This window comes from Papio anubis, chromosome 9 (genome assembly GCF_008728515.1).
Source record: "Papio anubis isolate 15944 chromosome 9, Panubis1.0, whole genome shotgun sequence".
Classification (NCBI taxonomy): domain Eukaryota; kingdom Metazoa; phylum Chordata; class Mammalia; order Primates; family Cercopithecidae; genus Papio; species Papio anubis.
In genome coordinates this window covers 26,782,844-26,927,022 of record NC_044984.1, presented here as the reverse complement: position 1 = coordinate 26,927,022, position 144,179 = coordinate 26,782,844, and the positions used below count along the sequence as shown (strand labels likewise).

The following is a 144,179-nucleotide window of genomic DNA, read 5'->3' as shown; positions in this document are numbered from 1 at the left end:
CTCATGTCTCACTGTCCTCTGACCTTTTTTCCTTCCTTACCCCATTCTCCTCTCCATCCCCCAAATATACACATCTCTAGAACTGAAGAGAGAAATAGAATGCAGGTAAGGCAGGCCTTGGGAAAAAGAACTGAATAAGGTGGTTTCTAGGGACCACTGAAATGAGGGCAACTGATAGGAAAATCTATTGTGGATCCAGATATTAGATTCCTTTTAGGGTTTCCTGAGTCACACCAGGAGCAAAGGAGATGCCTTCAGTCTACTATACTACTGTCTTCTTATATCCCTGACAGGATAGAGCAGATAAATTCCATCTAGAGAAGCAGGGGAAAAGGAGAAGAAAGGAAATTGCTTGGGATTGGGGGTTCAGGGCAGGCGGATGCAGAGTAAGCAAGAGTAAGTAATACCCCATGGGCATTTCTGCAGGTGCCCTATTCAGCTCCAATGTCCAAATGTCCATGGCCACCTTAGTGTTCCTGCACCTGGGCAAGGAAAGGTGGCTCTTCTAAGACTGTTCATAGCTCTTATGACTGGAGCTCAGACCTGGGCTCATGATCTGGTGTAAAAATATATAAAACAACACCTTAGTCTGTACAAATTTTATAATGTATTATATTTCAAGATAATATTAAAATAAAAACACAGTTCTCATTGTAGGTTCCCCCTGTCTCTTTTTAATGATGCTGTAAACATAAATAGAAAAAATGCTCAGCTCTAGCTGCAAAATACAACATGAGAGGGTCAGGGAATACTGTAAATGTAGTTTTTAAAAGTATTGCTAAAACAGGTCTATAGGTTTATAAGTGTATTTTGCCAACCTTCAGCTTGCCGATATACAGACCAGTTTTGAACAAAACCCCAGAACAGGCCTCAAACTTGGTTCTGCTGTCCCAAGGAAAGGCACTGCCAACTGCAGGTGCTCTCAAGGTGAGGATGAAAGGGCCAAGAGGGAGATCCACGGGGAGAATGGACTTAGGGTATAGACCGAGAGTAAAATTAGAAACTATTGAAAACCCAAAATGGTGGCTTCAAAGAAGGCTGGTAAATATAATCATTCATTTTCCTTGGTCTTGAAGACATGAGACTGTCATAATGTCTTGAAGACATTGTCATGACATTGAATGTCATGTCTTGAAGACATGAGACTGTCGTATGTCATAAATATTACAAACCCTGACCTCCCTTTCTTACATGAACTCAGTCAACATCTGCATTGTACACAGCATCTACATCCATCATTTCTTCTGGGAAGACAACATCTACATCCATCATTTCTTCCTTCCTAGACAGCATCTACATCCATCATTTCTTCCTTTCCAGACAGCATCTGCATTCATCATTTCTTCCTTTGTAGACATTTACATCCATCATTTCTTCCTTTCCAGACAACACCTACATCCATCATTTCTTCCTTCCTAGACAGCACCCACATCCATCATTCCTTTATTGATATCCTATCTATGCAGGACCAAGAGAGTGACTATTTTGCAGGCCCATAAGACAGTGATTGTTTTCAATTCTAAGTTAGGAATAAGAAAATGACAGGAAGGATCAGTAACTGAAATACTCACCATCCCCACTTCCCACCCAACCACAAATAAAATAGAGATCTTCTGACTCCTGAAGAGGACTCATGAGTAGCTTTTCTGCTGGCCCTTGTCCTCTCCCCACTTGAAACATCCTTCCCTCCTTTCCTCTGTTTAAGTCTATTTTCCTTCCTCTGTCCAAAACCTCTTTCAGCCACCCAGCTGAAGGTGAATGCATCCTCTTACATCATGATCACCTCTATTCTCCACTTCTCATCCACCAGAAATGACTGAATATTGTCAGAGACGGGTTGTTTAAAATTGATTTCTGGGCTTCTGAAACTTCAGTTTCCGAAAGATTCACCTAAGGAGGTGTGTGTGTGTGTGTGTGTGTGTGTGTGTGTGTGTGTGTGTGTTTAGTAGGGTGGATTCTACTATTTACAGGGTGGACTGGTACATTTTTAACCAGTCCTCTTGGTGATTTTGGTGCAGTTGTTCCAAGAATCACACTTTGAGAGATACTGTCCTTGATACGCACACAGAGACCAGGGAAACTATACTTGGAATTTGCTCATGCCATTCATAAACAAACAAAAATGAAACATTTTTATAATAACATCTACTTTAAAAGAGGGAAAAAGAAAGCCCACTATGGAGTCTAGTATTTTAAGACTTTTGTTTCCTAATTACTGGTATAATAAACATCTCTTACTAAGAAGCCTTTGATGTCTTCATGCACTTACCACATTCAAACCCATCTCTAGTCTCTAAACCTTGTTATTCTCTAATCTAACCCAGAACATTAAAATGGAACCTTCTGCCTTTAGAAGCATAAATAAGAAGCTTTCAACTACCTAGAGAGAAGAAAATTTTTCCATACTCCCTGGGGACTGGAAAAATGAGAGAATGATATTCTGATGATAGGCCCTCTTCTTGTTCTTCACAAATCATTATATAATTATAAGAAAGATCATTGGATTTATTAAAAGGCCATTTTCAACCTGCTCAGTCATCTTGCAAAATGCCAGAATGTGAAGGTCCTGTACTCAGATTAAAATGTGAGCCAATCTACCTAAAATAAAAACCATAAGCCCTGCTAGGGGAGATCTTTTTTTGTCCTCCTTGTGATTCCATGTAGAGAACCCTCACTGGACACCACTCCCAACAGCTTCCCTGCTCACCCACACTTCTGCTCCCAAACGCTGCAGGCTTCTCCTGTTGGATCTGCTGCCTACAGAGAGGATCTGTTCTGCTCTTCATTGTGCATTGGCTAAGTGGGGCAGGTCCCCCTACATTGGCAGCCTGCAGGCTTCCAAACTGTCCCATAGCACTTGGGGCTAGGCAGCCACCTGTCTCATTCAGGGATAGGAGCAAGCCCATTTAGCCACATATCTGAAGCCACATTCTCCTACCAGCTTATCAGGAGTAAGGCTGGCATTTGTCTCATCTCTCAGTCTCCTTTGTCGTGTTTTTTCAAGCAGAGAGAGAAAAGAGTGGGGGAGAAAAAAGGACTAACTAAGAGAGATCATTCCGTTATTCCATTCGGAATTACTAAGTATTTCAAGAAACTCCAGACTGGATAGTAGTTGCTCTGTCTCTGACTTTGGTGGCCTTATCTTACCACTTCACACAGAAATATCCTCCTTATAAGTCTGTTTTCCTGACTAGACTGCAGGACCTTAAAGACATGAACTATGTATCATTGGCATTTGTATCCCCAAAAGTTCGAGGATACAAATGACCCCTTATGTAGCTAGGGCCAGCTTCATGGGCAGGTGACCCACACCGCCAGCCATGTGGGGCTCCACCTTTGGTTTAATGCTCTGCTGCCACCATCTTGATTTTCTTAATAATTTTTTTCCCACCTTTTAAGAAACAAGAAACAACAAAGAGCATCTGCAATTCCCACACAAGCAATAATCAAGAAAACTAGATCTCTTGAAAGATTTCCCACAGGAAAGTAAAAATGCCCGCCTACTATTCCGCACTCCACATTTTTATTTTGCAATAGGCCTTGCAAATTACGTATCCAGTCCTGGCTGTAGTAAGCCCTCAGTATTAAAATAAAATTGCATGTTAGGATAAATGACAACAGAGTTCAAGGCCTGACCCCTGGCTCTGCCACTTGCTATGTGACCTTGGCAATGTCATTTAACCCCTGAAGCCTCAGTCTCTTTATCTCTAAAACTGGAATAATAGTAAAAATAATAGTTATAATGAAAATTAAATTAGAAACTCCAGGTTAGGTGCTTGCTACAATTTCATCCATGTTGTCGCAATTACTCTAAATGAAATAAGCCAAAGACAGACAAATACCACCTGTTCTCACTTATGTATGGAATCTAAAATAATCCACCCACACAAGCAGAGAATAGAACGGTAGTTTCCAGATGCTGAGGGTGGAGAGAATGGAAGATTATAACCAAAGGGTATAAAGCCTTTAGCTGGGAGGAATACTTTCAATTTTTTTGAGAACTGTTGTGCAGTACAGTGAATATAACTAATAATTGGGCACTGTTTATGTCAATATCACTAAGAGTAAATCTAAATCTCATCACAAAAAGTCAAGTATTTGAGGTCATGGAAAGGTTAATTAACTTGATTTAATCACTTCACGTTGTATTCAAAAATTATAACATCACTTATATATACAATTATATATATAATTGATATAAATTGCATATACAACTACAGTTTGTCAATATATAAAGTGCTTGCTACAATGCCTGACACATAATAAAATCTTAACAAATATTCAATATTTCACTTATTACTACTGCTACCAGTACTAATACCACTGCTGCTACGGCTAATATAAAACTCAACTGGATTCCAAGGAGAAGATGTTGACATGGTCATGTCTTCTGGAATGTTCTGTGCTTGTGTTGATCCTAGCTCCCAAACTTTTTTTGCTAGCTCTTAAAAGACCTCTGAGGGAAGTTATTGTTTCACCTTTTAAGACACAAGAGACAACAAAGAGCATCTGCAATTCCCACACAAGCAGTCATCATGAAAACTAGATTCTTGAAAGATTTCCCACAGGAAAGTAAAAATGCCCGCCTACTATTCTGCACTCCTCTGTCCCATCCCACAAGTGAACATTCACGTTCTCTCTCCTTTATCTTATCTAAAGAAAAATGAAAAAGGAGGCTTTAACAAGCCCCTGATGTTGTTATGGAGTGGGGGAACATGACTTCCCTTGGGGAGATGGTAGAAACGAGCAAGTAGCCCTGGGAGGCAATGCACACCCCCATTATTTAGGGACAACTCTTTTCTTGGTAATTGGGTCTCTCTTTTTTTTCTAGCTCTTTTTAAAAATTTCAATATATTTAACTTGCAGAGAAGTCATGTCATTTGAGGTAAGTTTTCTGAGAATGTTCTCATTTTATCACCTCCCTGCTGATTCCCTTGTACTCCTCTGAGCTGCTGGGGAAGTTTTGAATCTATTTTCTCTTGACTAATTGGGTCAGACAGACTCCTAGCATGACTAGAAGTGAGGTTTTTCCAGAAGTGATGGGTTAAAGATCTTGATTCTGCAACCAGTGAGCTTTTCATTATTTCTCCTCTCAGTTTTAGAAGAGGAGAGGATGTCAAATATGTATGATGTAAACCTTTTTGAGGCTAATAGTTAAGTAACTTCCGTGTTTGTGTCTCACCTCATCAAATTTTGGTTCTTCAATATATTCTGTCTTTAATCTAGACTTAGTTTACCTGCATTTCTCTCTATCCCCATAACTTCCAGCCACCCACAATGGTTAGACAAATGACAGAATCTTTTCTTATTGGATTGGCAAAGGGCACCAACCTATTTCACTTGAATTTAGTCCCTATGATCTCTAGTTCCTTCCTTTTAAGAAATCTACCAAAGTCCACATCTTTATACAGGTTAGATTTTACTCTCTTCCCTTTCTGATAACTCCTAAAAGCAAGGTAGCAAGAGTAACAGGGCACACTAATCCCATGTAGAAAGATGGGGTCTGCTCGTGACTATGACTTCTCTAGGTTACTAGAAATAGGCAATTCTTAAATTCACTGACCCTATGTTTCTCAACAATCAGCATCATCTGTTTTTCAGTTTCCATCCATTCCTTGCCTACATGAGGAAGTTTGTGTCTTACAATTTTTAGATTATCTAAATCTAGGAAGAATTTAATTATAATTAATTATAATGTACTATTGAAAATATTTTCGAATTATTTCTGTGACTTTAGTGCCTTCCTAAATAAAATAAATTTAAGGATGATAGTAAGACTATTTTCTAAGTACTATTAAAAATAGACATTGAAGTCACTGGGAACCCAAAATATTCTTTGGATGTTGGAACCTCTGTCCACAAAATCAGCTGTGTAAGAGATGTAACTTCCTTTGTTTTTCCATAAGTGAACTTAATTTTTTTTTTTTTTTTTAAGATAGGGTCTCACTCTGTCACCTAGGCTGGAGTACAGTGGTGAGATCTCAGCTCACTGCAGCCTTGACCTCCCAGGCTGAAGTGCTCCTCCCACCTCCACCTCATGAGTAACTGGGACTACAGGCACGAACAATCATGCCCAGCTAACTTTTGCGTTTTGTAGAGACAAGGTTTCACCATGTTGCCTGAACTGGTCTCAAACTCCTGAGCTCAAGCAATCCGCCTGCGTCAGGCTCCCCAAGTGCTGGGATTACAGGTATGAGCCACTGCATCCAGCCAGAACTTAAATTTTATTATATAAGTCCTCATGCTTCAGGTAGAAGAAACTTACTTAAGCCCAGTCAATTTATCCCTGCCACCCTTCCTCTCCCTGGAGTCGTGTATAATTTCCAGGAGAGTTTATGTGGTGCCAGAGCCTGAGAGGGATGTCCTCTTAAAGTTGTCACCTATCCATGGTGACATGTATTCAGCTGTCTTGCTTCTATCTCATCTCTGACCCCATGTCAATATAGGTCACTGTCTACCACAGGCTCTCCATGTCTGTGTATTTCGTCTGTCCATTTGCCTGCCTGTCTGTCTCTCTCTGTGTTTATCTGTACTTTTCTCTCTCTTCTGGTGCATAGGATCCTTTTGCTTCTCTTACAAAACAAAGGGAAACCCAGTGAGATGATCAACAGGCCATCTGGGTGTATAGGAGTAATTATAAGGCTCCAGGACATGTGGAAATTCTGTGAGGTCATTTCAAGTCCATCGGCACGGACACGCTTCACAGAGACTTCTACTTGCCCACTCCTTAAGCTCTTCCTGAGAAAGGCGACCCAGGCCTTCATCACTCTCAAATCTTCAAATCCAAAGTCTGCTTGGATTTCAGTTGTCCCCTACTCTGAACCTGAGAGAGGGAGAGACAGAGAGAGAGAGAGAGAAAGAGAGAGAGAGAAGCATGAACCCTTCTTTCTCCAGGACCACATTGTTTGTTCACCTCCTGCTTCCCCTTAAATGCTCCCCACTCCCTGGTTTAGGGGATCTTTGCTTGCGTGTGTACTTGTGCACTTGTATGTATCAGTGGAGGTACTTAGTTGTGTCCATTTAGGGGCAGGGTGGGGTGGAAAATGCCACAGGAAGCCATCATAAGGTTTCTACCAAGTCTGTTTCCTCTGAATGAGACTTTCTTTCCCCACAGAGGGCCTGGGATTTTGAAACTCAAAAGCCAGAAAAAAAAAAAAGCCTTGGTCCTCTCAGTTTGTCATCCATCCCCTGAAGCAGTTATTATAGAGTACCCAGCAATGTCCTGAATGGAGGTAGAAATCTCCAGAGCTGTACTATGCACAGCTGTAGCTATCAGCCACGCAAGGCTGCTGAGTGCTTGGCATATGGCTTGTCTGAAATGAGATGTGAAAGATACATACTGGATTTCAAAGACAGTAAAAGAAAAAAAAAAGGTAAAATATCCTAAATCATTTTTTATGTTAAGGCCATGTTGAAATGATAATATTTGGGGCATATTGGGTTAAACTATATTATTAACATTAATTTTTCTTTTTGTTTAATATGACTATTAGAAATTATTTATTAATAAATTTATAGTACTTTAATCTTTATAAATTTTATTTTCTGTTATCATCCAGAATGCTTAAGTAACCAACCTATTTAAAGAAAAAAAGAAAGAGCAATGCACAATATTTTTACAGTTTATCAGTACAGTGCCTCCACCCTAACAAACTAATTTACTGCAAACCACTGAATACAGGGTAAAGAAAATGTTTAGTCATGGATCTACCCTGACATACAATAGATTTTTTAATTTGCTTTTGTGTGTGTGTGTGACAGAGTCTTGCTCTGTCACCCAGGCTGGAGTACAGTGGCACAATCTCCACCCACTGCAACCTCTGCCTCCCGGGTTCAAGCAATTCTCCTGCCTCAGGTTCCTGAGTAGCTGGGATTGCAGGCACGCGCCACCATGCCCAGCTAAATTTTGTAATTTTGGTAGAGATGGGGTTCCACTATGTTGGCCAGGCTGGTCTCAAACTCCTGACCTCAAGTGATCCTCCCGCCTTGGCCTCCCAAAGTGCTGGGATTACAGGCGTGAGCCACCGTGCCTGACAATTTGCATTATTTTTAAGTGAGACCATTGAAAGCTAAGAAATTAACAATAAAATGGGTCACTGGTAGAAGTAAATCAAATCCTCCCTGAAACTTCACAGGATCCCCACAGCTAAAGGTATGCTGAAAAGAAGCTCACAATCCCCAACTTCTGAAACATTGTAAGCAAAAGTCAGCAGAATTAGACGATTAAGAATTTCAACAAGTAATCCTATCAGATGATACTATAAAATAAGTGTATTCGAAATAATTAATAAAATATAATAAATAGTTAAAAACACCAAAAAATCCTCAAAATAGAAGATTGGAGAGATTGTGGGATGAAATAAAAGTAAAGATTGACTACTAGAAAATTTAAAAGCATATATGTGACTTGCATTTATGGCTTACATTATATTTCTATTGGACAGTGCTATTCTAGCAGAATAAGTAATGGGAACTGAAAATAAATAAATACTTTAAAACTCTTATCACTCAACATTTGCATTATATCCTGCCCAAACCTACTATTTCAGCAATTCAATAAAAGTCAATAATGATTAACTGTGTGTTATATGCCACATCTGCACAAGAAACTGTGGGGATAAAGTTGGATAATACATTTCTCTCTTGCCTGGCCTAAAAGTGGTCCAATCAGCTCATCCCTACTGCTTCCCACCCCCTAGTCTCAGTTCTGCCCAACACAAGGCACAATGCAGGAGCGAATGTCAGCCTTACTCTAACGCACAGAGCACCTGATCAACCCAGCTAGAGGAGGAAAGAGAGGCTGAAAACATTATTTAATCATCTCAACTCACATCTTTGCCTGTGTTTCCAGGTCCTATTATAAGTGTATGCACAAATCTGAAAGAATATGGCAAACCCTTTAACAAAAATAGGAACCTTTCTGAATATGTTGCTTTACTGGTTGGATACATATGTATTCATTCTCTGAAGTTAACTGAAAACACTATGGACAGCAATAGAAAAAAAAAAAAAAAAACCTGTCTGAAGCAGCATTCAGAAATCAGTAGTGTTCCATTGTGAGATGCCTTAGTTCTCCTGAAGGTGAATAACATAAATAATGATGGATCAGTTTTCTGCTGTGTCTGCCTACCACTATGAACAACATCGTGCCTTCAACAGATGAAAGAGATTATGTGATAGCTGCTCAGAGTTTGGATTTTTTTTTCCAGCAAATATTTCTGAGAATCTTATAGTATGAGTCAAGAGATTCTTGAGGATAACCCTCGGATCCAGATAAGTCTGAGAATTACACTTGTGCTCAAACCTGTGTTTAAAAGGGGCATTGCTCTCTAATTGCCTGCATGCAGTTGGTCAGAGAGGCAGAAGGTTTGACCTCCTGGCTCTTGGCCTTAAAAAAAATGAAGAAAATAATTTAGAACAAAGCTGAGAAGATGGTATTGGTAAACAATAAGTGATTGCAAGGGTTAAATATTTAAAATTGGTGTTACTCAAATCCAAAAAAGCAGCTCTCATAGTTGCACGTGTGTGGGCCATCACCCATCATCAGAACCTATGTTTGCCTCACCTCTCCTCTGAAAGAGAGATGCAAGCTATTCTGAAAGCAAATAAATACCCTGACATAGTTTTGGAGGTAGCATGTAAATCAAGAACAAACTTGCTCAAGTTGACCTAGACTTAAGAACTTTTGCAATTATGTCGTGTGACTAAGCCGCTAAATGCTTAATTTTTACACAATACCATAGAGTCTAACTTGGAGCAGTGCAACTGTAGTAATTTGGCAAAATGGTCAGGTTTGTTAACAACAGTATAGGCTTCTAATGTGAATCAGAAAGGAACAATTAGGGATAGGCAAAGCCAACAGGTTTTCAGACAAACATCTTGGCTGATTTTAACTCTAAGAAAACAGATTTGCTTTCCTCTTTTGTTTTAAATGGAAAACAACTTATTAACCAAAGGAAATTTACTTAATAGTTCTGACTTAGTCTAAATATTGCTATATTTTAGGTAGCCAAGACATTTTTAGAGATGTTATTGAAGTAAATAATGATATATTTTTATTTTGAAAACCTGATAGTTTAAATTCTGGGGAAAATTCAGAGTCCAAATTTGGGCTATTAATAATAATACAGATTCTGAACGTGTGGCCATAAAGAATCTTCTTTTCTTCTCTACTGAAGACACATTTGCAATTATTATAGATTCTCTTACTATATTCACACAACACAAAATTAATGTGCTATCACACACAAAACCCTTAATGTCAACCAAAATTCTACTTCTTGATAGCATGCGTGTGAAAATCACTCTATATTTTTGTTGCAGAATCTCCCAAATCTTTTGGAGGCATATAGTTTGCATATCTCCAGGATTAAAAATACTTCAAGCTTTATAATCTCTGTAGATCATTGTTTTTTTAGGGCATACCATGCTGGTTTCATAAACCTGATCAAATCTTTGCCTTCAGGCAGACATCTGCAGTTGTTTGGCCTCCAGGTGCTTGAGAGTCCTGGTACTTCAAGACCCTCCCCCTAAGGAAGAGAAAAAAAAGAACCTCCAGGAAGTCTGCAGGTGCAAGTGTGTTTGAGGGGAACTTAATGAATGACGGATTGCCCTTCTTTTATGTTGTGTATTCAAATAGGCAGCGTGTGTTTGCTCTGATATAGTTCCGACCTTAAGTACACAGAAAATGAGCTCAGAGCTATTTCTTGGTAATTGTGATGGAGTTTCTGTCTATTGTGGCCAAAACACTCATCTTTAAGAGTACTGACTGAGGTACTGAGAAAATGAGTTTTTTAGAAGAAAATATCTAAAAAATCTCTGTAAAGGACTGTTGATCCTAGGGAGATAAATGTATGGATACTGCATTAGTCCATTTTCACACTGCTATAAAGAACTACCAAAGACTGGGTAATTTCTTAAGAAAAGAGGTTTAATTAATTCACAATTCCACAAGCTTAACAGGAAGCATGACTGGGAGGCCTCAGGAAACTTACAACAGTGGCAGAAGGGGAAGTAAGCATATCTTACCATGGCAGAGCAGGAGAAAGAGAGTGAGTGGGAAGTGCCACACTTTTAAACCATCAGATCTCATGAGAACTCACTCACTATCATGAGAACAGGATGAGGGAAATCTGCCCCCATGATACAATCACCTCCCACCCCTGACATGTGGGGATTACAATTGAACATGAAATTTGGGTGAGGACACAGCCAAACCATATCAGATACCATTGTCTTCATCACTTGGACATTTGCCTATGACTGAGTGTTTTGGTTCAGAAGCAGAAGATATGGTGAGATAAATGACTTATGCCCAAGACTCCTACATGACCAAAGCCACTGATGGTCTCATGCTTCTTTGAAAATTTTTATTCTTGTTTTATTTGTTTGTTTGTTTGTTTGTTTTCTTGAGACAGAGTCTCGCTGTGCCACCCAGGCTGGAGAGCTGTTGCACAGTCTCGGCTCACTGCAACCTCTACCTCCCAGGTTCAAGTGATTCTCCCCCTAAGCCTCCTGAGTAGCTGGGACTACAGGCACTTGCCACCATGCCCAGCTAATTTTTTTTTTTTTTAGTATTTTTAGTAGAGATGGGGTTTCACCATGTTGGCCAGGCTAGTCTTGAACTCCTGACCTCAAATGATCCACCAACCTCGGCCTCCCAAAGTGCTAGGATTCCAGGCATGAGCCACTACGCCTGGCCTGAAAGTTTTCATTCTTTATCCTCTTTGTTATTTTCTTTGTTCTCTGATGGTTCAAAATTCTGAATTATTAGTAGACACTCATATCCTTTAATCATGGTATACTTAATATCCTTAACCCCAACAATTACCAGAAACAGAATTCATTCTCCAGACACTGGCCAAGTTGAACTACATACATTAAATCAAAGGAAAAGGCCATTTGACCATGTAAGGAAGGTTTAAACAGCTTAAGGGACATATGGGTCATGTTTCACTTAGATTACACACACACACACACACACACACATCACACATCTTATAGATAATGTCTGACATATAGTAAATTGTTGTTGCCACCAAAAGTACCTGAAGAGTTTGGAAGTAAGAATCAGTCACTTGGGAAAAATTCTCTAGGTGAAGAAAAACATAATCCTAAAAAAGTAAAGACTGAATGGAGCAAAAGAGGGTAGATGTCTCCTTCTTGGACATTATCCAGGCTGCGCAATGTTCCCACCACAGGTATGTGTGGTAGATGCTCTTCCTTGGCCAATTAAAAATCATTTCCAATCCCCTTCTCACTGGACACCTCCCACTGAGGGAGAGGGAGAGCTATCTACTCATGGCCCCAGACTTTCTTGCCTGTAGTGTAAAACGCCAAGTTCTGGCCAAGGAAAAACAAAAAGTATTCTGAGGGAGCTCTTGAGGGAGATTTTTCTTTCTAGATAAAGAGAGGAACCCTTGACTCTTCATCTTGCCTTGCATGAGAATGTGATGCCTGAAGCTGTGTCAATGTTACGCAAACATGGAGTTATAAGCATGAGGAAGAAAGCAAGCATGTGAGGATGGTGAAAGATAAAGGCAGAAATAACCTGGATCCTTGAGGGCTCTGCAGAGCTACTGAACCAATGCCAGCAAACACCTAACTCAAGATTCTTGTAATGAGAGGCAAAAATAGCACCTATTGTTTAATCTACTGTTCATCAGATTTTGTTGTTTGTTGTTGTTGCTTGCCCCAAAAATACATCTATCAGATATGGCATGTTATTCACAGGCTTTTATTTATATGCATGTGGAAAAGTCACATCAATGCTCGCTTCATGTCCCTTCAACTTTAATCATGAGTCCCTCATACTCTGGAGCTACACAAAATTGGATACTTACCAGCAACACCTGGAGATCTTGTAAGAAATAGTGATTACTGGAACTAATGCCCGGAAATATTGCTTCGGCAGATCAGAAGTGCGATCTGATGTGGTATCATGGTTTGAGAGCTACCTCAAGATCCACTTTCACTCATAAGCCAAGGGAAATATATTCTATTTTTGTGAAAGATTGTCTTTCTAAAAGAAGTCCTCAACCCATAGCTATTATCCAAGAAATTCAATCAAGAAAGGAACACACATTTTAGGACTTTGTTTCTCAATCTAAAACTACCAGAACAGACTCTGAGGTTGGAATACAGGAATTTGCATTTTAAATAACCACCCCCAACAGACTCTGTGTCCTTTCCTCCAGATGATTGTACAGACTGTCATTCATTCCTTCAAGAGTACTGGTGGATCAACCAACATATACCAGGCACTGTTCAAGGTACTGGGCTTCCAGCTGTGAACAAGCTAGACCAGGCCTTTACCCTCATGTGGCCTACATGGGAGGTGAGAGGCAAGATACACAAATTAAAAAGTAAAGTAATAAATCAATAGGAATTCCAGAGCGTAAGTTCTATAAAGACAACAAAACATGGTATGATGTTGTCATAGAGAATGCATTGCTTGGGATGGGATAGAAGAAAGCAGTCAGAGAAGTCCCCACTAAATAGATGGAATCTAGGCTCAGTTCTGAAAGAAAGGAGAGGGCCCTTTTGCCATGAACTAGGAGCAGAGCCTCACAAGGAATCACAAGGCAAAGGCCTTAAGCAGGAATGAGTTGAAGCATTGAGGTACAGAGAGAAGGCCAGTTTACAGTGAGAAGAGACGAGTTCAGGTTAGAGATTCAGATATTCTTGGCCAGAATAAGAAGTTTGAAAGAAACTCTATTTTTAGCAGAAGCTAGCAGAAAGTTTTAAACAAAAAGGAAGAGGAGGGAGAGGTATGTGTGTATCTATGGGCATGTTGTTGGAGGGTGTATTATACAGGGCTGTGCAGAGAAATGGAACCAATAGAGGAGGGAGAGACAGAGATAGAGACAGAGACAGACAGAAGCAACAGAGGGAGACAGAGATTTATTTTAAGGAATTGATCGCACAATTGTGGGAGCTGGTAAGTCTGAAATTTATGGAGCATGACGGCAGGCCGAAAATTCAAAGAAGAGTTGAGTTGCAGTCCTGAGTCAAAAATCTGCAGGCTGAAAACTCAGGAAGGGTTTCCATGTTGCAGTCTTGAGGCAGGATTGCTTCTTTTTTCAGGAAACCTCTGTTTTTGCTGGTAAGGCCTGTAACTAATTGGATGAGGCCCATCGCATTGTGGAGTGCCATCTGCTTTACTCCATGCCAACTGATGTAGATGTTAACCACATCTAAAGATACCTTCACAGCAACATTCTGGCTGATGTTTGACCAAACAACTGGGCACCAGAGTTTAACCACATTGACCCAGAAAATTAACTATCACACTATCACAGTGTGTGTGTGTGAATATGTGTGTGTGTCTGTGTGTGTGTGTGTATTTGAAGTGATGCTCCTCTCAATACCCATCCATCCGTTCATAACTTTGGATGTATAGGGAAGCAGGCATGACCTAATTCCTGCCTGATTCACTTAACATGAAAGCTCCACCTGTCCTTTACTGGCAGATGTCCCCTCCTTGGTCAGTCACCCTGGTAGCTTTTCACCCATCTATGCAGGCTGCATTTCTTTTCTTTTCTTTTCTTTTTTGTTTTGTTTTGTTTTTTGAGATGGAGTTTCACTCTTGTTGCCCAGGCTGGAGTGCAATGGCACGATCTCGGCTCATCGCAACCTCCACCTCCCAGGTTCAAGCAATTCTCCTGCCTCAGCCTCCCGAGTAGCTGGGATTACAGGCTTGCACCACCACGCCCGGCTAATTTTGTATTTTTACTAGAGATGGGGTTTCTCCATGTTGAGGCTGGTGTCGAACTCCTGACCTCAGGTGATCTGCCCACCTCAGTCTCCCAAAGTGCTGGGATTACAGGCATGAGCCACCGCACCCGGCTGCATTTCTTTTCAACTACCCTGTCCAATTGCTCCAATCTGTCTTCCTGCTTTATTTCCTGCCCCGTTGGCTCACTGACAGTTTGAAGAAGACTTTTTCATTTAAACCTTAACTTTTAAAAACATTTTTCTCTTCATGATGGGTCAATGAAAGTATGATCCTTTGGGATGGAGCTTTCTCTATGCCGAAAAATAGTTAATGTGGTATTACTTTCAATCTTTTGTAAGTCATGCAGAAGATTGTGTCAATCAAGAACAGGTCAATTAAACAATTAAATGTATTTTCTCTAATCCCTTGCTAGTCAAATTGTGGTTCATGGACTGGCAGCGTCCGGATCATCTAAGAAGTAATTAAAATACAAAATTTAAAACCTTAGTTCAGGCTTCCTAAATCAGAATCATAGTTTAATAAGCTCCCCTGGTGGTTCATATGTACATTAAAGCTTGAAAAGAACTGCCGTATGCTGGCGGTCGTCAACCTTAGCTGCACATGGCAATCACCTCTGAGGTTTAAAAACACTGATGCCTGAGTCCCAACCTCAGAGATTCTATTTCATTGAGGGGTTTGGGAGGAGAACACCAGGTATTAGAATATTTAGAAGCTCACGAAGCGTTGAGACATGATTCTTAAGCATTAGTGTGCAAAACCTCATCTGGAAAGCTTGCACAATTGTTTATTCTTGAGCCCTCTTCAAGGATTGATTCAGGAGGCCTAGAATGGGTTTCAGGAAACTACACTTTTAACCAGCACATGCAGTGGATTTTGGTGTAGGTGGCCGAAAGGCCACACTTTGAGAAACACTGCATTAAGGAAGAGTTGAAGGAAAAAAGAAAAAAAACACTATGAGAAAAGGATACCAATTAATTTAGTTGTTGATTGATGTCCATCTCTAGGTAAATCTACTTAGTAACTGTACATCTTCTGAAAACATAGAACAATGTCAATTTCTTGATGATCATCTTCTGGATCAGAGATAAACTCCTGTCAGAAATAATGCTGCCTGCAAAGATCCTATGAAACATCCTGTATTCTTAAAGGGACGAAGGTCATGAATAAGCCTGTACCAAGGAAACCTTACAGGTTGGAAGAAATTACCTTCCAGGATAGAGAAGAAATTCTACTTTTAAGCCACATCCTTTCTAATAATTGACAACTAAATCAAGAAAGCCCTTATAGTTTTGGAGAGTCTAAAAAGCAGGATAGTACCAACTACCATAGGTTAGCCATAGCAATTGCAATCACCTTTTTCCTCTCTGGTTAGCCAGCTCTTTTGAACTCTTCAAGGTCCCGCTTTTTCCAGGAAGATTTTGTGAAACACTCACACCTCCCAAATCTTTCTCTTCTCTAAACTCCAACTGGGCTCTGAACCTGCTTGTTACTGATTCATTACTATTTCATTCCCTGCTCATTGTCTTCTATATGCTAGCTTCATTTCTCTAAATAGACTGTTCAACTGCTTTAAGGCAAGAATGACTTCCATCTAGTACAGTGTTTTCCTTTCCCACAGTGTCTAAAACATTGCTGGATACACAATAGAAGCTTAGCAAATAGTTGTCTGATTAAATAATGGCAATAAATACATTATACTGTCTTCCTGAATAGTTTCATCAATTACAATGAGTAATCCTTAAAAAGGCAAAGGCACAGTCATCACCAGAAGATTCTGAAGTATAAGCTTTCCATCAGTATTAAACAGTATTAGAATAGCAATAATAATGGAAACCAAGTAGTTTTATTGTGCTTTATTGTTTTTCAGAACTGTCAGGGGGATTATACCATCACTGGATCCCCATCACAACCTTATAAAAAAAGGCAGAGAAAAGTTTGGGGGTTTTCCTTATTATTGTGATAAAAACACTTCACATGAGATCTACCCTCTTGGCCAATTTTTAAGTGCACAATACAGTACTATAAACTATATGCACCAAGTTTTACAGAAGATCTCTAAACATATTCATCCTGCATAAACTATATACCTATTGAACAACAACTCTCCATTTTTCTTTCCCTCCCAGTCCCTGGCAACCACCATTCTACTCTCTGTTTCTATGAATTTAACTATTTTAGATACTTTGTACAAGAGGAAACATGCAATATTTGTCTGATTGTGGCTGACTTCTTTTTTTTAAGGGATCTCACTATGTTTCCCAGACTGGTCTTGAACCCCTGGCCTCAAGCCGTCCTCCTGCTTCAGCCTCCCACAGTGCCAGGATTACAGGTGCGAGTCACCACACCCAGCCAGTAACTGGCTTATTTCATGTAGCTTAACATCCTCTGGGTTCATCAATGTTGTCACATATGGCAGGTTTCTCTTCTTTTTTAAAGCTGATAGTATCCAGTGTGTATGTATACCACATTTTCTTTATTCATTCATCCATCAGTGGACATTTAGGTTGTTTTCATATGTTGGCTATTGTGAATAATGCTGCAATGAACATAGGGGTGCAGATATCTCTATGAGATCCTGATTTCAGCTGAACATAGTGGCTCACACCTGTATTCCCAGCACTTTAGGAGGTTGAGGAGGGAGGATTGCTTGAGCCCAGGAGTTCAAACCAGCCTGGGAAACATAATGAGACCTCGTCTCCACAAAAAAAGTTTTAAAAGTTAGCTGGGCGTGGTGGTGAGTGCCTGTAGCCCCAGCTACTCAGGAGTCTGAAGCAAGAGGATCACTTGAACCCAGGAGTTCGAGGCTTCAGTGAGCTCTGATTGTGCCACCGCACTACAGCCTGGGTGACAGAGTGAAATCCCATATCAAAAAAAAATTAAAAATAAAGAGATCCTTAATTCAATTCTTTTGCATATATACCCAGAAATGGAATTCCTGGATCACACAGTAGTTCTATTTATAATTTTTTTGAGGAAACTGTATACAGTTTTCCACTGAGGCTGAACCCATTTTATATTCCCATCAATATTGCACAAGAGTTCCAATTTCTCCACATCTTCACCAACATTTGTTATCTTTTTTATTTTTATAATAGTTATCCTAACAAGTGTGAGGTGGTACCTCACTGGTTTTGATTTGCATTTACCTGATGATTAGTGATGCTGAGCAACCTGACTTATATTTCTTGGCCACTTGTATGTCTTCTGCGGAGAAATGTCTGTTTAAATCCACTGCCCATTATCAACACGGGATTATTTGTAGTTTGCTATTGAATTGTAGAAGGTCTTATATGTTAGGGATATTAACCTCCTATTAGATATATAGTTTGCAAATATTTTTCTCCAATTCTGTAGGTTGCCTTTTCACTCTGTTGATTGTTTCCTTTGCAATGCAGATTATTTTTAGCTTGATATAGTGCCATTTGTCTGTTTTTGCTTTTGTTGCTTGTGCTTTTTGGTGTCATACCAAAGAAATATTGCTGAACCCAATGTCACGAAGCTTTTCTCCCACATTTTCTTCTAGGAGTTATTCAGTAGTTTTAGGTCTCACACTTAAATATTTAATTCCATTTTAGTTGATTTTTGTATATGGTGTTTTTTGTGTATTGTATAAGGGACCAATTTCATTCTTTTGCACATGGATATCCAGTTTTCCCAACAACATTTATTGAAGATACTATCCTTTCTGCATCATGTATTCTTGGAATCCTTGTCAAAGATCAGTTGACTGTGTATGCATGGGTTTATTTCTGAGCTCTCTAATCTGTTTGATTGGTATACATATCTGTCTTTATGCTGGTACCATAATGTTTTAATTACTATAGCTTTGTGATATGTTTTACAATCAGGAATTGTGATGCTTCCAGCTTTGTTCTCCTTTCTTAAGATTGCTTTGGCTACTCAGGCTCTTTTTGGTTTTATATGAAATTCAGGGTTGTTTTTCTATTTCTGTAAAAAGGTACCATTGGGATGTTGATAGGGATTGTATTAAATCTGTAGATCACTTTGGATATGAACATTTTAACTACATTAAGCCTTCCAATTCATGTATATGAGATGTTTTTCCATTTATTTGTGTTTAATATCTTTCATCAGTTTAATTTCTTTCATCAGGAGGCTTTTAATCTCCTTGGTTAAGTTTATTGCTAAATATTTTACTATTTTTGATGCTTTTGCAAGTGGGACTTTAAAAATTTTCTCTTCAGTTTGTTGTTAGTGTGTAGAAACACCACTGATTTTTGTATGTTGGTTTTGTATCCTGAAGCTTTGCTAAATGTGTTTATTAGTTCTAAAAGGGTTGTTTTGTGGAGTCTTTTTCTATATGTAAGATCATGTCCTCTGCAAACATATAATTTTACATCTTTTGTTCTGATTTGGATGCCTTTCATTTATTTTTCCTGCCTAATTGCTCTGGCTGGGGGTTCTAGTTGCATGTTGAATAGGATTTGCAAGAGTAGGCATCCTTGCCTAGTTCCTGATCTTAAAGGAAAAGCTTTCAGTTTTTCATCCTTTAATAATGCTACCTGTGAGTTTTCACCTATGGCCTTTATTATGTTGTCTTCTATACTGAGTTTGTTGAAAATTTTTTTTTTTTTTTTTTTTTTTAAGACAGCATCTTGCACTATCGTGCAGGCTGGAGTGCAGTGGAGTGATCTCGGTTCACTGCAACCTCCGCCTCCTGGGTTCAAGCAATTCTCCTCCCTCAGCCTCCTGAGTAGCTGGGATTACAGGCACGCACCACCACACCTGGCTAATTTCTTTTTTTTTTTAGTAGAAACAGAGTTTCACCGTTTCTAGGGTTTCCATTTGGCCAGGCTGGTCTTGAACTTCTGACCTCAAGTGATCTGCCCACCTCTGCCTCCCAAAGTGTTGCAGTTACAGGCGTGAGACACCATGGCTGACCAAAAATTTTATCATGAAAAGATTTTGAATTAAAAGATTTTTTCCTCTCAATTTGAAGTTGATGAAATTTGAACTCTCTTAGTGCCTCTTTACACATGAAAATAAAACCAAACCTTTAGTGCTCTTTTCACTACCCACAGTAACTGGTCACTGAGTGTTTAAGGAGAAAGAAGGAGAGCAAAATTTTCCATCTGTAACCAGAGAGAATCCGCCATAAACACAGTGAATCGAGGGGAAACAACTTTGCATAGCACAGATTTTTGCAACTGGGAAACTATAGGGGAAGGCATACCCATCAGTCACTCTACCTTGAGAGAAAGTGATTGTGATTGAGAAAACAGCCACAATACTTTGCAGTTCCTCCATCAAGAGGTGAAGTCTATTTCCTTACCTCTTGAATTTGGGCTGGTCATATGACTTACGGAGACCAACGGAATGTAGAGGAAGTTACAGTGTGAGAGTTCTGCACCAGGGCCTTAAAAGCAGACCTGATAGCTTTCTTTTTTTTTTTTTTTTTTTTTTTGAGACGGAGTCTCGCTCTGTAACCCAGGCTGGAGTGCAGTGGCCGGATCTCAGCTCACTGCAAGCTCCGCCTCCCGGGTTCACGCCATTCTCCGGCCTCAGCCTCCCGAGTAGCTGGGACTACAGGCGCCCGCCATCTCGCCCGGCTATTTTTTGTATTTCTTAGTAGAGACGGGGTTTCACTGTGTTCGCCAGGATGGTCTCGATCTCCTGACCTCGTGATCCGCCCATCTCGGCCTCCCAAAGTGCTGGGATTACAGGCTTGAGCCACCGCGCCCGGCCAGACCTGATAGCTTTCAAACTGTTGGATGGTGAGAGGCATGTGGCCCAGTCACCTCCATCTTCCCAGCAAACAGTGAGACAACCACCAGACACATCCTCATTCACACACAGTCCACAGCTAAATCACCAACTGACCCCACACACGAGTGAGTCTAGCTACTTGTGTGTCTGCTTTATGTCAGCAGAGGCACCAAACTGACTTCTAGGTCATGAGCAATCATAAGTGGTTGTAGTATTAAGCCCTTATTTTTTGGATGCTTTCTCTACTGCAAAAGCTAACTGATGCAATAAGTGATTCTGGAAGCAAAATAATCAGGGAGCATAAAGCTAAGATGCAATTTACAAATAGCAACAGCCATTGCAAGTAGCAGCAACACTAAAGAACAAAAAGACACTGTGCATGGCATAGAGACTGCTAATCACATCAGCTTTTTATGTCATAGTGTCAGAGTTAGTAGTTGCTGTCAACAGTATACTTTAAAAAGAATAAAATGCACACAATAAATTTTATGTACAGTGGCTTGTTTTTTGAAAGTACTAACAGAAAAAAAATCACAAAGCTATAGCAGCATCAACCACTTGATTTATTGATAACAAAAACCTTGTGATTCACTCCTTCTCCCAGTGCAGCCTTTGTAGATAGCTAAGCTGGTAATGAGTATTTGAGCCAGCCCTTCTGCCTTATTGAAGTGACTGGATTTAGCTCTTTCAAGTTGAGATATAACCCTTTGCCTATATCCATTTCCCATCCCAGTGGAACTTCACTTACAGATTTTACACTTATAAAATAAGAATTATGGTTTGAAGGCCAAGAGGAGAAAAGAACAAAGAGAAAAGGAAGAAATTGTTATGTCAACACTCACTCATTTAGTGAAGACTGGCATGCTTGAGCATGTGCCTTCCAACCTTTCTTCCAAACCTCAAACCACCTCAAATTCTCTTGCTAGAGGGTAGAAGAAAGGGTCAGGAAATGCATAAAGGATACAGCCCACATCCATACCAAATCCTACAATGACTGTTTTAGAAAATAATCACACAGTGTGAGCATTTCATTAAAAAGGAGCTGAGGTATCTAATTAAGCATATATTTTTTAGTACTTTAGAAAACATATTTGCAAAGAAAAACTCAGTTTAAAGGCAGATCCCTTCTAAATTCCCAAAAGTATCATTGAACCAATCCTGTCCTTGGCATGCTGTAGTCCATGGATTATCTAAGACTAAAGCAACCACAGAATCTTCTACTCCCCATGCCTAATGGTTCCATATGGCCCTTGGAATACACAAATTCCTAAGCCTGAAACCCTGCCACCATCTGGCTCCAGCAGACCTTTCCTACAATTCCCATTAGTGTGTCACACTCCTTTCTTATCCTCAAACATAGGCGATGTTTTTCTGACTTCATGCTATTTTTTCCACTAAAAACATCTTCCCTACTCATCTCTACTAGTTAAAAATGCCACCTAACCTTTGAAGCCCATGTCATATGTTATTTCTTTATTCAAGTATGCCTACCTTTCTACAATTTGAGATAGTCTTATGTCATGAGTCTTATCTCCCCACCATAGAAATTACAAATCACATCCTCAGATTCCTTCATAGCTAGGAAACAGTCATGTGACTGAGTCTAGTCAATCAGGAGTAGCCACTTGAGATACTGATTCAAAAAAGAGCGACAGAGAGTTGACTATGCTCAGACGAAAGAATCTACTGGCAAGGATGGCATAAGAAGCATTTGGTTGCCAGTCATGGTGGCTCACACCTGTAATCCCAGCACTTTGGCAAGCCAAAGTGGGTGGATTGGTTTTAAGGTCAGTAGTTCAAGACCAGCTTGGCCAACATGGTGAAATCCCACCTCTACTAAAAATACAAAAGATTAGCCGGGCTTGGTGGCAGGCACCTATAATCCCAGCTACTCAGGAGGCTGAGACAGGAGAATTGCTTGAACCCAGGAGGTGGAGGTTGCAGTGAGCTGGTATCACGCCACTGCACTCCAGCCTGATCAAAAAGAGAGAAACTCCCTCTCAAAAAAAAAAAAAAAAAAAGCATCTGATTTTTGCTTGACAATGGGGTATGAGCTTCTAGTCACCATCTTTCATTGAATCTAAGATGTTATCAACTATAGATGCAGCATTATTTCACATACCTCTAAAATATTTTTTTAATGATGCCAATGGAGCTATGATGCAATGTGGATTTTTTTTTGTTTGGTTGGGTTTTTTTGTTTTGTTTGAGACAAAGTCTTGCTCTGCCACCCAGGCTGGAGTGCAGTGACACAGTCATGGCTCATTATAGCCTCAACCTCTTGGGCTCAGGGGATCCTCTCGCCTCAGCTTCTCAGGCAGCTGGGACTACAAGCATGTGCCACCACACTAGGCTAATTTTAAAAAGTTTTTTGTAGAGATGGACGCCTGCTGTGCTGCCCAGGCTGGTCTCAAACTACTAGGCTCAAGCAATCCTCCTGTCTCGGGCTCCCAAAGTGCTAAGATTATAGGCATGAGCAACCACGCCTGACCCAGTGTGTTCTTATAACTTGAAATTTTTATTTTTTTACTTATGGAAAAACTCTATTAAACATATAGGCATAAGTTTTCATCATAAAATGTATTGTTAAGCAATACATTTTAATAACTTAACATTATTCACATTTGGAGTCTGGCTTTTTTGAATGACTGTCAGACTCAGAATCAACTGTATCCATGTTTTCACATGCGATATCATCCATTGGGTCATCGAGACAGTTAGTGATACAACATTTCGTAAGAGTACTCCTCTATAATCTTTAGGAATTTCTTCCAAGCCACTAGAGCCAACTCTGAGTTGTGGTGCAGGTGAATAGGCAATTACAGCTCCCTTGTGACTGCCACTTGGCCAACAGCAATTGTGAGATGTGGCCTAATTTTAGAGAGGTTAATATGTTAGGGGGGAAAAACGGTGTTCCAGAAAACAATGAAATATGCTCTGCCTTCCCTGGTGACTCCAAGGTGGTGGGTCACTTTCATCGCTATAATATGGCATAGTCCGTCCAACGAAAAAAGTGGTTTGTAGTGCCTAAAAGACTAGGAGGTTGAGGAAAAACCTCAACTCCCAGCCCACTGTCTTACAGTTTTCACCGGCCTAACACACAAGACTATAATACATATTCAAAGTACTTTACTCTGGCATTGCAACAAGCATTATCAGAGAGGAGGATTAAAAAACATAATTTTGGCTAATTTGGACTTTCACTGTGTCACAGTAGGGAAGACATTTTAAAATGTGGATTTCTGCATACATCAACCTTCTCGAGCCTCCCAGACCAACCAACTCCAAGTGTTTCTCCAGGAAAACATCACTATTTCCATGGGATAAAGTGTGATATTTGGATAAAGTGTGATAGTTGGGATTCTCCAACTCAAGGCATATCCTAGACTTCAATTAGGTCACCTTTGACATTTACCTCTGCTCAATTTCATGGCCTCTGAGTGAAAGATGAGCTTCAGGTATGAGCAAGGGTGAAGGTGGGTTCTACAACTAAACTCCAACTACAGAACACCAGTGACAGCTATGGAGTCTCCAGTTCCCTCACTAGGTAACTATCTGCTAGAAAAGTCTTAGCTACAGATAATGAAACTCAACTCAAAGTGGCTTCATATTTATAACATTTATTATCTCTCATAACAAAATTTCATAGGTAAGTCAATCAACAGGCGTCAGTCACATAAATGAAGTCAAAACTCTGCTTCTCTAAGATCCTCCAGGGTCATCGTTCCTCTGAATGTTAGCTTCGTACTCAGGCAGAGAGTAAGATGGCTGCCACAGATCCAGGCATCATATCTGGTACAATAGTGTCTACAGGAAGAAGAGCGGACGCTCCATGTTTCTCTGAGGAGCAAAGAAACTCTTCCCAGAATCTCTCAGCACTTCTCCAGCCAAGACTGTATTGAACAGAGTCGGATCACATACCTATGTTTATCAAATCATTGTTAAGGGGATAGGACCACCATAACTGGTTTAAACCAGCCAGGACTCTGGAATTGCCAGGGCTGAAAGTTGGAGCTGGGGCCTGCCCACCCCAAAGAATATCATCACACGGAGAAGTGGGGAATGCCTGAACAAAATCAGGGTCCTATTAGGAAGGAAGAAAGATGTGTCAGAAAAGATGTGAGGTAACCAATGGTATCTGCTAAGTAGGCAATCTCTCTAAACTATGAAATTCTCTTAGGGATGGTCCATTCTAATCATTATTGATAAAAGAATACTCATATTAACAGAGCTATGGCCCTCTTTAGGAATAAGTATTACTGTGCTGTTGCACACTGCGCTCTTTGCTTCTCTGTTGGAAGCGCCGTACCATTGAAAGGAGCTGAAGATTTTACCTGGCTTTTCTTTCTTACTGGAGAGATAACACTGCATATGATTGCATTTTGTATTCAGTTTACTCCTCCCATAAATATTTGATTTTACTCTGAGGAGTAAAAATGGAGGCCGTCATTATTTTATATAAGCCTAATCCCACATGCACAAGTCTGTAAACCCTTCAAGGGAAAGAAAAGACGGTGTCTTTTCACATTTATATAGCCTATAGAATTCAGTTCAATAAATAAATGATAAGCTGAATTATCAATCTCATTAATTCTTTCCAGGCCTAACATAAATCTTCATGACAGTGAGAATTAAGGCTCCAAGCTAGGTGCGGCTCACATCCAGCCCGTGTGCATTAGAGAAGATCCTTGGACTTTAAGAGACTCTCCTCTCCACAATTACAATTAAAAATATCACCCAGATGCAGGGACTTTCAGGATGGAATTTATGCTGTTTATGGCCATGGAGTTGGCTGCAGTGGGAAAGAAATTACAGTCCCTTAGTCAGACAAGCATTATTTGGAAAAATTCAGACCTTGATCAGATCTTACCAATCCATGTCTTTTCAGCTTCTCTCATCTAGACGGGACCTCATTTCTAAGAAATAGTGGGCTGAAAAATCCTTTGGTAGGTTTTATCAAAACTTCAGTATGTTCAGACAGATGTACGCACAAATAGTAACTTTAAATAAAAGTCTCTATGTGATTTGATATTTCTCCTCTTTCTTTTTGCTATCCTGTTGCCTTATTTAATCTCCCCAGTTAAGAGCTTTGGGTTTTTTCCCCTTTTCCTATGACACACTGTATTTGCTGACTATCCTGACTCATGCCCTTTGGTTCTGATTCCTCCACTGTTAATTCTTATCTCTCTATTCTGACCCCAGCCTCGAAGTTTGTTATGTCTGAAAAGTACTTAGATGCCATGGTTACCCAAAGGGTCAAACTGACTCTCCCCAAAACTGAACATTGCTGACTCATGGGACGCCACAGGGATTGTAATAGCCACAGCTAAAATTGCTGTCCAAACAAAGATGCTTAGATAATAGCAGCTATTTTCAAAACCCTGTTACAAATCAATTCACTACCCTTTATTAAAAGATATTCAATATGGTATTCATGCTGAGAATCAGGTAGGATGGTATTTCCTGAACTGATTTATACAATACCAACATTGTTCAGGTAAAAGAAGGAAAATATTGAAAGAGTAAAAAGCCATACAAAAATCTTCAGTCTTAAGGTCATTTTCATTGTCTAATTATCCCACTGTGTTACAAAATGCTAATCTGAATATCTGAAAAGTATTTTTTTTTTAATTTCAATAGTTTTGGGAGTAGAGGTGGTTTTTTGTTACATCGATATGTTCTTTAGTGATGATTTCTCAGATTTGAGTGCATCCATCACCCAAGAAGTGTACACTGTACGTCATATGTAGTCTTCTATCTCTCACCCATCTCCCATCCTTTCCCCCCAAGTCCCCAAAGTCCATTATATCATTCTATGCCTTTATGTCCTCATAGCTTAGTTCCCACTTATAGGTGAAAATATACGATATTTGGTGTTTCATTCCTGAGTTACTTCACTTAGAATAATGGCCTCCAGCTCCATCCAAGTTGCTGCAAAAGACATGATTTCATCTGTTTTTATGGCTGAGTAGTGTTCCATGTTTTATATATATATCTCATTTTCTTCATTCACTTGTTGGTCAATGGGCACTTAGGTTGATTTCATATCTTTGCAACTGAGAATAATGCTGCTACAAAAATGTGTGTGCATGTGTCTTTTTCATATCATGATTTATTTTCCTGTGGGTAGATACCCAGTAGTGGGATTGCTGGATCGAATAGTACATCTACTTTTAGTTCTTTAAGGCATCTCCATACTATTTTTCATAGTGGTTGTACTAATTTAAATTTCCAACAGCAGCATAAAAGTGTTTCAGAAGGGAGCAATTTGGATTAATATCTATGTATTTCTACCTAGAATAATGGTTAAATATAATATATGCACTGAGCTAAATATTTCAATAGGGCTTTCTAGCTTATAAAGCAACTCTACCTGTATTACTTCATTTGATGATTATGACAGCTCTATGGAGTGTATACTAATGCTATTCCCATTTTAAATGTAAATAAAGTCAGACTCTAAAAAGTTTTGTGCCTTTTCTGAGTTTATAAAACTAGCTGGTAAAAGGAAGAGCCAAGACTAAAATCTAACTTCTTGACTCACCCTTTCCACAGCCCACATTGCCAATATATATTCAAGACAAAAGATAAATATAGTCCTCAGTTCCTAAACAAACTGAGCAAAAATTGGAAGCCAACAGGTTGCAATTCAGGTGTTTCTTCTTTATATAAAGCCTATGGCTTTGCCTTACAATCTGTTTTTCTTTGGTTCAGTATAACACGATGATAACGTTTCTTTGAGGAGCAACTGGAAGAACCTAATGAATGAGCAATATTCCCAAGGGGACTTGGAATGTACAATGTGCTGATGGTTAGCTGAGTGACAACAAGGAAGAGTCTCCTGAAGTTGTTAAAGCACTCAATTTTCCCTTGATTTTCATTATTTATACATGCACTGAAGCCCTAATTATTTGAATCATCCTCTAAATCAAAAGTGTGACAGCTTGTTAAGCATAGGGTGGTCTGATGTCCCTTTTAAAAGCAACCCTTAAGGTCATTCTGCTCTATTATTTCCAGTTTATAAGATGAAAGTAGTTTCCACTACCCTTGGCACTCTGCCAGAAACGTTGCCGACTTTTACTCTTCCAGCAACTTCTATTAGAGCTTGAGATAGGCCCCATTCAAACAGTTTTCCTGCTAAAAACAAGACAGCAACTATGATTTCCAAGTTCTATCCAATGATGTGTTTCTAACAAACAATGCGATGTTGCTTGCGTTTGAGGTTTTATCTATTGGGGTATGTAACTAGCCCTTCTTGATAGGATAGGAAAAAACTCAATAATAAGGTCTGACACGTTCCCAGATGTCTGAAACCCCACTGAAAATTTAATATGTAGAATTATAAGAGATGGGATTTGCAAATCTGAATTTTTTAGGTTTTTAACACAATTCTGCATTCTTCTGAACCAACATAGCAAATATATCAAGCTCATAACTCCATGGTGAACTGTAAGGGAATTATTCAGAGTGATTGTAAGGAAAATGTAGCACTTAATCACAGCTATCATAGGTCATCTGAGGGGAAAATGTGGTTTTAAAAAATTACTGAAAATGCATTCCTAGGCTTTATTATAGAGTTGAATGTGGTAGTCAGGGAAAGGAGTGGGAAACTGACTCAGGTATGACACTATTCTGTCCAACTCATTTGCCATGACAAGAAAATGTATTTAACTTAGTGTAGGAAAAAAACACAAGTTCAACATACCAAAACTTTCGTTATTTCATGATTCAGCTATGATGATACCACCTAAAGGACAATAACCAGTCTTTCCTACTAGCAGGAATCTTTACTTGGGTGTGGTAAAATAACATTATCCACTTTGGCTACATGATCTGATCTTAGAGACTATTTTAATTGTGTTGTAGTTTGGGAGGTAAAATAAATGAACACAGGAATGAAAATAAGACTTGCCTTTACAGTAAAAATATTATTATGGTTAAAAACAATTTATTTCTGGGCAAGTCTAACTTATCACATAGGATTTTCAAAAGGTAATGATGTTTAACCTGACATTAGTTTCATATACCAGTAATCCTTTTGTTTATTGATATATTAAGTATGTAGTAATCATTAAGAAAATTTCCAACTCAGGGTAGAAATCTGTCTTATCAAAGAAATATGTATATATGTTTGTGTGCCAATATATGTATGTAGACAAAAGGTATTTGCACCTTTTAACCTTCATTCATTCTTTTATTCTTTGAAATATTTTTTGATTTCCTACCATATGCCAAGCATTGTTCTAAGTGCTGGAGACAAAACAGACAAAACTCTTAACCCTCACAAAATTAGCGTTTATTCCAATGGGAAGAGACAGACAATTTAAAAAGTGAAATACTTAGTATGACAAAATTCGAAGATTTCTAATAAAAAAAATTAGTCATATATTTACTAAATGAGAATTTAAAAATTCACAGACTGCAAATTCTATATCAGTGTAACCCCAGAACCTAATACAGTGCTGGGCTGATAGGGATTCAAATATTTCAAAGAAATATTTGTTGAATGACTGAATAAACTAATGAACACACTTTATGGGCACTGTAAATAGCCCTGACAGTGTATCTCAATTCCATGCCATATTTTCTTTTTGTACTTGCTTACTTTCAAAACAGATTTGAAGTAATTTGCAAATAAAAAGTAAAGAATGTGGCCCAAGCAATAAAAGAAGAAATATAGTCCTGCATATGGCTTTTCCTTTGTATTTTAATAGAGGGCTTGAACATAGTAGGTAATCAATAGCTTAAGTGAAAGTTTATTTGATAGCAGCTTATCAAAGGATATGTACATATTTTCACATGACCTTTTAAAAAGTATGCTATTGCTGAGATGGGCAGGTCCAAATGTGATTTTAAAAGAAAAGGGAAAAAAACTTGACCCAATAAAGTATTTCTATGGGCACTAGAGTAATAATAGTCCAATGCACGTGGCTTTCTTTAAAGTTCCAAGAATAGAACTTAGTATAAAGTAGACTCTCAATAAATGTTGACGTAACACCCTCAGATAAAGTTGATTCTTAGACTATTTCTATAGCATGGTAGTAAGACCGTGTAATTAGCAGAACAGAGGATGTTCTTTTTATTTTGCTTTGTATAGTTAAAGCATCCTATGGTGTGCTTCCCACCAGAGCAGTTCAGCATCTCAATAACCCTTGATGAAATAATGGCTCTTCTCAATCTCTTCATCTCAGTGCACAGCTTTCAGGAATCCACACAGGTGGGTGAGAGAAGATACCAGTTGCCTGGCTAGTCACATCAGTCAAATCAAGGCTAACAATCCGTGGATGTGCATCATACTAAAGGGGCAAAGTAGTGTCAGGCAAAACTGAATCCCAGTCGCAGTTCTAGTAATTATTTAACCTAGTTAGAAAAAATCAAGACAGCAATATGTTGTAAATGAAATAATACTATTTTTAAGTCATCACAGTGCCAGGTACATGAGCTCAGTAATATCTGGAATTATTGCTGTTGAATGTAGATAACATCTGGGATATTTTGGAGACTTGGTTTCTGAGCTATCAGTAGGAAGGAAATGTAGGAAAATCATATGATGGGGTGAAAAACAGGCTACATGAGACTTGAAGTATCATCTAGACAGGATCTTTAGATAGAATAGTCATCTCAAAAGGTGTTAAGGTGTTACTTACACAGAGGAGAACAATTGAGAAGTTCTAGATGGTGAAAAATGATGTTACATAGGATGGTTTATAAGCTAGAGTCACACTGGTCTATGTAAGTCCAGAGCAGCAGGGACTAAGTAAGGCTTGTATGACATTCTGCCACTTCAACCCTAAGTGTTTGAAGAAATTCAAGAGATTGTTTTCAATGAGAAGCCAGTACAACTCGATTTCTTTTCTGAGAAAAGTCTTAATGTTAACATGGTTAGAAAGAAAAACACTTGCCCATGTCTTACAGGTAATGGGAAATATGATGGGACAAGTATGGGGGTTCTTCTCAACAAGAAGCCCTTCCTTTAATTCATTCCTTCTTCCATTCTTCCCCTCCCCTCCCTTCCTTCCATCTTCCCTTCCTCTCCTTCCTTCTATTTTCCCTTTTCTTTCCTACCTCATTTTATAAGGGTCTAACATGGAGTGATTTCTTCATTGTTATTTGCCACTGGATTCTGGATAAGCCAGGTGCTGAAAAATGTTGTTTAGGTTTTACTTTGGTTGCATTAGACCTGATGTATTTTTCATTCTCCCTTTCCACATCTTGTAATGTAAAAAAAAAAAAAAAAAAAAAAAAAATACAGCATCCAGATGAAAAAATGTATGGATCATCAAGACAAACTCTCCCATTGGAAAGCAGGAAACTGGACCTGTGATGACTGTGAATGAACTCTCTGAGAACCAAATGAAACTCACAGAAATAGAAACCAGATGTAAGCAATCATGAATCCAGGGCACTAATCTGCCTCCAGTTTATTTTTAGCAGAAATGTTACCGAAGTCTTTTCAGTACATAATTAATTTTCAAGGATTGCCATTAACCTCATAGTATGAGATGGGACAAGAAAATTTTTGCATGTAAGGTTTGAGTGGAAAATAATGATTTTTAAGTAGTTTGCTATGTGTTTGGTGGGGTAGGGTGTTCTACGGTTTTTAGTTTTCCCAGTTTGACCTAGGAGTAATGACTCTCCCAGCCGAACATAATCCATCTTTAGATAATAGTGACTGTTTATATATTTAGGATGTGTCAACATCCTCAAAGCTGGGAAGTATCAAGGCCTAATATAATATTTGGCTTTCATGATCTGGGTGTGCGACAAGAGGACCAACAGTCTTGTTAGCTAAAATCAGCCCAAGGTATTAGAGTCTGGACATGAACTTGGCCTGCCCATGCCAGAGGGAATACAAGTACCTTCTTTCAGGCTCCGAATGAAATCATTAATTATGTCAGCAGTTCCAGCGATAGACCTGGAGACACTTTGCACTACTTAGCAAACAAGCTACCTTCTCAACTGTTTAGAAGTCTGGGGAAGATCTTAAAAATCTGTATTCACTGTACTTACACAGCCCTTTCCCTGCAAATCCTCAAACTTTCCTTGATCCTGTGTCTCTCTGGTTTTACCACACCGGGATTGGAATGAGATGAGGGAAATAATGTGGTTGTGATGGCCAGACTGTGTATTATAGATCTAAAAGTACACCCTGGTGCACCTCGACAATGAAACTCTTTTTAAGACATGGGCTTTTTGGAACCCTATCAACCACACTGGAGTTCCTGCTCCATTTAAGGCCATCATAGGTCTTTTAAAGAGTAATTTAACTGTTAGAGACATGTACATTTTTGCCTATTAAGAACAGCTTTACAAAGAATGTGACCTGTGTTTACAGGACAAAAACCTTTTTTTATCCTTTCCACAAAAAGCGGCTTCCTTTTTTTAACCATTAAAAGCACCTTGGCAATTCTCTGTGTAATTAACAGCTTAGCAGGATGGAAAGTAAAAGAGCAAAGTGCAACAGAATTGTGCTAAGGTCAGTTGAAATTTTTTTAAGCATTAAGTACTCCCACATAACAATCGATCTCAATATATCATGATGCAGCAAGAGTCCACGTTCATTCCCTCTGCTCCCTTATTTATCCGTCTCTGGGAAGAGAAGCACGAATGAAGTGAGAAGAGAAATAGCTTCAGGAGAGCTCATAAAACCATGCATTCAGCACAGGGAGACATTTTTGAGGCTGAAAGGGACCCGGGATGCCCCCCAAATCTACCATGGCTATTTTTTTTTTAATATGCCTTAGCAAAGTTTTCCAGCAACAGATCAAAAAGCTTATATATGGATTTTGGAAAAGATGTCTAAAGTAATTAAAAATATACTTTCATCTCTCAAAAGTGGGGAGAACTGCAATTCAATTTGATTTCACAGATCTCTTCCGAAGACCTGCTCTGGGCTCACAGCAGTGTTGGGCCCATTGGGAAAGAGATCAGAACGCAACAAGAGACTAATGAGGTGCTTATTTGTTTGTTTGGGTTTTAGCTCATGATCAGTTTTACCAATTGGATGCTTTCCTTTTAAAAGCAAGCGGGGGGGGGGGGGGGGGGGGCGGGAAGGTCTAGCAGCTTTAACAGAGCTACTAGTAAAATGCTTTCTCCCTAACAAATGTGATGAATTTAATGGATCAAATAATGAGATCTTTAAAATCTAATAAGAAGCTGTTGGATAAAACTTTCTTAAAAAAAAAAAAGGAAACTGAAGAAAATTAGATTGAACTTTAAAGGGAAAACTTTCAATCATTATCACTATGGGAGACAGGAAAGTGTGAAGCCACAGAGAGGGTAAAAACAAAACAAAAAAGGACCCTAAGTTGTACAAGCAGATAAAGTATAAGAGAATGAAATCTATTAATATTATTGTATATATTTTTATTTCATAGAAAGGAGGTCTAAGACAGGCACAGGAGAAGGCCAGTTACCAAAGAGTTACAGAACAAAACTAAACTTCCACATTTCAAAATAATCATAATAATAAAATATTATGATGATAGTTTATTTCTTACTTTTCAAAAACTGGGTACACATTCAAATCTTATTTCCTTAATTTTTGTAAATAGAGAGAAGGAAAGTAAAATACATTATATCAATTTTATTGACTTGGGAAAACATTTAGAAGAATTTATAGAAATATTTCATTTTCCCTACTGACGATTCTTATAGTTAGACCCAGAAGCTGAGAGAGGACAAAAAGCTATTAAAAATTATTGAATCATAACACTTTCTATTGAATATCAAATATTCTAAAAGTTATTTGTAAGTATGCCCACACACACCTTTTTTGCTAATTTGCCACACCACAATTAGAAAGAAGGTTAAAAGCAGCAATCTGATATCTTGTACAGAAATAAGTAAAAGCTTCTCTTATGTATTGGATGTTAATTAAATATATTCCCATAAATAAAGGCGTGTAATACAAATGAGTTATAAATGTTTATAATATTTTGCAGTCTTCTGTATTATTTGAGGTAATTCGTTATTCAGTTGAAGATGAGATCTCTAATTGAGTTAAGTAAGGAGAAAATAAGAGACAAAAAAGTAAAATGTGGTGATAATTTAAAAGGCAAAGCATCCTTTGCCTTAAACATGTATAGAAGCTTACCTTTGTATATGTTTTTTCATAAGAATATGTCACAAGAACTGGGCAAAACTGTGCCCACAAGGAAACTCCCACAGCAATTTGTTTTCTGCTTTGCTAGGAGTGGCGATCAGACACACTGCTCAGGACAATGGTGATTAATGAAGAAGTCGCCCCAACTGAACAATATGCCACAAAGGGCTTCACCACCCCTAGAGAAGGAATTGCCCAATTTTCCTGAGATACTGGACAATCTCGTGACAGCAGTTTCCCCACTCAATAAAAGCAGATGTTGGGGACATCCCACATGGTGCAAATGCAGCCTTCAGCTGGTGGATGCTTTTAACAAACAGAAGCCTAACAAGATCATTAACTTGCTTCTCTCTCTTTAGAGAACAGAACCTTAGCAAAGGAAAGGGAGGGAGGCTACTAAAATGGATGGACTTTTCTTAAAGCATGAGAAACTTTGCCTGAGTGGGCAAAGACACGTTCAGGAAGGAACTAAAAGGAAACCCACAATTTGGAGTCGGGAGGTTTTTCCGTCTATCTCTGGAATTCGGCCTCTGTGCAAGAGCGCGTCCTGGAGTTGTGCAAACGGACACGTCCAGCCTCGTGTCGGGCGCACACTGGCTGGGTTGCTGGCACGCTCGGGCTCCGGGGCGTTGCGGCCCCTGGGGTAGCGGGGGTCTGTGCCTGGCCAGGACGGCCAGAGCACGCACGTCAACGAGCCTTAACCACCATGGACAGCTCACTGGCTTTCCCCAGCCAGCTCCGCGCAATTTACAAACTCCATAGGAGCCACCAGCTAGGTTGATTTTTATGCCCTGGGGAGATGCCATGTGTTCCACGGTCCACGGTCTACACCCCCACCCCCAGCACCGCGATCGCCAACTGTAACCACTGAGCAGTTATATATAGACAGAGCGGGCTTCGGGGATTAATAATCTTCTCCTTGCCCTCAATTCCGTCCTTTAAGGTGCCACCGGATTCCAGGAATCAGACGGAGAGAGTTGGCAGACAGAACTTCGTTCCACGTTCCTTCATATCCTCTCCTCTCCCTCCCCGCACCTCACCCGGCCTTGGCTTTGCAGATCGTGTTAAGTGAAATAAAACAGACGGGTCCCAGGGCTCCTGCAGCGCCGAGCTTTACGGGCGCAGGGGAGGCGCGCTGTGAGAGAGCGAGTCGGGGCTCCGGGAGGAAGGGAGTCGCCCCTCCACACCCCGATGCGGCCCGGGCAGGGGCAGGCCGGGGAGGGGGTACGTCTGCCTCACCCTTCTCTCCCCGCGCCCCCACGGGGAAGTCAGCGTCACCGTCTGCCTAGGGCTTATCTCATGTTTGAGTCATAAATTGACCTGGAGGGAGAGGGAAGGGGAGGGAGAGTCCTGCTCGGAGGAAGTTCGCGCGCTCCCTCCGACCCTGTCCTTGGGTCTCGTGGTTCCCGAATCTTTCCCTCACCCTCAGCCAGATGCGGGGCTCTCCCGGGAGGAGGGGGGCGCGCAGAACCGGAGACTCCGAGTATACTCGGGTTAGAAACCAAGCACTCAAGCCGGCGGGACAGGGCGAGGCAGAACGCAAAGGCCTCAATAATAGCGCTCCGGGCAAGAAGGATTCTGTGCGGCAGTCCGGAGTCCAGACTCAGGGACAGAAGCCCGAGGAGAACCTAGGGAAAATAGTAGCTAGATCCGCTCACGGGCTCCGAGACCCCCGAAGTTCCCATGGAGCCTAAGATCCCCAGGAGCCAAGCCTGCCCAGTCCCTGCGGATCAGCTTCGTAATGGGCGACCCAAGTCTGTCGCAGGCGGTGGGGATGAGGACGCTGGGTGGGAGAAGGGGAGGGGAGGCTGAAAAAGATGATCCCATTGCCCTAAGGCCTCTTCCAAGACCCTGGAGCCCTGCCCTAAGAAACTCAGGCCTCCTCTTGCTGTAGTGGGAGCGCAAACACCAGGGCAGGAGACTCCGGAGAAAGAGCGCATAACTCAACGTTTGCTCTCCTGAAGACTTATTTCTGACAAAAATTACAGAAAAGGTAGGCAGGGTCCAAAGACACCGTAATGACCAGCTCAAAGCCAAATAGACAGGACATCCAGTGTGGGTGTCTGGATAGGTATCCTTCCTGCCCGAGAGTTGAGACATCTCAGTCCCGGTGCTGCCCTGGGAAGGGACTTTGAGCTGGCCAGCGTGGCACGGGCAGAGAATGGTGTTAGGGAGGTAAAATGCTTCCGAGGGCAGCACCTTTTAGGCAGCCCCGGCTCAAAATTTAAGAAAGGATCATTCGCTTCATGTGGGGAACTGGACTGCCGCCAGGAGAGTCCTGTGACACCACCGGAGTTTGGCTTCAGGTTGAGAGGTTGTCGCCTGAACCAGGTGGAGCTTGGAACTCTCTCTGTGGTCTCGCACAAGTCCAGAGCTGCCTACTTTCAGGAGCCAAAAACTTGGCCAGCCAAGGGCAGGCAACTGGCTGGCTGGCACCAGTCCAGGAGATCAGGACTCGCACACTGCACATTCATATTCTTTCTTTCTCTCTCTCTCTCTCTCTCTCACACACACACACACACACACACACACACAACCTTCAGACTCTTCAGATATGTTTCAATTGTCAGGGGTTTGCGAGGTGCTCAAGTGCTTGAACTTGAAGAACCAGTTCTCAGGGACCCTAAAGACCTTTCCTAAAGACCTTCTCATCTCACATTGGTTTGGGCTCCTCCCAGGAAACTGCCTCCTCTCAGGGCCTCCTGCTCCAGTTTGGGGGAAGCAGAACATTGCCCAGGAAGTAGGGAAGGGTGAGGAAAGGTGTGAGGCCCACTTTTCCCATGGGAGGATCCCATCAGCCTGATGTATATCTATACACTCCTCCCTGAGGCAGTTCCTCCAGATGTTAGCAGCCCGCCCTGTTCCTGGAGAAGTCTTATCCTCACCTAACTACAAAAAGATTTAATAAAGAAACACACCCTTTCCTATTGTTACTTGGGGTTTGAAGGCATTACATCGTTTTTTCTTTTTTGCTACCTTGAGGTCAGCTGGCAACAGCCTCCTCTCAAGTCTTGGTCCAGGCAAGTGATGAGAGCCACATTCTAATGGAATCCAGTGAGAACATTACTTGAGCTGATTATGCAACTTCTCTTTGTAAACATTGAAAAACGTTTGGAGAAGAGAAGGGATGAGTTTAGTTGTTTGGTTTCAGGGGATTTTAGAGATATAGCTTGGAGCTACAGATTGGTAAATGTTAAATCTGGATGCTTATTGGTAATAAGAAAATTCCCAAGCTCAGGCGCACTGTTTAAAGTGCTAAAGATTCATATTTGATTTGTCATGTGTATCTGTTTGCTGTTTGGGTTAAGGAGGAAAGAAGAAAAAAGGATTAAGAAGCTAAGCATAAATGCTAGTTTATTTTTTTCTAAGCTTTATGACAGGAAATATCCCTGGAGATATACATTAACTGGGTATTCAACTGAATTTAAGAGTAATACATTTAAACTTTTTAAAACCTCTTTTAAAATTGGATATACTGTAATAAACTGCCACTGGGGATGGAAGCATGGTGCTCACGGGCTAGGCATTTGTGTAGGTGTAGATCTTACAATGCTAAACATGGAAATACTTCAGATTAGAGGCAGGCCTTCCCATTTGCTAAGGTGCATTTACGTGACAGCAAAGCCTAAGCAAACATTTAGCTTCTATGGGCACTTGTTCTATTTCTAAGCCTTAGAAAAAAGGTGTGTGTGTGGGGCGGGGTGGGGGGGGGTAGGTAGGGGGTGCTCCTCCTGTGTCTCATTTGCAGTCATGCATTCTCTACATTATTATGATGGAGATTACTCAGTTATGTTAGGAGCTAGATTATGATGTCAGAAAATATCCTTTCCAAAACAGGCAGAAAGTCAGGATCCTGGGTATATATTGAAGAGAATTTCTACTGAAAGTAATAAACAGGGCAGCTTGGAAGAGGTACCTGCTTTCTAATAATTGCCTTTAGTGGGAACAGAAGTCTCCTTACAAGAAGATTTTAATTCATTTTAAGACTTAATTTTATGGTTTTTTTTTAAGAACAAAAAAATATATTTCTGGAAAAGACTGCTGAGAAGATTTCCCTCTTTCAGCCAGAAGAGCAGAGAGAAGACTGTAAATCAAGGAAAAGGTGAAGTAATAAATTAGGAGGGAACTTTGGTATTCTGAGTATATAAAGACTATTTATTTTTCCTGTGTCTATATTTTCTCTTTTTGTGGAGGAGAGGAAATTCTAAAAATATTTGATAGATGTTTTGCCATTAACACCAGAAAAGTGTGTGGGGAAAAAGAAAGGAGGGAAGGAGTTGGGGGTTAATTTTGTTTAATTAGTAGAAAAAGCAACATAAATCAAAGCAGTCTATTGATGCCAGTCCTTAATTTATAATGTTCTGAAAGTAAAGTGAATTTATTTACAACATAAGTGATTTGATCATTTCAATCTGATTTTTGTTTTAACCTTCTGTTGGGAGAAGGGTTGACTTTTTAGAGCCTGGACAGTTTGAAACTTGGCTAGGTACTTTGGACTTTTTATTGTGGAAGCAAATATTATCATTTCAATGTTAAACAACTTGCAAGTATTAAATGGCTCATTTGTGATTTACCTTTTTTTTTTTTTTTTTTTAACAGATTTCCCTCTTCAGACCTAACGATTACATTAGGGCTCCTGCATCTTTTTGGAAGGATTCTTTTTATAAATCAGAAAGTGCTCGAGGTTCAAAGGTTGACATTTCTGAGTGCTGATACTTTGTCCTTTCATACTATCCAAAAAGGTCTAACATTTAGAAATCCTTACACATTCAAGGGAAGTTGTGGAAATTCCCAGAGTGTGTGTGTGTGCGTGTGTGTTTTGTTTTTTTCTTTGTTAGTGAGAGGAAGTCAAGTTTTTTAAGGTATGGGTTTTACAGTAATCAACTGAGGAAGACAGGAGTTTCTAAGAAAAGATGCCCCCCACCCAACCTAAGCAGCAAACTTTAACTGCTAGCTAGCTGCAGCGACCCAGTGGGGAGCCCCGATGAGCGAGGGTCTCGGTGAGAGGCCACTGTTTCTCCCACCCTGGGTAAAATATGTGGAGCAACACCCGGAAGGCCAGGCTTGATAAAGGCCACACTCCTTGAATCATCTCAAGTCTCTAAATCACACTAGCCTTCTAGAAACTAATGAACCCTACCAGCAGGATTGCCTAGAAGACAAATATCCCTTGAATGGTTCCCAGTCACTCGCGCTCTTTTCACAAAGTTAGAGGAGCCCTGGGGCGGGTATCCACTCCCGCTGCAATCCTTTCCTAGATGATACTACCCAGTCATTCCGAGCAGTCTTTCTTCCCCGCCCATTAGCTTTGGAAAGAACCTCTGCTTTCCCGTCGCTTCTCCCAACAACCATAGTTCCGCTGCGTCTGTCCGCTGGCTGCGGTGACTCGGATACAATCTTCCTAGAATCTGTAATCAGGCACTTTTGAGGGGGAGGGGAAAACCGGGTAGGGTATCAGAGAAAGGATGGGTTAGACTCCTGACCAGGGGGGAAAAGGGCCGTGTGCGTGCCCCAGGAGTGTCGGTGCCCCTCTGCAATTCAAAAGGGGGATCTCTCCTGTGCGCGGGTTTTTTTTGGACCGGCTCCAGATGTCTACCAGCAGTTCTGAAACAGCAAAAAGTGCAATTTAGATCTGAAGTCTGGAACCGTTTTTGCTCTTCTAAGCAAAAGATCTCCCTCTCTCTAGCCGATGCTCCCCACTCAGTTCATCCCAGGAATGAGCCAGGGAAGAAGGTTCTCATCCATCGCCCCGAGCTGCCAGGCGAGCTTCGGGCTCCTTAAATTCACAGGCCAACAGCCCGCGTCCTCTCCGCGCAGGCTCCCGGGCGCCCGTGGTCCCCGGCCCCGCTCCTTGGCCTCCTCCTCGTCGGTCCGCCCCTGGTGGTCTTGGCGCCCGCTAGTCCAGCCCGGCGCGCCGGGAACCGCCAGCTGACCGGGGCCGTCCGCACGCCCTCGGGGATCTCGGCTCCGGGATCCGGCGCGCGGGCAGCAGCCGGCCGGGCCTGGAGGGAGCAAGCGGATCCGCCCACGCCCCCGGCCCGGGGATGGCGCGACAGGGCCCAGGCTCCGGGGTGGGGCTCGGTAGAGCTCCGGACAGCTCCGGGGGCGGCAGCGCGGGAGGGGGGAGCTCCGCCGCTCGCCGTTCATTCCCTGCTCGGGGCTCCCCTCCACTCGCTCGGGCGGCGCGGGGCCCGTTCGGGCCGCCCGTCGCCGCCCCCGCCCCCCGCGCGCCAGCCCGCGCCCTCGCTCGCCCCGCGCGCGTTCCTAGGGCGCCACCTCTTTGCGACTCTCTCACTTCTCCGGCAGGTTTGCCTCGGAGCGTGTGAACATTCCTCCGCTCGGCTTTCAACTCGCCTCCAACCTGCGCCGCCCGACCGGCATGTCTCCCCTCCCGTGAAGCGGGGCTGCCGCCGCCCTGCCGCTCCGGCTGCCGCTAACGACCCGCCCTCGCCGCCACCTGGCCCTCCTGATCGACGACACACGCTCTTGAAACTTGTTCTCAGGGTGTGTGGAATCAACTTTCCGGAAGCAACCAGCCCACCAGAGGAGGTAGACAGACAGCTATGTATATATATGTGGGTTTCGCTACAAGTGGCTCTGGAACCAAAGGGCCTGGTTCTCAAAGAAGCTGACTTGAGAGGGGGAAACTTTCTTCTTTTAGGAGGCGGTTAGCCCTGTTCCACGAACCCAGGAGAACTGCTGGCCAGATTAATTAGACATTGCTATGGGAGACGTGTAAACACATTACTTATCATTGATGCATATATAAAACCATTTCATTTTCGCTATTTCAGAGGAAGCGCCTCTGATTTCTTTTTTCCCTTTTTGCTCTTTCTGGCTGTGTGGTTTGGAGAAAGCACAGTTGGAGTAGCCGGTTGCTAAATAAGTAAGTGCTGAGAGGCTCCAGATAATTTTTTTTTTCCTTTTCAACTTGGGAGATGCCCTGGATGTTGAAGAGGCTTTTTGAGACCGGGCTAAAAAGGGGAAGCGGAGTAGTGCGGGGAGATGAAGAGTCCAGACTGACACTCGGGTCCCTCTCCCTTCTGTTGCAGGTCCGGAGCGCGAGCGGAGACGATGCAGCGGAGACTGGTTCAGCAGTGGAGCGTCGCGGTGTTCCTGCTGAGCTACGCGGTGCCCTCCTGCGGGCGCTCGGTGGAGGGGCTCAGCCGCCGCCTGTAAGTGCCCCATCCTCCCCAAGGCGCCGGGTTGGGGAGGCCAGGGGGAGGGGCTGCCAAGCTGGGACGCTGCCGAGGGCTTGCAGCGGTCACCGATGCTCCTCGCCCGGGTCAGGGAGAGGGACCATCCCGGATACCTGCCAGGGCCTGAGTCCGGGTCCTCAAACCCGGCGGGAGAACTGGTTGATCTTCAAGGGGAGACAGGCAAGAGACAGATTTTATGTGTGTTTCCATAAGAGGGAGCGTTTCACAGAATCTCTTCTAGGGAAAGATCCTCTGCCTCTAGTGAGAGAAAAAAAAAGGTGGGGGGTGGTTGTTACTGTCAGGACCCAGGAAGCTTCTGAAACTCCGAGGAAGCTGAGCGGTCCTGGGGACGTATGGTCTGCGCACTTGTATACGTACTGAATGTGGGTGGCGGTTTGCGTGTGAAAAAGCAAAAGCCGTACATCTAATTTTATTATGAATGACATAATTTTAAGCATATAAAATAGGACCATATTACATAATGAAAGCATATTATATAATAAAGTAGTAACAACTTTGCAGTGGCAAGACTCCAATGTTAGTATTGATACAGTTCAGGAACGCTAGAGTGCTTGGTTCCAAAATGAATTTTAGGTGTGGAAACTTTTTTTTTCTTCGAGTTATTGCTAACAGTTCTTTAATTCGGAGTCAAATATTTGCATTGTAGACTGAAAACTTGTATTTTGGCATTCTCACTTGGTGATTCTTTTAATGATAACTTCGACTTTGAAATAATCATACATCCAAGCACACCAGAGAAATATCACTATGTCGTGTGACTGAAAACTTGGAAGAGTGATAGAGTAACATGATCTTAATAATCTGTTGGACCTAGCAGTTCACTAATGTGTGTAACACCATATTTGGGTGATCTTTAAACTGCAGACTCAGTGTTCAGAATGGGAAGATTATAAAGTTCGAGAACTGAGAAGAAGAGTTTGACTCTGGAGAAGGAATTAAGGCAAATTTTTACACTAACAATAAAAAGAGCAGCATCTAATATTTACAGTCAGGTTTATGGTGCCTCCTTGTAAATTCCCGAGGGTGTACAAAAAGGCAACTGTTTTATACGTGCTCGTGGTCTATTATTATTAGAGAAGAAAATCCTTAAATGAAAATACTTGAGACATGTCTGAACCTTGGCATCAAAATGAAAACCTATTATGAATCTCCTAAGGCAAATTGTGTAGAACATTATACCGAAGATAAAGCTGCATTGTATTCTTCAGATCAACTTTTTACCGATGTATTTCTGAAAATTGTCTTCAGACTTTTTGCTCATTTTGAGACTTGTGTTAAATTCTATAATTTAAAATTCATATATAAATAGAAATGACTGAATTTTTAAAAGCATACTTAAATACTATATTTATTTGGTTAAGAAATACTACCTTGGAACAGAGCCAATTTTTTTCTTTAACGTTGCTTAAGAATACCTGTTTTCTCTTTTGAGAAACAGCAAATGAGCCATGATTATGTATACAACTATGGCATAAAAATACCGCTAAGTTGTCCTAAAGGCTATTTTTAACTCTTTCTTTGTTGCACCTTACAAAACACACATCAGAAACCATTTAGCAGCCAGTGACTGTTATAGTTTTGTTTGTGGGTGAAATACAATATTGTAGTTAAACACTCACACTCAGCAGATGGTTATAAAACTACCACAAAACATTCTCATAGTTAATGGGTAATAGATCATCACATTACAGGCATGGTTTTTCATGGAGGCTGAAATCATCAGTAGATGAAGATGTTTCATCAAATTATTATAGCCAAATGGAGTTTTTAAAAACAAGTCATTATTTTTGTCTTGCTGCCAAGTAACAGTAAATTTTGTGTGCTAGACAAAACATAAGTCTGCCATCATGCTAAATCAAGCTAGTTTCTGGAAAGAAATTTTAACATATAATCAAACCATATTACTCCCCAGTTTTCACACCAAGTATTAGGGAAACTGCTTTAGAAGTATAGATTTTTTTTAACTAGATGCTAACTTTTAAGGAAGAGGAAATTACTATAACAATAAGACTTCCTAAACCATGCAAAGGAGGCAGTTACAAATTGTGAGTCTTTTGAACCTGTTAATCCCAAAGATTTTAATTAATGGAGCTGGAGCATGATCAAGTTGGATATTGGAAAGTGAGGCCTATGGATGTTCTTGTGCAGATGAACAAGGCTTTTGGCAGGTGGCTGACTTTATGTTTAAGTTCGAGAGGGAACTCCAGCAGATTCAGAAACCTAAAACATCATTGACTGATTTGCTTGGGAGCCAGACTGGGTCTATTCCACTTAATGAAAAGCATAACTTTCTGCTGAGTCATTTGGGTTGGAAGGACCTTCTGGTGAGTCATCTTAACTCTAACACCCTAACCCTGTCTCTTGCATGTACCACAGAACTTTTCTTCTCAAACACAGAGTCCGTCCTTAGAAGCCTAGCATCAGTACAAGCATACTGCTTCTTCCTGTGCTGGAAAGGGAATTTCCATCACTGTTTTTATGCCCTCTGTTCCTTGATAGTTCCTTAGAAATTTAAGCTTCTTCCCTAAAAACTCCCTTGAAGTGATTTTATAAAAAAAAAAAAAAAAAGAGAAGAACTGTGTTTCAGCCGAATTTAGAGTTATCTGTGATAAGGATTTCCCCCAAATTTTGCAATTTTTTTTTACAATAATCAAAGGAGAACATGATGCATAACATACCTGTTTTTCCATTTTGGAGCTTAGGAATGTATATGTCAGGTGAACCATCATGCTACGTAATGTTTATAGACAAATTGAGTAAAAGACTATTATTAAGGCCATATTTACAACCTAAATATTTTAGAGTTACCTAAATTGAAAACCACCTTAATTTGAATTTAATACTCACTACCTCTATATATCTAGTTTGTACTGATGCCATTATATTCCCGATCCTCTAATGCAACTGCCTAGTGAGAGATTCATTCTTCACAATACTTCAATTGCAGAAGTTTTTGAAATACTAAGTAAAGTGTCTAACAACATTTCCGATTTAGCATTTAAGCAAACTTGTGTTTTCTAAAATACTAACAGTTTCCCCCAAAAGGCAGATGAAAAGCTTTGTCCCTCATAAGCAATGTACTATTTTAAATTGAACAAAATTGTACCATATTGTAGGCTTTTTATAAAATAGAAGGATAGAATGATCACTGCATTTCCCAAGAGAACTATCCTGGGAAAATGCAGCTTGAGTTAGGAAGGCACTGTGACTCACAGTTGACAGGCTGGCCAAGATGACAAGCACATATGCCCATGAGAAGGGGCATGAGCAATGGTGGCTTAATTAGAATAGACCAACCATTAAAAGTTTTGGCCTCAAGTTAAGCTAAAATGGGCTACACTTTATCCATTTGGAGAGCAATACAGAAGAGGAGGGCTTCTGCCAGGAACAGAGAAAGGAAATAAAAGTCCCCAAAACTGTAAATTATCAGCGGTTAAGAACTTGTTTTTAATGTGACATTTTGCTAAAAGATACTTATTAAACTGCAGTGCTTATGAAATATGTCCTATTATTTTAAAAATGTTATTAAAGGATATAAATACCTCGTACCAAAGCCTCAAACTTGTAGATTCTTAAAAGTTTCCAGAATACTAACTATTGCCACAGAGTAAGTGAATTTTAATCTAGTGACATGTGGCACCTTCTAAAAGAAAGAGAGACTCCTTCATGCCTCATTTAAACCAGGCTCCTGTTACATTTCTTTCCATTAAGTCATGTCTTTTTTGAATGAGCTACATGGCTTCAAGTCAGTCCACACACTAAAATACTAGAAGGTAGCTGACATTCTTGCTAGAAGGGCCAGAGAAATGATGACTGTATTTTCATCTCTTACTCTTTTCTTCGACTCACTCATCCAGTGATAATCCAAACTCTTGTAGTTCCTAATTTTGATGAAGAGAATGAACTTTTGGGGCAATAGGCTTGATCTTCAAGGAAACTGATAAATTTCTGTCCAATCTGCCCATTATTGTGGTGGCTTGTTACTCTATGCCCCACGCATATACCCTGTACTCTCCTTACCGTGTTCCCTAGCACAGGAACAGGCTGGGACTGCAGCTTCAGCTTCCGCTTTGACAGGAGAAAGGGTTGAGGAAATTGAAAAAGCAATCTTGGCTTTAGAATCAGAAGATCTAGTTTTTGGAGCCCTGGCTCTGCCAGTTCTCACTGTGTAGACTAGGGCAAGTCATCTAACCTCTCTGGACCTCACTTTCCCCGTGAATACAATGAATTACAATGGCAGTAATAGTGCGATTTATTATTTTCATATTTCTCTGAGGAGTTAAAGACATTGCACCAACAAAGGCAGCAAAGGACACCATTGTTTCAGGGAAGTAAGAGTACATGGGATGTAGCCCTGGGAAACACTTTCAGATGCTTTTGAGGATGGGCCAGTTTGGAGGACTATTCCAGTGGTAGAAATTGGAGTTAATGCAGAGTTGAAGCAGGCATGACATGACTGATTAATGGATGCAGTCCTTAAATACGGTTAATAATGACCCGGCGCCATGGCTCATGCCTGTAATCCCAGCACTTTGGGAGGCTGAGGTGGGCGGATCACAAGGTCAGGAGATCGAGACCATCCTAACACGGTGAAACCCCGTCTCTACTAAAAATACAAAAAAATTAACCAGGCATGGTGGCGGGCACCTGTAGTCCCAGCTACTCAGGAGGCTGAGGCAGTAGAATGGCGTGAACCCGGGAGGTGGAGCTTGCAGTGAGCTAAGATCACACCACTGCACTCTAGCCTGGGCGACAGAGCGAGACTCCGTCTCAAAAAAAAAAAAAAGTTAATTATATACACAAAATAATAAAAGAATACATGATGGACATTTAAGCAAGAGTCTGGGTGTTATCTAAAAGGATTGATAGAGAATTAGTTTATTCTTTTTCACGATATTTTCATTAGAGTGTCATTTAAATAGAAAAATCCTTTATATTTTTTCCTAGAGAATTTTAAGACAAAGAGAGCAAGTAGAAAAGTGAACTTCTCAACTAAGTAGTAAGGATCATACTCTCTAAAGTTCTAAATTAAAAGAAAAAAAAGAACATGAAGCACAGAAGAAATAGAATGAGCTCATTTAAGCACACAAAGAAACCCATTTTAAGGAGACCACCCATTACTTTACAGAAAAATACACATACTCTCTCTCTCTCTCTCTCTCTCTGACGATTGACCTTCAAATATATGTTCTTGGTAGCCAGTAGTCTAAAATGTTAAAGTTCAGTCTGTGAATCAGATGGTTTCCTAGACAGGCTTCACTGCTCACTTCTCCTTCAGCCTTTGTTTGCTTTTACTCTTATGGCTTGCTGTTCTTTGAGATTCAATATTATTATTTTCTAAATGGGGCGCGCGTGTGTGTGTGAGACAGAGAGAGAGAGAGATAGAGAGAGAAACAAAGAGAGAATACTCAGGTAAAAGCAGCAGCTGCCTTTTATTTCCCAGGCTGGGACTTCTAGATTTATTTTCTCAGCAGAACTCTGAAAAATGTGAAGAGATACTCTATTTCTATTAGTGGTTTCTATTTCTGATCATAACTGAATCATAGTGTTTTAAATTGGGAAGGCAGTATAGAAATCACTGTCTCTGACCCCCTCCTTTTATACATTTGAAGCCCATGAGGCCCAAGAATGTTCATGATCCCACCAAGGTCACAACCTAGTGAGTGGCAGAACTGGGACCGGGAGCTGGAGTCTTTCAACTGCCAGCTCTTTCCTTCCCACAGGTTACCCTTCCCTGCGCAATGAGCTTGCTACCCATCCAGCTTGTGTCTTGCGGTGGACCAGCTAGAAAACTAAAGAGATCTACTCATGTCTTTGTTGTCTCTATCAACGAGTAAAATGTAACTGTTTTCTTCCCTCTACTATTTCCTTTCAAAGCAAAAGAGCTGTGTCTGAACATCAGCTCCTCCATGACAAGGGGAAGTCCATCCAAGATTTACGGCGACGATTCTTCCTTCACCATCTGATCGCAGAAATCCACACAGCTGAAATCAGAGCTACCTCGGAGGTGTCCCCTAACTCCAAGCCCTCTCCCAACACAAAGAACCACTCCGTGCGGTTCGGGTCTGATGATGAGGGCAGATACCTAACTCAGGAAACCAACAAGGTGGAGACGTACAAAGAGCAGCCGCTCAAGACACCCGGGAAGAAAAAGAAAGGCAAGCCCGGGAAACGCAAGGAGCAGGAAAAGAAAAAACGGCGAACTCGCTCTACCTGGTTAGACTCTGGAGTGACTGGGAGTGGGCTAGAAGGGGACCACCTGTCTGACACCTCCACAACGTCGCTGGAGCTCGATTCACGGTAACAGGCTTCTCTGGCCCGTAGCCTCAGCGGGGTGCTCTCAGCTGGGTTTTGGAGCCTCCCTTCTGCCTTGGCTTGTACAAACCTAGAATTTTCTCCCTTTCTGTATCTCTATCAATTGTGCAGCAACTGATAGAGAATAAGTCAGAATATTGTCTGCCTTAAAGCAGTACCCCCTACCACACACACCCCTGTCCTCCAGCACCATAAAGAGGCTTTAGAGCCCATTCCACCGTCACCCAACATCAATCCTTTACCACTCTACCAAGTAATTTCATATTCAAGCTTCAGAAGCTAGTGACCATCTTCATAATTTGCTGGAGAAGTGTGTTTCTTCCCCTTACTCTCACACTTTGACAAACTTTCTTTAGTGTTTTTCATTTCTTAGGTTCTTTCACTTCAAGGGAGAATACAGAAGCATATTACCTACAAACACTGCAGAACAGCATCATGTCATAAACGATTCTGAGCCATTCACACTTTTTATTTAATTAAATGTATTTAATTAAATCTCAAATTTATTTTAATGTAAAGAACTTAAATTATGTTTTAAACACCTGCTTTAAATTTGTTTAATTAAATTTAACTCTGGTTTCTACCAGCTCATAAAAAAATAAATGGTTTCTGAATGTTTAAGTATTAACTTACAAGGATGTAGGTTTTTCTCATGTATCTCTTTGTCCATCGGCAAGATGAAATAATTTTTCTAGGGTAATGCCATAGGAAAAATAAAACTTCACATTTATGTGGCTTGTTTATCCTTAGCTCACAGATCCAGGTAATAATGACACTCGTAGAGTTTGGGATCAAATAACTTAGGGCCAAGTCTTGGGTCTAAATTTATTGAAGTTCACAACCTAGGGCAAGTTACTCTGCCCTTCTAAGACTCACTTACATCTTCTGTGAAATGAAGATAGTAACTGTACCAACCTCATAGAGTTTGGTGTCGACTAAATGAGATTATATGTGGATTAAATGTCTGTCATATAGTAAACACTCAATAAATTGCAACATATTATTTTGGTGTTTTTAGAACTAGTTCTGATTGTACCATCTACCTATCTATCATCTATCTATTTCTATCTATCTATCTATCTGTCTATATATCTATCTATATCTACCTCTCTATATATCTATCTATCTGTCTATATATCTATCTATATCTACCTCTCTATATATCTATCTATCTGTCTGGGGGGTATGTTTCTATGAGGCAAAAAGTGGGGCAAATATTAATCTCATTTTATAAAATAGAAAGCCAAGGCATTCCATGGCTAAAAGACCTGAGTAGTCCTTGGAATTGAAATAGGAAGCCCCAGAGCTAGATTTATCTCCCTATTTTCTGACACTTAGACCAGTGCTATGCTCGCCCTGCTTCTTCATCCATGCATTTCCATTGAATGGATTTTTTTTTTTCTTTTCATTTTTCAGTACAGCACTTCTGTGGGGTTTGAAAAAAAAAAGGAAAACAACAGAAGAACACATCATATGCAACTAATGATCTCATTATTTAAAGACTCCCCTGTTACTTCTTTAGTCATTTCCTTTGACTCTGCTACAGACAGGATTATAGGATGATGTTTCAAAGAGGAGCTTGAACCTATTCACCATTATTTCTCTCTTTAAGCTGGCAAACCCGTCATTAAATAGCACATAAAATAACAATCATATGGGATAAGTAGTACAGCTTCAGTAATCAATGGGCAATGACACTAGAAAAATCTTTAGCACAGTGAATAACCTATCCTGCAAACATCTAATGGATCTCTACAGGGTAACAAACCCTATAAATTCTGGTTTACTGCACATATTTAGTGTATTTGAAGATAGGATCCTAACTGTATATGTTTATAACTAATGCAAGGACCCTACTTTATTGCCAAAACCTATTTCCTATTTTTATCCATTATATATATACATATATAAACATGTCATATATATAAAAACATATATGTCATATAGTAAACAATAAATTGCAGCATATTATTTTGGTGTTTTTAGACCTAGTTCTGATTGTACCATCTACCTATCTATCATCTATCTATTTATATCTATCTATCTATCTAGGGGGGTGTGTTTCTATGAGGCAAAAAGTATATATATATATGTAAGTTATAAAAACAGGTATAAATAACTTTTGATGGATTTTATTCATGTCAAATTTGCAATGTTCTTTAAGTATCTGGAAAATTGATGAAAATTAACACTCGTCAATTCTTATGGCTGGAACTACCCCTAAGTTAAAGTAGGTCTACTGAAAATTAGGCAGTGGCCTAATCAAATCCAGACCTAGGGCTGAAAGAAACGGGAGGTTTCTGCTTTTCCTTTCTCTTCCCTGTTTGTGAGGGACATTCATGGAAAGAACTGTTTGGCAGCCAAATGTTGGCACTCTCCCAACATAATCCAACAGAGGTTCAGGGAAGAGTGAGGAAGTTTAGGAGTGTATTGATGAGAATGTATGGGGCCATGCAAATTTTGTAATCCAAATAAAATCTTTTCAGAATACCTATTTTAAAGTTTTATAAGTGACAAGTCTTTTATTAACATCCCCTCCTTAGTCTTTTTGCATTATTACATGATGAACCAAGAGGTCTGATGAGATGGCAAGCATGCACTTGACTATAATACATACAATATTTTGAAAAATAATACAGTACCTTTTTTTTTTTTTTTTTTTTTTTGAGACGGAGTCTTGCTTTGTTGCCCAGGCTAGAGTGCAATGGTGCACTCGGCTCACTGCAACCTCTGCCTCCTGGGTTCAAGAGATTCTCCTGCCTCAACTTCCTGAGTAGCTGGAATTGCAGGTGCCCACCACCATGCTTGGCTAATTTTTGTATTTTTAGTAGAGATGGGTTTTCACCATGTTGGCCAGGCTGGTCTTGAACTCTTGACCTCAGGTGATTCACCTGCCCCAAAGTGCTGGGATTACAGGTATGAGCCACCACACCTGGCCAATAATACAGCCTTCTTTTAGAAAAAAACTACTGAGGTAAAATTGTCTATTTTTCTCTCACATGAACCATTCAGTGGAAAATATATAGCTTTAAATTGAGGGGATTATATTTTAGAATTTTCAATGTTGCAAATGTGATATCCAGATACAGTGGGACTCATTTGTTATAAATCATATCATTTTGTCTTGGAAAATACTGATTTGGAAAAATATTAGAAGTCCATAGTAAAAAGAGCTAGGAATGTAGAATGCTGTCATATGCACACACATATAGTAAACATACACATATACTTTTAAGTCATGTTAGATGTTTTACTTGTGTATTCCAATACATGCCTTTGTTAAAGGAGAAATCAAAAGAAAGGAGAATGAGCAAACATCTGGGCAGGGCGAGATACATAGAAGATTTTTCCTTGGTCCTTTAACTTATTTCTTTTTCTTTCTTTCTTTCTGAGGAAATAGTTGTTCAAAATCCTCTTCCTTCCCTCTTTGTTTGTGTTATTCTTAATCCCAATTCACAAAATACCATTTAGTACAAATACATTTAAAAATCAGTAGAGTATGCAGATTATTGAGTTTCGAGGTCATCTTTTTGGCTTTATTCATTTCATCTATCCACATCCATTCGCCAATTAAAATTTTAATCTTAAACTCTTCTTTTCTTTGTTTGCAGTTGGGAGTGATTTTAACATTCCCACCAAAACCATTGGTGAAGAAGTCAATAACCTGACATTAAAACACTCTAAATGCTCAATTTGCTTTTTCTGTAAGCGGCACAGAAAACTCCAAAATTGTTAAAAATATACTGTTTTATAGGTCTTACATCCATATATGTCTGCCATGTAAAAACTCTGCCACAATTCTGGCTGTTAATTCAATGTCGTAGCAAATCAAATTCCATTCTATAGTTGTTTTCTTGGGAACAAATACATATACCACACAAAGAGAAGAGAAAGGGAGAGAGAAAAGCAGAGAAAATTCCAGTAACCCATCTTAAAATATTGTCACTACAGTATTTAGATAGATTAGAAAAGGTGTCAGCTCCAAGTAGTAGCTTTGGAATAATAAAACAGACATGGTAATAGGAAATACTGCTATTTTATACTTTTAAATTAATTTATTCTTAATTATTCCCTCATTTACAGTAGACTTTCCCAATGCTAATAGAAAATCCATTCAAAAACCAACAGAGTGAGAGACAAATGATTCTACTTTAGGTTTGGCTTTGGAAACTATTATAAAATCCAATAATAGTTTCATTCATTAGTGTTTAAAGACAGCTAAAGAAATGCCAAACATCCTATCATCGACTAAGATGGATATCATTATATCATCAACTCTATTTAAACTACACATCCTTCAATTGTTACCAAAGTCCCACACTTCCACTATCCTCACCACTGCCCACTATGCTGTGAGAGATTGGCCAAATGAGCACCTGAACAAAATAAACAAGCTTTGGATTGCCTAATTCAGGTGTCACTGGAAGAATAACTCGCAAGTGAATTGTATTTGATAATGGATGGTCCAACCTAACCTCATTTCCAAGTTCTCAAATTTGTCCCTTCTCTTCCCAAACTTGCCAGCTGGCAATCTTAGAAAATTTTTCCACAGTCTCCTTTTTTCTGATAGCATGATTGGAAATAAAGGCCCTTTTCCTTTCCGCACACATGGACTAAGTCGGGTTGAAGACCCTGCCTGTAACAGAGGTTATGGAGATCCAGGTGGATCCCGCAGGTACCTCTTGTAGGAGATATTTACAAGAAGTTCCCTGAATCTCTTTCCATTGTGATTTTGTGTTCCTTAGCTTATATCCTTTATATTTTATGTTTTCATGTGTAAAGAAAGCTAACCTGTTTTCTCCTTTTCTTTCTCTTCTTTCTTTTTGCAGGAGGCATTGAAATTTTCAGCAGAGACCTTCCAAGGACATATTGCAGGATGCTGTAATAGTGAACATATGGAAAGTATTAGAAATATTTATTGTCTGTAAATACTGTAAATGCATTGGAATAAAACTGTCTCCCCCATTGCTCTATGAAACTGCACATTGGTCATTGTGAATATTTTTTTTGCCAAGGCTAATCCAATTATTGTTATCACATTTACCATAATTTATTTTGTCAATTGATGTATTTATTTTGTAAATGTATCTTGGTGCTGCTGAATTTCTATATTTTTTGTAACATAATGCACTTTAGATATACATATCAAGTATGTTGATAAATGACACAATAAAGTGTCTCTATTTTGTGGTTGATTTTAATGAATGCCTAAATATAATTATCCAAATTGATTTTCCTCTGTGCATGTAAAAATAGCAGTATTTTAAATTTGTAAAGAATGTCTAATAAAATATAATCTAATTACATCATGACTCGAGTGAATTCTATCCTTTAAGATTTCTAATAGAAGGAACATATGTTTTTTTAAAAAGCGTTTGAATATAATCTTGAACATAATTTGTTTATGTGGGTACACATTCCAACAATTCTACATTAGCTTTTAGTTAAAAACAACTTAAAATGTATTTTGTCCAATATTTCAGTTCAAGTCAACAGCATGGCTGAACTATCTAGATGTCATTTTATAAAGTACATTCAATTTGAAGTTCAGACAGGAGTGGGCAAAAAAGAAGCAGAAAGAAATCAGGAGAAAGGATTAAAGACATTAAGTCCAGAAAGTTGGCCAGAGCTGGAAAAAAGGGAAGGAGGCCGATCAGAGACTATAAGGTCATGGGTAATTTTAACCAATGTAGAGTGTAATTTAAGGGATTTTGCTCTTACTAGTAACAACAATATTAAACATAAAAGAGCTACTTGAGAATACCACCTATTAAGGTTCCTAACAGAAAGGAGAAAGACTCAAGTTTGGGAAATAAGTAACTGCTCAAAAAGCTCTCAAAGGTGAGCATTGCTTTCCTGTAGTATCACAGTTCCTGGAATTCTAGTTCCAAACAGCTTGGTTGTGATGTCATGTGGAATCTCTTTTGTATTTTTAATTTTTAACTTTTAAGTTCAGGTGTACATGTGCAGGTTTGTTACAGAAGTAAACACATGTCATGCAGGTTGTACCAATTATTTCATCACCCAGGTATTAAGCCTAGTATCCGTTAGTTATTTTTCCTAATCCTCTCCCTCCTCTCACCCTCCCCTCCACTATCCAATAGGCCTCAATGTGTATTGTTCCCCTCTATGTGTCCATGTGTTCTCATCATTTAGCTCCCACTTATAAGTGAGAACATGTGGTATTTGGTTTTCTGTTCCTTGTTAGTTTGCTAAGGATAATGGCCTCAGCTCCATCCAAGTCCCAGCAAAGGACATAATCTCATTCTTTTTCATGGCTGCATAGTATTTCATGGTGCATATGTACCACATTTTCTTTATCCCGTCTATCATTGATGGGCATTTAGGCTGATTCTGTGTCTTTGCTACGGTCAATAGTGCTGCAGTGAACATATGCGTGCATGTGTCTTTATAATAGAACAATTTGTATTCCTTTGGGTATATACCCAGTAATGGGATTGCTGGGTCGAGTGGTATTTCAGTCTTCAGGTCTTTGAGGAACTGCCACACTGTCTTCCACAGTGGGTGATCTAATTTACACTCTCACCAACAGTGTATAAATGTTCCTTTTTCTCCGCAACCTCACCAGCATCTGTTATTTTTTGACTTTTGAATATCCTCCTAGTGGTTCCTCCCATTATGTTCAGATGAAAACATGAACACGTTTCCTTCTACAGATCTGTTTTCTTTGCTGCCTGCAGCTTAGTGAAAAACAGAACAAAAAAACCTACGAATCAAGCAAGCACATATTGAAGAAGTAGTCTATTAATGCCCATATCCTGTTAGATGTCTATTGGATGTTTGGGGGGTACATAAGAAGTAAATTGCCTTTATGAGCCTTTTACTCCAGTGGGTAGATTGTTGCATATGTATACATGAAACAACTAAATGCTGAAATAATCCAAAATCCTATGGATGGCTAGAAAAGGGGAAAAAACACATAAGGAGAGATTAGTATGAACTAGGTGTGAGTAGAATTATGTTTCTGGGAGTACTGTTCTATTGAATTTTTTTTTTTTTTTTTTTTTTTTTTTTGAGACGGAGTCTCACTCTGTCGCCCAGGCTGGAGTGCAGTGGCCGGATCTCAGCTCACTGTAAGCTCCGCCTCCCGGGTTTACACCATTCTCCTGCCTCAGCCTCCTGAGTAGCTGGGACTACAGGCGCCCGCCACCTCGCCCGGCTAGTTTTTTGTATTTTTTAGTAGAGACGGGGTTTCACCGGGTTAGCCAGGATGGTCTCGATCTCCTGACCTCGTGATCCGCCCGTCTTGGCCTCCCAAAGTGCTGGGATTACAGGCTTGAGCCACCGCACCCGGACTGTTCTATTGAATTTATACTTTCACTTAGATCCCATAGTCTTCAAAATAGAACTGATTTGGCTATTTTTTAAAAAAAAGAGTTTAAACCTATATTAGTAGGCAAATAAGGAAACCTGTGCTTAGCTTCACTTAAAAATTTGTTGGAAGTGGTTTTACAACTAAGCAATCTTTAGAAGTTTAAGGCCAATGCACTAAGCCTGAATAAAGCAAGAAGTTTGCGGTGCCTTAAAAACAGACATAGCCACATTTTGCAAAACTCCATGAAGCAGTTTTGAAACTCTACATCTTAAGTGACATTGCACCAAATCCTTATAAGTTGTTCACATGAAAAATAAGTTTTTCTAATACTAACTTGGTAAATACTTAGTTATCAAGGCAAGAAAGCATCAGAGTCACCTTTAAGTGTATACCATCTTTAAGTTTTGCTTCACAAGTAGCCTGTTCGTGAAAAGGAAAGGAGGAAGAGGGAACTTGGAGATTTATAGTTATCAATTATTACCAAAGCATTATTAATGCCATTGTTGCCCTTAGTCATACCCTGGGTCCTCTGGCAGTGTTAAAGAGTAAAATCATAGGATAAGGGATGGAGTTGGGAGATGAAGGAGGCAAAAACATTTGGGGAAAAGAGTCATTTTATATGAAAGAAAAACTGAAATATGTAGTTTAAGGTAATAAGTATTTTAATGTAAATAAACTCCCAGCAAATTACACTCTAGTGAATATAGCTTATCTTTGACTTAAGTACTGTTTATAAAACAGTAGCAATTTACACAAAGGCAAGTTGGACTAAATATTCTGGCATTAAGAAAATAAAACTTAATCTGCTAACATACCACTACCTTCCTCATATTCTATTCAGACAGAAATTTGGTATTTACAGGTATTATAGAGGTCACCTCCAAAAGACAGGCAGTGACACTCAAGCGTGAAGGTCCTGTTCCTTTCCTCTGTACTTTCATAGCCATCATTGTAAAGCAAGTGCATTTTAAAGCATGTTGCTTATACTACAACTAACATATTTAGAGCTACGTAAGTTATGAACCAAAATCAGTGTTGACATTATTGGTCCTGAAAATATTAAAGTCAATATTGACATCTCCCTTCCTTGTTACAAAAATTAGTTTGGAATGCAGGCAGTGTCAATCTGAAAAAGATGAAAAAACTCTGAAAAAGATGTCAATCTGAAAAAGATGAAGAAACTGACGATTTTCTTGGGAGAAAGTATAACTACAACCATGATGGCTAAAAATTTAGTTTTAATGTTTCATCATCTATTGTTAGTATAAGGACAAAAGGAGTCAAATCAATCATTTTAAAATTCCAAATGCTCTCTTTAATATACTATGTAATGGACTCAACAAGAACAAGAAGGTATTACTTCAATTTTATAGTCTGATCAATTCATCAAATAAATACTGAAATATGGCTTCATAGATAACCTCCATGTACTTAAAGAACTCGAGTTATGGCCTTTTGTAAGAAATTCTGGGATACTTACACCATCACTGGGTATGAACTTTAGGATAATCTGGAAGTGAATATTAGAGTATCTTACAGTTCAACTGCAATTTTCCCCACTTTGGCCACAAAGCGCATGGAAAATAGGACCAGTTATAGACAGAAACTATGTCTGCAGAGCGTTCGTCTTCTGTAAAGCGCTGACTTTTGTTGAGAGTTTCAGGTAGGAAGTGTTCCTAGCAGAGCAGAGCCATCACTCTTTCCTCAAAGAAAGAGTAAAAGACGTTCCACGCACAAATGTTTGCCACATCCCTTCATGTCACAACCCAGAAGGTGTTAGGTACAAGATTATTATGAAAGTTTCTATATATAGTTAGTAAAATGCTGCCACATGGTGAGGTAGTCCTGAAGATTCAGTTGAACATTTTAGGGAAAGCATTAAATACCAGTAGCTACTAAGAGTACAAAGACTAAAGATATTGCTTCAATTATCCTATCATGTGTCATGAGGTTAACTCCTTAAGAGAAGGACTATTCCTTTCACCTTGTCAGTGGTACTTCCCTAATGATCTTGTGACCTTTTCAAGGCAGGAGCCTTGTTTTATTCCATATATGCCATCAACACTAATTAACAACATCAGTACATAGCAGGTGCCCAATAAATATCTGTTGAACAAAATTTAAAAGTTCTTTCAGTTTCTGTATTAAACAACTGAAAAGCAGAGTTTTGCCCCCAAAATCTGCTGGGAATAGGAGATGGATCTGAGTTTTGAGTATTTCAGATTCCCATGGCACGCCCTTCTCTTACTCCAATAACAAGAAGCTTAGAGAATAACTGCTCTAAGTTATCCACTGTTCACCAGAGTGCCCTTTGTTTTTCAGCCTCTGGTTGAGTGGGAACTTTTCCAGCCCTGTAACTACAAGATGCAAGGGTTTGTGTTGAGTATACAGCAACCTCCCAGAGGAAGGGAGGAGAATTTAAAATATCAGGTTTTCTTCCTATGAATACACTGCACAGAAGTTACCCACAGGGCTCAGTTGTGCAAAAGAGGCACACTGCTATTTTGACAGAAGATTAATGTACACAGTTCCCAACCCAACAGCAGGATGAGAACACTCACATCTCTGTGTAAGTTCCTAATATGCTCATATTTACAAGTGCAAAGCACAAGGGGTACATTTTCAAATTGCATTTTAATTAAGCTTCGAAACATCTTCCAAAGAGTTTCCTTACATTTTCCTCCAAACTCAAAGACATTTAGAAAATTGGAACAAATACAAAATGTGTCACCTCTTAAAAAAATGGATTGTTTTAACGGTGACTACTCCCTGCCAAATCTACATTGCTTTGAGGTCTGAAGAGTAAAACAGTCCATCCATCTTTCATTTGAGTAAAGTAATTGATGGTCATAGCTCACAGGGTTGTCATTAAAAAGCTGCTGGGAAGGAGCTCTGATGAGTTCTATGTTCTACAAAATAAATGCAAAACAATAACAAACCATGCCACATTAAATTTGGTAACCCTATATGCACATCATTGTTTCTTCTATTCATCAGGGGTTTTAGCGGAACCCTTCAGTCAATGTAGAATACAAAAGAATATATTAAAGAGATGTATCATGGTTCTCCATAGGTGGAAGAAACTGAAGCCAGCAGGTTTTCTTAGAGAGAATAGTGTTTTCTTCATATGTCATAGTAAGAGATTCTTCATTATCATCTTCCTCAAGGATTAGAAATTGTATTTTAGAGCAACATCTTTTAACATTAGAATATTACGTCAGAAAGAATAAATTAGTATAATACCTAGCCAACAAATAATAGAGCAAAGACTTAGTTTTCTAACCTGATTTATACTATACTGTATCTCATTTAATCCCTCCAAGCATCCTGTGAGAAAGATATTCTTTGTCTCCATTTTACAGATAATGCGACCTTGCCAGAGACAGATTAGACAACTTGTCCAAGATCGTGCAGTTTGTAAGTGGCAGAGATGGGATTCACAGTAAGTTTCGCCTAACTTCAGAGCTTGTACTCTGTACACCATAGCTTACAAATAGTGCAGGAAAGCTTGGTTCAGAATAAACATCTTCTAGACAAAACGATTTTTGTCTTGCTGTCGGCAAATTCAGGGCAATCACAGGTCCAAGACAATCCTGTTTTGCTTCAGTCCTCTATTTCATCATTTTACCAGCTTCTGTCTTTCCAGGCATCTCGTAAGGCTGACTGCCACCTTAGATTCCACACAGCTCTAAAATGCTCTCTTGCTCACTTGCGCTCTCTCCCTCTCTCTCTCTCTCTCACACACACACACACACACACACACACACACACACACAGACACACACACAGCCAAGAAGCCCAGGTGTTTGCCCAGGCCCATGAATGGGCAGCTGTTGCTTTAAAAGGAGTGTGGCAGAGGAAGGCGAGGAAGCGCTGGCTGGCAGGCGGGTGTGTAAAGGTATACAGAGAGCCACTTTCTGTAAGAAGGCGAAAGCAGATTTAAAATGGGACCACCTCAGAGATGAAATCTTTCCCCTCCTGTTGCCTCTCAACCTGCTCCAAAACTCCAATATTCAGTTTTTCTGCGTCTCCCCCTCCCTCCCCGTTTCCCTGGGGTATGCTGATTTTCTATGTGAACACTTGGCACATTGCACGGCAGTTTTCCTCCTTCATTTAGCAGTCAGAAATAATTTCAGCAGTTCATGCTTTCTCCAGCTAACAGCAGTGTGTGCCCACTCCCTGTGCATGGCCCACACAGGAGCCAGTAACAAGCGTGTCATCATTTCTTTTCAATGGGTTTTCATCTCTAGATTGGCTTTTGGTGACTTATTTATTTTTAAATTACACAGAAAAGAGGAAAGAAGAGTTTTCCACTGGGATAGACTTGATTAGGGAAGAAGAACGCCTTTCATCGTAGGAGGGCACCCTGGGGAGAATAGGCCAGGCCTCATTTGAGTTTCAGCTTCTTTCCATTTAGAAATCAGCTTGCGTAGGGGGTGAAGATCAGACACCATCTTACAGAGGTGCTAGCTTGACTTATTTTGAAAGCATTGTCGGCTCAAGCTGCTTGAGTCCTCCCCAGATTTCCCTCCAAGAGTCTGAAACTTCCTTGCTTTTAAAAATCTGTTCTCTATTCTTTCATTTTCATAGCACGCAATCCAGCTGTCAAGAAGCCTGCCCTGCTCAAAGCTGTCTTTCCATTTTACACTAAGTGAATCTTTTAAAGAGATGCACAACTAAGTATATATTTTACGGCCCAGAGGAAAACACAGGTCTTGGGATAATGGCTGGATATACTTTATTGACTCTTTGAATGGGGGAAACAGAGATTTTTACCTTTTACTATGGTAAAGGACCATGTTCCTAAAATTGACTCCTTCTCATTACGGGTCTCCTTGTCCCACATTTTCCAAGGATCACACAGATTCATCTGCCCCAAGCAGTGAAGGCCACCCCATGAATCTAAAGGCAGATGAAGTTCTATCTGCTCCCACAGAGAACTACTATGCTGCTTGCCTAACTCTCTCCTGGTACCACATGTGCCTGTGGTGTCACCATTAAGAAGCAATTCGGAGGAGAAGTAATGTCCAAACAGTGCATGTTAAAGGATAGGCAGTCTTGGTTCCACAGTTTGACTGTGGGGCGGGCAGTTCACAGACAGCTTGGTCATTCTGGACCTTGTACTGAAAATACAATTGCTGGCTGGGCGCAGTGCCTCACGCCTGTAATCCCAGCACTTTGAGCGGCTGAGGCCGGCGGATCACTTGAGGTCAAGAGTTTGAGACCAGACTGGCCAACATGGTGAAGCCCCATCTCTACCAAAAAATACAAAAAAAAAAAAAAAAAAAAAAATTAGCCGGGTGTGGTAGTGCATGTTTGTAGTCCCAGCTACTTGGGAGGCTGAGGAAGGAGAATCACTTGAACTTGGGAGGCAGAGGTTGCAGTGAGCCAAGATCTCACCACTACACTCCAGCCCAGGTGACAGAGAGAGTCTGTCTCAAAACACACACACACACACACACACACACCCCTGCTTATTTTTTTTTTTCTTATTCCCTATACATTTTTAGCAGTTGTTTCCTATTGAGTTGATGTTTTTCCTTGAGGGTTGGCCCAGCAGCTGCTTATGGTCTAATAAATATGTATCTCATTGGTTGGGAGTAACTAGATGCCCTGAAAAAAGTTGTATTCGTTGGAGTTGTAAGTTCCATTTGCTGGCACACTCAACATAGACTGGAGTTTAATGCAAATCCCAGTTCCTATCATCTTTTGCTGTTTACTGTTTTTCTGTTTGTTTGTTTTTTTTACTGTAATTATAACGTAGTTTACGGTAGTTATAATAGCAACAATTCCTCATGCTTGTTTAGTGTTACTATAGCCAACCACCACAGAAATAATATCTCTGTAGAACCAAAATTAACCTTGAGTAATCTATAATACAAATCCCCAAATCCAAGTTTCTAATGTTTTACACACATGCAATATATTTTGTAGCAATAAAATTACAGGGCTTTCCTGCTAGCTGAGAACTAAGAGCTGTAGAAATGGTTCAAGGCTATGTATGAGCAACATAAAGGTGGGGACACTTTTCTATTGCTCCACAGGAAGTCCACATGGCAGGTGCACTATTCAACATTCATCTCACACACTTAATAAACATCTCTCATGTGTTAGGTCCAGAGAACACAGAGACAACTGAGGCGGAGACCACATTTCCAGGAACCAATACATTACCTATAGTAACTGAATTTAGGTAAGCTTTCTGCTGGTACCACCTGGAATTACAAGGGGAAACATTTCTCTCTCACATACTACATCCCTTGTTTAGTGAACACATGTTGTTTGTCTGCCTGGTGTAGGCAAAATATTTGCACTTCCAGTTGAAAACTATGCAACTATACGCTAGAGGAAACCCCTCTGGGTTATCAGATTCTGACACTGTGGGAGGTATTTACAACTCTGTGACTTCTAGGTAACCGACAGGAATGGAAAATGATTTTTGTCTGTAATTTTTTCCTATTTGGTATAGGTTTGATTGATTTCTTTCCCACCCATTCTGGAAAAAATAGTTTTGCCTCCATTTGGATGCTTATTTCAATATCCCTAAATCAGTTTCTTTTTGGAACAAGTTGTAATGTTAGTTTTTTTCATTGATTAGTGAATATAATAAATCTTTTATATATGCTCATTTGCATATCTGTATCAGTCATGATTTTACTTTTTTTCTTTCTTTCTTTCTTTTCTTTTTTTCTTTTTCTTTTCTTTCTTTTTTTTTTTTTTTTTTTGAGACAAAGTCTTGCTCTGTTGCCCAGGGTGGAGTTCAATGGTGCAATCTCAACTCACTGCAAACTCCACCTCCCAGGTTCAAATAATTCTCCTGTCTCAGGCTCCTGAGTAGCTGGGAATACAGGCACCCGCCACCAAGCCTGGCTAATTTTTGTAGTTTTAGTAGAGATAGGGTTTCGCCATATTGGCCAGGCTGGTCTCAAACTCCTGACCTCCAGTGATCTGCCTGCCTCAGCCTCCCAAAGTGCTGGGATTACAGGCGTGAGCCATCATACCTGGCCTATGATTTTACTTTCTTTCTTTCTTTCTTTCTTTCAGGCTGGAGTACAGTGGCATGATCTCGGCTCACTGTAACCTCTGCCTCCTCGGTTCAAGTGATTCTCGTGCCTCAGCCTCCAGAGTAGCTGGGATTACAAGCACGTACCACCTTGCCTGGCTAATTTTTGTATTATTAGTAGAGACAGGGTTTCGCCATGTTGACCAGGCTGGTCTTGAACTCCTGACCTCAGGTAATCTGACCTCCTCAGCCTCCCAAATTGCTGGGATTACAGACGTGAGCCACCATGCCCAGCCATGATTTTACTTTTTAAAAAATTATATTTTATTAGCAGTATCTTCCCCTTGATAGATCCACTCTTTTTCTCTAAACAGTGTGTGTTTCAGGGATAGGAGAGTTAATGCAACCTTCCAATCCACAAAGTGGGAAATGACCTAAACTTGGTCAGAGAACTCCATTATCCTTAACCATAATGATGGTTCGGGGATGAGCACGTCATCAAATTAGCCAATCAGAATTTTCCCTAGACTTTTCTGCTGAGCGTAATGGGAATGATGATTCTGTTTCCTTCACAATCTTGAACTGTATGAAAAGTGTTTGCATTTTTCTTGTTCATCATCTCCCCAGCTGCTTGAAAGAGGCTGTCCAGGATAAGAGGGAAAGAAGCTGAGTTACAAAGAAAAGCAGAGACAAGAGAGAGGAAAAGATAACCCTGACACCATGGCTTATGCCCTGCATCCACCTTGTTTTAGTCAGTTCATGCTCCCATACCCAATTACCATATACTGAGTGGCTGAAACAATAAATATTTATTTCTTACAGTTCTGGAGGTTGGGAAGTCAGAAATCAGGGTGCCAGCGTGTTTGGATTCTGGTAAAGGCCCTCTTGCAGGTTACAGACAGTCAGCTTCACCTTGTATCCTCACATGGCAGAAAGAGGGCCAGCTCACTTTTCCACCTCTTCTTATAAGGGCATTTATCCCATTTATGAGGGCTTCATCCTCATGACCTAATTACCTTCCAAAGGCCCCACTTCCTAATACCATCACACTGGAGATTAGCGTTTCAACATACGAAAAAAGCAACAAAACATTCAGTCCATTGCGCACTCATTTCCCAAGGTTTTTAGTGATATGAGGGGGGCAGGGATGGGGGAGGAGCAATCTCCTCTTTCACAACCTAGTTTGGTTGGGCTCTGTTACTTGGATCAAAGGGCTCTGAACAACAAGCCTGACTTCTGACTTTTTCTGACTTTCACTTCTTCACCAACAGCACCTATCTCCTTCAGAGAACGTCTGTGAGTGGCCAAGCTGCACTAACAGATCATTCTGAGATCACGGAGATAAGCAGGATACAGAGGGAACAACACACTATTCACATGTGTTAAGACAGGTTTAAAGCATCAGGTAGTTTCTCCTGGGTTTCCTGTTACCACGCTCCTTCCAAGTCTTCTCTGGCAGCTGCCCCCTGGGATCATAGTTCTTTTTTCATCATTCTGAACTACGACATCATCAAGCACTGTCCACCCCTCTCCCCAGCCCAACAAAACTGGCTAGGCACCCCACTTACATGCTCCCATAGCACACTGCAGAATGGAATCAAGACCGAGAAATACAAGCCAACCATGAGCGCCTCTGCAAATCGATTCTCTTAGATGGTTGTATAGAGGAGAAGCCATACGCTCTGTGGGGAAGAGTAGAGAGGGAGCTCCTGAGGCAGCCAGCAATTAGCTTCTCTTCTGTGGCCTGTGAAAAGTTTCCCTCTAGCATCAGATCTGAATCTCCAGTTCAGCAAAAGAAAAGCCCTGAAGATTACCAACCTCTGCCTCTTTAGAAAGGCATTTAATGATCCATTATTGCTATTCAAGCATGCTTCTTGGAGCTCTCCCCTGCTCGCCACCCTCCTCCAAAATGCTTATCAAAATAGTATAATTGTAACTCCCCTGAGTTTTAGAAACACATCTCACTCCATTCTGTGCATGTTCAGTCCACCCCATCAGTCTAGCTCCAGCTCTCTGTATTTTCCCTAGAGACTCTCTTTACACTGATGTTAATTACCTGCCTACTGGTTTATATCCTGATGGACTGTAAGCTTCATGAGAACTGTATCTTTTATTCCATCACCAGCACATGGCATACCCTGGCCAGGATCAAGTGCTCAGTAAGAATTTGTTGAATGGGTATGAATTGTTGCCTCTAGATTTTAAGCTTCCTAAAGGCAAGGGACTTATCTACCTCACCTGTTTTATTATAGTTTCATCAGAGTGCTGCCTGATGCCTGATATTATATAGGTATGTATGTATGTATATAATCATTATTATTGTTATCCCTCTTGACATTCGCACAGAGTCTCTGACAAGCCACTGTCCTGATTATGGGCACTTATCACCTGGGTTCTAGAAGCCGCCTCCCTCAGCGTACCCATGTGTTCACTCACCATTGCATTGAACTCACTCCACCCATTCAACAAATATGGTTTACTTGTTTTCAAATAGATTATATAATATTTACTGGTACGTAAATTGTGTTTGTAGGACTACAATTTCCAGAGTTACTCCTTTTCTCTTTTTGTTTTCCTTGTTCATCATTTTGACCACATCCTCTCATGAACTTACATTGATTTCCTATTACACTTTGAATCAAACACAATTTTCCGAGTATTTCTTTCAAAGGCCTCTCCCAGCTTGCCCCGCCCTCTTTGTTTTCATCTCCTACTCTAACCTAGCCTTCACCTTCCACACCAACTAAATTTATTGTCATGTGGTTCCTTCCACTGGTTCTTCCTCTCCTGGCTGTGAGCCTTGGCTCAATTTTTTCCATATCTATGGAATAACAACCAAACCACAAGTTTCTCCTCTTTAAATCACAGCTCAGGGACCAGCTGCTCCAAGAAGTTTTTCCCCACCCATCTTCCAATCCATCAGATCATCACTGACCCAGACTTCTACCACCACATAACCTTGAAATGACTACATTTATAAGTATGGTGTGGCTATAGTCCAATTTCTGGCTTACGTCAATACCAAAGGCCTAATATCAGTATCAATCAATGTTAAATTTGGAAATAACCAAAAGAAATGTCCAATATAGTTATTAAATCAGCATTGTAAAATTTAGTATATTTGAGTGAAGAAATTAGGTACATTTCATTTGAGTTTAATGAATGTATTCCCTGCCTTGTTCTACAAGGGATTTGAGAGCTATTGCAATAACAACAAAAAATTGTTACAATGACAATTAAAAATAAATAAATATCAGGATCAAGGAACAGGTGGATGGAATAAAATAGCAAGATTATGGAGCAAATGGAAATATTAGGCCATAACTCCATGGTTATTAAAGTCAAACTGCCCATTTGCTTCTGATCTTCTTGGCACTAAGATTATTAATGACTAAGCCCTATTTTTTAACTCAAGTTTTGAAATTAATTTATCCTCTTTGAGTGATGCGAAAATCATCAGGGGATTGGTACTTTTTGGAGTTGATGCAGTAGTATAACACAGATTGGTGTTTCTAAAACTGTTTTGTATAAAACATGGTCACAAAAGACATGGCATAGAAAGGGCTTCCTGTGTTCAGCTTGAAAGGCTTTGAGCTATCGTGAAGAAAATAACCCCATTTTACTTCATTAAAGTCAGTATTTCTTAAACTAATTTGAGCCCAATCCCCCAAACGTTTCCCCACATCATACCTGTCAGCACTTTATGGAAGTAGCTTTCTAGTGGCTCACTTAGGAAAAAGTTTGTAGTGTTGGACAATAATAGAGAAATCAGAACCAAAACACTTTAAGATGCTTCCATTGGTAACATTTTATTTATTTATGTATTTATTGATTTTTGAGACAGAATCTCACTCTGTCACCCAGGCTAGAGTGCAGCAGCGTGATGTCAGCTCACTGCAACCTCCACCTCCTGGGTTCAAGTGAGTCTCCTGCCTCGACCTCCTAGGTAGCTGGGATTACAGGTGCCCACCACCACGCCCAGCTAATTTTTGTCTTTTTAGTACAGACAGGGTTTCACCATGTTGGCCAGGCTGGTCTCAAACTCCTGACCTCAAGTGATCCACCTGCCTCAGCCTCCCCAAAGTGTTGGGATTACAGGCGCGAGCCATCGTGCCCAGCCTGTAACATCTTATTTCTTAAGCTGAGTGGTGGATATACAAATATTCATTATACACTTCCATATATTTCTTGATGTGTTCAATGTGTTTCCTAACTACAACAACAAAAGCAAAATAACATCAACGACAAAATCATCCCCCTCGTAGAACTCTAGGTCCCAGCAGCTTGCGCAGAGCACTGAGCAGACTGAACAGGTGCTAACTTTAACTGTGTAATGGCCTTGATCGTGTGCCTTATTTACTATTTGGAATAATATTATTAGTGACAATAACAGCAGCAGATGCTTACTGAGTACTTACTATGTGCCAAGCAATCTTCTCAAGGGTCTACTTCTATTAGTTCATTTAATCCTTATAGCACCTCCCCGCATCAGTACTAGTATTATGCTCATTTTACACATGAGGAAGGTGAAGCATAACAAGGTGAAGTAATTTGCTGCAGGAAAGGGTAGCGTTGGGATGTGAGTCCCAGCAGCTGGGCTCCTGAATCTGCCTATTTCACTACTGCCCTATACAGTTTAAATCCTATTTTATGTAGGGTGGTCAAGGAAGAATTTCCTGAAGTCTGAGCAAAGGTCTGAAGGAAGCAAGGGAAAGAGGCATGTAGGGAAGAGTAATCCAGGCAGAAGGAAGGTCAAGCTGACATCCATGAGGTAGGTGTGTGCTTGGTTAGTCTCAAGAACTCTCTGACATATGCAACCCTGCAGAATCAAAGCCCTTCCTCTCTCTCCCTCCAGAATCCATTTTATGTTCATTGATCTATTACTTTTAGTTCCCTCAACATGCCTTCCATTCTCCCACCTCTAGAACTCTTCCTCCCTAAACACTCCTCCCTGGCTTTCCATGTGCTTTCCTTTGTCAAGCTAACTTCTCTGGGCCTCATCTTACTCACATCTTCCATTATGTCTTCTTTGAACTCGCTGTTTCTCATGTAGTAAGCCCCATAGCTCTGTGTTTTCCTCCCAATAGCTAACATTTATTAGGTTCCCCCTCTGGCCCCCACCACCACGAGTCAGGATTATGTTAAGAATTTGGCTGGCATCATAGCATGTCAATCCTATAACAACCCAAATATAAAAGGTTTTGTTAGTGCCTCCATTTTCTAGATAAGAAATCTGAGGCTTAGGTCAAGCAACTCACCAAGTTTACAGAGCAAGAGCCTGAGTCCAGATAATGCCAAAGTTCCTGTTCTAAGCATTCTGCCGTACTACCTGTCCAGCACTTACCACACTCTTCTGTGATTGTATGTTCACATAGCTGTCACCCACTAAGCTCCTTGAGACAAGGACTGTGTCATGTTCCCTAGTGTCTACAATGGTTTCTGTCACATAAATTGAATAAGCATGTACTGAATCAATGAAAGGAACATAGCAGCTCTCTACATGACCAGCATATCCCCGTTCTCAGCATCACCAAATCTGGGTGAGAACAGTTGGATCTGAGGCTTCATTCTGATGTTGAGCAGCTGTGTCTGCACCATTCACACCCTCTTTCTTCAGCCAAACCACACTATGTATTTCAGATTCTGCATTTCTGCTTACTCCATATTCTCCATCCATCAAGCTTCTCCTGACCAGCCTCAATCTTTGATAAGAGGCTGATACACTGGCCAGATGCAGTGGTCCACAACTGTAATCCCATCACTTTAGGATATTAAGGCAGATGAATCACTTGAGTTCAGGAGTTCGAGACCAGCCTGGGTAACATAGTGAGACTTCACCTCTACAAAACATATAAAAATTAGCCAGGAACAATGGTGCACACCTGTGGTCCTAGCTACTCAGGAGGCTGAGGTAGAAGGATCACTTGAGCCTGGAAGGTCAAGACTGTAGTGAGCTGAGATTGTGTCACTGCACTCCAGCTTGGGTGACAAAGTGAGAAAGAAGCCTGTCTCCAAAAAAACAAGAGGCTAATATACTGACTCAGAGATATACCGATTGTCCAGGACAGTCTCTCCAATAATCCAGAACTTTGCCAACATATCACCTTGAAGAACACTCCATAGACAATTCCTCATTCTCTACTCCTAACTCTGAGCTGTTCCCTGCATCTCTCTGATTTTTGTACCATATATTGTTTGGTATCTAAACAACATACCGTATATTGTTTGGATCTAATTTGCACCATATTGTTTTAACTTCTGGTACATAATATCACAAAAGATTCCTCAGTTGTTCTATTTTTCCAATCATACAACATGGTGAACAATAATCAATTATTTAAAGAACCTTAAATGGTATTTAAAAGGTTTGTTTATCAAAATGATTTTTAAATTTTAATTTAAAATACTAATTCAAGAGTTATTAAAGTTTTACCTAGCACTGATGTATGAGAAGTGGTTTTAAATATTATAGAGTATGAATAGTTTTTTAGATATGTAATATTTGGATTTGAATTTTTCTTATGTCCTTTTAATTAAAACTTTATGGTTTTAACTTTACAATCCTGCTCTGGGTCAAACTCATTTTGTTTCTATTCTGAACACTGTAGAATCCATATCTAAGGAAGAACAGGCTGTGAGATGCATATGTGATAGTAATTTCTTCAAAACAACAACTAAATAACAAAATAACTCCAAGGAAACATTTCTAGAAATAGATCATTACACACATGTACACACACACACACACACACACACACACACATTTTAAAGAAATCACACCATGCCTGGTGCAGTGGCTCACACCTGTAATCCCAGCACTTTGGGAGGCCAAGGAGGGCAGACCACGAAGTCAGGAACTCATGACCAGCCTGGCCAACATGGTGAAACCCCATCTCTACTGAAAATACAAAAATTAACTGGGCGTGGTGGCATGTGCCTGTAGTCCCAGCTACTCAGGAGGCTGAGGCAGAAGAATTGCTTGAACCCGGGAGCAGAGGTTGCAGTGAGCCGAGATCATGCCACTGCACTCCAGCCTGGGTGACAGAATGAGACTCTGTCTCAAAAAAAAAAAAAAGAAAAGAAAAGAAAAGAAAGAAATCACACCACTGATCTGGTGAAAGATATTAGAGTACTATGATGCTGTGATAATTACAGACCTTTTTCTCTAGCATAGATTCTTTTCATTTGTAATATTGCCTAAGAGTAAGAATTTCTTATGTACTGAGCACTGTCAAGTGCATTGTATGCATTATTTCATCGAATTTTTCAAAACCCCTATGAAGTAGGTAGGATGTTTGTCTCATTTTGCAGATGAAAACTATTAAACTCATTGGTTCAAAGAACATGTGCCCAGAAAGGTCATGTCAGAATTGGAAGCAGGTAATCTGAGTCCAGAGCCTCTGCCTTTCCTAAAATACAGATTAATCCATAAATTCAGGTATCATTAGGGAATTTTAAAAGTTGAAAATTTTGCTACATAGTCTTTACAATTGATAAACAGGAAAAAGAAAGAAGGAAAAAAACAGCTGCATAAGGTAAGATTTTGAAATTTCTTACATTAATTTAATATGTATGGTCTACTTGTCTTCTGGAAAAAAATGGTATTTCCCATTAGTTATAAAATAGTTCTAAATTAAGGGAAAAAATACTTGCTTCATGCCGTAATATTTAAAACATTCATTAGCAAGCACCACAGATTTTCTTATATTAAAATATTATTTTTTTCTCAATGTCAACATATACTACTTTTGAGCCTAAGGACTATTTGATCGTCTACTTTGAGAAGTTTCTCGTTGCAAAATAACAGGTTGGCAAAGAAAATACTGAATTTGCCAACTTAAAAATGTTAGTCATGATATTTATGTCTAAAGCTCATCATTCGTTTTGTAAAACCTCTAGTGTCTTTTCATTATTATTAAATATTGAATTTTTCTAAAAACACAAACCAACAGAACTTTTGGTATGAATTATGCCACGTTAATATAAAATTTCCAGAGTTTCGAAAGTTTTTTTTTTTTTTAATTTAAACCACATAAAACAGAGCTGGAAGACATTTTAAAAGGTCACAAGGTTCATCCTCAACCACTTGCAATCAAGACTAGTATCTAAGAGACACATTTTAAGATTATTTACTAAAATAATTTCAATCATATTCATAAATTGTGCTCTGATTATTTGACATGAAACAACATGTTACTGGCATACTCTTCAATTCAGCTGACAGCCTGGGAGTGACCACGAGGTGGCAGCACAGGAGACACTCAGCCTTGAATTCAACTTGTGCTCGCCTGACTAGAGGAGTAAGCCGGAGAAAGGTAGGTATAGAAGACGCAATACTCTCCTTTCTCTTAGAACTTCCAGATTGTGTGGCTTTGCTGGCCACTCCCTTTATGAGTTAGAGGAGACAAAAACAAGAATTACTTTTTTAATGGAGGAAAGCATCACCCATAAGCTCATTCCTTTTCATGTTTTCCTTGGTTGGCGTGTTTTTGCATAGTTGTATTACATATAATTTTCTGTTCTAATCTATTTTACACTGTTTTTGTTTTCCTGCTTTAAAATTTCAATGGATGATTGGGCAGTGTTTCAGGGCTGTAATCCCAACATTTTGGGAAGCCAAGGCAGAAGATCTCTTGAGGCCAGGAGTTCAAGACTGGCCTGGGCAACATAGCAAGACCTCATCTCTACAAAAATTTTAAAAATTAGCCAGGGGCAGTGGCCTGTGCCTGTAGTCCTAGCTACTCAGGAGATGGAGGCAGGAGAATCACTTGAGCCTAGGAGTTCCAGGATGCAGAGAGCTATGATTGCACCACTGCACTCCAGCCTGGGCAACAGAGCAAGACCCTGTCTTAAACTTTTTCAAAAACTGTCAATGGCTTCTCCCTGCTCTTCCCAAATGGCCCTTGATGGTCCCTCTGGCTTTTTCTTTTCCGAAGTGATCTCCCTCCAGACCACAGGACATGGCACAGTGAAACACGATCAGTTCATATTTATTGAAGCTTTAATTTTTAAAAAATTATTGCGGCAAAAAAGTGAAGTTTTCTCTCTGAGCCATTTTAAGAGTGCAGTTTAGTAGTGTTATGTATATTCACATTGTTCTACAGCAGACCTCCAGAACTGTTTTGCCATGCAAATCTGAAAGTCTATACCCGTTAAACAATTCCCCTTTTCCTCCACTACACCCACCAGCCCCTGGTAACCACCATTCTACTTTGTTTCTGTGATTTTGACTACTTTAAATACCTCATATAAGTAGAAGGATACAGTACTTGTCTTTTTGTTACTGGCTTTTTCACATAATATTATCAGGGTTTATCTATATTGTAGTATGTGACAAAGAGTTTTATTCCCTTTTAAGGCTAATATTCCATTGTATGGATTTACTATGTTTTGCTTATTCATCCATCCATTCATGGACATTCGGGTTGCTTCTATCTCTTGGCTACTGTGAATAATGCTGCTATGAACACGGATGGGCAAATATCTCTTTGAGATCCCTCATTTAGCTTTTTTGGATGTATACTCAGAAGTGGGATTGCTGGACCACATGGTACTTCTATTTTTAATTTTTTTAGGAAGCTCCATACTGTTTTCCACAGAACTACATCATTTTACAATTTCCCACCAACAGTGCACAAGGGTTCCATTTCTCTTCATTCTTACCAATCTTGTTACTTTTGGGGTTTTGTTTCTTTGTCTGTTTGTTGAAACAGGATCTCATGACATTGCCCAGGCTGGTCTCAAACTCCTAGCCTCAAGCTATCTTCTTCCTACCTTTGCATCCCAAAGAGCTAGGATTACAGGCATAAGTCACCATACCTGGCCTACTTTTGTTTTTGCTTTTGTTTTTTTCATAGTAGCCATCCTAACAAGTATGAGGTACTCTCTCATTGTGGTTTTGATTTGCATTTCTCTGATTAATAATATTGAGCATTTTTTCATATGTTTGTATGTCTTCTTTAGACAAATGTCTATTCAAGTCCTTCGTCCTTTTAAAAATCAGCTTGTCTTTTTGTTGTTAAGTTATACAAGTTTTTTTATGTTTCTAGATATTAACACCTTATAGAGATATGATTTGCAAATATTTTCTCCCATTCTGTAAGTTACCTTTTCACTCTGTTCATTGTGCCCTTTGATGCACATAAATACCAATTTTTTTTAAAGAAATGACTTGGCGTTCACAATTATCATTCTTTGCAGCAGCCACATCATACTTCCACTCAGTGAATAGTTACATCATAATTTAGTTAACCATTCTTCTGTTATAAAACATTTCCTATTCTGGATAATGCCATTAAAATAGTTTTGTGCATATAATTTTTTTCTTAATGGTTATTTTCTTAGAATATATTTCCAGAAGTAAAATCACTGGATCAAATAATATGAACATTTGATAGTTTTTGATTCTTGCTATATTTCTTTCTTATTAATTTCTACGACCAACTGTAATATTCAAACAGTCACTGTTTATTGAACTCTTAGAATAAACTGAGTGCGTAGAATGTGTCAAGGACTCAGCTAGATCCTTATTATTTTTCTCACATCAATGCTGCAAAGTAGGAAACATCACCATATTATGGCTAATAATACAGATTTAGAGAGATTGTCTTAGTTACCAAGATCACACAGCTTGTAAGTGACAGAATTATCGTTTGATTTTAATTCTGCCTAATTCCAAACACAGTATGAATCTTTTCATGATACTACATTGCTTGTCTACGTTTGAGAATACATCACTTTTACCTTTTCTTCACACCAGTTTTGAGAATTGTAATGTTTGCTAATCCAATCAAAGAAAAATAGATAGTTACTATTTTTAAATACATGCCTTTGATTACAAGCACGGACGAATATTTTTCCGCATTTTGTTTACTCTACCCTTATTGTCTCCCTCCCCAACACCAAATGGATATTTCCTGTCTCTGCACAACAGTATAGCACATAGCCTTTTCACAACATGGGTTATTCCACAACTTTTATCCTACCGTGAATTTTGCAACTTTCTCTTTTTTTTTTGTATCTTCTGCTTTATTTTCATTTTTTTATCTTATCAAATAATTTAACTTTTTCTAGAGTAAAGATATTCACCTTTCGTCCAACATATTTGCTGCAATACATTCTCTGCCAATTTGTTATTTTCCTTTTTATTATTGTTTTCCTATTTATATCAAATAGTTCTTAATTTTTATACATCTAGTTTGATGTTGATCATTTACTTGGTGATTTCTTCTATTGCTGCTTTGTAAAGAAGTTTATTCTAGCTCCACTAATAAATGTCTGATTAATATTTCTACTTTCTTGTTAGTTTTTCTGTTTAAAACCAATTCTACTATTTAATATGTAATCCCTCTAAAATGTATTTTGAATCATAATATAAATGTAAAGGTATTACTTTTTCTAAATTGTAAAGCAGATAGCCCCAATACCATTAATAAGCTTCCCTTTCCTCGCTCTTCTGTAATGCCTTAATCATATATTAAAGTCATTTACATGAACTAATTAATTTTTTAAATAACTTTGTGATATAATTAAAGTGTACAATTCAGTGGCTTTAGTATATTCACAGAGTTATGCAACTATCACCACTACTTACTTCCAGAATATTTTCATTACCCCAAAAAGAAACCACACATCTCTTAGCAGTCACTCCCCATTATCCCCTTCTCCCAGCCTCTGGCAACTGCTAATCTACTTTCTGTCTTTATAAATTTGCCTGTTCTGGACATTTCATACAAATGGAATCATTCCATGTGTGACCCCTTGAGACTGTTTCTTTTCTTTTTTTTTTTTTTTTTTTTCCACTTATTTTTTTTCTTTCCCTTCAGGTCCATTCATGTTGCAGCACACATTAATACTCCATTGCATTTTACGGCCACATAATGTTCCAATGTATAGATATACCACATCTTGTTTATTACAAATGCGTGGGTTATTTCCACTTTTTAGCTATTATGAATAATGCAGCTCTGAACATTGCTATGAAAGGTTTTGTGTGGTATATATATTTTTTCTCTTGGTTATATACCTAGGAGCAGAATATCTGGTCATGTAGTAATTAACTATTCGAAGAACTTCCACACTGTATTCCAAAGCTGCATCATTTTACATCCCCACCAACAATGTACAAAGCTTCCAATTTCTCTACATCCTCATCAACACTTGTCTTACTGTCTCCTCGGTTACAGCCCTGCAAGTGAGCACAAAGTGGTATCTTGTGTTTTTGTGTTGTTTTGCTTTGCTTTTTGATAGTAAACGATGTTTAACATCTTTTCATGTTCTTACTGGCAGTTTGCATGTCTTCCTTGGAGAAATATCTATGCAAATCCTTTGTTCATTTTTTAATTTGGTTTTCTTTTTATATTTGAGTTGTAAGAGTTAGTTACATATTCTAGGGATAAGTCCCTCATCAGAGCTATGATTTCCCGATATTTTCTCCCATTCTGTGAGTCATCTTTTCACTTTGTTAATGATGTCCTTTAGAGCACAAGGGTTTACTTTTTGTGTGTGTGTTTGGCGCGGGGGGGTTCAGCATTTCCCACGAATATTCTATTGCGTACTAGTTCCATTGGATGTAACTAGCTATTGAGCAAACAAAGCTTCTGTGGTCAAACAAGTTGGTTTATGCTGGATTTCTTTATCTTTGGACTTCTTAGAACCTTTGATATGTGCTTTATGTGTGCATCATAATCTCCAAGAGAGAATCTGAGTACACAGTATTCCCAAACTTACTCAACCACAGAACTTTTTTTAATAGACTTTATTTTTAAAAGAAGTTTTAGGTCCACAGCAAAATTGAGGGTGAGATGCAGAGATTTCCCATATCCCACCTGTCTCACACATGCACAACCTTCCCCATTATCAACATCCCCCACCAGAGTGAACCATTCATTACAATTGATGAGTCCACATTAGCACATCATCATCACACGAAGTCCATACCTTACATTAGGGTTCACTCTTGGTATTGTACGTTCTTAAGTTTGGACATATTTGTCATATATTCCCACCATTACAGTATCACAGAGAGTAGTTTTACTGCCCTAAAAAATCCTCTGTGCTCCATCTACTCATTCGTCTCTCCCTATTAAACCCTGGCACACATGAGTCTTTTTACTGTCTCCACGGTTTTGCCTTTTCCAGGATGTCACATAGTTGGAATCACACAGTATGTAGCCTTTTCAGGTTGGCTTCTTTCACTTAGTAATATGCATTTCAGTTTCCTTTGTGCCTTTTCAGGGCTTGATAACTTATTTTTAGCACTGAATCATATTCCATTGTAAGGATGTACCACAGTTTATATATCCATTCACCTAATGAAGGACATCTTGGTTGCTTCCAAGTGTTTGACAATTGTAAATAAAGCTGCTAGAAACATTTGTGTGCAGGGCCTTGTGTGGGCATAAGTTTTGAACTCATTTGTGAATACCAGGAGCATCTGCTGAATCATATGGTGAGAGTATGTTTAGTTTTGTAAGAAACTGTCAAACTGTCTTCCAAAGTGACTGTACATTGCTGTACCAGCAATAAGTGAGAATTCCTGTTGCTCTGCATTCTCACCAGCATTTGGTGTAGTCATTGTTCTGGACTTTGGCCATCCTAATAGGTGTGTAGTAGTATCTCGTTGTTGTTTTAATATGCCTCTCCCTGACGACATATGATATGGACATCTTTTTGTATGCTTGCGTGACATTTGTATGCCTTCTTTGGTGAGATGTCTATTAAGGTCTTTGGCCTACTTTTAATAGAGTTTTTGCATTCTCATTATTGAGTTTTAAGAGTTCTTTGTACATTTTAGATAGCAGTCCTTGACCTGATATGTCTCTAGCAAATATTTTCTCTCAGTCTCTGGCTTGTCTTTTCAATCCCTTGATCTGTGATCTAAGAAAATTTTATCTGTTGCTTTCCAATCTGTATACCTTTTCTCTCCTTTTCGGTTGGGGGTGCGGAGAGGGGTTCTTATTGCATTAGCTAGAACTCCCAGTACAATGTTTAAAAGCAGTGATAAAGTAAGATTTTCTTTTTATTTTTACAAAGAACAATGTGTATGTGTGTGTGTGTGTGTGTGTGTGTGTGTATATATATATCTATATATATACACACACATACACACACACACATATATATATATATATATATTTTTTTTTTAGATGGAGTTTCACTCTTATTGCCCAGTCTGGAGTGCAATGGCATGATCTCGGCCCACTGCAACCTCTGCCTCCTGGATTCAAGCAATTCTCCTGCCTCAGTCTCCCGAGTAGCTGGGATTACAGGTATGCGCCACCACACCCAGCTAATTTTGTATTTTTAGTAGAGATGGGCTTTCTCCATGTTGGCCAGGCTGGTCTCGAACTCCTGACCTCAGGTGATCCACCCACCTCTGCCTCCCAAAGTGCTGGGATTACAGGCGTGAGCCACCGTGCCCAGCCAAAAATAATATATATTTAGTTTTTGTGCTTTTGGTGTCATTTTAACAAACTATTGCCTGATCTAAGTTAACAAAGATTATGCCAATGTTTTCTTTAAGGGATTTGTAATTTCAGTTCTTACGTGTAGGTTTAAGATCTATTTTGAGTTCATTTTTTATATGGTGTAAGGAATAGTTCCAACTTTATTCTTTTGCATGTTGATAATGTGTTGACACAACACTATTTGTTTTTTAAAAAATATTATTTCCCTATTGAACTGTTTCTCCACTGATTTCTGAGCCATTTGTTTGTTCCAGTGACTCTCATGTTCTTTAAGGTCCATGATGTCTTAGTTATGTTTGCTTTAAAGTCTGTTTTAACACCTGGAAAAGTTAGTCTTCCCTTATTAAATACTTCTGCACCACCACTCACCCCTATACTCAGAATATTCCTTTTGATTCTCACCTACTTATTATTTGAGATCAGTAGTTTTCAAACTTGCCTTCCCAGAAAACAAATTCAAAGCATAAGGTCCATTGCTTGAATTTCTGCTTATCAATCATTTCCTTCCTCCTTGAATTGTTGTTAATGCTGTATGTATTTTTCTCAATCAACAGTTCTCCTTGAATAGAACAGGTGTTACTTCCACTTAAAGAAGTAAATAAAAGTTTAAAAACAGATACACAGCACAAAGAAGTTAAATTCTGTGACTTGACCAAATTCACTCAACTAGGTAGTGGTAAAGACACTTGAACATCCTAATTTCTGTTAAGTTTGCGGTTGAGAATTTTTCCACTTAAATCTGAATACTTTTGATATAGCAATGTGGATTTTAAGGAAAATTGAAATTTGTATCAATTGATCTAATCCTATATTTTCTCCATAATAGATTTATTATATATCATCCCAAAGATGAACAATTTGATGTTCTTGCCTTGTCAAAGCAGCTGCAACTTAGAAAAGGCCATTAGTGGCTGTGGCCAATTGTGGTTTTAGTTTTAACTGACAAGAAATACTCCCAAGGAGTGAACAGTATGATAACCCACAGTGGTGGGAAGAGATACACCGTTTAGGGAAAGCAATATTTTTATTACTCTCCTAATACACATTATAGTTACTAAAGCTCAACAAATTCTTTGGGGGTGGGGAGATACACCAAATATAGACTGAGAAGACATTAGAGTGAACATGTATTTAGCATCTCCCAAAAAACAAAAGTGAGAAACACTATTTTGGAGAATAATGTTGCATATTTCTCCAGCACTCTGTCCACATAAGCTCTAAAAGGTGTTACATAAATTTATACCATTTGCTGAGAATTCAGCAGTGCAACCTGCTGCCTTTCAAATATACAGCTCCTTCTCCTACCACCAAAAAAACCACCTGTGCACAGTCTAGATCAGCACTTTCCATAGAAATGAAATATGAACCACACATAAAATATTGTATATTTTAAAAATGTAGCCACATTTTTAAACAGAAGCCAGCAAAATTAATTTTAATACATATTGGTTAATCCACTTTATCTAAAATATTACCATTTCAACACACAATGATTATAAAATTTATTAAGGAGCTATTTTACATTCCTTTTTCATACTAAATTTTTGAAACTCTGTGTCCACCTCACACTTCCAGGACATCTCAATTTGGACCAGCCACATTTCCAGCTTTCTGTAGCCACATGTGGTTCGTGGTTGCCATATTGAACAGTGCAGGTGGAGGCCTCAGGAATCTTCTAGGCCAAGGAGCCACAGTAAGAGGGAAGGCAAGGGAGCGAGAGGAGAAAAGATGAAAACTGATAGAGGAAACAAATGGAGGGAGAGGAGGAGAAATGAATGAGAAAATAAGGCAAACGTAAATGAAAGGACAGAAAGAGGGTAAATACTTTCTGAACACTTGCTATGTGCCAGCCATTGAGTGTATTAGGAAATGCTTAGATGCTTCTTGGCTTCTTGGCAACAACCTTTAGCATCTTCTGGGTCCTTAAGTAAGAAAGTCACATTTGAAGTGGGCTACTATTACTAGTGATGTTTCGGTAAGTTAGAAAAGTCCTTCAACACTAAGTCATGGAAAAACATTATCTGGTTGACATGCCTGTAGAATGGAGACTAATCACACTTTTTTTCTAGCACAGAAAGTAAATCACTGAGAAGGCTGTGTTTGAGAGAACAAGAATCCTCAAAGTAAACATAAATGATCCTTTTATTCATTTGTTCAAAAACATGCATTGACTGTCTAGTATGTAGGGGCACACAGCCATGAGATGGGACCCTAACAGAACTTATGGTCTGGCCAGAAAGACAAATATTAATCAAATAATTGTGTAAATATTTATAGTGGCATAGCATGATAAATAACAGGAAGACAAAGTTCAAGGTGCAGTGAGAGCTTATAGAAAGGGAGTCTAGGGGACCTAATCTTGCAGGCTGGGGTGGGGGTGCCAAAGAAGGTTTTCCTGAAGAATTAGAGTTTGAGTCAAGATCTGTAGAATACAAGAGGAATTCACAGAAGAACGAGGAGAAAGGCGAGTCTACACGGCCTTCTCCCTCGTGGGAAGTGGGTGGTCTCCTTTCTGGTGGTGTTGTCCTGGGCCTTCTGTGTCTCACTGCATCCAGGAGGCTCAGCCACTGCATCTTGACTCTAGGAGGAAGGTCTAGGGAAGGGGGACCGTCAGCACTCCGTAGAGGGGCTCAGTAAATATCACTTTCCTTCCCCACAAAATGGAAATCTCACAGCTGCCCCTCTTCTCTCCCGACTCTGAAACAAGTCCTCTGTGGCTTTCTGAGGCCATTATCCCCAGTAATGATAGAAACACAGATGGTTGCCATGCAACCCATCTCAAACCTCATGTTGCAGGCCTCCTTCTACACCTCCCATAGAGAAAGACAAGGGGGAGGCCTAGTGTACAAGCAGCAGGATGGTGAACATTGATGGCTGACTTTTGCAGCGTGCACACCGCCTCAGGGACTGGCCTCATCTGACATGGTGTCTATTTCGCATGTGGCCAGATACTTTAGAGGCAGGCATATGACTAGCTTTGGATCTATTAGAGGTGAGGAAAGGCCTGCTGAGAGATACTTAGCAAGTATTTCTTGCTTTCACAAAGAAGACACTGGAAGATATGATTCTGTTTCTGCCTCTGATGTGATGTCTGGATGCACTGCCTGAAACTGTTAGAGCCATCTTGCAACTATGAGCGGCTTCAGCTTCCAGATAAGGCCAGTGCTGTCTACAGGAAAGAATGAGTTAGGTCCAAGGGTGGAAGGTCAGTGAAGATGGACATTTTGCCCCAACTTCATTCTTCTTCTACTTTGTCTCTAATAAACAGATCCTTTTATACGGAGCCAAGTATTACATGCCCATGTGGTCAGACAGGCTTAGGAGAAACTGTTTCTCACACTTTCTTTTCTCTTTGCAAACACCAAGACATCATCTTGGCACAATACCAGACATCCCCTCAGAGGATTTCTAGGGTGATAACATTTGTAAGGGGATGTGGATAAAAAGGGAGAATGAAGGAGAAAAAGGAAAAGAGAACCCTACCTGTGATTTTAGGGAGTAGGAGGATTGTCCACGCTGAATTTGTAGATAAGGAACAGATATAAATTGGGCATATATAGGTACACTGGACTTTCACACAGACTGTTTATTTTAAGTGTGCATAATCATGGAGCTTCTTCCCCTATTCAAGTAGGGGTAAGAGGCCAGGTCTGCCCTAGGTTTAGATCTAAGGAACTTTGTCTGATCTTCGGAGCAGGCTGGATTGACCTTGGATGTGAAGCACAAAGAAAATAGTAACTGAAATTTTTTCCTTAGGTAACAATGGTCCAGAAAGCAAGAGAAACTCCAAAGCATCAACACCAAAATGGAAATCAAGATAAGAATCCAAAGCAGAAGGTGGCACAAGCAAGGAGGCAGCAGAAGGGGCAGGGCCCAGAGGCCACAGTGTGTGATGGGAGAGACCTTTGGCTGAGCCTGTGAGGAAAGGGCGGAGAAAGGGTCTAACACCAGGTCTCAACTCTAGTTTAATGGATGACATGTGAATTGCTGGCAAAAATGTTAAGTATTAGTATTTTATTAATAGATTTTATATATTCACCAAAAAACTTGGTAATAGTCCCAACACATCTGCCAGTCATATACTTTAAATGCCTCACATAGATGGATGGCAATGAACTGAGCAGACCAAAACTTTCCGTCCCAATTTAACTCAGGCCTGGCATCTGGGTAGGGTCTATATAGAGGATTAGCGCATTATAAACCTATGTTGTTTTTGCCTGTTCCCTCAACTGGAGCCATGCTCTTTACATCCCATCCAACTTTGAAACATGGAGGCCCTTTCCTTTCTCAGACCACCCCAGTCCCAGTGGAACAAGCTGAAGCACTCCAACTCAATGGAACCGCTGCTTTAAACAACTCTCAAGACACTACTCGTAATAAGCCTGGAGGTCTTTGAGGTACTTTATTCCTTTCTCTCAGAGATATTTATATGTGCTCTTTTTACTTTTGCAAACTTTTCTGTAAACATCACTTACTTCTTTTTTACTTTATTTAAGCATTTGAAAATTCATGTTCATGCACATCTTCAGATATTCTCTCTTTGGAGGACCATGAAAAGCCCTGTCATGTTGGTTACCAAGATCACAAGTGGCCTGTAATTATTGAACAGTGATGTTCTTGGCAAGGGCCAAGCCATTAAAAACCAGCTGTCTCATAAAATGCAAGCTCTCTGCCATCCCTGGAAACTTCTTTGAGGATGTCTAAGAAATATTATTATCATTTAAACCTACAGTAGGTTTGGTGTATCTACCAAAGGGAAAGGACTGGGTCTGCCCTCCGGCCATCATGAAACCAACACATACGTTTCCAAACATAAAAGAATGAGAAAAAATTAATGCTTTGTGTATAACATTCTTAGCTTTCCTTTTGGGTGGCTGTTTTTAATTGAATGTTACCATTTGGTTTCTATAATGGGTGAAAGACTAAAGGTAGGGAGTGAGGAGGAAAGAAGAAAAGAAAGAAAAGTGATGTGGTACCAGAACAAAGAGAATATGAAAGGCAAGGCAGAATGGCTGAAGGCTGAAGGATGAGGGATGAAGATAAGTCAGGGTTTCAAGTCTTGGCTTTGATACTCACACTCTGGGCGACTCAGTTACTCAACTCTTTAAGCTTGTTTCCTCAATTGTAAATGGGAATGATACTCAAACCTAACTCACGGGGTTGTTGGGGGGGAACTAATGAAAACCATGCAGGTAAAGCAATTAACTAAATAATTCCTAGCACATAGTGAATGATCAGTAAGTGATCCAGATTATTATCACAATAGCAGTGGTGCCAAGATTAAACAGAATACAATAAAATCAATGCTATGTTCATTCTATTCATTTCATTCCTGCAATACTACATGTTGATTTTGTCTCTCTGGTGTTCATAGAGAGATATGGTAGTAGAAATTGGGTGGATAGAAAAGTGCATTCAGGAAGCGCTGTGTTTCAACCACGTTCTCAAAAAATTCGTATGTTGAAATCCGTATCCCTGTGTGATGGTGTTATGAGGTGGGACTTTTAGGAGGTGATTAGGTCATGAGAGTGGAGCCCTCATCAATAGGATGAGTGTCCAAATAAAAGAGACCCCAGAGAGCTCCCTCATCCTTTCCACCATGTGAGGACACAGTGAGAAGACAGCCAACAATGGATCAGTAAGCAGGACCCGACCAGACACCAAATTTGTCAGCACTTTGACCTTGGACTTTCCAGCTTCCAGAATGGTGAGAAATACATGTCTGTGGTTTATAACTCACTTGATCTATGGTAGTTTTTATAGCAGCCTGAATAGACTAAGACAAAGAACAAACTCACAAGGTCATGCAACAAGTGCCATGGGAGCCACACCACACCTTCCAGGAATAGACCATGGCAAAAGGATAATTGTAAGAACATATCTCTTGGCAATCACTTTTCCAGAATATTTAATTCGAGCTGTCATCCTCCCTTCTGTGAAATAGAAGTAAAAGTAATTCACAGACTTGTTTTCCATTTGACAAATCTCCATCTCTAACAGCATCACCTCTCTCAATCTCCATCTCATCCCTCTCAACAGCTGGGACCAATTGGGGTCCAGGGTCACTATTCTGGAGGTAGGGTTCTTTAGTGTGTGCAGTTCCTGAGTTGCTGCTTGGCTGCATTTTATCCTCCCTTCAGGAGATGGAATTGCAGCACACACACCCCATCCAGATGAACTTCCATTGCCCCTGACCTTGGCTACCCCCTGTCTTGTGGGAAACTGTCTGAACAGAGCTAGAATAGGAAAGGATGGGGAGGGGTGAGAAAGCTAAAAGAGAATCTTGATCCTTTTCCAGGAACCCTGCAATTTTCAAGCAAGGGCAAATTCTGAGTATGTTTTATTCAGATATCAACAATTGTAGCAGTGACTTCCTGGCCTTTGAGAATGAGCTCTCACTCTTCTTTCTATAAAATAAAAGTGATTTACAAACTTGTTTTCCATTTGACAATATTGTATTGTCTCAGCTAAGGAAAAGCAGTTTACAGTACCTCACTCAGCAAGTCTCAGAACCATGAGCCTACCTGAGTGTGAACATCCTGTTTAAGTTAACCAAAGCAATTGGTATCTTCTGTTTGAGTTACCTACAGACATTCTCACTCTTCTTTTCAAGGTGGGTTTTTTTTTTTTTTCTGGCAGCACTAGTTATCTATTGAGAAACAAAATGAATAGAGATAAGCTAGATTCAGCTGAGTGCTGGGAAGGTGGCATGCCAACAGTCCATAAGCGCTGCTCAGTTAGACTTCGATTCACATATCCACACCCAAGTATGTGTAGAACGGGATCCACAAAGATGCTTTTATCAAATTCTACCATAAGAGAGAGTAGCATACTCATCATCTTTACAGAATAAAGTAAAATATGTTTCTGTGTATTATAAAAATGCTGTATAGTATATATAAACATGTTTCAAATATTGCAATATATACTGAAATACATTTTAGAATATACCTAGAATGTAAGCTTCATGAGCCACGAATGTGTCCATTTGTTTATAGTAGGTGTTCAACAAATGCTTATTGAACGACAGCATAAACATATAATACATTATCTCATTTGATCCTCAAGGCAATCCTATGACTTAGGAATGAGGAGTAATACTGCTGCCAGCATGCTGTGGCTAAAGGACTTCAAGTGGCTTGGCCAAGGTCACCTAGCTGATGAGCAGCAGAGTCAGACTGAAGTCTAGGTTACATGACTTCTCATTCCATGCTTTATTGTAAATAGATCTAACTTCTAGCACGTGAAGAAAACAAACTGCTTGTTTTCTTCTTCACCAAATAATGTCACTGAGCTAACTTCATTTCACCATCTGTACCTTATTTTTTTGAGCCAAGTTTATTCAGAGCCTGGGATTGAAAGAATTACTATCCAATTCTTTAGGCCGTTTTCATTCTTCTCTGCTTCTGAGCCAATTCAGAGCCCTTTAGGATCCCCTACCACTTTCCCCTTCATCCTTCCACTTTCTTCTTTCCTCTTCTTTGTTTTTGTCTGTCTGTCTTCCCTTTTCCTCTACCAACTGAAGCAATTACTAAACAAAAGACAATAAATACACTCTCCTTGCTGTAGAACAGTGAAGTACCCTTTAGAATCCTTTCTCCTGCTTCAAGCCCTTCATGTATCTTCCTAGTAAGCAACACTGAAAAGAGATGAAAGGCAAAAGTTCCATTTATAGAAACGGAGGTAAAGCTTAGCTAATACAGCAGCTGCTACAAACACAACAGACGTGTACACGCACATGCGCACACACATACACACACACACACACACACACACACACACACACATCCTCTTTAATCCTTTAAACGCTTTGATCTTGGGAGAGAGGTTTGGATTTTGAGCAAATCTTCAGCCTTCCATTTCTTTCTTCTTTCCACCAAATATGAGGAACACTGGATAATGTGTCCAGGCAGTGGCTTTTTAATTAACCACTGGTTATTTTACAAAAATAAAAATAAAAAAGAAGCAGCCCATGTCATATGTCCACATACCCACTCAGAAGATAAAGAGCCAATGGACAAGATTGAGGATTTTCTTGAAAACAATTTTTTATTTTAGGGGAGAGCATCAATGTCTCTAAAAATCATGGTGTTCGTGGCTATGAATGTCCACTTAGTATTTAGCTTGTTCAGTTTCTTCCTTCCAGATCCTCCTGGCCAAATTTATTGCCCATGGCTGAAGAAAGGATTTTTTTTCCCCATGAAACTTGTTTTGGCTTGAAGTAAAGTTCAAATAATATTTACCAAGATTATTAAAAAACTCTAAAACTTTTTTCTTCTTCAGCATTCAGAGATGGAATGTCAGAGAGTGTTGACATTAATTTTTAAATTAATATTTTTGGAAGAATTTTCTTTAATAAAAGATCAAATGATTCCCACAATGCTGGAAACAGGCCACTGATTAGTATCAATGCTTGTCAATGACAAAGTTCAGAACTGCATGCAAGCTCGCTGGTGGGTTTGCACTCAATGGAAATACAAATTATCTTCTTAAGGAGAATTTTTGGATTTTCATTCTAGCTCATCTTCGGCTCTAGGGCTGAAGTGCTGACCTCAAAAACATCTTTGCTGCTAGCAGAGGAAAGATCGTTTCTTTACTGAAACTTATAGTCCACATAAATTCTCTACTGCCATATGCCAAAGTATTCTGTAACTGCCTCCAGGCGATTAGAAAAAGCTACAAAATTAGAGACAGCCTTGACCTTTCCAATCTTTCCTTGTTTCAACATCTAGCTAAGGCAGAGGGCAGAAAAGAAGAGCAGGAGCTTCGTTCAAAAAGACGTGATTTATGGTTGAAGCTCTACTACTCAACGGTGTGGCCCAATTAATTTAATAATACGTCCCTCTCAGAGTGATTGTATTGGTATTTCTCCATGAAACTTACCCTCTTCTAAAATATTCTGTTACATTATTTGTATATTTAATTTGGTTAATTGTCTGTACACCTTCTCCCCTATTCTTCGCAATGTAAGCACCATGTCAAGTACAGGTGGCTGGTGCCCACAGTCCCAGCGACTCAGGAGGCTAGGAGTTCAAGGCAAGCCTGGTCAACATAGTAAGATCCTGTCTCTTGAAAACAAAGTAAACAACAAAAAAGAATTCCATATGGGAATTACTCACTGCTGTATCCTACCCTACAAATAGTAAGTACACAGCCACCATTTACTGAATGTTGAATAGATGAAACTGAAGCCTTCAGCACAGGGCTGGTGTGTGACACCTCCTCTGAGCATACCAGTGACCAGTGACCTCACTCCTGTCGTTGTGAGGTACATAAATTAGACGGAGACCTTCTAAAGGACTTGTTTTTTCTCTGCCTCCCTCGCTGTCCTGTTTTGTCACAGTAAACTTGATGAAGAACTTTGCTTTCTCTTCCTTCTCTCCTTAATAGTCACATCTCCTGCAGCTAGTCACTCCGCCAAAGGTTCTGAGTCAGGATCGAGCCATCCTGGGAAAAGGGTGAGCTAAACGGATAGCTTGCCAAGCCAAGTGGCCTGCACTGACCTGAGTTCCCCTCTCTTTACTTTGTATTTAGTTTTTTTCCTCTCTAAAAAGCAATATTCTCAGTTTCTCATGATTAAATAAGGAGTTTCCTTTGTCATTCCTAAAGCTTGGTCCTGTGTCTAGGTACAGAGAGCATCTGCCTTGACTGGTTTGAGACATTAGCCTCTATCACACAACAAGCAGCCAGGGACACTGATTCTCCAAGTGACCAGGCTCCAGGAGTGCCCATAAATTTTAATACCCCAGGCACGAGACCAGATAGCGCCTATGTTTACCAGAGTAGAGCTGGGGTGACTATGAATGGAAACAAAGCAAACCATCAGAGGACATATGGTTCTCAAATATTCACAAGTCCCGAAGGTCAAAATCTTTTCTTCATTCCTGAAATCAGCTTTTTTCTTTTTTAATTCTAAAGACCCAAACTTTATCTCATAGTGGGAGAAACCAGAGGCCTATCTTGCTTCTCTCTTTTCAAGATGATCATAAGCTTTGGAGATCGCCAGATCTAGGCTGGAATCTGACTGTCTACTGGTAGACCTTGTGAAAAGTAGTTTCCTCATGTACAATGAGATAGCAATGCCTATCTCGTAGGATTATTATGACAATTTCATGACTTCATGCTTGTAATGCACCTGGCACAATGCCTGGTACACATTAAACATTCAGTAACTGTTAATTTGCTTCTTCCATTCTTACTTACCTGGACTGGCTCTCTCATTAATTATGTAAACCTGAATAACTTATTTAATTTCCCCAAGTCTCAGGATCCTCAGTTCTCAAATGGGATAATTCTTACCTCATAGGTGACAGGTAATGAGAAAATATTACTGTGCCAGCTACAAAGTCAAGAACATCTCAGATCCTCAATAACGAGTGGCTGAACTTACCATTACTCACCATTTATTAACCACCCATTTTATGTCACAACCACAGAATTCACCCTTTTGGCACTTTAAATATATGACCTTGTTATTTAATCTTCAAAACAACCCTCCCTGAGAGGTAGGTATGTTTATATTTATATGAAAAATGAGAAAACAGAGACCCAAAAAGTTAAATGACCTGGTCAGGATTACACAAATAGTGTCACCTCTGGCATTGGAACTTACATCTCCCTGGCTTCAAAGTCTGTGTTCTTCTCTATGAGTGTGCTATAGTGACTATATAGATTATAAATGAGCAGTATCATCATCATCTTTATTATCTGTCCTTTCTCTCCATCCATCCTTTCCTAAATTAGACCTACTCCATCCAACCCATCTCTTCCCCGTGTTCAACCACATTACCCAAGTAGTCTGTGCTCTAATGGCTCACAGGTCCTAGAACACCAAGTCCTCGTGAGTTTGAGGCTAGAGCACAGGACATAGGTTGCATTGCAACTGTTTTCCTCTTAGCTTTCCATCTTCCTTGTGAATACACTTTCTGTACAGCTTTGGAATACGTAATAGCAGAAGAACATTCAGAAGCCAAATAGTCATCTTCTAAATGCCTACAGAATGGTCAAGAAATGCAGACACCTGCAAAAATCTGCAGCAGGTAAAAGGAATATAAGTAAACTTATAGCAAACTGCACTCATAGAGGAAAGTATCAGCTGGAGGGAGAAGGGAGATAAATGACAGAATAAAAAATACCCACGGTTGGCCAGGAGAGTCAGGGTAATGCTGCTAGGGAGCAGCGGGGTGTGGCACATAGTAGGTACTCAGTAAAAAGAGTTGAACACATGGAAGTACAAACCATTTTCATTAGATTAATTAATGAGCTCTGATTTTTTAAACTGTATATATAATCCTGAAGCCCATGGTATGATGGTCAGAGGTCAGATCCTGGGTGTGCCCCACCTTGAACTCTCCCTATTCAGACATTATCAGCCTTTCCCTGAGTCCTCAAAGTTAACAGGCAGTGGCTCCTCTGGCCATGATCCCACTGTTGAAGGGACCTCAGAAATCATTTATCTTCGTGTTTGGCATCCTGGTCTGTTTGCTCCAGAGTTTCTAGGTCAAAAGTGCTGCATAAGATCTAGAAAGAGGGGAAGGAAGTAATCACCATCCCAGAGAGGGAGGCTGGCTGCCAGAACCTTCACTTGGCTCTAGCTCCACCCCGGTCATTAAGCCATGTCAGCCTCTTTACCCCGTTCCCACCTGCAGGCTCTGGCACACTGTTCCAGGTGCTGCATTTTGTCTTGGCAAGAGGCACATATGAGGCTTCTTGGCTGAGGTACTTGTCTTGGTTTCAAGACATCCCTGCTGCTGGTTCCTGCTGTCTTCTTCCTGACCCTCTCTCCCCACTCCATTTAGCCTTCACCTCATGAACCCAGAGTTTCCTGGCTTCTGCCTAAGTCCTGGCTCCAAGTTCTATCATGCTTGCCAAATTCTGGGCACTTCCGAATCCAGCCAAGTGCCTTGTCTGGCCCTGAGCTTTCCTCCCAGGCTTCCCCTGGCTCTTCTAGTCTTGATTCTCAATCTCTGACTCATTACCTCTCAGTCCTTGATAGCTCTGGTTTAATACCCACTCACCAAGCAGCCAAGAGCTTGCATATGCCCTGCAGTGATATTTTGTAAGAAATCTAGCATCATGACCTTTCTGATTATACTTAGGATTAGCCTAAAGGTGATGCTAAGAGTTTTTGTTGTGGTTAAAAGGAAAAAAAAAAAAAAAGGCAGGGGAAGCAGATCCTCAGACCTTGAGGTCTTTCTAGGGAAAGCCTTCCCATCATCTCTCCTCCCCTTCCTTCCTCTTAAAGAAACTGTCATTTTAGAGCAACCAGGCGTAAGAATTTAGGACAAAATCCATTGGCACCATCTTTCAGGCCTCCACACTGCATCACCACGACCTCCGCAATCACCATCAATAATTTCAATGTTTTTAATGTGACTTTTATTCACTCTCCTGATACATATTTACTAATTCTTTTATTCATTTAACATAGATTCTTGATGTTTCAAAATATGTAACTCATGGCATAAAATCATTTGTTTAAAAAGAACATTTCATTGACGAACAACAGAAATTGTTACTGAACTAATGCTTGATTGAAATTGGGAAATACTAATATCCAGATATATGAGCACTTCCGAAATGCGACACAGGCATTCCACCTAACAGAGTGAAAAGCGCACTGTATATTCCATGCCAGGACACAGCTTAGTTGTAGGGAAGTGCTTCCCAAACGTTTTAACGTCCCGAAACACCTAGAAAATGGCAATATTATGAAGTATATTGGAGTAAATATAGAAGGCTACTTGCAGCAGGACATAATTGCCAAAGCATTCAGCTTCTCCAAACCCTGGCCAGACACCTCAAGGGCTGAGGGTGTCAATATCTCAGCACATCTGTAACCCATTTGTGGCCCATCAGAGGCTTATGTCACACTGGTAAGCTCCGACTGACCATAATCGCCTTTCATTCAAATAGTTTGAGTCCCTACAAATATTTTGAGTGACTGTGACAGCCACTGTTCTAGGAACTTGGGATGCATCAGTAAGCAAACCAGAGAAAGATCCCTGCCCCCATGAGCTTTTAATCTAATGGGAGGAAACATCATAAACATGTGTTAAGCACAATAAACAAGTAGGTGCTGTGGCCGTTAGAAGGGATAGTGTTACGGAACAAAGACTCAGAATGGGGCAAGGGGATTGGAAGTGGGGAGGACAGGGCAGATTTGTTGCTGGATTAAATAGGATGCTCACGGTAGGCCTCATTGAGAAAGTGATCAAAGACTTAAAGAGGGTGAGGATATTAGCCAACTGGACATCTGAAGCAAGAGCAATCTCCGCAGTGGGAACGGACAAAGCAAAGATGCTGAGGTGGGAAGAGTGTGCAGGGGACCCAGAAACAGCGAGGAAGCCAGGCTCGCGGGAGATAAGAGTGTGGCAGGGAGAAGCAGTGCCCAGGTCACGGAGGCAACAAAAGGCCTCCGCTTTCTGATGAAAAGTATTCTCGGTCTCACGCAGCAGATCCCAAAAAGGCAGGCTCCGGGCTACCCCCTCCCTGCTGTCATTCCTGTTAGGACACTAGAAGAAACTATGGAATGGGTGATTTGTTTGTAATAAAAGAGGGGCAAGAAGGAAAGCAGCAAAGCATGAAGGACTTAGAAACTGGGACCATCTTACCTAGCCAAATGCATATATTAAAGTCATTTTATGGTGGAGGTTGCCTGACTCCAGGCATCAAGGAGGAGGTGGCTGTTACCCTCACCCACTCTGTGATGAGGTTGACTCATCCACTAATAATGCCCCACCCAACCCTGTGATGGACCGTCTCGGGTCCCTGAGGTGCCGGGTCCACTGGATAAGGGGACTCCTGGCATGGCAGGAGCAGGTGGACAGTTATATCACGTACAGAAGGGAACAGGAACCAAGGCTGAGGTATCCCGACAGAACTGGGAGGAAATCCCATGCAGCAAGCTACTATTTCTGAGCTTCTGCTCCCTGAGCCTAAGCTTCATGTTCTTCAGTAGAAGGACACATGCCTTCAGAATTATGACTGGAAGTCAGTGGTTTACTTTATTGAAAGGTGAAAATGAACTTCACCATACTTTTCTGCTGTTGACTCTAGTGTTCTGTCCTAAGAACAGGAACAATTCTCCAGCTCAGTGTTCAGCCACCCAGAGTCATAGTTCTCTCGTCCTTAAGGAAAGAGAGAGTGTTGAAAAAGGGGGGACGGGGCACAGGAGATTTCCTCCCCAGTGGGTAACCAAGTGTTAGATCATGAAATCGGGTCAGGTTTCTGTCACTCGATTCAGAGGAGCCAAACGTCTCTGAGCAGCAAGTCATCACAAGAATGCAACGTTCATTTCTGCCCCGGGCCTGGTGTCTCCCTGTCGGCAGCCTCTAGGAAGGAGGCACGATGCTTACAGCATTTATATTTTCCATGCTGTGGTGAGTTTGGAAACTTCACCCAGCTCAAGACAGAATAAATTTACTCCAGCACAAATCTCTTGATCATTTCTCCTTCAAATGTGGGAAAACAGCACTGAGAAGGTGGAAAGTGTGGAGCACATCATAAATCTAGGGACACAGGAACTCAGAAAGCTGCATGAGGCACATAAAGGAAGCACTGTGCTTTAATATTATTTTCTGTTTAAAATCGACATGTGTGGTTTCGGACAAAGGCCTTTTAGTGTGGAGGAGAGAAGGTTCAGTGTTTCTCCTTTTGAAAAGCAGAGGAGTGTCTGGGAGAGACAGTGAAGAGATGTGCTCTGGGGTAGATTCTGAAGGAAACTAAAAATAAAACGACAGTACTTTCGAATAACTGCCCTTAGGAAATACAACCACGTAGCCGGCTTCCCAGGATGTGAGCATGTGTCTTCGCGTGCCAGTGATTTCTGTCTCAGTGTGTTACATTTGAATGGGAACAGGTGTTTATTGATGAAACCCCCAAGTTCAGTCCACGAAGCAGAGATTAACTATCACTGAAAATGTCCCTCTCCCTGTAGATCCCTCTCTTCAGCATAGGAGAGAAGAACAGAGCCCCGCATTTTCTTTGAAATGTTTGTCTTTGAATATTTTGTTATGCAAAGGTCCAGAGGTGTGGTGGATCAGAGCCAGACTGCCCCAAATTGCCTGGGTTTTAATACTTACTCGGCTGCATATGGTAGCACCTGTGCAGTCTTAAGGAAGTGGATTAATTTCACTATGCCTCAGTTTTCTCCTCTGTAAAATGAAGTTGAGTAGAATGCCTACCTCTTTGGGTTCCTGCTGGGATTAAATTAGTTAATATGTGAAAAACACTTAGCATCTCCGGACTCATAGGGCTATATCATGTTTGCTACTCTTATCCAATTCATTCTCTTCGGTAGCCTGGCCTTGAACACTAATCCTAGCATCTTGGCTTTCTATTTTCAGAAAAGGAGGAGCAACGTTCTCAACAAACCTCAGCACAATGATAAAAATGGACATAGTTTGAATCTTCTTCGTCCTCACTGGAATCTACTTATTTCTCAACTCTGGTGGCCACTTTGGGTTTTGCCCCTCAGCCTCCATCATCTCTCCTTTTGGTCATAGCACCCTGATTTTGTTTTGGGGAACTCCCCTCTGCTCTTGGATATCTACTGCTCAGGCTCCCCTTCAGTGGGCCCAGTTCTAGACAACCCCCAGGAAGTCCCAACCTCTCACCAGTGGAAGGGTGGGCCTGTGAGCCAAGTTTGGCTGATCATATTCTCTCTCACTGGAATTTGTATCTTGAGCAGAAGGGATCAAAGACTGGGGGGAATACTGACAGTATTTTTGTCAGGCTGCAGTGCCCCAAGGAGCGTGTGCCTAAGTTCCCACTGTCCTGACACCCAGAGCCGCCCCTGTTCTTAGCCCATCCGGGACTCCCATCTTTAGCGTTTCCATTGAGTCCCACAGATCCTTTTAATAAATTTCTTTCCCCTGTGTTAGTCAGAGTGTGTCTCTTTTGTCACAACCAAAGACCCTAACTGATGTAACTCGTTTCCTTATTTAGATTATCGTGGTCTTTAAGCATTTGCATTAATATAATTCTGCACACACACCAACAAACACAGTTTGTTGTTGGTGATGATGATTGGGAGTTCTAAGTAGCTGGAAAACAAGCTACAAATAAATAAATACTCCTGTTTCTTTTAGCCATGCACAGATTTTTCATTCCTTTTTATTTTTTATTGACCTATACTAATTTTACATATTTATGGGGCACATAGTGATGTTTGGACATATATAATGTATAGTGAGCAGATCAGGGTAATTATCATATGCATCACCTCAAACAATTATCATTTCTTTGTGTTGGGAACATTCCATTTTCTTCTAGGTATTTGAAGGCATATATTACTGTTAACTACAGTCATCTTACAGTGATATAGAATCCTAGAACTTATTCCTCCTATCTAGCTGTAATTTTGTATCTTTTAACAAATCTCTCCCCATCTCCTCCCCTCCCTCAAGGCCTTTCCAGCCTCTAGATTCCTCTCTCTGTTCTACTGTGTACTTCTGTTAGATTAACTTTTTTTTTTTTGAGGTGGAGTCTTTCTCTGTCATCCATGCTGGAGTGCAGTGGCAATCTCAGCTCACTGCAACCTCTACCTCCCAGGTTCAAGTGATTCTCTTGCCTCAGCCTCCCGAGTAGCTGGGATTACAGGCACGTGCCACCATACCTGGATAATTTTGTATTTTTAGTAGAGATGGGGTTTCACCATGTTGGCCAGGCTGGTCTTGAATTCCTGACCTCAAGTGATCCACCTGCCTAGGCCTCCCAAAGTGCTGGAATTACAGATATGAGTCACTGTGCCCGCCCTGAGATTAACTTTTTTAGCTCCTGCATATGAGTGAGAGCATGTGATGTTTAACTTTCTGTTCCTAGCTTATTCCACTAAATATAATGTCCTCCAGTTCCATCCATGATGCCATGAATGACAATATTTCATTCTTTTATATGGCTGAATAGTACTCCATTGTGGATATACCATATTATCTTTATCTGTTCATCTCTTGTTGGACACCTAGGTTGATTCCATATCTTGGCTATTGTGAATAATGCTGAAATAAACATTCGGGTACAAATATCTCTTTGATACACTGATTTTCTTTCCTTTGGATAAATGCCCAGCAGTGGGATTGCTGGATCATGTGGTAGTTCTGTTTGTAGTTTTTCAAGAAACCTCCATGCTGTTCTTCATAGTGGCTGTGCTAGTTTAGCAAGGAGAACGGGGCCAGAGTCCCATCAACAGTAAATAAGAGTTCCCTTTTCTCTGCATCCTCTCCAACATTTGTTATTTTTTTTTGTCAATTTTGATAATACCCATCCTAACTGGGGTGAGATAACTTATTGTGGTTTTCATTTGCATTTCCCTGACGATTGGTGATATTGAATATTCTTTTCATGTATCTATTGGCCTATTTATTAATCAGGGTTGGTTTTTTGCTGTTGACAAGTTTGAGATCCTTGTATATTCTGGATATTAAGCCCCTATCAGATGAATGGTTTGCAAATATTTTTTCCGCAGGTTGTCTTTTCACTCTTGGTTGTTTCTTTTGCTGTCCAGAAGCTTTTTAGCTTAAGATAATCCCATTTGCTTATTTTTGCTTTTGATGCCTGTGTTTTGGGGGTTTTATCCATAAAATCTTTGCCCAAATCAATATCCTAAAGCATTTCCCCTATGTTTTCTTCTAGTAGTTTCATGGTTTCAGATCTTACATTTAAGTCTTTAATTCATTTGGAGTTGGTTTTTGTATATGGCAAGAGGTAGGGGGTCTCACTTCACTCTTCTGCATATCGATATCCAGTTTTTCCAGCACCATTTATTGAAAAGATGGTCCTTTTATCCATGAAATTTCTTGGTGTCCCTGTCAAAAATTAATTGGATGTAGATCCATGGATTAATTTCTAGGTTCTTTATTCTTTTCCATTCTTCTATGTGTCTATTTTTATGCCAGTACCATGCTGTTTGGGTTATTGCAGCTTTGTAGTATACTTTGAAGTCTGGTAGTGTGATGCCTCTGGTTCTGTTATTTTTGCTCAGGATTGCTTTGGCTATTCAGACTCTTTTGTGTTTTACATACATTTTAAGATTTTAAAAATATTTCTGTGAAAATGTCATTGGTATTTTGATAGAGATTGCATTGAATCTAGATTGCTTTGCGTAGTACATGCACAGATTTTTAAAAGTTGACAGGTATTAGGAGGCCATGAAGGTCAAAGAAGGTAGACATGTTCGAGAGATAATGAGCTACCCTGGACTCTAGAAGTAGTGACGTTGTAAGCAGAGAAGACCTAAGAGCATGTTGTGGACAAAAATGAGAAGAAGATATTAAGGCAAGTACTTGGTAAGAAGAGTTTGGAGAAAGCGTAATACAAAAGCAACCAGAAAGAAGAAGGAAGAGAAGGAAAGGTAGAAAGGATAAGTAATGAAGAGGAGGGTAAAGGGTGAAAATGGGAACAGTGAAGGCAATTGTAAAATACAAATGCCACTGGGTGGGAAACTCAGCACTGTTATTTACCTCTCAGTGTTTCCAAGAGTCCAGCAGTCCTTTACCTGCCAGGAAGCTTTGTTAGGAGAGAGGGTGAAGAGAGCACTTTTGATAGTAAGGAGGCATGTGGAATAAAAGAGAAAGAAAGGGAGCCCAAAGCATATTCTTTGACTTCACATTCTGGCTTTCGGCCAGGCTTATGGGTAAGTGATGGATGGTGTAGGGAAAGATGATGTGACAAGAGAATGTGGGTAAAAGAAGGAAAGTGAAAGAAAGGAAAATGGCAGAAAGAAGTAGAAAGAACAGAAGTAGGAAAAGAAGTATGAGAGTGGCCGTAGCACCACCGAGGAACCAGACCATGCCTGTTCACAAAGTACTGCTTGGCCCACTGCTGAGTGAGAGAGCCACTTTTGGAAGGATGGAGCCACTCATTGCCATGCTGTGAAGAGAACAAACCTCCCCATTAATGACTGACCAAGTATCTGTAATAATGGCGGCAGTGAAATATTAGCAATGCTTGGTTCAGTGGAGATTTCTAGAGCACTAGCATTAATATTCTGCTTTTACTCTACTTAGCACTGGCTAAAACCTTAATGCTTCAGAAAACCCACGAGACCTTTGGATTTTCTCCTGGCCTACCAATAGGTTCTCTCAACTTATCTTGGCATAACATCTGAGACAAGGGCCCAAAGTGAAGGTTAGAAGAAAAGTAGCCATGCAAACAGCAAGAAACATAGCAAGATTAATTAGAGGATGCAAGGCCCACATCCCATTTTGGTAGGAATCTGGTCCAAATAGGGAGGGCCAAATTGGGCCCCAGGGAGGCCAAAGCTGCCAAGGAACAGATGTTCTTTTATCCTTTCAGTGTGAAGACAAGTCCACCACGTGGAATGACATGAAGCCTGGGCAATGTGGTATATTTTTTCGGTTATTAATGATATACGCAAATCCAGTTAATCATGCCATTTGAAACTGTTATGTCAATTACAAACTTAATTTAATCTTTTTTTAAAAAAATGCTTTTCCATATCACACACACATAAAAAGTCTTCTCACTGAATCACAATAGCTGAACAGAGCTCAAGGTAATATTGTCGGCAGCTAGTACGATTCACTTCACTTCCTAACAATGGTAAGGTGCTTTAGTGCAGGTACTAAGACAGAAGTTAGAAACAGCACAGTCTGGAAATACGCTATATGTATGAATTTTTATCCTAAAAAATAACATGTAGAAGTTAATGCTCTGTGGGTTTTTATCATTTGTCACATGACAATTGTACATATTTATGGATACAGAATGATATTTCCATGAATATATACAATTTGTGATGATCAAATAAGGGTAATTAGTATATCCATCATATCAAGCATTTATTATTTGTGTTGAGAACATTCAAATCCTCTCTTCTAGCTTTTTGAGAATATACAGTAGAGTTGACCATGTTAACCCCACAGTGCTAGAGGGCACTAGAACGTATTCCTCCCATCTAGCTGTCACTTTGCAACTGTCCCCCAACCTCGCTCTGTGCCCTCCTCCCCCTACACTTCCCAGCCTCTAGTGACCACAATTCTGCCCTCTATTTCTGTGAGTGTTCTGTTATTTTTAACTTGGCTTTCTTTATCACCGGTTCTGAAACTGGATATACAAATATTTTGTTACCAAGAACAAAAATTATTTTTTGTTCATGGCACACATAAAAGCTATTTTTCTCTTCAAAGGGGAAAAAAGTTACCATGTGTTGAAAAGGAAGGGAAAAAAACAGCAACAGCTACACTCTAGAACATGAAACGCAGCTGGACGGCTACAACCACCCCAAGTGCCTTCTGTCTAATTTCACAAGAGGCTTCTCAGAAGGATGTATGTCTTTTTCATTCTTAAGATGCCCACAACACTTTCTCAGGAATCTAAGAGGATTTTTAATAACTCTTTACTTTCTAGGGCATTTGTCCTTCATTCAAACCAAAATTCATCTCTATTTTTTCCTACTCCCTTCTCTGTGAAATTAGGACAGAAATATCCCTCTAATTAATTACATTTTATGTAAAAAGAAAGACTCTTATTCAGACGAGCAACAACCCTTATTCATAGAAATCTCATATGAGATGCCTTATTAACTGCAGACTTGTTTCCTAAATTATTTTTTAAATCGTATTTTTTTCTACATTTTTAATTAGGAAAAAAGTCAAAATATACTGAAGTAGGGAGGACAGTATAATGGAGCTCATGTACCAATCACCCAACTTCAACCATGATCAATTCATATTTTAGTTAGAGTCCCACTCCTCCCCACATCCTCCCCAATATTATTTTATTTAAAGTAAATCCCATCTGTGATATAATTTCACTAGTAAATAGTGTGGCCTCTATTGCTAAAAGATAAGAACTTGTTTTTAAAACATAACCATAATAAAATCATCACACCTAAAGGCAAACAAAAAGTAATTATTTGATGTTTTCAACAGCCCCCACCCCCACCACATACACACACACACACACACCATTGGTGATACAGGCTGTGCTTCATTGCCCAGCAATTCCTTCATGACTGAAGGGCTGATGCCTCAGCGGCTGGCTGTGCTACTGGCTGACAGTCCTCAGCTTCTGAGCCTTTTCCCTCAAGGTCATGCGCCTTTCCCTGGGGCAGCCCACATTCAGTGACTGCCTGATACATGATTAAAGGTCCATACCTTAACTTGGCACTCCACTGAGGAGACAACTGGGCCTCAGTGTTTCCAGTGGGGTCCATCAGCAGAGGACATGTGGCAACTGCATTTTAGTCCAACTTCTCCGTCTGTCCAATCCTGCTGCCTCCCATCCACCAGCCGCAGGTGTTGATCCCAGAAGCACTCCCCAGTAAATGTCCTGCATGTCAATCTTTGTCTCAGAGTCTACTTTCCAGAGATGCGAACCTGCAATAGCATTCAATTTTCTACTTGTCTCATAATGTCGTAAATAACTTGCCTGTTTATTGTGGTGTTAATAGATTGTTTACTTGAGTTAGGAACTAAAGAAAGTCCTAATTTGGAGCAGTGCAACTGGTTGATACATCTTTTAGGTACCAACTTACAGGAAGGGTAGGATCCCCCTCCGCCTCTCTTTTTTCTCCTTGCAATTGAGTCCTCTGCACTTACAAGATAAAAAAAATTAAGAAAGAAAAGTTTTTGAGGTTTAAAGTTATAGTTTTCTTTAAAATTATAATATCTATGATGAAAAACATTTGTTCCTTAAAATGAGGGACTGGTTTTCATTTTCACAGGTGTCAGTTATAACTGAATATCTCCAAACTACCATTATGAAAAGCTACAAACTGTAATCAATCAAGACGGACAGGGTCTCAACACCACACAAGCTTCTGGGATGGGGCGGTCTGGGGTATGGGAAGATATATAAGAAACAATTCAAGGCGGTAAATTGCTTTATGGTAAGTTCAGTACCTATGCCTCTAAATACAGAATACTTTAAGTGAGATTGAGCTAACCCTTTAGAGAGAGAGTAGGTTGCAAAGAGCTTAAGAGAAAACAACTGCCACAGCTTTCATCCATATTGTCCTTCAAAGGGAGAGCTTTTTTCTATTGTATATTTCTCCTCTATAATTCAATAACATTTTAGTACTCAGTATACGCTACAACACGAGATATTTTCTAGATCTTGCAAAGAATAAAATAGACACTTCTTCCCCAACTAATGAAGTTGTTAATATATATATATTCAATTCTCAGAAATGTCTTATCAAAACATATTATCCTAAAAATATCCCCTTGTGCCTTTAATTTTAAAAGTGGGCTATTGGTTCATACACAGGTCCTTTCATAAACCTAAGGTTTCCAACAGTGAAAAATAAAATCTGTTATTGGTACTGGAGTATTTGCTATAATGTATTTTCTTTTTTGCTTGACAGTTAAATTCATATCATGACTGACACATCTTGCTATTTGGCCTTTCCAAATCATTGACACTCCTTCTTTAAAGGGATTGCTTATCTATCCTTGTAAATGATTATTTTTATTTTTTTCTGAATATAACTTGAGGAATTGTTCTCAGAATATCTAAGTCAAATTCCCTCTCTGTCTCCTAGAATTGAATAACTATGTTAATCACATGATTGAACATCAAAGGGCTAAATGACATAGTCTCTTGGTGCAAGAAACACTATATGGCATGAAGAAATGACAGGTATAATCTAAAGATGGATTTTCCCTCATGCGGAAAACAGCCTAAAAGGTTGAAGGAATGTTATAAATCATCTAATATCATTCTTATCTAATGAAGGAATCTTGTATATAGTATGACCGACAATTGATAAATGCTTTGATTCATTCATGTATTCAACCATTCACTCATTGAACAAATATTAGTCATCTACCGTGTGTGAAACATTATGCTAATTGCTGGGGTAAGATAATGATGCGTAAAAACAGACAAGTTCATTTCTTTCTGGAGATTATAGTCTAGAGGTGGAGGGAGAGACAAAAATGTAAAACTGTGACAAGTACTGTAAAGGAAAGTTATCCAGGGCTATGAAAACCTAAAATGGGGAGGTTTGACTCAGTCAAGGAGGTTGAAGAGGGCTTCTCTGAGAAAACAGTGCAAGAGATGAGATCTGAAAGAAGAGTAAAAATTGACTGTGGTGAAGAGGGAAGGAAAATGTGCTCCAAGAATAGGAAACTACATGTGCAAAGGCCCTGTGGCAAGTGTTCTTAAAAGGCACGGTGGCTCATGCCTGTAATCCCAGCACTTGGGAGGCCAAGGCAGGCAGATCATGAGGTCAGGAGATTGAGACCATCCTGGCTAACACAGTGAAACCTCGTCTCCACTAAAAACACAAAAAAAATTAGCCAGGCATGGTGGCAGGTGCCTGTAGTCCCAGCTACTCAGGAGGCTGAGGCAGAAGAATGGCGTGAACCTGGGAGGCAGAGCTTGCAGTGAGCCAAGATTGTGCCACTGCACTCCAGCCTGAGCAACAGAGCAAGACTCCGTCTCAAAAAAAAAAAGGAAACGGAAAGGTAACTGTGATTGGTGTAGAAAAGGCAAGGGGATGAGGCACGACTGAAACATTCCATACTGTGTTAAGGCAGTGAAGAAACACCTAGGAAGTTTAAGAAGGGATGTGGTGTGACCAGATTTCCAATAGAAAATTCACTCCGGCTACTGTGTAGCGACCAGAGGGGTAGAGTAAAACTAGCTAGGAGTTACATAGGAGTCCAGGAAGAAGGTGATGATAGTTTGAACTAAGGTAACGATGGCAAAGTTGGAGAAGAAGTGAACAGAAGTAAAAGGTGGGTGCGTGGGAGGTAAAACTGACAGGGCTTCCTGAGGGACTGGATATAGCGCCTGGCTAATTTTGTATTTTTAGTAAAGACAGGGTTTCTCCATGATGGTCAGACTGGTCTCAAACTCCTGACCTCAGGTGATCCACCCGCCTCGGCCTCCCAAAATGCTGGGATTATAGGCGTGAGTCACCACGCCCAGCAAGGCAATGTATCTTTACTTGAATTAATGGTGGTGTTGGCAGAGGTGGTGATGGTATTGATGGTGGTAGGAACAGTAGTTTTGTTATATCCTGTCTTTTCATTCTCCTCTAGAAAATATCTTCCCTGGCTGGGTGTGGTGGCTCATGCCCATAATCCCAGCACTTTGGGAGGCCTTGGCAGATGGATCACTTGAGGCCAGGAGTTCCAGACCAGCCTGGCCAACGTGGCAAAAACCTCGTCTCTACTAAAAATACAAAAACTAGGTGGGCATGGTGAGGCACACCTGTAATCCTAGTTACTTGGGAGGCTGAGGCACAAGAATCACTTGAACCTGGGAGGTGGAGGTTGCAGTGAGCTGAGATTGCACCACTGTATTCCAGCTCGGGCGACAGAGTGAGACTCCGTCTCGAAAAAACAAAAAGTTAAAAGAAAGAAGATATCTTCCTGTTATCCTTAGCCTCCCTAGAACAACTACCCTACCTCTCCTGCTATTTTCACTCAAGTCCAAACACGTAAGTATATTAACTCTCAGATCCTTTTCCAACTCTCAGATCCTATTCACACCACTACCATCCAACCTCAACTACAGTGGAGCATGCTCTTGCCAAGCTGCTCTTCCTAGTTTTCAATCCACTGGACACTTTACAACTCTTACTCAGCTACAGTTGATATCCCAAATGCCATCTTCTTAAAATGGTTTTCTCCCTTGGATTCTTTCCCTGTATCCTACTCTGATTCCTCCCACTCTATCTTCCCTTTATATTGGCATTCCCCAACATTTATCCCTAGACCAATTTTCTTCTCTCTATACACTAACCCTGGGCAATATTACCTACTCTTATCTTCCTATATGCTCTTGATATCCAAATATAATATATAGCTCCAGTTCTGATCACTCCCCAGAATTATTCTGTCTACTATCAATGAGCAAGTGGACAAAACGCAGGAACATTACAAAACATCACCTTTTCCTCCCCCTGCTCCAACATGCATACACACACACACACACACACACACGCACACTTGATTCTTTTCTTATATTCTCTCTTGGTGAGTAGAGCCAATTGCAGTCATTTTCTCAATAAATATCTATTGAATGTTACCAAGTGCTTGCACACATCTAGCCAATGATGAAAGCTAGAAACGTCAGAATCCCAATTCCTCTCTCCTCTTATTCCTCAGATCTAATGGTTTATCAGGTCCTATACATTCTATCCCAGAAACACATTTCCAGCAACTGATCTCTCTCTCCACCCCCTTCCGCTACTGAATTAGCTCAGAGTCTCACTGCATTGCAACCACCTCCTAAACTATATCCTGGTCATCAGTCTCTTCCATTCCAGTCCACGTTCCATGTGGCCTCCAGAATAAGCATGACAGTATAATTTAATCACATTACTTCCTTATAGAAAAACCTCCACTGACTCTCTTGCTTGCCAGATTCCATAATATTGCTTTAAAAAGTGATTTACAATTGAAATGCAAATGCGGTCTAATTTTGCTTTACTCCTCTACTCTGAAAGCCTGAATTGCTCCTCATCATTGCCTGGCATATGCTACACCTGGTCAGTTTTCTACACAACTCGTGCCACGGACTGAGCATTTGTGTTCCCCGCAAAATTCATATGTTGAACTCCTAAACCCAAGGGGATTGTACTAGGAGGTGGGGCATTTGGTAGGTAATTAGGTCATGAGGATGGAGCTCTAAGAAATGGGAATAGTCCCCTTATAAAAGGGACTCCAAAGAGCTCTCTCACCCACTTCTGCCATGTGAGTTCACAGCAAGAAGATGGCTTTCTGTGAGCCAGGAAGGGAACCCTTGCCAACCTCTGAATCTGCCAGTGCCTTGAACTTGGACCTCCCAGACTCCAGAACTGTGAGAAATAAATGCGTGTGCTTAGGCCACCCAGTTCACGGTATTGTTATATAGCCTGAACTGACTAAGACGATTCACATTATAAACCCTAGCTCCAGGATTACCTTCTCTGGGAAACGTTTACCAATTCTTCAGGTAAACAAGCCTGTGATTATTTTTCATTGTCCCGGAATTTTTTCTTTTTTTTTCAAACTCATATCTTAGCACTTAACAAGATTTATTATAATTATTTATTGGTATTTTAGTCTGTCACACTAGACTATGATCTCCTTCCATATAGGGGTCTTGTTTATTTATCTTTGTACTTTCATTGCCTAGCACAGGACATGGCATATTGCAGGCAATCGATAAACATTTGCTGAATAAACAAAACAAGGAGTTAAAAAGTAACTGCATGGAAGAGAAAACTTCATGCCCAAGGCACAGAAAAGTGTGTTGCTCTTTGGGTATGTCTAGCAGCACAGTATGACTAGTGCTTGTAACAGTTGAGAAAGGATGTAAGAGAAGAGTTTGGAAAAGTAGGTTGGAGCCAAATTGTGAATTGTATATCAGGCTGAACTTATATTTTTTCCCACAGGTGATTAAGAAGCTATGAGGAATCAGTCTTTAATTTTTAGATTGAAATTCTTACGATATGATTTTTATGGGTTTATAGTTTGAAATTCTGGCTGTATGATTTCTATCAGTTAGACTTTGGTAGCTGACAACAGAAATCACTCTAACTAAGAAGAAAGGAATTTATGCTACAATATCAGGTATGTAGTCCACAAAAACATTGGAAGGGTTGGAAGAGCAGACTACGCAGAGGATCTAGGAGAACCTCCCAGTCCCCAGCATCACAAGACGCCCCTTGGTAAACAATGTTGCCCCCACCTGTGCTGAAAGTTGCCAAGTAAGGAAGCTTCTGCCATAGTCTGCACCAACAAAAAATGGGTGCCTTGCTTAACTCAGTTCTGAATTCATGTTTCATACAACTACATCTGATTGATGGAACTAAGTTACATTTGAAAATCTAGCTGTAAGAGGATCTGGGAAGTGTAATTTGTGGCTTCCAGACTCTAGGATTCTAGAATGAGGTTGGAATGGATGATGAGTGAGGCAATCCACTGTATCAACCACAGTTCTTATGTTTCTAAGTATGTATTTTATTTGGGGCCAATGAGAGCTCTTTACTTCCTATACTGCAGACGTTGTATTAGTCATTTATTGCTGCAATAATGCCAGGTAACAAACCCAAATATCTTAGTGGCTTATAGCAAAAGACATCTGCCTTCTTACGTTCAGGACTGCAGGTCAGCTGGGTGGCTCTGACTCAGGCTGCAGTTGGGCTCTATCTAGTCTATCCCACAAGTCTTCACTGTGAGGCCTAGGCTGAAGGGGGAATAGCACAGAGAGTGTGCTCTTCTCATAACAGATCCCGAGAGTGCAAAAGAAAAGCTACACCTCATGAAAAACATAAGAAGCTCCCTATTATAAAAGCAGCAAAATATCTTGGAGATTCATTCCTGAATGCTAGAGAAGTAAAACAGTGTCCCCCACCCAATATAGAAGAGGGGAACTAGCAAACACAAACTGTCCACAATCATACCAACCCTTTGATACTAGAATGTAGCAAACTAAAATGAGATGTAGACTGAGTCACAGGCTTCAAATCTTGTGAGAAAAGAAGCTAGGAGAGGATCAGGTACATGTTTTTTGAATAATTTCATGTTTCTTGCATCATCCTTGTTTATTTCCCTCTTGTCCTCCCCATTTATTCATATAATAAACAAGTATTAACCATCTAGTATGTACCGTATGGTGGGCTAAATGCCTAGGAGTCAACAATAAGAAAGACAGTGAAATGCCTTTGCAAACATTATAAAAGTGAAAGAGATCTGACCTGGCCCACCCCAACTCTTGCCTTTAGCTTTCAAGCTGCCTTAATCATTCCTGGGCTTAGGCTGAGCTAACTTAGTTTATAGTTTAAATGATATTGGGCCTTCCCCAATACTCAATTGTCTTTGTAAAGCTAATCAAAGGCCATCAGGCTGGGGAAAGAGAGGGATCTGAGTTCTGCTAAGATATAGACATACATTGTCAGACATTCCTGCAGATAATACCGGTATTGTAGGTTGGCCTTTGAAATTCCTTTTCAGGATTTTTACATGTCTGCCAGTCCTGCTCTTGTGACCTCACTCAGAAGTGATTCAACACAAGAGGACATCTTTGACCCCCTTATGAGTTCATCTCCACCCCAACCAATCAGCAGCAAGCCTAACCACCCCCATCTTTTCCCACAAACTGACTTTGAAAAACCCCTAACCTACAAGCTTCGGGGGAGATGATTTGAGTACTAACTCAATCTCCCACATGGAATGGTCAGCCTCATGTCTGTTAAAAACTTTATTTACTGTAATGCTGTGGTATTACAGCATTTTCTGCTGTGGTATTACAGCAAATACTGTAATACTGTGGTATTACAGTATTTTTGCAGCAGGCAGGAAGAACCCCTTGGGTGGTTACAATAGACGTAGATCCCCGGAGTATAGAAACAAATTCAGATGAGTAACTAGGTATTAATAATTAAAATAGTGTGGCGTAAGCCAAAAATAAAATTATAGGCCCCCCAAACAACTGGACGGACCCCTCATCTTGGCCAAGGGGATCCCAAAGAAAACTGAAAAACTAGTTCAAGCCATGATGGAAAAGGAGGTATTGGACATGCCTCATTATAGCTTTTCCCTTGGAGGTTGAGGCAAAACTGATCAGCATTAACACCAAAACAAAAATCATAAGAATGATAAAACAGACTCTTTGTGGCAGTAAGATACCCAGCTCCAACCTGACTTTGGTATAGCATTGCATGACAAATAACAGGCCCTCAAGGAAATCAAAGTATGTTACCCCAAAATATATTTGTTTGACATACTTTGAAATGCCCTGCAAAACTGTCTTGTAGGGGAATTTGCATTCTGTAGACTCTTCTTCCCCTTCTAGGTATTTTCCACATCCAGTAGATATGAAGAGTATGACACCTTTTAAGATCTGATGAGAAACATTTACTTACGATCTGTTCTCTCTGAAGCCTGCTACTTAGAGGCTTCATCTACATAACAAGAGCCTTGGCTTCTGCAGCTCCCCTTCACTCAAGCATTTCTTTCTGCTGATGTCAACTCTTCAGGCAAAGTTTAATTCTTTCAAGCAACCGTTCATCAGAAAATCTTTAAATCACCCATGACCCAGAAGCTACCACACCCACCCTTCGAGATGTCATGCCTTTCTGTGCCAAACCAATGTATACCTTACATGTATTGATTTACGTCTTTGCCTGTAACTTCTGTCTCCCTGAAATGTAGAAAACCAAGCTGTAACCCAACCACCTCAGGCACATGTTCTCAAGACCTCTTGAGACTGTGCCCTGGGTCATGGTCACTCATATTTGGCTCAGAATAAACCTCTTTACATATTTTACAAAGTTTGGCTTTTTGATCAGTAAGTGCTAAGGAATGGAGAGGAACAAGTTTATGGAAGAAGCACCCCGTCCAGACTGAAAAGATGAGTGATAATTAACCAGAAAAAGAAAGAATATTTCAGGTAGCAGGAAAGCTATGTGGGAAACCCAGGGGCATGGAAAGAGAAGAGAGCTTGGTGTTTGAGACACTCTCTGAGCCCCCCATAGATGGAGAGGAGAATGTGACTGTGAAGGCTGACATGTAAGCCAGGGCCAGGTCACAAAAGGCCTAGTACGGGTTTAAGAGCAAAGAGCTAGAAAGTTTTCACTTTGTTCGTTAATAGTTAGGCAAGTATTTTTGAAAGAGAAGATTTCGAAGGGCATGATGAGGAGCTTTGAGTGTGAACAGTAGTGGTGGCAATGTCAGTCAGAGTGGCCCAGAAGGAGGGAGTGAAGATGACTTGGTGAGCTAAGTTGGGGGTGTCTCTCCTTCTGGGGCCTTCAAGCAAATGTCCTCAAAGAGATCAAGGTGAGGTGTGCCCTCTCCTCCCCTCAGTTGGGAGGTATATCAAGATCATCCTGTGGATTTTGAAACCACCTTTGCAAAAATTATAATTGAGGAAATTATGACAGTGAAAGAGATCGGACCTAACCAACTCTATCTCGCTTCTAACCTTTAAGCTGGGCGTAGGCCAAACTAACTTTGGGAAGAAATTCAGTTCATGGTTTGACTCTGAAACAAAATTGATAATAGCCCTTTCCCAAAAAGACACCCAACTTGCCTGGGACTTTCTGTCTTTGCAGGACTAACGAGTTAGATATAAGATTAGAAATTATGGTTTAGAGGTCACACAACCACTGGCTCCAAGAGTCTGAACCTCCCCAAATTGCTCCTGGGGATAACATCACTATTGTAAAATCTAAGATCAGTGCTTGAGCTATTTTGCAGACCCTGCACTGGATGGATCAGCTGACACCACCCAGACCTGTAATCTGGCTCAACAAGTTCTGCCATCCTACTCAGGAACAGAAGACAGCAAGAAAAATTCACTTCAACCCCCTAGGATTCCATCTCCAACCTGACCAATCTGCACTCCCCACTTCCCGAGCCCCTACCCGCTAGATTATCCTTAAAAATTCCAACTCCAAATGCTCATGTAGACTAATTTTGAGTAATAATAAAACTCCTGTCTCCCACACAGCCAGCTCTTCATGAGTTACTCTTTTTCCGTTGCAATTCCCATCTTGGTAAATCAGCTCTGTCTAGTCAGCAGGCAAAGTGAACCCATTGGGCAGTTACAAATTTTACAAACACACCACACTAGTTTTACCACCCCTTCCTCTCTCCCTTTTCCCCCAACCATCCATAGCTAAGAGCAAGTCACTTTCTCAGGTGTATCAAGGTAGAAGAACAGGTAAAGAAATACTGCCTTAGAGGTTAAGAAGCAGCCGAAAAATTCTGAGATACTTGCAAACATGAGTGTGTCTTCAAGTATGGTTGGATACTTGGCCAGATTTGTATTTTAGAAAACATCTCTACTCCTTAGGGAAGGAAAAAATAGGTTGATGCTCTTGACTAAATGTTTATGTTTTCTTAAAACTAATACGTTGTTAGCCTAACCTCCAAAGTGATGGTATGAAGAGGTACAGCCTTTGAGAGGTGATTAAGTCATGAGGGTGAAGCCCTCATTAATGGGATTAGTGCCCTTATAAAAAACAATATAAACCACAAATAACTCCCTTGTCCCTTCTGTCACATGAGGACATACCAAAAAGATGAAAAGACAGCCATCTACAAACCAAGAAGTAAGCCCTCACCAGATACCAAATCTGCTGGCATCTGTATCTTAGATTCGCAGCCTCTAGAACTGTGAAAAAATTAATTTCTGTTGTTTATAAGCTATTGAGTATACGGCATTTTGTTACAGAAGCCCCAAAGGACTACAACATTCGGTGCGGTGAGTTAGGATGCTAGTGCAATAATTACACCAAATAAGAGATGATGAGGCCTGTATTAAGGTGGTGGCTGTAGGGATGAAAAAGAGGGCCAGGTTGCGCAGACATTTCCAAGGTGACATTAAATCTGAGAGTAAGAAGAAGGAGGTAAGGAAGACCCTGAGGCTCTGGCTTGGGCAGAAGGAACTCTGTTCTGGGTTCTCCTTGGGGTCCTCTCAGTCAGTGCTGCTGCCCCACCTCCTGAACCCAAGAATCCCCGACTCCTCCTGTCACACTAGGGCCAAAAGAGATAGCCAACTTCTGAATTGCCCCTACATACCAATACTTAAAAGTTTTGAAATTCTTTCTGAAATAACTTTTGCCAGACAGTTTTTAGGTCACCCACAAAAATCTATATGGGCAATATTCACTTGGATGCCCCTGGCTAAATCACCTTACCAGTGACTTTGAGACACTGTAGATCTCTTAAACCACATATGTAGAGATTTAAATAACCATCTTACAACATGAAAGAGAGATCTACTGTACAATTTTGTGCCTAGGGTAGGTCAGTCAAATTATTACTGGCTCTAATTATCACCCCCATAGCTGCTAAATTCTTTACCTGCAGCAGAGTAGAACTCCAGAGGTGAGAAATTCTTTCCCTCCTTTGAAAATGCCAAGGAAAAAACCCAAAGGAGTGACTTCCAGTACGAACCTTAGAAATCAAATCAAACCTACACTGTACACAAAGACAGGACAGGCAGAGGGAAAAGCACAGCAAACATGGAAAATAACTTACTGGAAAGTCAAAGGTCTAATGTTGAGTTTAGTTCTAAATTACCTCCTACTGTGACTTGGGTGTGTAAATCCAGGAGCTGTAGCACTTCAAAGCAGCAAACAGTGAATAGAAGAAGAAAGAAGAGTAAAAAAGAAGTCGAGAGTAGGCAGTCCTTATGGTATTTTGTATTTTATACTCATTCATGCTGAATTAAGATGTGAACAGGGAAAGTTATGTTATCAATCAGAACTTGGAGAAACGCGATGAATAGCAGTGAGGCAGTGAGGACTTGGCATAGGCAAGATCAGATCCCATGGAAGGACTCTTCAGCAGAGAGAGAAGGCTACTTTGATGATTGCCACTATCTTTTACTTTTTTATTTTTTTCCCCTATCATCTATAATGATATGAGCCATTGTCTTTTAAAGAAAGATTTAACTCCGTAACGGCAGGGTTTTCCCCACCTTTTTTGTGAATTACCTACCTCACCAAACACTTCTCCCTCTCCCACCAAACTCATCGTCTGAAAGTTTCATTCACATCAGTCTCATGGGAGACAGCAGTTTCACTAAGAAAATATATAAGGTCAACAGATTCCCAGGCTAACCAGACAGCATTCATTTTCAACTAACATCATCCATTGTCCTCCAGGTGAAATCAGTTTTTAGCATCAGGATTCTGACTTCCTTCTCCATTAATCCCCATCCCTACTTATGCCTGCAGTAGCCTCATAAGATGATTTGGAGAATCAAGTTCAATATGAAGAGGAACATTTGAAAAATAATTAAAAACCAAAATTTCTGAGCTCACACCTCCAAACTCTCAAAATGTGATGATTTCCCAGGAGGCCTCAGCTCAAAACTGAAGCAAAAGGGAAAGGAAAGAGAAAAGGAGGAAAAAACTGGAATGTTCATTCACAAGGGGAAAAATTAGGGGTACACATGGTTACATGAATCCAGGTCTATATCAAAGATTAATCTTTTAACTCTGTGAATGCTTTATTTATTTATTTATTTTTTTTTTTTTTTTGAGACGGAGTCTCGCTCTGTCGCCCAGGCTGCAGTACAGTGACCAGATCGCAGCTCACTGCAAGCTCCGCCTCCTGGGTTTACACCATTCTCCTGCCTCAGCCTCCCGAGTAGCTGGGACTACAGGCGCCCACTACCTCGCCCGGCTAGTTTTTTTTTTTTTTTTTTTGGATTTTTTAGTGGAGACGGGGTTTCACCGTGTAGGCCAGGATGGTCTCGATCTCCTGACCTCGTGATCCGCCCGTCTCGGCCTCCCAAAGTGCTGGGATTACAGGCTTGAGCCACTGCGCCCGGCCTGTGAATGCTTTAATAGGAACTAAAGCTTTACCTACATGGGACAAATGACCCTAATTCTCCCTCCTAGTGTGCTTGTATTTCTATAAGACGTTCCATTTTTTTTTTTCTATTTTGTGAGCATTTACAACATCTGTCTAGAAGCCAGGCAAAGAATAATATAGTAGAGGATCAAAGTATGAAAACTGACACCGTGGAGAATTCTCTATGGGGGAAGGTGATGATGTCATAGGTTATGTGGGAGCAAATTTCCCTTGGCTGCTGTGCCCACCATCATGACAGACATAAAGCAGAATCTCCATGCTCACTACCAAAGCCATCTGAGCTACATGAGATGCAGGTCAGCATGTGCCAATTTCATAACTGGGTTTAAAATTAGGGTTACAGTTAGGTAATTTCTTCTAACTTTTGCAGTGGGAGAAGAATCCCTTAAATCCACTGATATGCCACATAACTACATTTATCATAATGATCCAGGGTTTCTTTTATAATTATGTTCCAAGAATTCAAATCCAGAACTGTGAATAATTAACCAAAGTAATTGTATATTCTTACTTCCATATCTCAAGACTGAACAGAAATAGAACCGAGTTCGTGATGTTGAGATACGGATGTAACAAAGGATGATGGACATTCTGTCCTGGCTGCATGTTAATGTCAGCAATGGCGAATGGCAATCCACTTAAAGGGACACAAAAGAGAGCTGGGACGTGGGTTTGGAAGTCATAGAACCTGATTCCACCTTTTACTCCCTATGTGGCCTCGGGGAAGTTACCAAAGCCTTCAAAAGTTCTGTTTCTTCATTTGTCACAGTTAAGGTATCATAATTTACTTTATGTGGGTTTGAAAGATAACAAAATCTAATAATCCATATGAAAGCCATAGTTGCTGGGCTGTGGTCTGTGCCCAGGATTAGTTACCATGACTGTTTCAGTCAGGGTGCTGGCAGGAAACAGAAGGTCAATTTGAGGAGATTCTAATCAAGGGACTTTTTACCAAGGCAATGGAGCAGGGTTTAGGGAATGCTTGGGGGATAGTGCAGAACCCTGGGGCTAGTAATGACCGCCCTGTTATAGCCCCTCAGCCTGGAGGAAGCTAAAGAGGGAAGACTGTGCTAAGAAGGCTAACAGGAGCTGCAATTCCTTCCAATAAAGATTCCTGAGAACAAACACCCTAACCTCACTCTCCTCTCTCCTTCCAGTCTCTTCTGGGTGCATGAAGGCCAGAGAATACAAAAGCCCTTCCTCACAGTCTACGTAGTTCAGCCTCTTGGGTTTCAGACCGGTGTGAAGAAGGGCGGAAGAGCATATAGAAGATATTAGCACAGATACAGATTTTTGAGGCTATACTGTTCAATAACCAAGCTCAGTCATTTACTGAGTGCCTAAGATAGTGTCCAGCACATGACGTGTGCTCAAGGAATGTATTTTTATTTTTAGCTATTTTTTATTTTGTTATTGTATTTTAGATCCAGGGGCTACAATGTGCTGGTTTGTTACATAGAGATATTGTCTTATGGTGATGTTTGGGCTTCTGGTGAACCCATCACCCAAACAGTGAATATTGTACCCAATAGGTAATTTTCCAACCCTCACCTCCCTCCCACCTTTCCCTTTGTTTCGGGCCCCTAGTATCTATCTTTTCCATCTTTATGACCATTTGTACCATTGTTCAGCTCCCACCTATAAGTGAGAATATGCAATATTTGATTTTCTGTTTCTGAGTTAGTTCACTTAGGTTAAATGGCCTCAGCTCCATCCATGTTGCTGCAAAGGATGTGATTTCATTCTTTTTTTATGGCTGATAGTATTGCATGGGGTATATGTACTACATTTTCTTTATCCAATCTACCATTGATGAACACTTAGGTTGATTCTTTAACTTTGCTATGGTGAATAGTGCTGCAATAAACATATGCGTGCAGGTGTCTTTTTTCTCTGAGAAATATGGGATTATGGAAACGCAGGTATCTTTTGGTAAAACAATTTCTTTTCCTTTGGGCAGATACCTAGTAGTGGGATTGCTGGGCAAATGGAAGTTCTATTTTTAGTTCTTTGAGTAATCTCCTTACTGTTTTTCATAGGAAAAAAATCTCCGTACTGTTTTTCAATGTGAACTACTTCACATTCCCACCAACAGTATATAAATGTTCCCTTTTCTCTGCATCTTCACCAACATCAGTTATTTTTTGACTATTTAATAGTAGCCATTCTGACTGGCGTGAGATGGCATCTCACTGTAGTTTTAATTTGCATTAAAAATCTTTTTTAATGGTTATATAAATTACCTTATGAGTCAGATTCCAGTTCCTTTATGGATATTCTGCCTTTTCCAGAATATGTATGACAAGTAAATCATTCATGGGGTCAAGCCATCATAGGGTATCTAGAATCAGGAAGCAAAGTATTTCGGACAGGGCTGTGCAGAGAGGCAGAGGATGAATTCCTCCCCTGCCCCAACACACACACACACACACACAAACACACACACAGCTGACAGTGTTGACAAAGCCTGGGTTGTGTTTTCAGCCTCTCGAGCCATAACATGCATAGATGAAGAGTCATCATGGTTACAACATCTGAGCAAGCGACTGAAAATCCAAGCCTACGCATTCAGCTCACATTTTCCTTTGTGAGAACATGAAGGGAGAAGTTGCTGCTGACTTCAGAGTCAATGCTGACAGACGATTTCACATGAAAAAACAACACCCATGTAATACTATAGCTCAGTTTGGGGGCTGCTGGAGTTGACACATCATTCAAGGAGATAAACAAGTCTGCCAGCTGTCATACCATGTGGCACAGCCAGGGACTTTGAGCCAGTCAAAAACAAAGCCCTGTACAAAGAGGCCTAGGCTTACTTGGAGATTTATTTGAATTCTACGTGTACATTAGTCCATGATTTAAATCGTTTTGTAAAGTCGTGTCATAGAATGCAACTTTGGGAAGGGGGAGAGAGTGGAGATGAATATGAAGATGCTACAAATGATTTCACAAATAGACCATCCTGGTAATGTATAGCACAAACCGCCGGAAGTCCGGGGTGAGGAACTGTCCCTGTCACTTTAACCACCTTCTAATATCACCAGAGCTATCCAAAAATCTCCATGGGAAGAACTCTTCTTAAATTTTAGAAGGAGAAAAATTGAAATGGAAAAGAAAAATTTAGATGTTATCATCTATGAATCAAGTACCATAATCAATCAATATAATCTCTGCAAGCAAATGACTACTATGGAAGGAATCATATTTTTGAATGTCCTCAGCCTCTATACTTTAATGATAACCAAAAAATTATCAACACTGTGCTATTTAACAGCATAATGACTATTGGATTTGGACTGTTAAGGCTCTCTTGCTCTGATATTTTTTAATCTATCACCTGGACCTCTTGTGACTGCATAGTCTTTGAAAGGAGGAGGAGGAAATGAATACTTTCAATATTTGCCTTCATAGTCTCCCTTTACTGGTCACCTTTGCACTCATCTAAAGTGCTTCCTCAGAAAACTTCTAAAAGAAAAATAACAATTTCACACTAATATTATTTTAAAAACGCAAGATTTACTTTTTGTTAGCAAATTTTCAATTTCAGAAGAGTTTTAGGTGTACAGAAAAGTTGCTCAGAGAATACAGTGGGTTCCCTTCTGCCCTGGAGCCAGTTTCCTTGTGTTAAGCTCATATGGGTGACACATTCGTCACAACTGATGAACCAATTTTGATGCCTTATTATTAACTGAAGTCCAAACCTTATTTGGATTTCAAGGCTTACTCTATTTAAAGAACTTTTCCCATTGGAAACAGAGTACTATAACTCTGGGAAGGTGGGGGAATCAATATTTACCTTAACGGGTACGGATTTTGACCTCAACTGCTCATTTTATCTGACCCCGTCACCATAGCATTTTTCTACCAATTCAAAACATCTCAGGGACAGTAGACCAAATGACAGAGCCCCAGTCTGGAGAAACGTGTTCATGGAGAAATATGTCTCAGCCCTAATTCTGTTCTGCCTTAGAAAAACCACTCAACTTTTCTTTGAGCCTAAGTTCTATTTCCTACAAAATGAAGAAATCAAATTATTAATAGGTGATTTCTGAAACTCCTTACAGCCTGAAATTCTATGATTCTAGATATCTGAAAACATCTTAATGTTTATGTGGCAAAGGTTTAAATATAGGGTTAGAAGATTGTAATTCTGGCTTTGTCACAGACTTTTAAACCAGATTTGGGGTTTCTTTTTTTTTTTTTTTTTTTTTTTTTTTTTTTTGAGCCTCACTCTGCCTCCAGACTGGAGTGCAGTGGCGCAATCTCAACTCACTGCCCTCTCTGCCTCCTGGATTCAAGCAATTCTCCTGCCTCAGCCCCCTAGTAGCTGGGATGACAGGCATGCACCACCACACCCGACTAATTATTTTGTATTTTTAGTAAAGACAAGGTTTCACCATGTTGGCCAGGATGGTCTCAATCACCTGACCTCTTGCTCCGCCTGCCTCGGCCTCCCAAAGAGCTGAGATTACAGCCGGGGGGTTCTCAATATTAAAACTTGCCTAGAAGAAGTTAATAATGCCAAAATGTCTGTTAATAAGCATCATATACACAAATATTTTCACTTAAAGAATGTGGGCCAGGTGCAGTGGTTCACACCTATAACCCAGCACTTTGGGAGGCTGAGGTGGGTGGATCACTTGAGGTCAGGAGTTCGAGACCAGCCTGGACAACATGGTGAAACTCCATCTCTACTAAAATACAAAACTTAGCTGGGCATGGTGGTGCATGTCTGTAGTTCCAGCTACTTGGGAGGCTGAGGCACGAGAATTGCTTGAACCTGGGAGGCGGAGGCTACCGTGAGCTGAGATAGTACCACTGCACTCCAGCCTAGGTGACAGAGTGAGACCTTGTCTCAAAAAAAAGAAAAAAAAAGAATGTGGCTAAAATTTACAAAATTTACAGGGACAGTCATTCAATATTGACTTTAACATTGTCCCACTCTCTTATGGTCTTCTAAAGACTTCTTATGCTATTTCATTTCTTCTCATAAGTAACCCAGAATAAAATCTAATGCTGATATTTTGTATCCTTTTCTTTAAAGAAGAAAAATAGACTACAAATTCTAGTAAACAAGTTAGTGTAAATTATTCAGCATCAATAAAAAAGCGCTAAAGCATCACACCAGAATTTTACTTAGAATATAAAAGTCAAGTTTTTATGCCTGACTACAGACAAAGTACCAACATCTTATTGATTCAAGAGTGAAGAACTTTTATAAAGGTTTAAGGCATATTCGGCACGTACAAAATGTCTTGACACCCAGCAGATGACATCATTACAAAACTAGGAAACTTAAGGGCAAAACAGAAGAAACAACATTTTCACTAACTTAAAGAAAATGTTATATTCCGTTTTCATAAAAAATTTAACGAGCATGTTTATGAAAGTAGAGGTCATATAGGAAGAACATCATGTCACTGTCCAGAAAAAGGAGCTTGTGACAGTTGAAAGGAAAAATCCCCAGTTCTTTCAAGGCCTCTTCTATGTTCTTAAGGGGAATTATGCATTTGAATTTTTTTTTTTTTTTTTTTTTTTTTGAGACAGAGTCTTGCTTTGTCGCCCAGGCTGGAGTGCAGTGGCGCAATCTTGGTTCACTGTAGCCTCTGCCTCCCAGGTTCCAGCAATTCTCGTGCCTCAGCCTCTTGGGTAGCTGGGATTATAGGCTCCCACCACCACACCCAGCTAATTTTTGTATTTTTAGTAGAGACCGAGTGTCACCATGTTGGCCAGGCTGGTCTCGAACTCCTGACCTAATGTGATCCGCTCACCTTGGCCTCCCAAAGTGTTGGGATTACAGGTGTGAGCCACCACACCTGGCCGCATTTGAAAATTTTTAAGTGGTGTTCACTGACTATGGAAATGAAAACATTTTTTCTGAGTGAATTCTTTGATGACATCTCCTTCCTCAAAAAAATTTTAAATATTTGTGTGTGTGTGTGCACATGTGCAAAATATGTATAAAATATACTATTCACATTATGTACATATGTGTATAATATATATTATGTATAATATACACAATATATAACATATTCACACATAAGATGTACATTTGTATATATACACATATATGTGTAACTTTTTCTCACTAACAAACTCAAATGTATTCCTAACTCCACAGCACAGCCATATCAGGATGTACTACTTAATTTCACCCTGCCCATGCTAGCAAATCCAGTAAACAATACACAAAGAACATTTTTTAAAAGCCCAGTAATAACCATAATGCATAGTCTTATTTGTTCTATTTATTTTTCAAAATGTTTTCCAGTTTTATAGCCTGACCATCTGGGAGGACCACTGAATGAAAAAAGAAAAATTTGTGTATTTTGGAAACAGATCTAGGTTCTATTATTTACTAGTTCTATGACATTGGATATGGAATTTTACCTAAAACATGAGGACAATAAATCCTTTCCCGGGTTGCTGAAAAGGCTAAATATGATCATGTCAAATGCCTGAGCGTCCAGTGCAAGAATGGAGACCTATGTTTTCATTACTGTTTCCCACTTTTTGTATTTCTCATTTAATTAGTGATGCAAACACTACCGGGGATTGGCAAAGTATCTCACAGTATTCTTACTTATCCCTCTTCACTACTATTTATCTTTGTGTTAGTCTACAAATGCTCCACAGAAAACAGAGAAAAAACAAAGAATTCACAACTATATCTCAATATAGCACCAAGACTTCCTTTTAAAGAAGTGTTTCCTCTGGAGACAAGGCATAAGTTTTAAACAAATACTAAATGTTATTTTACTTTGTTATAATCATTGATTACTATTTGTCTTGTGTAAGAAAAGCTGCAGATAAGCAATGGCAATGTAATAAGTTGTATGTTGAATTACATTTGTTTAAGTAGCAAAGTGACAACTTTGAAACATAACACCTGAGGTCCAGAGATTTTAAAAATAAATTCAAGAAAAATAAGAATTTAACTTATAAATGACTTTTCATAATAAAGGTCAGTGAAATAGCATGAAAAGTTGGTATCCACAGACATTCTAAAGCTTTTTATTTTATGAAATTTCTCCAAATAAACTTTTAAATAAAGTAACAAAAACAACTGATCAGAAGACCTTTTTTATTTTAAGCAATTAGTTTCAAAATGGCCAAAAGAAAAAGAGACAAAAGTGAACTAAGCAATAAATAAGAAAAACGTTTTAAAAATGTCTTATTGTTATTGAGAGCTTCAATAACAGACTAGATCTGACCTTGAAGATAGGTCTTTTGAAATTACCCAATCAGTGGGAAAGAAAAGCATAAGAATGAAAAAGAATGAAGACAGCCTATAGGAATTTTGGGACACCATTAATGAACAAACATTTGCATTATGAGACATCTAGAAGATACAAAAATAGCGACAGAAAGCTTATTTAATAAAATAATTGCTGAAAACTTCCCAACTCTCAGAAGACATATGGACATCCAGACACATGAAGCTCAAAGATCCCCAAATAGGTTCAGCCCAAAGACATTCCCACTGAGGCACATTATAATTAAACAGTCAAAAGTCAAAAACAGAGAATTTTAAAAGCAGCAAAAGCACCAAGTGACATATAAAAGAATGACCATAGATTATCAGCAGATACGTCAGCAGAAACCTTGTAGGCCAGAAAAGAATGGGATGACATGTTGAAAGTGTGTAAGCAAAACTGTCTGCAAAAATACTATACCCAACAAAGCTGTTCTTCAGAGATGGAGAGTCTTTCCCAAACAAGCAAAAGTGGAAGAAAGTCATCACCAGTAGACCTGCCCTACAAGAGATGCTCAAGGAAGTTTTTCAGGTAGAAATGAAAAGACAGTAATTACTAATGTGAAAATACATGAAAGTATAAAATTCACTGGTAAAGGTAAATATAAGCAAACTCAGAATATCCCTACACTGTTATGGTGCTCTGTAAATCATATATCTATCTAGTACAAAGGTTAAAAGTCAAAACAGTAAAAAAAAAATTAGCTACAATAAATTGTTAAGAAATCCACAATATAAAAAATGTAAATTGCAACATCAAAATACAATTTGTGGAAAAAGAGGGTAAATGTTTTGAGTTTTTGTGCATGACTAAAGTTAAGCTGTTATCAGTATAAAATGGTCCATTATAACTATAACATATTTTATAAGCCTCATGAAAACCACAAAGCACAAAAAGATAGTAAATACACAAATGATAAAGAGAAATTAATCAAAACTAACTGTTAAAGAAAATCACCAACTCACAAAGATAAACAAGAGAGGAAGAAAGAAACAAAGGATTCTAAAATAACCAGAAAGCAGGTGGGGTGCGGTGGCTCACGCCTGTAATCCCCACACTTTGGAGGACCAAGGCAGGTGAGTCACGAGTCAGGAGATAGAAACCATCCTGGCTAACAGGGTGAAGCCCCGTCTCTACTAAAAACACAAAAAATTAGCCAGGCATGGTGGCACATGCCTGTAGTCTCAGCTACCCAGAGGCTGAGACAGGCAAATCGCTTGAACCTGGGAGGCGGAGGTTGCAGTGAGCCAAGATTGAGCCTCTGCACTCCAGCCTGGGCGACAGAGTGAGACTCTGTCTCAAAATAAATAAATAAATAAAAATAATAACCAGAAGACAATTAACAAAATGATAGTAGTAAGTCCTTACCCATCAACAATTAATTTGAAAGTAAATTAATTAAATTCTCCAATAAAAAACATAAAGTGGATAAATTTAAAAAACAAGATCCAACTATATCCTGCCTACACGAGACATAGGTATACTGAAAGTAAAGGGATGGAAGGAGCTATTCCACTCAAGTGGTCACCAAAAGAGAGCAGGGGTAGCTGTAACTATATTAGATGAAATAGGAGTCAAAAACTGTCACAAGAGGCAGAAAATGTCATTACTTAATAATAAAAAGTATAATTTATCAAGAATACATTACTATTGTGAATATATACGCACCCAACATCAGAATACCTAACTATATAAAGCAAATAATAATGGACATGAAGGGAGAAATAGATTGCATTACGATAATAGCAGGGGACTTCACCACACCACTTTCAACAATGAACAGATCAACTAGACAGAAAATTAATGAGGAAATGCTGAAATTGAACTGCACATTAGATAAAATGGACCTAACAGATATACACAGAACTTTCCATCCAACAGCAGCAGAATTCACACTCTTTTCCAGCACACAGGTACACAGGGAACATTTTCCAGGATAGAGCATATGGTAGGCCACAAAACAAGTCTTAACAAATTTAGAAAAATCAAAATCATATCAAATCTTGTTTCTGATCACAATGGTATGTAACTGGAAATTAATAAGAGAGGGAACTTTAGAAACTATAGAAATACATGGAAATTAAACAATATATTTTTGAACAACCATGGGTTAACTAAAGGAGGGAAATTAAAAGAGAAATTTAAAAATTTCTAGAGACAACTGAAAATGGAAATATAACATACCAAAGCCTGTGGAATATGACAAAGGCAGTACTCAGAAGAAAGTTAATAGCCATAAACACCTATTTCAATACAGAAGAAAGAGCTCAAGTAACCCAATGCTGCACCCCAAGGAACTAAAAAAACAAAAACAAACTAAACTCAAAATTAAAAGAAATGAAATAGTAAAGATCATAGCATAAATCAACAAAAATAGACAAAAAATACAAAAATCAACCAAAGAAGGATTGGGTTTTTAAAAATATAAACAAAATCAACACTCTTTAGCCAGAAAGAAAGAAAACTCAAATAAAATCAGAGATGAACAAGGAGACATTACAACTGATGCCACAGAAATACAAAGGATTATAAGAAAATATTACAAACAACTACACACCAGGGAGTCCTAGCTGTATAATGACTCACTGCCACAAGAACTAATCCAGGATGTCCAATCTTTTGGCTTTCCTAGGCCACATTGGAAGAAGAAGAATTGTCTTGGGCCACACATAAAATACCCTAACACCAACAATAGCTGATGAGCTACACCAACAATAGCTGGTCAGAAAAAAAAAAAAAAAACATAATATTTTAAGAAAGTTTACAAATTTGTGTTGGCCCACATTCCAAGCCATCTGGGCCACATGCGGCACATGGGCTGTGTGTTGGACAAGCTTGAACTGATTTATTCCTTGATGAACCAATCTAGTCTCCTGAAAGTGAGAACTCAGTACTATAAGAACGGCACCAAGGCATTCAGGAGGAATCCACCCCCATGATCAAACACCTCCCACTGGGCTCTACCACCTCCCAAAATCACCACACTGGGAATCAAATTTCAATACGAGATTTGATGGAGACAGACCACATCCAAACCATAGCAATCAGTAATCATCACAGAAATACAAATTCAAACCACAATGAAATATCACCTCACTCTAGTTAGAATGACTCTTCTCAAAAAGACAAAAGATACTAAGTGTTGCTGAGGATGTTGAGAAAAGGGAACCCTTACACACACTTTGTGGAGATGTAAATTAGTATAGCCATTATGGAAAACAGTATGAAGTTTCCTTAAAAAATTAAAAATAGAACTGTCACATAATCTATCAATCCCACTACTTGATGTACATTTAAAGGAAATGAAACATCACCTCATTAAGAAATTTGTACCCACATGTTCCTTGTAGTATTATTCATGATATCCAAGACAAGGAAGCAACCTAAGTGTCCATCAAGGGAGGAACAGGCAAAGAAAACGTGGTACATATAAACAATAGAGTATATTCAGTCATTAAAAAAAAGTGGAATTCTGTCATTTGCAAAAACATCCATCAACCTGTAGGACATTATGTTAAACGAAACAAGCTCGACACAGAAAGACAAATACTGTATGATCTCACTCATATGTGGAATCTAAAAAAGTTTATCTCACAGGAGTAGAGAGTAGAATGGTAGTCACCATAGGCTGGGTAAGAAAGTAGGAGATGGGGATAGGTTGGTCAACAGATACAAAGTTATACTTAGATGGAAAGAATAATTCTGGTGTTCTATTGCACAATAGGGTGACTATAGTGGAGTGACAACAGTTATCAAGAATATATTTTGTATTTAAAAATAGCTAGAAGAGAGGATTTTGAATGTTCTCACTGCAAAGAAATAATAAATGCTTGAGTCAATGGATTTGCTAATTATCCTAATTTGATCATTACGCAATATATACATGCATATATGTATCAAAACATCACATTATATTCTATAAATATGTACAATTACTATGTCAATGAAAATAAAACTTTAAAGACATTGTTATTGTTAAAAAAAAAAAAAGTAAGTAAAAATTAAACCATACAGGAAAACAAAAAGAAATAGAAACAAATCTAAAATGTCAACACCCAGATCTAACCATTGTTAACATTTTGGTGAACATCTTCATACATAAATCTCTATATATTTAGAAGATATATTTAACTTCTTATATATAAGAAGTTTTTAAGATATTATCATCAGTGAGATCACACTATTTATACTGTCACTTGCTATTTCCACTTACCACGTTTGAGACATTTTTCAAAGTCACTAAATGCAGATCTTTAACAATAGTTTAACACCTCATAGTATTTCACTGTAGCTTATTTAATGTAATTTATATAACTAAGTCATTTTTGTTGGAAACTTTTTAGCTTCCCCCATTTTTGCTATTAAAATAATACTGCAATTATTATGTTAAATGTTATACACATTTAACACTTTGGTACATATTTCCAAAAAGACATGTTATAAAATCACATCAATTTACTCTTAAGTATTGGAGAAGGATTCAATCAACAGCCACATACAAGAGTTTTGGGAGTTTTTTAAAGTGCATTAGAGTGTTGGATTTGTAGGATGAACGATGGAGTAATAAGGTTTCATAGAGCAATACAAAAGGTTTAACTTGCTCATTTTTTTTAATAAAATGGGCTCTTGCTATGTTGCCCAGATTGGTTGCAAACTCCTGGCCTCTGATCCTCTTGCTTCAGCCTCCCAGAGTGCTGGGATTACCGGTGTGAGCCACCACATTCAGCCTCCATTTCTTGCATATTTCTAAAATGCTCAGAGGTCCCAAATAGCTTTTAATTTCTTACTCTTAATAAGTTGACAATTAACTATTATAAGATATCTCATTTTTAGCACTAAAAATAAAAACTAAGATGAAAATAGAAACTTGAAAAAAATACTGAATTTTTTAATCTTAAAAAAAATCTATCATTATTATCCTCAGAGAGACAAAAGACTTTACATCCATGATGAAAGAACAAGATCGTCTTTTTAACAAAATATATTGAGAAGAGAAAGAAATAGAGACATGAGAGAGGAAGAGACTAGCAATAAAATAATTGCAGAAAATCTCCCAGGACAGACAGACATCAACTTGAAGATTAAACAGATTTATCAAATGCCCAGCAGAGTAGGTAAAATAATCCATACCAATGTACATCATGGTAAGATTTTAGAACACCAAGAACAAAGATAAGTTTTTAAAATATTCTGGCGATTTTTAAAAAGGAACACCTACGAAGAACCAGGAAGCAGAGAAAGCTTTGAATTTTTAATAGCAACGCTGATACTATCAGACATTGGAGTAATACCTCCAAAAGTCTGAAGGAAAGTAATTTCAGCCCATAGTTCTACATCCAGCCAAATTGCCAATCAACTAGAAATGTAGAAAAAAGAATACTTTCAGATGTAATAATTCAAAAATGTTATTTTCCTATCATTTTTCTCAGGATCCAGTACTGGAAAGGCAAGGGGAATTTCTAGAATGGTGATCATGGTTCAAGTGGATCCCAGAATGAGTGTTGTCTATCAGGCACACATTAGAGCAGGATGGAAATTTTGTGGCCATAAAGAGAGCACATCTGCCGGGCGCGGTGGCTCAAGCCTGTAATCCCAGCACTTTGGGAGGCAGAGACGGGTGGATCACAACGTCAGGAGATCGAGACCATCCTGCCTAACACGGTGAAACCCCGTCTCTACTAAAAAATACAAAAAACTAGCCGGGCGAGGTGGCGGGCGCCTGTAGTCCCAGCTACTCGGGAGGCTGAGGCAGGAGAATGGCGTGAACCCGGGAGGCGGAGCTTGCAGTGAGCTGAGATCCGGCCACTGCACTCCAGCCTGGGCGACAGAGCAAGACTCCGTCTCAAAAAAAAAAAAAAAAAAAAAAAAGAGAGCACACCTGTGTAGCTACTGTTTCTGCCAGACCAAGAAACACCCAAAAAGTATGGTGACTATAGCTGGAATTCAATGATAACTACATGACTGAGACTGATTGGTAAAACAATAAAGTATGTCCTTAAAAATGATTACACAGAAACCTCCTACCTCTCTAAACTGACATCTTTGTAAATGCCTTATGATCGCCCTATATCAACACAGAAGAGAAGATAGGTCTGTTTAAATAAGAATTCTACTACATTTATACATATATTTATAAATGCTGAGTTTCTCTCTGGGTCAATATTAAATAAGTTGTCTTTAACAATGTTTGTTCTAAGCGGAGATCTGGGTCAATAAGGCAAAGAGGTATGACAAATAATTACTTTTCACTTTTTTCTTTTTCTTTCTTTTTTTTTTTTTTTTCTTTTTGAGACAGGATCTGGCTCTGTCACCCAGGCTAGAGTGCAGTGGCACGATCTTGGCTCACTGCAGCCTCAACCTCCCACCAGGCTCAAGCAATCCTCCCACCTCAGCCTCCCAAGTAGCCAGGACTACAGGTGCATGCCACCACATCTGGCTAATTTTTGTATTTTTTTGTAGAGCTGGGGTCTCGCCACGTTGCCCAGGCTGGTCTCGAACTCCTGGGCTCAAGCAATCTACCCCTGCTTGGCCTCCCATAGTGCTGGGATTACAGGCATGAGCCACCAGACCTAGCCTACTTTTCACATTTACTCTTTTATTTTCCTGAATTTTGTACCATGAACATCGATTAACGTTTTAAAAAATGTTACAACAAAGTATTTTGTGTTTGCATACTTCAAAACAAGAGGCAGAACCATGCTTACATCAGTATTTGCCAAGTAAAAAAAAGATTAAAATTCCTACTTTCAAATTTATTATGTAGCATTTTTACTATATATTAACCAATGCATTAAAAAACAAGAGAAATAAGTATCGTTATTTGCAGAAAAAAATGATTCTAAATTTAGAAAACCAAAAGAAACCAAAAGCTATTGGAAACCACGAGAAAATGTAGTAAGAGTAAGGTGGCTGATTATAAAATTAATATGCAATAATCCATAGCTTTATTAACAAGTATATTTTATCATATCTTATTTTACAGAAGCAACTTATATATTCTCCTTTAAAAGTATTAAATAAGAATATACCGATAAAAAAGTTAATTTTTTTCTACTCCCCCAATCCTCATCACAGTCTTATAACCTAGATTCTATTATAATCCCCATTTTATAGATGAAGACCTAAGTATAAATAACAAAATTGTGGAAGTATTAGATTAAAAATATAGCTGAATCTGTCTTTAACACGTGAGTAAAGTAAAAGCCTTTCTAAGCATGTCACAAATTTTAGAAGCCATAAGAAAGAGTGGTAAATTTTACTACCAGAAATTAAAATTTTCTGTATAAACATGCTATAAAAAAATCCAAAATACAAATTATAAACCGAGAAAAGTATTTGTAACATTAATGACAAAAGAATAATGTCCTTTATATACAGAGAATGCTTACAAAACACACAAAAGGCAAATAACCCAATAGAAAAATGAGCAAAGAAATGATGAAACCCGAAGCAGAAATAAAAAGACCAAAACAACACACATACATACACACAATGCCCAGTCAGAATCATAATTACAGGATACAAATCAGATGAATGAAATTTTTTTTTTATCCAACAGATTGGCAAAGATTAAGCATTTGATGAAAGCTAATGTTGGCAAAAGTTTGGAGAAACTGATATTCCCACATACTACTAGTTGAATATAATTGATACAACATTCCGAAGGGTGGTTTGGCAATACAAGACAAAAATTGTATATGCATCTACTCTATGACTCATCTATACTACTTCTAGGAATTTTCCCTAAGGCAGCTATCACACAAAGGCATAAAAATATATCTGCAAGGATGTTCATAGAAAAATTGAACAAAAACTCCAAACAACCTTAATGTTCTCAGCACCAAAGTGATTAAGTACAGTATGCTATATCCATACAATGAAATATTTTGTACCCTTTAAAATTTTAAGTATATGTGTATACAGAACTATGCAAAGATGTCCAAGTTATAGATTAACTGAATAAAGTAAGTCATAAAATAATACATGTATTGTCTCAAGAGAGTGAATATATATATATATATGTGTATACACACACATGCATGCACACACATATATGCACAAAAAATCCTGGAAAGATACACAAAAAAATGTGAAGAATACTTCCAAATGTGGAATTGGAAATCAAGAGGTTAAGGCAAGAGATTTACTATTTTTACTATTTATTTTGTGCCCCCCTGTGCTGCTTGATTTTGCTACCTCCTATCTTTGTGCATAAAATCTTAAATCTATGGAGAAAGGAAGAAAGGAAAGAGTTTGAATGTTTTGCAGGATACAGTTTTGCAACAGAAGAGCAATTGTGTGTACCTTTGTACTCCAGATCATCACTATTGCCAGACATGCTTCAGCTTTGAAATAAATAATACCAGAAATCCCACCCGCAGGTAACTTATCTAAGATTACATTTGCCACTAAACCATCCATTAAGATGCAAAAACAAATTACATGAGCCAGTTTGGGCTAATTTCAGAGAGAGGTAGATAGTAAATCATTTCTCTACTCACAATTTTTCTGACCAATATTCAATTTTCATTATTTAATAGTCTGGCACTCTGGGACTTCATGAAGTACTTGTCTAAATGTAAGTATATAGATACTTCTTGATTTAAAAAACAACAAAAACCTTCCGGGCCTCAAGTACTCCTTGCAAAGGTTGAATGTTCCCAAACATGGGCAAAAAAATACAAGTCTGTATAAAATCAAACTTCTGATTTGGAGGAGTGATGTCACTAAGATGGTGGGGTAAGAGATACCATTCTTCCACTCTCCACAACCAACCAAATATAGATGGCTATCCACAGATCAAACTAGCCCTGAAAGGGCTCAAGGGCCCATTAAACAACCTACAGCAACATAGTGGAGGGAAAAAAATGGAGACTATCCACATAGGAAGGATTGCTAGTGAGACTGGCATAGCTGAGATGCCAGGAAACAGCTGGGAACAAAGAAGAAGGGTGGAAGCTATCAATATCACCCATGTGGATGGAACCATCATGGTCCCCAGCAGCCTGCTGTAGAGAGCATTGGTATATTTTGCTACTGAGGTAATCAACAGCCATTCCTGTTGGGTAACCCCAGAGAGTGAGACTTGGCTGCACATCCCTACCTGCCTCAAGAAGCAGTGCTGTTGAACCAGGAAAAGAGCTGCCACCTCTCCTGAACTTGCGTGTGCCCTGACGCCCAAGCCTTGACATCCCCATGAGTGCCCACATTCCAGACCTGGGCTTTACGGTTTCACTGTGCCTGCCCACATCTCAGAACCCAGAGCCATTACCATGGAAAATTTGTTCACACTTTGGGCCCTGAAGCCAAGGTCTCTCTGAGCATGTCCATGCTCCAGGTACAAGCTTAACCACTATAGAGACCCAGACCCCACCTTAACCCCAGAGATACTATAACTCTACACACACCTGTGCTCCCATTCTCAGCTACCTGGTTGCTACACAAGCCTCCCTACAGTTACTAACATGGCAGTGGGAATGTCTGTCCCCTGAGCAACAGTGCCATTGCTGCCCTAGATAACAGAGCCATAGGCCCTCCACACATGATCATGCTTCAGGCCTCAGCTCATCAGACATGAGTGCTGCCTATCAGAAACTAGAGCCACCTTCATTCCAAATGAGCACATAAGGCCAGTGCCAAAACTGATTCCCTCAGGCACAACTTCCCCAGTGGGAGAGAAAGAGATCAAGAGAACCACAGCAGCCATCCAAAAAACCCAATGACTCACCGTCACTGCAGACATCCACAGTGTTGGCCAGTATGGATCCCTCCAATCTTTGTCAATGTCAACCTCAGCTGACAGAACTGCACAGAAACCATATAGCTATACCCTCACTGGTGCCAGAACTGCTGCACTCTCTACCAGGCAAGTGCCCTTGCACCTCCATCCCCACAGAAGATGGTCCCACAGTGAAACTAACCCATAAAGTCTGCAAGAGGTAACTGACTGCTTCACTAAATATACAGACATCAATGTAATCCAATAAGAAACACGAAAAATTGATGAGGTATAACACTACCAAAAGAACACAATGATTTCCCAGCAGTTAACCCCAAAGAAAAGAAGATATATAAAGTGCCTGACGAATTCAAAATAATTTTTTTTTTTTTTTGAGATGGAGTCTTGCTCTGTCACCCAGGCTGGAGTGCAGTGGCACCATCTTGGCTCACTGCAACCTCTGCCTCCTGGTTTCAAGCAATTCTCCTGCCTCAGCCTCCTGAGTTTCTAGGATTACAGGTGCCTACCACCATACCCAGCTATTTTTTGTATTTTTAGTAGAGACAGGGTTTCACCATGTTAGCCAGGCTGGTCTCAAACTCCTGACCTCAAGTGATCCACTTCCCTCGGCCTCCCAAAGTGCTGGGATTACAAGGCATGAGCCACTGCACCTGGCCAAAATAATTATTTTTAAAGAAGCTCAGCAAGCTTTAAGAAAATGCAAAGAAACAATTTAACAAAATCAGAAAAGCAGTAAATAATGAAAATTAGTACAATTAATGCAATGAAATTTAGCTTCAGAATTTCTATTTTTAAAAGGCTGAGCTCAGTGGCTCATGTCTATAATTCCACCGCTTTGGGAGGCTGAGGTGGGAAGATTGCTTGAGGCCAGGAGTTCAAGACTAGCCTGGATAACATGCTGCAATGCTGTGTCTCCAAAAAAAAAAAAAAAAAAAAAAAAAATGTAAATAGCCAGGTATGGTGGTGCAGGCCTGTAGACCCAGCTACTCAGAAAGCTGATGTGGAAGAATTGCTTGAGCCCAGGAATCTTAGGCTGTAGTGAGCTATAATTGTACCACTGGGCTCCAGGCTAGGCAACAGAGTGAGACCCTGTTTTAAAATAAATAAATAAAAAGGTAAATTGTGACATCAGATTCTAAATGCTAAAATCATTTAGTATGGGGAGGAGGGGTACAAGTATAAGATTTTTTGTATGATCAAAGGCAAGTTGCTATCACCTTAAAATAGTCTTTTATAACTATAAGACATTTTATGTAAGCTTCATGGTAACCACAAAGCAAAAACCAATAAAAGATACACAAAAGGTAAAAAGAAAGGAATCAAAGCATACCACTAGAGAAAATTATTTAATCATGAAGGAGGGCAGCAAAAGAGGAAAAAAGAAACAAAGGATATACAAAACAACCAAAACACAATTAGCAAAATGGCAGTAGTATGTCCTTACCTATCAATTATCATCTTAAATATAAATGGATAAAATTATTGAATCAAAAGACCGGATTAATTTTTTTAAAAAGACTCAACTATATGCTACTTATAAGAGACTCACTTCACTTCACATTTAATAACACAAATAGACTAGACGTGGTGACTCACACCTGTAATCCCAGAACTTTGGGAGGCCCAGATAGGAAGATCTCTTGAGGCCATGAGTTTGAGACCAGCCCGGACAAAATAGCAAGACCCCATCTTTCAAAAAAAAAATAAAAAACAGCCAGGCATGGTGCCATGCAACTGTAGTCCCAGCTACACAAGAGACTAAGGTATGGGAGGATCACTTGAGCCCAGGAGTTTGAAGCTGTAGGGGTAGGGAGCTATGACCACACCACTGCATTCCAACCTGGGTGACAGAGCAAGGCCTTGCTTTTTGTTGTTGTTTTTTGTTTTTTGTTTGTTTAAAAAGGACACTGCTAGATTGAACATAAATGTGTGGAAAATTTTTCATGCAAGTAGAAACCAAAAGAGAGCACAGATACGTATGCTTACATCAGGTAAAATAGACTTTAAGTCAAAAGTATAAAAATAGACAAAGATGGATATTATATAATGACAAAAGGATTAATTCATCAAGAAGATATAACAATTATAAATATATATGCACTCAACATCAGAGCACCTAAATATATAAAGCAAAAGTTAATAGATCTGAGGAGAGAGATAGACTGCAATACAATAATAGTAGGAGTCTTTAATACTCCACTTTTAACAATGGACATTAGATAGAAAACCAGTAAGAAAACATTGGACTTCAACTACACATTAGACCACATGGACCTAACATTCAGACAGAGAACATTTCATCCACTATGAGCAGAATACACATTCTTCGCAAGTTCACACAGAACATTCTCCAGGATAGGTCATATGTTAGGCCACAAAACAATGCTTTAAAAACCTAAGAAGATTAAAATTATATTAAGTATTTTTTCTGACCACAGTGGTATAAAACTAGGAGTCAATAATAAATGGAATTTTAGAAAATTCACCAATATGTGAAAATTAAACAACATACTTCTAAACTACGAAGGAGTCAAAGAAGAAATTACAAGAAACCTTTTAAAATATCTTGAGACAAAAATGGAAACACAACAAAACTATGGGATGCAGCAAAAGTAGTTCTATACATAATTCTATACATTTCTATACATTTTTCTATACACAATTCTATACATTTCTATACATAAACTACCCAAAAAAGAAATCAAAACAATTTTGTTCACAATAGCTATAAAAAATTAAATATTTAGGGACAAATTTTTACTAAGGAGATGAAAGATGTATACAGTGAAAACTATAAAATATTGATGAAGGAAATTAAAGAAGACACAAGTAAACAGAAAGATATTCTGTGTTCATGAATTAAAATAATATTGTTAGAATATCCATACTACCCAAAGTGATTTACAGATTCAATGCAGTATCTATCAAAATTTCATGAAATTTTTCACAGAAATAGAAAAAAACCCTAATATTCATATGAAACCATAAAAAAAAAAAAAAACTGGCCAAAGCAAGCAGAAAGAACAAAGCTGGAGGCATCACACTATGTGATTTGAAAATCTAAAAACTACAGTAATCAAAACAGCATGGTACTACCATTAAAACAAACACATAATAGAACAGAATAGGCAGCCCAGAAATAAATCCACAAATATATGGTGAGTTGATACAACAAAAATGCTAAAAATACACAATGAGGAAAGGACAGTCTCTTGAATAAATGGTGCTGGGAAAACTGGATATCCACATGCAAAAGAACGAAATTAGATACTCATCTCACACAGTATACAAAAAAAAATCAATTCAAAATGGATTAAAGACTTAAATATATGACCTGAAAATGTAAAACTACTAGAAGAAAACATAGGGGAAAAGTTCCATACCATTGGTGTGGGCAAAGATTTTTTGAATATGACCCCAAAAGCACAGGCAACAAAAGCAAAAATAGGATTGCATCACACTGAATCTCTTGCACAGCAAAGGAAACAGTCAACAGAGTGAAGAGACAATGTACAAAATGGGAAAATACATTGGCAAATTGTACATCTGCCAAGCGATTAATAGCCAAAACATTTAAGGAACTCACACAACTCAATAGTTAGAAAACTACCCAATGAAAAATGGGCAACAACCTGAATAGATACTTCTCAAAATAAAAAGACATAGAAACGGCCAATAGGTATATGGGAAAATTCTCAATATCAATAATCATCAGGGAAATACAAATTAAAACCACAATAAGATATCCTCTCACACATGTTAGATTGGCCATGATGGCAAAGACAAAAGATAACAAACATTGGTAAGGATCTGGAGAAATATAATAAGAACCCTTGTACACTATTGGTAGGAATGTATATTAGTATGGCCAATACGGAAAACAATACGGAAGTTCCTCAAAAAATTAGAAATAGAACTACCATACAATCCAGCAATCCCACTACGGAGTATATATCCAAAAAATATATAAGCAGTGTATTAAAGAGGTATCTGCACTCCTATATTCATTGTAGCATTATTCACAATAGCCAAGATATGAAATTAATCTAAGTTTCCACCAATGAATAAATGGATATACAGAAAATGTGGTATATAAACACAATGAAAAACTATTAGGCTTTTAAAAAGAAGGAAATCCTCTCATTCACAACCACGTGAATGAACCTGGAGGACAGTGAAATAAGCCAGACACAGAAAGACAAACACCACACGATCTCATTTATATGTGGAATATAAAAAAGTTGAACTCAGAAACAGAGAGTAAAATGGTGGTTACCGGAGGCTAGCAGGTAGGGAAATTCAGGAGATGTTGGTTAATGGACACGAAATTTCAGTTAGGCAGGAGAAATAAGTTCAAGACTTATTATATGGTAACTACAGTTAATAAAAATGTACTGTATACTTGAAAATTGCTAAAGGAGTAGATTGTTAAGTGTTCTCACCACACACAAAAAATGATATGCTCAATAGCTTTAGACAATCCACAAAATATACATATATCAAAACACCACATTGTATCCCATAAATATTTACTTTTACTTATCAAAAATAAACGTAATTTTTATACCCAAAAACCCTAATTTTCATAGCTAACTATAACTCCTCTAATTGTATATCTGATATCTAAGCATATGAAACTCCTTTGTATTCTTTATGAAGAATTTCACACTCTACAGCAAGTTCAATCTCTAATTATTTTTCTGTTGTCCAGCCCCAGTCAAGAGCTTCTCTGAGATAATTCATAGAGGATTGACAGAAGAATATTTCTCTGGTCAATATATCTAAATTCCATCTTTTTGTTTTGTTTTATTCGAGACGGAGTCTCCCTCTGTCGCCCAGGCTGGAGTGCAATGGCGCGATCTCGGCTCATTGCAAGCTCCGCCTCCCGGGTTCACACCATTCTCCTGCCTCAGCCTCCTGAGTAGCTGGGACTACAGGCACCCGCCACCACGCCTGGCTAATTTTTTTTTTCTTTTTTTTTTTTTTTTTTTTTTTGGTAATTTTAGTAGAGTCAGAGTTTCACCGTCTTAGCCAGGATGGTCTGGATCTCCTGACCTCATGATCCACCCGCCTCGGCCTCCCAAAGTGCTGGGATTACAGGCGTGAGCCACCACACTCCGTCTCTATGCAAAGTTCAATCATGGTTTTACCTGTAATATGGGCCCAGTTGCTTCCAGAGCATGGTAGACAAGAGACACACTGCCCAGATCCTCCTTCAAGGAAGGCCTTGTTGCCCAGCTGCTGGGAGAACTATCAGCAGACAGCCTCCTGCTGTTAACTTTTCAGGGATTGTCACAGCCCCAGACCAGAGTCTGGTCCAATGTCACCGCCTTTCAAGAGCAGTCCACAACAATGACCAATTGAGGAGTGGGATAAAGTCCTGGCCATTCTCCATAAACCATTTTAACTCTAGAACTTAAGGTGGTTGCTGTTGTCACTGGCCCTGCACTCAGTTTGACTTCTCCCTCAGCTCAATCCCACTTTCATCCCCTCCTGTCCACAGATGCTGATCTCAAGGACACACCCAATAAACAGTCTCAGCACTACACTGTCTCAGGTTCTGCTTCCTGGAGAACCCAAATTGTGTCATAGAGAATCAATTAGGCATTATCCCTTGGGCTTTTAATTGATACCCAGTACAAAAAAGGGTCAAAAATGCTTCTGTCATTTTTTTAACTCATTGATGAACCACAGCAGTTTTTTCAAGGCAAGATAGACAGGGGCAAGACTAGTATCTAAGAGGATAAACTCTGGCAGGAGGGTTTCTGTAAAGAGACCTAGAACCCCTCATAGTTCAGGCAAATAAACAGTCACCATAAGGAGCCAAGAATAGAAATGTATCTAATAAACTATATTCCCCAGGGATGACAACTATGGGGCAGAAATCCATGGGGATGTCAGCCCAAAGGTAATAGGGTCCATGAAGAGCTAGAATTCTGGAACTGGGCTGTAGGCCTAGAGTGGGGAAAAGCAAAAGTAAGACAAGGCCTGGACTTAGGATAGATTTAGATTTGGAAGAGTAACTAGGGTGCCAATGTAGGAACTCAGAAAGACTGGAAAATGGAGAAGGCCAATTATACTACTGAGACGGGACTCAGATATATCAACACAGGTACCAAGCAAGGGCACCACAAAGCAAGTGGAAGCTGGGACACAAGCCCCATGCACACTGGGGCACTGCATCCGTGATTGGAAAACACAAAGAGCCTGATTCTATACTTATTGGATAGGGATGTTGTTAGGAGTCAAGTTTCAGTGCCTGGGCCATAGTAAGCACTTAAAAAAAAAAAAAAAAAAAAAAATGTTTCTCTTTTTGCTCAGTTTCCAGGAAACTTAAAACCAAGCTGATGTGCAAAAGACAGAGGCTGTTCCTTTCTCTCATCTAACTTCATACTCCTTCCCCTACCACCTTTTTAATTGCTTTAATTTTATTCTCTTCTCATTTAATTGTAACTTGATCAAATTCTTTTGAAGAATATAAATAGGAAAATAAGTAAAAGCAAACAAAATTTTACATATAGTAAAGAAAAAAGTATCTCTTTATTAGAGAAATTTCCCATCCCTAGGACATCATTAAGGATTTTTGTAGTTAACATGCTTTCCATAACTTAAGCATAAGTTTGCTTTTAAATTTTATTCTTTTGTTTATTCATTTATGCATTCAAAAACACTATTGACCTATCAAAACCCCAAAGTTTCCTAAAGAAATAGAAAAATTCATCCTACAATTCATATAGAATCTCAAAGGGACCCCAAATAACCAAAACAATCCTGAAAAAGAATGAAGTTAGAGGTCTCACACTTCCAAACTCACTTACTACAAAGCTTTTCAAAACTTACTACAAAGTTACCAAACAACATGGTACTGACATAAAGACAGACATATAGACCAATGGAACAGAAATGAGACCCAGAAATAAACCCACATGACATGATCAAATGATTTTTGACAGAGGTGCCAAGATCATTCAATTTAGTCTTTCCAATAAATGGTACTTGGAAAACTAGGTATCCCCATTCAGAAGAATAATATTGAACCCTTACCTTATACCATATATAAAAATTAAGTCAAAACGAATCAGACTTAGGTGCAAAACATGAAACTACCAGACTCTTAGAAGAAAACATAGGGGGAAACCTTCATGACATTGAATTTCACAGTGATTTCTCATGTATGACACCAAAAGCACAGACAACAAAAGAAAAATAAATTGGATACTTCAGAATTTAAAATTTCTGTGCATCAAAAGACACAATCATCAGAGCAAAAAGGCAACCCATGGAATGGGAGAAAATATTTGCAAATCATATATTTGATAAAGGGTTTATATTCAGAATATATAAAGAACTCCCACAACTCAATGATAAAAGGAGACAATTTAAAAATGAGCAAAGGATGTGAACAGCTATTTCTCCAAGGAAGACATACAAATTATCAGTAATTACATGAAAAGATACTCAAAATGATGAATCATCAGGAAAATGCAAATCAAAACCATTATGAGATACCACTTCACATCCATTTGGATGGTTATTACAACACAAACACACACACACAAAGAGAGAGAGAGAGAGAAAATAACAAGTGTTAAAAAGAATATAGAGAAATTAGAATTCCTGTGCACTGCTGGTACATATATAAAATGGTACAGCTGCTATGGAAACAGCGTGATAGTTCCTCAAAGAAATAAAATAGTCTTGTCCAGGAATTCCACTCTAGGTATATATCCAAAAGAATTGAAAGCAGCAACTCAAATAGATATTTGCACATCCATGTTCATAGCCGGGTTATTCACAACTGCCAAAAGATAAAAGTAACCCAAGTGATATAGTTTGAATCTGTGCCCCCACCCAAATCCCATGTTGAGATGTAATCCCCAATGTTCAAGGTGGGGCCTGGTGGGAGGTGATTGGGTCATGGGGTTGGTTTCTAATGGTTTAGCACCATCCCCCTTGGTGCTGGTGTCGTGATAGTGAGACCTGGTTATTTGAAAGTCTGTGGCACCTCCCCAACTCTCTTTCTTTCCCCACTCCAGCCATGTAAGATGAGCCTCTTTCCCATTCACCTTCCACCATGATTGTAAGTTTCCTGAAGCCTCCTGCTTCAGGAACCTGCTCTGCTTCCTGTACAGCCTGCAGAACCATGAACCAATTAAACCTGTCTCAGATATTTTTTATAGCAATGCAAGAAAGGACTAAAATGGTAGATACATACAATGGAATGTTATTCATCCTTAAAAAGGAGGGAAATTCTGACACATCCTACAACATTCATGAACTTTGAGGACCTTTTATTAAGGGAAATAAGCTGCTCACAAAAGCACAAATGCCATATGATTCAATGCATATGAGATACCTACAGCAGTCAAATTCAGGAAGACAGATGTAGAATGGTGGTTGCCAGGGACTGGGGGAAGGGAGACTGGGGAGTTACTGTTTAATAAGTATAGAGCTTCAGCTTTGCAAGATGAAAAATTCTGTGGATGGATGGTGATGATGGTTGCAGAACAATGCGAATGTACTTAATGCCACTGAACTGTACACTTGAAAATGGAAAAGTGATAATTTTTATATTATATATATTCCCACAATTAAAAAACACACACACACATCGAGTACCCAAACATTCCCAGCCCTGCACAAGACTCTTGGAAACAAAAACATCCTCAGATAACTCCCAGTATCGTGGGAGGAAAAGTGATAAATTATCACAAAACAGTAGGCACCATGATGGAAGTATTTGCAAATGTTTTGGTAGCCCAAGGAAGAGAGGAGGAGTCAAGAACTGAGTGTCTTATATGGATTTCATTTTATAAAACTAGCTATGGGCTGAATATATTTGTTGATTCCTTTTAAAAAAAAATACTTGGCCGGGCGCGGTGGCTCAAGCCTGTAATCCCAGCACTTTGGGAGGCCGAGACGGGCGGATCACGAGGTCAGGAGATCGAGGCCATCCTGGCTAACCCGGTGAAACCCCGTCTCTACTAAAAAATACAAAAAACTAGCCGGGCGAGGGTGGTGGGCTCGTAGTCCCAGCTACCGAGGCTGGAGAGGCAGGAGAATGCATGTGAACCTGGAGGCGGAGCTTGCAGTGAGCTGAGATCCGCCACTGCACTCCCAGCCTGGGCGACAGAGCTGCAGACCGGCCCCAAAAAAAAAAAAAAAAAAAAAAAAACCTCTACTGGAGTGGCTACTTTCAACCAGTATATTTTAACGGAAATTATATTTTGTGGTGGAACAAATAACCAAAAAGCTAGATTCAAGCTCAGCGGACCAGAGATTTCACTCCTTATCCAGATTGGGAAACAATTATATATTTCAGAATTTAAGATAAAGCTATTTCTCATGGGATCTCCTGGAGGTAGGAACAAGCTTCAAAAAAATTCTTCTGGCAACATAATTGCCTGGATTTTATGATCCAAGAAATAAAACTGACTGCTGTTTAATTCACAATATTTTCTTCCCCTAAGAAGAGAGTCAACTGATTATTTACTTTAAAGTTCACCTGTTCTACAACAAACCAGTCAGTTTTATAAATCAGTGTTTCTTCAGCATTAGTGTGAATTCAAAGTCTGGGGTTCTTAACAAATTTCAAGTGCTGATTTCAAGGGGTCTGGGCAGGACTGAAAATTCTGCTTTTCTAACAAACCCCCAGGTGAGGTCATGTTGCTGGTCCCTGGAATACACTTTGAGCAGTAAGGTCATGGATAGCAATTGCACTTATGTCCCCTTCCATCTCTTGCAATCACAGCTCTACACACATGGAGTATATGAAGCTGTGATTCCAAGTACTTCTGTGCTAGTTAAAACTGGTACTGTTCTATCCAACAACACTAAGTACAAAATCTTACCGCTTTTGTCAAAGTAAAAAATGTTTCCAGGAAAAAAGAAAAAAGCCTTTTAAGTTTGGATGAACCTTTATTTCTAATTATATGGCTTTCAAAAAGAAAGCCTTAAGGGTAGGATTAGTTTTATATTCATCAACTGCTTTCACTCAAGGAAAATTAAGGGTTGCCTGAGTTTGACAGGTACTTAATTGTACCATAACAAAAAAAGGGCTTGATTTTCCCCCCAGTCCACTATAATTAAATCCTTGCATATTCTTCAGCTTGTGAAGGGTTGCATGGGAAAGCCAAATTTTTTAATGTTGGAGGTTTCTTATAAGTTTAATTAATAAAATGAATCAAATCATTTTGTTTGGAAATAAACATATCAGCCCCCGGATGAGAAAAATCAATGCATGGGTACAAAAAGGGAGTGCTTTTTAACTCTTATAATTTGCATAATTTCAACTCTGCCTAATTTGCCACTTTTTGTTTGCCCTAGCTTGTTAAATGAGCAAAAGTTATTACATCTTAACAGATTGATCCACTCTTGTCAAAACATTATTCAATGCAGGCCTTCCCAGAAAGAGAGGAGTCTTTCCTGGAAGGTTATTTAGTAGTTTCAAGAAAATATCATATGCCCCAAGACCACATCTATACTTCAAAAATCAAGGATTATCTATGAAACATACAGTTTTCATTGTTTTTCTGATTATAAATCTTGAAATCTTTGCATCAAGCCTGAGATCTGCAATGAGTAAAAACACATTCACAATCTTGCTTCCACAAACTACAAAAAGATCATTATCTATTGTACTTAGTTTTTCCACTTTGAGGGGTGAAACGGAAATTCAGAGGCCAATTCTCTATCATTAAGTTGTACTTTTTCTTCCATTATTTCATAATATTTTGGTCAAACCATCATCAGAAGCACCATCCAATCCAACATAGGTTTCAATTCAGGCCTGTAGACGTAGTTGAGATCAAGGTATCAAGATTCGCAAGTGGCATTAATCCAGTCTCACATTTTCCCCTAAAACAAATCTGGTGCCAGAAAAGCCCACAAGATATGTAGCAAATTCCTCTGTGACCACAGATCTTCTCACTAACTCTCCTTATTAATCCTTGAAAACTCTTTGGATGGCCAGCCGGCAGAGATAGCACAATATATGTATCCAGCTGGCTAACAGATGACTTACAATTGTGATCGTCTCTTATTTTTCTTCCTGTGACTTTAATTGAAATGATACGTTTATCAAAGTCTGTCATTGCTTTCTGACAATCCATGTGAATAATTATATCGTCCAGGATATTGAAGGAAACAGGCCAACCCAAAAGGAAATGGGATGCAGGCTGGAAGGAATCTGATCAGGATTCTAAACACCATCACCTCCGCCTCTTCGCTTGCTGCCTGTCTCTCGGTTTCTATGAGAATCTCTCTTCTAGGCTTAGAGAAACCCAGGCAAGAAGCAGAACAGGTTGAAAACATGACACAATGAAAATAGGGTGGAACAAGTTATATTTGATGGCCCACAGATTGGATGGACTGTAGTGTGTGACCCTGAGAAGCCGTTGAGGGAACCAAAATATTTCCATCAAAAGTCTCCTTACATCTTCTCTCCTTCCCACTGGCTCTCTGAAGTGCTGGAGCCAGGCCATGGCATCAGAAGGGCAGGCTTCTAACCTTCTGCCTGCGGTCATCCTAAGAGCCACTCTCTTCCTGAAGAAAATGCAGGTGCTGACAAACTCCTCTTGTCATCCCATCCTAACGTAGCAAACCAGTAGCCTGCCTCAGAGCTTCAAGGCGGATCCTCCTTCTTGCCTGTGCATAATCAATAATCATTTCTCAAAAATAGTTGTTGCTTTCTTAACTCATGAAAATCAAAAAGTACAGCCCCAAGATCCATTTTCCCCTAAGATGTTATTCAATGTTACTTAAGAATGTTAAGTAACATTCTTAACACCTTTACTTTTCATTGTACCATCTTTCTCCCTGTAGCTATAGACATCTCCAGAACTATTTTCTCCCTCTCTCTTAAAAGTCCAGGAAAAGTTTTTCAAACGTTAACCAGGAGCTAGCTGTACACATCCTCTCTCTTCCATCAACCTAGTAAAAGTTATGATTCAACAAGGGATGTCTTCCTAGTCTGGCGTCTACAATTTCTTACATTAGTTATACTAATAAAAACAACAAAGAGTTTTCTTATGTGTAAAGAATTCCCTAAAAGAGACCATCCCTCAGTACAAAGAGAGGGGTTTTTCCATTGCAAGGTTATTTTCTTGAAACATTTAACTGGACACGAGGCGCAGACCTTCCAGAGTCGTGGGCCTCTCAAGGCGCCCTGCTTCGCTCCTGCCATCCAGAGCTTTGCATCTGTCACCGCCGTCCTCCTGCTGGCACTGGAGACCGCAGCCTCGGCTTGCTCCCAGGCCTGTCAACACTGCTCCCAGTAACTGCCAGAGAAGCCATATGGTCTCTCCACACCCGCCCCTTGGGGCCAACCTTATTATCTCCTCAACCTACCCACAGCAGCCCCAAGCAGGAAAGGAGAGGAAGACCAAGTTTGGGGCCTGCGCATGAGGTTGTTCCTATTTTTCTGCTATTGAAACTGCCAGAGAAAAAAGAAAGAGAAAGAGAGAGAGATGAGAGAAGTTGTATTCGAAGAACGCTTGGCAAAAAGACACATAGACTGCTATGAATGAGGCTTAACCCATTTGTAATTTAGTTACTGGGTTAGATCAATTCAGTTCCACACTCTCATGTCAGAAATGCCTAGGAAACGTTTCCTAATTCTAATAGTTTTGTCTACAAAATAATTTCTGTATTTAGACATTAAACAGCCCTTTAAGTCTATTATGCCTCTTTTTTTTTCTTTTCTTTTTTGCTTTTATTTTTATTTATTATTATTATTTTTTAAGACAGAATCTCTCTCTATCACCCAGGCTGGAGTGTACTAGTGTGATCTCAGCTCACTGCAACCTCCACCTCCTGGGTTGAAGTGATTCTCATGCCTCAGCCTCCCAAGTAGCTGGAATTACAGGCTCACAGCACCACACCCAGCTAATTTCTGTGTTTTAGTAAAGACAGAATTTCACAGTGTTGGCCAAGCTGGTCTCGAACTCCTGACCACAAGTGATCCGCCCACCTTGGCCTCCCAACGCACCTGGCCTATTGTACCTTCTTCAAAAGTCTACAGCCTAGAGGAGAAGGGCTGCATACAATTTGGAAGTATTTCTGGAATTTGCTATTCAAAGGTGGTATAGTAAGGTAACTTTTTAAGTTAAAGAGAAAAATGTTACCTGAGCAAAATGTTGCCAGAGTTTTTAAAACCGTTATAATTTTCCTATTTCAAAAAAGTGTTCTGTATAATTTTTTTACAAACATCCTTAAACAGGGCATTCAGCTCAGATTCAGAAAGTAGGTTTTCACAGGAACCAAACTCCATCTGAAAAGCTGCTATTGAGTATCAGTCTACTCATCCAGTTACTCTTATTTTTATTCAAATGCATACTTAGTTGTGGTCCTTAGCTATCAAAATTTAATTTTGAAAAGAGATACTTACACCATGTACTAAAAGACAAATTTTAGATTCGAAATTATTTTTATGAGAGAATAATCACATGAAAGTCCGGATGTCTGACCAGACCACTGCTTTGGGATTTGATCTGGACTAATATTTCGCCCTACTCCTCATCATCCACCCCACTCAACACCTCATACACTGAGAAGTCCTTTGAAAAATGCTGTGTTGAAGGGACTTTTCCAAAATGCTGAGAGACCACAAACTGTATCTGGTTGGCCAGTCTGTTCCCCATACTCACTGGGCTTCATTAGGAAAAGATGCCAGAAATAGCTTTCCTACAGGATTTCCAGTGAAGAAACCACAAGAATGCTCTTTCTCATGGTATGGCAACTGTGCAACAATATGGCGTCATCTGGAAAATTACAGTCTTGGAGACAAATATTTTTCCCCTCTCCAGTGATTTAAAATAGACAGGGTGTTGCCCAAAAATTATGCTTTCCTCTCTCCAAGATGGAGGATTCTTCTTGGAAAGCTCCCCTTGGGGACAACAACCTTTGCTATTGGAACCCCTTAAACATAAACACTCACATACAAAACTCCTTGGACAGTCCTCCTTCAAGGATTTTGGAAACTACTCAAAGCATGTCCATTGAAAAGAAGGCATATGAGAATATAGCACTAGATAACAATTCCTTTTTTTACTTGACAGCAATGCATACTTACAATGAACTTTCCATAGAGCTTAAATTTGTATTTTAGGAGAAGCATCAGCTTTAACAGTTATTATTTTCGTAACACTTATTTTGGATACATCTGTACAAAAAAAGAATACTGATCCTCGAAGAACTAGTAATCTAATGAGAAGACTTTATTAAATACAGGACATTTTTAAGGATTAAAAACATATGAAGAAAATTCCAGAAGTGTAAATAGTGTGTTTTATAAAAGCACTGTTACCTGATTCATAGCCATATTCCCTGTACCTACTTAGTGTGGACACATAATAGACACTCCCTAAACATTTATAGGAAGAAGAAACAGAAGGGGACAGTGGAGTAGAGGGAGGGCCAAAGACAGAATAAAGGTTCAGGGTGGCAGAGCTCAACATGGTGGCAAAGGAAGCTTCCTTAACCTAGGGCTCAAGAGCTTTATTAATCAGAAAAACTATCCCAGTCATTTGCCTTACTAAAGAAGGAGCTCCACCCTGCTTACTGAAATGGGGCTGTTGTTTTCTCTGTGATAGCAAATAAGACTGTGGGCTCCCAAGAGAACCCACCACCCAGTCAGGCTCCCACTCCCAAGACATTGTCTATTAATGTTTCTTCCAACACAGCATTGAATTACCCCACAACTACACATGAATATCCAAAGTCCTCCTCGATTTTGATTGTGTTTATATAGTTAGACAAAGTTTTAATGTTTAAAAGTTTATAAATAAGTAATAAACATCCCAAGAGGACTTTGCTTTCTATTTTGTTTTTAGGAAAGAGAGATTCTTACTTCTAAAAGGGTGAGTTCATAAGAAGGGATTTATTTCTAATTTTTAGCCTCTTAGCTACCAGTTGCTTCCTGTACTTCTTGGAACTCTTTAATCTCTCACCCCAATGGCTGAGGATTTATTGAATTCCCACAAGCAAAAATGCAGATGCCAAGCTGATTGGAACAAGTGCAACACCAGTTCACTCACCAGTAGAGGCAAGTGATTATACAGATAGGCCACTTGAGTCCAGTCCCTCTGCAATGTGACACACACACAATCCACAAGTCACTTTGGCTTCAGAGGGTTCTCTGTGTGGAAACTGCCTGCTTGTCTTCAGAGTCAATACATCATCTTGGCGGTTTTCCCAAATGCCATCTGAAATCTCCAGAGAATGACTACATGGATGGCTCTGAAATGGCACCGTCTCAAGACTTTAGGTTGACATCAGTCCAGGGGGAAATGAAAGTTGTTTAATGACCAAAATCAAAAAACAAACAAACAAAAAAATCAACTGACCTAAAATACATTTTCTGGCAAAAATTTGTCTTTTACAAAGTAGGCTAAGGATGATAACAGGGTGGGGAAAAATGGAATCAGCAGTTAAGTAGATATCCGTCTGTCACTTAACCTTCATTACATAGCATTAGACACCAGCGTCTGGCCAGCTTGGCACTCCGTCTTCCCACATCACCCCACTGGCAAGATGCTTCCCCAAGGCCGATGGCCTCTGGCCACACCACTTTGGCCTGTGGTTCCATCAAATCTTACAAACTGTAAAGGGGCCGGACAGTACTTGGATGAGATCAGGGGTCAGTTTGGACTGGATTCAGGCCTGGTTCAACAAGGTTTTGCACAACTTACTCTTCCATTTCCCCCCCACCCCCACCCCCATCCCCTCCGCTCTTTACTTTTTCACTCTTATGGTCTTTGAATTTTGAGCAGCCTTTTTTCCCCCCAGATCCAGATGAGCTTATGGTTTCCTAAATTCTTCTCACCCTTACCATTCCCAAAGTCTTCCTTCCTCTGCCATTCCAATGTTTCCTCTCTTGCTGCACTTACATTTCTTTAAAACCAATATGATTGGCTGCAAGCAAAATAAACAGATACAGCTAACAGAATCATAAATCACCAAGTTGGAGAGTGAGATCCTTCCCAATTCGGGAAACCATCTCCCGGTTGGTTCCAGAGAAGGAGATAGAGGAAGAGAGCCTCAGTTTCACTTAAATGTGAAACTGTTCTCCTATCAAATCCTCTGGGACTAAATAGAAAGTGTGTTAGACAGATCAGATGTTCAGACTGAGCACCAATACAGTGAATCAAAACCTTCTTCCCTGTTTGCACTTTATTTAACACATATGAAAAACAAATGCAACTCACACTTCCTGAAGTTATGAAGAAATAATGAAAATGATAGCCACACACCAAGGCTCACAAAAGCCATTTTCCAGCAAAAGTACGTTGTGAATTTTAACTTTCCTCCTAGAAGATAGAACTGCCACACACACACATGCACCAAACATGTGCACACATACAGACACACATACACACCATTCCAATTCCACAATACCAATCACAGAAAATGGTGGTATTGCAAATCCACCCAACTCTGCAAGCCACACCCAATCAGTCATCAACTTCTGGTGATTATATCTGCTAAATATTTCTTGTATCTGTATTTTTCTGCTATTTCTACCACCTTTGGGTAGTTCAAGGATTATCAAACTCTTTCTGTAAAGAGCCAGATAATAAATATTTGAGGCATTGTGGGCCAGAGTTTTGCTGCAATTACTCAACTATGCCATAGCTGTGCAAAAGCATCTATAGACAATAAGCAAACGAACAGGCAGCAACTGTACCCTGTTTGATGTTTTATCCCCAGACCTTGGCCCAGACAGCATATGTAGTAGGTGTTCCAGAAAATTGATTGACCCAAACTGTGAACAATTGTTACCCGGTGGTGATTAGTGAAGATTTTATATACCTTTATATCATTTGGAGGTATTTTTAATGAGCAAATTTCTTTTTTAATCAGAAAAAAATAGATCTGCATTAATGTTTAAATTAATATAGAAATAAATTAAGGTACAATATGCATTTTAAGGCACAGAACTGGATTCATATTAAAGGTCCTGGTAAACAAAATAAGTTGAAATTAATAAGCTATCTGTATCAGACAGAAAGAAGTGCTACAAATATGAAAATGTCTAGTAAATGCAATCATGAAGCAACAACTTTCTGGATCCTGCCTTCAACGTATCTTCAATCACTGTAAGTTAGATCAACGGGAATTTAGGTTTTCACCTGATACACCCAGAATCTTGAGTAGAGTTCCTACTTAGTAACCTAGAGAAAAAGCTCTATAAACATTAAATAATGACAAATCAAAAAAAGTCAAACTCACAGAAGCAGAGATTGGAATCGTAGTTGCCAGAGGCAGGAGGTAGGGAAAACAGGAAGGTATTAGTCAAAGGGTACAAAGTTTCAGTTACACAAGATGAATAAGTCCTAGGGATCTACTGTACAGCATAGTACCTATAGTTAGCTATACTGTATTGCCTACTTAAACATTTGCTAAGAGTATAGATCTGAATAAATAAGAGAGTGGGAGGAAACTTTGGAGGTGACGGGTATATATGACATAGGTTGTGGTAATGGTCTCCTGGGTATGTGCTTATCTTCACCCTCAAACTGTATACATTAATTATGCACAGCTCTTTGCATTTAAAAAAAAATGAACAATTCTAACCCCCCCCAACAAAAAAAAAATCAAATGAAATGAAGTAAAATAAAAGTTGAAGTTTTTCCCCTCCAAGGCAAAAGCTGTTATTGAATAGTTTACCTTCAGGCCACTAATACTGCTACTCCTTCTAAATAACCCAGGATTATCCTTTACAGTCTATCCACACTGGTAGGAAAATAGAAAGTACTTATTCTGGGAGCTTGATTGTACTCCCACCAAATCATTTGTATACAAGGAGATGTTTTTATTCCAGTGGGATGAGCCACTTTCTCTTCTTTCCCTGGTTCTTTTGATCCTGCTCATTGTTTTCATCTTCTCATTATTCTTAGTTAATTGATTTTCCAATCTGTTTTTCCTAGAAACACATTTAAGAGGCGTTTACACCAAGTCAGGGCATTTAATGGTTCTC

General features: G+C 39.6%; 1 protein-coding gene and 3 long non-coding RNA genes across 5 annotated transcripts; 3 read left to right on the top strand and 1 right to left on the bottom strand.

Annotated features, from left to right (window-relative positions):
• The first annotated feature begins 39,791 nt into the window (after positions 1–39,791).
• PTHLH (parathyroid hormone like hormone) lies at positions 39,792–52,415 on the top strand. Of its 2 annotated transcripts, none has more exons than XM_021922134.2 (4): positions 39,792–40,118; positions 40,622–40,744; positions 46,667–47,089; positions 51,934–52,415. In XM_021922134.2, exons 2-4 carry the CDS (start codon positions 40,644–40,646, stop codon positions 51,941–51,943), a joined length of 534 nt encoding a protein of 177 aa, XP_021777826.1. In that variant the 5' UTR covers positions 39,792–40,118; positions 40,622–40,643; the 3' UTR covers positions 51,944–52,415. The 2 variants fall into 2 exon arrangements, with proteins under 2 accessions (XP_021777826.1, XP_021777827.1); XM_021922135.2 differs by having other exon boundaries at positions 39,858–40,455.
• LOC108580939 lies at positions 50,874–53,012 on the bottom strand. The gene is made up of 3 exons (XR_001892606.3): positions 52,872–53,012; positions 51,896–51,983; positions 50,874–50,957 (listed from the first exon to the last, which is right to left on the bottom strand). It is a non-coding gene; the product is annotated as an uncharacterized LOC108580939 (long non-coding RNA).
• A 23-nt stretch (positions 53,013–53,035) lies between these two features.
• On the top strand, positions 53,036–75,628 carry LOC108580937. Its single transcript, XR_002515592.2, has 6 exons — positions 53,036–53,132; positions 57,803–57,882; positions 63,696–63,733; positions 66,100–66,214; positions 69,661–69,758; positions 75,591–75,628. It is a non-coding gene; the product is annotated as an uncharacterized LOC108580937 (long non-coding RNA).
• A 188-nt stretch (positions 75,629–75,816) lies between these two features.
• LOC108580938 lies at positions 75,817–92,432 on the top strand. The gene is made up of 3 exons (XR_002515591.2): positions 75,817–80,308; positions 80,408–85,053; positions 91,259–92,432. It is a non-coding gene; the product is annotated as an uncharacterized LOC108580938 (long non-coding RNA).
• Positions 92,433–144,179: the final 51,747 nt, after the last annotated feature.

Coding starts and splice junctions, on each gene's coding strand:
- PTHLH (XM_021922134.2), top strand. CDS start 40,644: ATGCAGCGGAGACTGGTTCAGCAGTGGAGCGTCGCGGTGTTCCTGCTG. Junction 40,745..46,666: donor GAGGGGCTCAGCCGCCGCCT/GTAAGTGCCCCA, acceptor TTCCTTTCAAAG/CAAAAGAGCTGTGTCTGAAC.